This window comes from Lycorma delicatula, chromosome 1 (assembly GCF_047948215.1).
Source record: "Lycorma delicatula isolate Av1 chromosome 1, ASM4794821v1, whole genome shotgun sequence".
Classification (NCBI taxonomy): domain Eukaryota; kingdom Metazoa; phylum Arthropoda; class Insecta; order Hemiptera; family Fulgoridae; genus Lycorma; species Lycorma delicatula.
In genome coordinates, this window is record NC_134455.1 from 164,076,811 (window position 1) to 164,220,989 (window position 144,179).

Here is a 144,179-nt window from a genome sequence, read left to right on the forward strand (position 1 = left end):
AAGACAAATTATACTTCTCTTCAGTTTCTAAGACCTACATTAGAAAAAAATTTGAAGTTTCTGCATCTCAGATTTCATTAAAATTATTTTAATAAACAAAAAATTTAACAATTCCTTTTAAAAACTAGGTTATTAATTACTAAAATAAAGTACTAGAATAAAATTCTACAATTACATCAACAAATAATAGAAACAAAAGAGAATTAAAAACTTAAATATTTCGAATAATAAACCCTAACAACCATAAGATTTGTAACAACCCACTTCACTACTACACTGGAATGATGTAAATGTTCTCTTACTGCCTTGGGTGATTACCTTGTTTTTTGAGTTTAATTGGCACAGTGGTCAGCATGTTGATTTGAATTTTCAGAAAGATATATATATATACTTAAATTTATAATAAAACGTTAGGTAAAAACGCAGCAAAAGTAGACGAGAGCATATGCAGCTGAATATATCAATTCTCTGTACGTCTGTGTGTTTTACGCGAGCTCGTATGAGCACATTCAAACAAAATGTCGAGTATAGGGTCGAAATTTTTTAATACTATATAATAGAGCATATGTATTATATGCATACTATATATAGAGCATACCTTATGTTTTTTTTATTTTTCTAACCATAAGTTGGTAATTTACCGTGCATTACTCTTACAAAACGATTATTAATACTACTACTATTTCTTACATAATTGATCTGATCTAATGATCAGCAAACCTTCTCACTCACCTATTTCTAGATTTAATTCCTGGTCAAGCGTTTAAATAATACGTACTTTTTTCCAAATAATATTTTTCCACTATTACAGACCATTTGCATCACGATTAAACATGAAGCGCTTTATTAGCTGTCTGTGTTCTATGACACCGAATGAAGCCAAAAAGAAAAACATAGCTACTGAATTTAGCTAAAAAGAAAATAAAAAATCCAAATTGTTTAAAAAAAATTAACGAGTGATTTAAATGTCATCTATTATTCTCTTCATTTTCAAATATTATACATGATTTCATGAATTAACGATAAGATATCCGTTATCATATGGCAAAATCTAAGATTTTTAAAATGGACTCAGACTTTTAAAAGTGACGTATGATCTTCAATACATTTGTCTTTAAGAAATAGTTAAATTCCAGTTAATTTTAATTAATCTTTTCAATCTTTTTCAATTAAGTAAAATTTTTGAAATATATATCTTCTGTTTGCAGAAGCTTACAAAATAAATGTAGAATGAATATAATGATTTTTTTTTAATTTAAATACAATGTATGGATATAAAGGTGTTGTATGAATTGTGAAATTTAAAAAAAAATATAATTACACCGGTTCTCACTCCTTCATACCTACGGATTGTAGATTACCCGTGTAATTGTTGTTGTAATTATTATTATTATAATTTCGTTTAGTTTCCAATTTACTATAGAAACATAATTATTTTATACTATTCCATTAAATTAAATTCTAATTTTAAAAATTCTTTAAACTGCAAATTATATAATTATTTTTGTGTGTTAAGTTGGTAGTAAATTCTACCTTCCTCAAAATAGGAGGTCAGTAGTGCAGACATAGTAGCGGAATGGTGCAGGTTTATGAGCTATCAAGAGATTGCTGCTGTGTACGAGTGGCAACGCATAAAAGTCTTAGAAAACAATAAGAATAATTCACAGAATAAACAATTTTATTATTGCTGAAATAATATAATTGGGTGATTATTATTTTCAACTAATTATCTCTATATCAAACTATAATCAACATTAATACCGTGGAATTTTTAATTATTAAATAGTGGTTTAAGTGGAGAATTCAATGCTGGTTCAAACAAAAATATTGTTTCCGTTTCACACTTATTATTTGGCCGTCATTTATTTATTGTGTTTTGCTTTATGGTATATTTATTTTTGGTTTTAACCTTTGATGTGTTTTTGTAAATGTGTTTAACTTACACTGGCGTAAGCAAATATTGCTGTATATGACGGAACGTCGGAAAGGTGCTGCATATTACGCACTTTAATCCCTTATAAAACCAAATTTTGTGAGTGAAAATCACAAATTCTATTTTGTGCTACTAATTTTTTTACCTCTGATGAACTATCGGGTATAGTTTGGCCAAGATTTTAACCATTTATCAAAATTCTTAACTCGATAGATGCTTCTTAATTTCAACAGATATTAAGGCAATCTTAAAAGAACGTTTATTTGACTGTAAATATTTTCTAATATGAAAACATGGCTATTAATTTTTTTTTAAATGTACCTTAGATTACTATTCGTTGTAATTGCCAAATCAACATTGAGATATTTCTCGCATCGATCTGAGAGCTATAATTAACTACTTATATTTCTGCTGCTAGTTCATTTAACAATGAATGGCATCTTTCTGCACAAATTTTGATAGACGATTTTCAGCTCCATATCTAAGATGGTGATTCAACTAATGTCTTTTTATTGCGTCAACAACGAGCTTTATGTGATCTTTGGGATGACCTGGGATCAACAATAATGGTGTTCGTTTAGCCGATTTTAGCCGATTTCAAAAATTGAAAGCTTAAAAATCAATCCGAATTTTGCATTCACCGGAAACTGGTTTGTTTTATTAGTTTTCAAACGTTATAAAGCACGTAAAAAGTAACCATAAGGTAGTAAGGAAGGTAGGAGAACACAGCTAAATATACCTATAAACCATTTACCTTGAGTTCAAATATTTTTTTAAAATTGTATTTTGTAAATTTTTTGTCTTAATTTATATTTCTGAATAATGGACGTTTACAAACATGGCTTTGGCAATTTTTTTGTGGTCATTTTATACATGTATTTTCTCTCTTGTCTTTCTGCTAATGGCAAATTTATTTTTCAGCTGTTTCTTTTTCTTATTTGTTTTAGAATAAAATTATTAATTTTAAATATAGAGGAACACTTTGTTGATGGTGTTGGAGAATAATAATCTTCCCGGTTATTAACGATCGGCATTGTACTACACTCCATTAAAGTTCAAAATTAAAATCGACTAATCTATCCTCTACTTACCCTAATCTATCATACCCCATGGAGTATGACCTTATAGAGGTCTGAATTCATAGAGATCTCCTTTTGAAGGAGGATACTGAATTCGGGGGGGGTGCTATGGTTCAGCTTTACTACTGGCTGTAGATACATGAGTGAAATCTGACCGGAATGTGTGATCATTCACGTTACAGGCTTACAATCGCCATTCCTTCTCTTCTGATAGTATTTCATATTTTTAACATTGTTGCAATCATTCTTTCCTCCTACACGTTTTTCCTTCACCTTCTACATAGTTCATAAATTAACTAACCTGTTTTCTCTTCCAGACCTGTATATTCTTCTGGCCAGATTATCACGGTGTTTTCTTTCAATTCGGTCTTGTAGGTAATTTTTAATAAATTTTGTATTCGACCACCGATTTCTAACATTCTTCTAAGGCATATTTCAAAAGCTACTGATCTTAATCTTGCTGAAATTTCCGTTTCCGTGTTTCATTACAATAAACTGCTACACTACATATAAATATATTTATAAATTCCTAATTTTTAAATTTGTGTTTCATGTTAAATTCTTTTCCATGTTATTCATGTTTCTTCTAACATATCTAAATGTAAAAAATAAAAATAAAATTAACTGATCTTTAACGTGTACCAAAATATTCATGTATTGAATGTTTAATACAGTACCGTTTAGTTAAGAAAAAAGAGAATTAAATAAAAATATTGTTTTCGGTAAGATCACTGCCATTGAACATCATAGTTTAAATTAGTTGCGATTTCATAAACATCTTCTTTAAATGTTTCTTATGAATATTCTACTAAATTAAATTCATTAATTTAATTCCCTCAACACATCTAACTTTACAGAATGTTGGAAATCCCCTTGCCAAACATTACTGTACACTTTAATTACCTTCTTTCTGATCTGGAACATTAATTAACTAAAATTTTATGTCATCGATAATTTGTACCGTACACCAGTAATCAATATTATAACATCGATTATCTTGTATAACTCACAACAAATATACTTCATTTTGAAATTTTATCAAAATTAGACTTCCTTCGGGTGTAAGAGAATAAATATAAACATCCACATGTTTAGACAGCCAAACACTTAACCGTTTTTCTTATCCCCTTTAAGGGACTAAGGTTACATCATTTTTAAGGCTTCGTTAGAAACTATATACGACACTCATATATTAGTTTTGCAAAAAAAAAACTTTTATTCCAAACTTTTAAATAAAACCAAGAACTTTTTGTAGGTAAAACTATTTGTGTTAAAAGAGAAAATGTATTTCAGTTTCAAAGTATATAAATTTTCATGTCTTTATTTAATTTTTTTATATCCAGTTATATAAAGTTTGAATTTTAATGAAAACGTAGTGCCATAGAAATATTTTAGAACAAACATCACCAATTACAGTTTGAATTTAACTTTCCTCCTTAGTATGAAAAAAAAGTTAGGAAAATTAATCAGAAGAAAAGCAGAAAGAATAAAAATTATTTTTCGTGTGATCTTTCAAATTCGACGTACTTTTTGTTATGATAATTCATGTTAAACAAAGTTAAGAATGCATTCAATAATCAAGAATAGTATTTATTTTTGCCTCTGTAATGATACTAGGAATTAGAAACTCTTTTACAAAATATTGAACTTTTTACTATTATGATAGTTATGTTTAATCTTTCTATAGATTAGAAATTTAAAAAAAAATTATAATTAAGAAAGATGTTCATTGTTATTATAAACAACACAATCTTGTTAATTTCACACTATTTTAATGGATTTTCCTAATACAATATTATCACCAGAAATATGAGTATTTAACTAATAATAATATTAAACTAAATAAAAAAAAGTACATTAAAAACAAGTAAAAGAAAACTCATACGCGTTAACGAGTTGAAGTCTGAAATATTTTTATGTAACCCGATTGTTATTTTTCTGTACCGAGTTCAAATGAGCTAACACTATTTAATTATTTGACCGAATTCTACAACATTCTGTTTAAACTTTTTAGATACTTTTACAGTACTTTCAGTGCGTATAAAGGATTAAATAATCATACTTAGAATATTCTATAAAAATTGTTACAAAAACGTTAAGATATAAAAAGTTTTGTAATAGCAATTTAGTTTTTAAAGGAACTATTCGTTGCTTCCCACAGCAGAACGTGATATTGAAGTTAAAAACTTGATAAATATTTTGTTTCTTACTTAATCATATTTCATTGTAATATTAATAAAAAATAACAATAACATTTTATAATTTACAAGTATTATCTTATAAATTTTTGTACGTAATAGACATTTTGTATTAATTTAAAAAAAAATTCTTAAAAATTCTCATATTACTGCAAAAATCGGTATTTAGTGTGAAAACAGTTTATATTACATTGCAGCTGTAATAACGGAATATAAATACTACTTATAGCTCAATTCCAATTATTAGTAAAAAAAATATGATCCGTCTTCCAACAGCGAGATGAGTAATATTTGGTCCGTATAGAAAAATGATGAATTTGTATAAATCAGCGTATACAAAAACGATAAACGCTTACAGTCTTTTACTATAATTTAAAAATGAATTATAAAGTTTGCAGAAAAAGAAAGAAATTGAACAGTAGATAAAAAAAACTTATGTAAGTAAATATGGTGTTTCTTAAATTTAGTTGAGCAAAATTAAATAATTAAACAAATAATAACAATAAACATACAATGTGTCAGGAGTTAATTATTATTTCAAGTTATTCGGTTAAGTTTATAATTTTGGGTAAGAATAATAAGGGCTATTACCCTGGTATTGAAGAAGTGGAATGACATTACTTCATTATAGGAGACCCAATTAAAGCAAAATAATATGTTTAATCTGCATGCTATACTTTCTTACATTTTTTTATCTTTCTGTATAAAACTACACTTTTCATTTATTAAAATTTGTATTCTTTTTTTAATTTATTTCGCGTCTGTATTGCTTAAACATTTGTAAAGAGAACAGAAAGTGTAATTGTGGAAGCAATTTTTTTTATGGAGGACGTGGTTTTATCTGGTTATATACTCTGACGTGTAATAGCTATCGATCATACGGGAATTTCTTTTAAAGACGTAAAGTTACGGATGATGACAGGATAGGAGAGAGCGGGAAAGTGCGCGTAAAGCACCGCGGCGCAGGTAACGGTCCTACAAGTGGGGGCGTCCACGGGAGACAACAGGGTGAAAGTCGGCCAGGTAGTGTGGGCAAGCCAAGGCTAGCCGCTCTCTGGGTCACTGTGCACACGGTGCACCTGCAAGCTTGCGACCAGTACACGGCCGACTAGCAAAGCGAACTGAACTGGTCGCATCATACTCGTGTGTGCATATGTGCGTGCGTGTGTGTGATCCTACTGTTTTATCGCAGCCGCAATATCAGCAACAAACAGTGTGACATCGATAATCACTATCCCGGTAACAGAAATAACTGCATTACTAAAACAAAAATACTAAGTACATTATAGTCTACGACACTTTTCATTAATATATTTTACACTCGGAAAGAATATTAGCAAATTAATTTATTCGAAAAATATATACTTTTAGCCGTCATTACTCATTTGCTGTTAATTATTCCTATTATTATCGTCAAAGTTATACAAAACTTCTTTTTTTTAAGTAATCGTCGTTGTTTTTATACTTATTTTGACTTTTCTTTCTTTACGGTATAGTTCAATCGATTTTATGGAAAAAAATTTAAAAGTAATTTACGCCGATATTCTCGTTAAAATTTCTAACCTATCTAAACATTCTTATTACCTAGAAGAAATCACAAACATGAAAAAATAGTAGATTTGGTTAGTTAATGACAAAAGAAAAACTAAAATCCTAAAGAATTTTACCATTTTTCTTCATGAAAGGTATACTTTTATTTACTGTTTTTATAAAAACTTTTGTGTGCAACTTAACGGAGTTAACTTCTTTTACAACTTATTTACTGACAGGAAATTTCAAAACAATCGATTCAGATTATAAATGAACTGAACTACCATGAAATAGAAAATTATTCTTTAAAATTTTCTACCGAGGGTTTGTGTTTTAACTCTTTATTTTCCAACGAATTAGTACACGAGTACTTTGCAAGTTATCAATACTTTTTAATCCTGAAAGAAGATATCGAAAAGTCCTTAAATTATTTCATAGGATTTAAAAATAAATTTTTTTCTATTGAAAAAATATTTTTCATGTTCATAATTAAACAAATGATTGTAAGATAATAACAAATATTTCCAGAATCCCTTTTTGCTGATAATTTTTATCTGTGAAATAAAAAATTAAAAAATAGGTTTTATTTAATCATATTTTAGAAGTAGTGATAAATGCTCTTTTCTCTAAGCATTTTATAAACACCAACCGTTTTTTCTAAATAGTACAAATAAATCACACTAATTATTGCATTTACTTATTAAAAAAGAAGCTCACTGAGCTGGTAAACTCGTCGACGCAAATCAGTAGTTTAATAGTTGATTTTCTAAGTCGAAGGTTCTGAGGTTCAAATCCCAGTAAAAGTTAGTTACTTATATACAGATTTGAATACTAGATAGTAAATACCGGTGTGATTTGGTACTTGGGATTAATTAACCACACATCTAAGGAATGATCGGTCTGTGTCTGTAAAAGGCTACACGTCATACCTATCATCTTCATTTCATTGGGCCATGGGGAGGTTGCTTATTGTTCATTAGCTGAATAGATTGCAACGTACATATTAGTAAAATAAAAATACTTATTTAAAACTCATTATTGTTTTCCCATCACGGTCGAATTACAATAAAATGTGACCAGCGTAAAATAAAACATTATATTAAAATAATTTATAGGTAAACAATTTTTATATGCCACACATATCATGATAGAATTACTTTAGAATGAATTAGTTAAAGCTGATTAAAATATTAGAGAATTTAAACGTTAAAAAAAAAATGGAATGGTTTTTATGTTTTACAAATACATTCAATTTTTACGCTGCAATGATATGCACGTCTATGATAAGCAATTAAAGAATTTATCAATAATTTAGTGCTACATTTGAAAGTATCTACGTTATTTTTATTGCTGGAGAAATCTTGTCAAGTGGATGAACTTTATCGTTGATGGTAACAAAAAAGTTGTATTTTTTAGAAGAAAAAATTTATAAATAAAAGACATGAAGAAATGTTTCATTTTATTGTTGCAAATCTAATTTTATCATGTTAAGAAATAACCGAAAAGTAAATAAATTAAAAAAAAATATTATTAAACTAAAAGTATCTATCATTATTTTTCCCACCAATAAATGTAAAAAAATTATTAAAGTAGAAAAACGAGGAAAACTATGACGATAAATTATCTTACGTTAAATACTTCGATTTTTCTTTGTTCGAATAAACGTTCAGCTGTTTTTAATCGATTTTGTTAAGATGGATTTAAAAAAGTGAGAATAGAGATTTATTTATCTATAAAGCATAATTAACAGAGTTAATAGTGTTTTAGAGTGTACTTCTAAAAAAAAAGATTTAATGAAATAATTTAAGATGAAAATGTTTATTTAGAAAATATTAAGTTTTTGATTTAACAAATCCCCATAACTTTCCAAAATCAGTAGCATATTTTATCAGATATTGGCTGTAGTCTAATTTTCTGAGTTATGAATTGATTTTTAAGCAAAATTAAAATACTATTTTAAAAAAGTAAACTGGATTTGAAAGAATTTATAATTTTGAAATAGAATCCCTTTGAAAAACATTTATTGTATTTTTATTTTTGCTACCGTTTGAAATCTAAATAATGTACTTATCCGACTGAAACTTTTGTGAAATCAAGAAATTATCTTTGGCACATCAAAGAATAAGCGACAGAAAAATATGAAAATTATTAACTTTTTTATTTTACAATTTTAATTATAAAATTATAAAGGTCCATTTGTGCTATATAATACTATGATAAATTCGCTATTATAATTTGTACTATTATAATTACGATATTATTAGTACAATGTGCTATTATAGTTTGTGCTATTATAGTACGTTCATAATAAATCTTTTAAAACAATTTCATAATTACCCTGTATTAGTTCTCTAAACAAACAATTTTATTTATAATCCACAGAAGTGAGTACAATGATGTTGCTGGTTAAATTATTACTTTATAAAAAAATTTGTTAATTACTGATAAAAACTCATTGCATTGAAGTGAATTGTTAATCTGTATTAAAGCAAAATTAGTAGGATATTTTTTTTAAAAATCCGAGATCACATTCAAAGTACGTTTTCTTTTATCCGATTTTTTCTTTACCGATCACTCTGAAAATTCAAATGTTAGTGTCTTTTAATTCTTTCTTACGAGATTGAAGTTATGAAAAGTGGAATATTGTATTTTTCGCACAACTAAATAAGTTACTGTGTTGAATTTTTAAGTAGATAATCAACTGTAATTAAACTACGATTAAGTAACTATTACGTCTATCTAAATTTATTCTTAAAGATGTTTCATCGAATGTTGCTTCCAATCGTACATTCTTTGCCTTCTTAAATAATTTTTTTTATCGTAGATAATTTCTAAGCTGTTTTAATTAAAAGAGAGAATAGTAAATACCCGTTGCCTCTACTTCAGTATTATCAACTCGCTGCATTACCTCTGCTGTCAGCATAAATGTACCTTCTTTATGCATCTCTATTACTCTGTTATTATTAAAAAATTATTATATCATTAAAATAAATTATAAAAGTTATCAGACAAAAAATATTACTAACTCATAGATATTTTTTTTAATGAAATATTATTTTTCTTTTTAATAGTTAACTTTCAAAGTTTTCTTTATAAAAAAAAAATGCTTAGTAATTCTTAGTATTCCAGTCAATTTACGAAGATTATTTACAGTTACTTATTTTTTTAACTTAAATATTTGTTTAATATTGTTTAAATAATATTTAAATCGATAATGTTGTAAATTAGAATATTTTGTAAGGCCATGTACATTTGAAAGTAAGAAAGCTTCCGTTTATAAAAATAAAAATAGTTTATTACAATTTTTAAAAGATGTTATGAGTTAAATGAGAATTAAAATTGCATTTTATTTTAATAGTAAAATATCAATATTATTTTATATTATACTTCAGAGGATATGCCCTAAAATAAACCAAGTAATTACTTAATAATTTATCTAAAACCTAATAGTTCTGATATTAAATACTGTATATAATAATAATATAATTCTGGCGCAAGTATTCGTATTAATACATTTTTTAATTGATGTCTAAAGTTTTTTTTGTTGAAAATTGTGTTTTTTTATGTTTTAGTATGTTGATAATGATATTCACCGTAGCGTTCATATAAATCTATATTAAAAACTTCGATCTACAGCTAAAGCTTATAGATTTTTAAATTCTAATTCAACTGAATAAATACAATTTCTCATTTTAAGGTAAAAGATTTAGTAGCCTGCACACTTCTTAATTTGTATTATTACCTAACTTCATATGTATATTTTATATAAAATTTCAAATTCATTAAAATAATATAATTTGATTAAAATAAATTTCATACTACTCTAAAATAATAGAATTGCATTCACATTTTGCTTCATTAAGTTAAAAATTATACATTTTCCAAGTGATAACAGTAAGCAAAATAAATTGACACTCTTTCTTCTCATGAGAAAATATTCTGTGATGACATGTTTACCGTTGTCATGACAGCAGTAAACAGGGCTTATTGAAATAGACTTGTTTAAAGTTTTGTAAAAAACAACAACATATTACTAAACAAACATAATTGGTTTCATATGATTGATTTTAAATATAGTTTTTTTTTTTTTTTGTAAACTATCATGTATCCCTTTGTATATTATATACCATATTAATTTATTATAAAAAAAGCATTTTATAATGAAAAAAATTTTCATAAAAATATTTTCTATACTCCAAAAATAAATTAATCATTGTTCTTCTTCATCTTCAAAATTATGTGCGACCGAAAAAAAAATTTTTTTTTATGAGATAAAAAAAATCTTGGAGAATATTTCGTTATTGACTTTTCGAGTTCTATTTGCCATCACTTAAGGGAAATATTAAAATCATATTTTTAGATATTAACAAAATAAAATAGAATACTTATTTACCGAATATAAAAAGAAAGAACTAAATACATTTATTAACTAGTTCAAAATTTACTAGATAACGTTATCCAAATAAAAAATGATGAAGATTGTAAGTTATGAATAACAATTTGTGCTTTACAACAAAAGGACAGTTTTCGTTTTGAATTTAAGAATAACATGTAAGCATCGTCTAGCTGCAGAACACTTAATAAATTTGTAATTATTCCCTTATAGTAGTAACATTTATTGTAATTTAGATTAGATAGACCCAAAATTAATCAGTTAAGATCATAAAATATGAAATCTCGAGATGGTTGAAAAGATAATAAATTTTTTTATTACAATATGATTAAAAGTTAGGTAAAATAGTTTTTGTTTGAAGAAAAATATATAGGCTTCTTTAAGAAATTCAAAAAAAGGTAAGATAAAATAAAATAACCAGTCTTGTAGTTATATAAAATAACAACTGGCTAGGCAGTTGGTGTAGCAGTTAGTATAATATTTTCTTTATTAATTGGTGTTTGGATCGATTCCCAGCTATTGTCATGTATTTTTGTTGTGTCAACCAGTTTCAATAAATAAACAACACTTAAAAACCTAGCTTAGTTTAGCCAGTATCTGTGATGAACTGATAGAATATATCACAAGCAGGACGAAATATCCCCTGTACTCGTATTTCAGTGAACTCGATATAATGACGTGCAACAATATATTTATCTCGTTAAAAAAGGCAATCCCAATAAGGGAACCGCTTCATTTTTCTTATTATGCTTGGTTTGGGGGATTTCATATTCTTGATAATATCTGTCCATTTATCGAATTGACCAGTATACATATCAAGTTGCCTGCCTACGAACATTATTTGTTTTACCATGCACTCCTGTACAAACAAGAAAAATTCAAGTTTAAATAATTTTATTTGACTTTTTTTATAATTTAAGTTATTTAGGAATTAAAATTTTAATTAATGATTCCGTAAATTTTACTTTTTATAATAAACTGTATTCAGTGATTTATTTAGTTTTCATTTTATGTCAGTTTCTTAAAATAAGATTGAGAGATGGAACAGCGGTTACATGCTTGTATTTTGCGTATGGAACAAACAGAAAACTAAAATTCCAGCTAAATTAACCTAATAATACCAGTTCAGTTATGTTAAAAATCTAGTCACTTTGTCAGTTTTGTCCTTTGCCCAACAATATTTCTTTTCAGTTAGAAAAATTAAGTATAATAATTCTGTATTTGCAATAATTATTTATTTATGTAAACTTCATTTATTTAATAAAAAATTAGGCATACAAATTTTTTATACTGAGCGTAAAACATTCTTAGCAACATTAATACACAGTTTCCTAAAAGAACACTGGTATGATTAATAGTTGGATGATGATCATTAAGATGAGGAAAATCCTGGGGAACTTTGTATATAATAAAAAGTAAGGTTACTAAATTGTTACTTAAAAAGTAAAGTTGAAAATCGTTAAATTATTTAAAATTTTTTAGATGATCTTTTTTTTGGAAAAAACATTTATCAGTTTATGATTTTACTAATTATTGGAAAAACATTTTATCTTTTTAAACACGGATTGGTTAGATAAATCTCTATATTTTCCAGTGTTATTTTTTTTTAATCATCGTTGTTATTTTCATAAAATTAATTAAATTAAATTGATCTGAGTAAGCTTCATTAGAAATTATTTGTAGCACTATCTTCACATGATCAAGTAACGATATGAGTGCAGGCTAACATAAAAATGATATTTCGTTTTTAATAATAATAATAAGTTTAAAGAAATGTTTCTAACTATAATAAAAGTAGGTCAGCGTAATAAATGCGGTCTGATGCGTAGGGTTGTAACGGATATATGTTTTGTTAAGATGGGGAGTTGTTCCGGTCTGCTCGGTTAGAAACATAAAAACATCCGTTTGGAAGGGGAAGTCATTCTAAATAACGGGATAATTCATAGCGTAAAAAAGCAGCACCTTCACTTTCTTCTTTGTGTTTTTTTCTGTTTTGTTTACATACATATCTCGTTATTTGTTCGTTTCATTTATCAAATTCAGTCCCTTTTTATCTTATATCTAATTATATTTTTTAATACCTATACATATTATTTACATTTCTTTTTTAAATCTTTTCAAAAGTTTTCTTCCTCCATTTAAAGATTAATATATTTATTTTCTATTGCAATTTAATCTTAATCAGCTCAAGCGACTAATAGTTATTTCTCATTAAAACAAAAGTAGTACTGAATTAAGGATTAATTAATTATGCAACACTACGAAAAAAAATAGCTCAAAGAATGTAATGAAAGAATTTTTTTTAAATTAAAGTAAAAATAATTTTTTTAATTACTTGAGTTTCATTTAAACCAAACGGAATTAAACTTCGTTTTATTTACTGAACTAAAATAGGATGCCGTTTTTTAATTGAAGAAAAATCTCGTATATTATAATTTAATCAAATCATGCAAATAAGGTAGGTTTTAGACCTCTAACAAAACCCTTAAACAGAACCGGCTGCCAGTAAAATTGATGTAAATAAAAAAAATAAAAATATTAGTTAACGGTAACAAAGCTTATAGAGATTCTACTAGCTGATTAAAATAAATTCTAATCCCAGTTTATAGTTTAGATTATGCATTAATTTTAACATTTCATCACTGACTCTCAATTAAATCAAGCTAAAATCCTTACTAAAGTTTTCTTTGACAGACGTTTCTGCCTAGATATGTGTATTAGTATATATAATAGTAAATGGGGAGGCCTATTTTTTCAGTTAAATAATGAACTTCTTTTCACTTTTTACTTTGATCAACATTTTCTGAATAAAATGTATTTTAAAGAATTCAGTAAAAAAACATAATTTTCTTTAATGATTTCTAGAATCAGATCAAGTTCAAAAAAAATTATTTAATTTTTTCTTTCTTTATTTACAACATATGCTCTTTTCTATTAATAATTTATACGCATGGTCATTTTCTAACAAATTTTTAAAAGTTAGCTAAAATGCCCACGTCTCTCTTCTAATTGTAAATAGTACTGAGCTCATAGCATCAATAAACTAATTATTTTTTTTCTTTTATAATTTACTTATTTCTAAAATTGTATATTAGATCCAAATTATGGATTGACATCTTGTATTGTCGGATTGATGCCAATGTGGATCCACATTGTCTACGCAACCATATTTTAAATCAGTTCATTTTTTAATAGACAGTCTTTATGGAAAATTTATTTATCATGACAGAAAACCGTACAAAAAGACATGGTGACAGAGAATTAAACAGCTAAGCAAATGTACAAAAAGTTAAGAAAAGGTTATGTAAGAAGTAAAATATATATATATTCTTCACAAAAGCGGAAATATTTGAAACCTTTACAAACCAGTAGTTTTTTTTTCTATAAGTAAGGTTTGAAATAGGGTAATAATTTGGGTTATTGATTTATACATAAATAAGTTAGTAATAAAAGATATACTAAGAGTTAATAAATAGTAAAATTTAAAACGCTAATTATAGAAGAAAGTTAATTTAAAAAATAATAAACTTATACATTTTTTATTCTTACATATCATAACAAATGTTTAAATTATATTTAACTACTTTCTTTGACACTAATAGAATACAATGAGATCCTATGATGACCAATATGATGATTTCATTATGTAAATAAATATTACTGTTTAAATATCACCTAAATTTTAGCGATTCATCTCAATGATTAAAGCTACGAGAAACCACTTCACTCTTCACTTTCTCTTGCAAACCTTACCCATGTTACCATTAATAGGGTGTTTGTTATTCTTGGGAATGTCTATAAAATTTTCACGATAGATACCTAATATTAGCTCTCCAACAAACCTTTTAATTATGGCACCGGACGATATATTTTGCCGTTTTATTTCTATAGGTTTTATCAAAAAAATCCAAATAAGGCCGTATTGTTCTTTCTCACTTGGGATGAGTTTTTTTAGTATATAATGGCGAGACAAGAATCCAATATCCGCTTGGTCTACCATTAGTCTTGAAGAAATTTAATAAAACTGATAGTTCATCTTTGGATCGACCTGTATCTGTGGAACTAAGAAAGAGAAACAGAAATTCAAATTTCATCCCTTTTAAGGTAAACAATTTAATTATTTAAGTGCCAATTTAAAAATAAACCCTTAAAAAGAAAAAAATATCATAACCTAATACAACTTACAATCACAATAACCTGATACAATCATAACTCACTTTTATAACTTATTACTATCTAAGAGATTTTAAAAGATTCCAACAAGGAATTTTTCTTTAATAATTATATAAATACTAAATTAATAAATTTCAATCCATAGGTAACTTTAATCAATTTAAACAGTTATATCTAAAAATTATTATGTATTTTTAGAGATTTCATAAAAAAAGATTTTTTAAAATTAGAAATTATGAGTTTGGTAAATAAATGCATTGCCACACTGACACAACGTGCCATTTTAGAATAACGAGTCGCAGACACATAACAATACAGAGATTGACAAGAACAATACAACTTGTAACTATAAATAAAAATAATAAGGTAAATAAAAATAACATTACTAGTGTTGGAGATAACTGCAAACTATCATTCAATAGTCCCTGGTCAAGACATGGAGATGTTTCAACTTTCGGACTCGCTGCTGTTATCAAGCAGATTGATCGCAAGATGGTTGATATGATTTTCTAGACCTTGTGGTATAAAACTGTTCAACCTCACAATCTCACGAACCGTTACGAGCTCCAGATATTCGTGAATCTCATCCTTTCGTATGAACCAGACTTAAACGTAACCAAACTAAGTAAATTTTCTGAACCAGAAGCGAATTTATTATTTAAAAATATAGTGCTAAAATAAGTTGAACAAATTGCTGTTTTAATACTTGTTTGTTTAGCGACATTAGAAACAGTTCAAATCATCTTTATCAAACATAATAGGAAACACTTTTTAGATCCATAAATTTTAAATTTCTTTTAAGTATTAAAGATCAAGTACTTAAAGCTCATTCTTTCTCTGAAATAACTAACTTTGAGGAATTAAAATGTGAACTAAAAATAATGAACGTGACTAATTCAGTAATCATTAAAAATATTTTTGTTAAAAGTCTTAAGATTCACCAGAAAAGCCTAAATAAACCTCCTACGAGGTTTTATAACTATTTGCCAGGGGTCAGACAAACACTATTGAATTGATAAACGGCTTACATTTACTAATTAAAAGTACTTAAAACTTTTCTTGCCAACATTTGCTCTGCTACTAGTTGAATCTGATAAGACCACTCAACAGGCTTTCGAAAAATTAATATCGAATTTCACACACTCATATTTCAGCATCTACTGTAGATGTGGGTATAGGATTTGAAATAGATAAAGGCACATTTTTCTTTCTTTAATAATCCTCTCTTTTTCAGCAGTTCATCAGAATTCCAAATGCATTCAAAAGGATTAACTAAAAACATTTTGTCTAGAGAAATAAGTGTGGAAAGAACTAAGTTCAGATAAATTCCAAGCCATTCAGTATTTTTAAATAAGCTGATTTCAGCGTCGTTCAATATCTGTTGAAACGCTTTAGCTGTGAAATAAGAACCATTGCCATAGAAGAAGCATGTTTTTACTGAGTAACATTCAATTACCAGGTCTAGTAGGAATGAGTGGGAATCATCTTGTATAATGGAATTATCTGAAATATTTTGTCCTTCTACAACTAGCTGTTTTGTTTTGTTTTTTTTTTTTTGGTTTGTATATGTATACAGCAAACAAATATCCAGATGTAATTTGGTTTCTTTCAAATCTTTTGTTAGTGTTCATCTGACAGTTGAACGTGGACAACTGGTATTGAGAAAGCCCACATTAATGACATTAATGATGTTTTCTTCATTTTAGAGGTGACTGCGAAACCATCAGTTAAACGCAGTCTTCACAGATTTTCAATGAAATAAGACGATACCAAATATAAATTTAAAAATAATTGAAGCAGTGTAATCCTCAAAACGAAACCAAAACAAAAAATGAACCGTAACACAATTACCAAATGCAGTATCACTGTCACAGTTATGTAGTATATTAATGTACGTGTAAATGATGGTGGAAATATAATGTAACAAATTTACCACTTCATTCAAATGACCTATAAATGGAATTGATTAACTAATCACAAATATTTTGTATCTTAGGGAGAGAACATTAACATGATTGCATTTATAATATGTTACCGAAAGTACAATTCTTTTAAATAATAATATACTCTTTCTTGTTCATGTGATAACTCATGTTTGAGTACGTAAAATTCTATTAGAACTGGCAAAAATTAAATAAAAACTTCATCTATTTAACATTTTTTATCGGTGTATAATTGGCTTATCATTTTTCATACGCTGAAAAATCTATCTCTGTAAAAGTTTAATCGTCATTAAAAACCACTAGTAACTGTTAATATGTAAAAATCTGCACTCCCCAATGCCAATACATAAAGTTAGCAAATTTTGTAATGTTTTATCTACTACTATAATTTTTTTTTGCAATATTTTAGTAGATGAATTCAACAGAATACTTGGATCCAACAATGAAAAAGTGCAAATAATTCGTACCTTAAACTGAAAATTCTTAGGAAATGTTAAATTTGATTAAACGTTATTTGTATTCTTTCATAAAAACCCAGCGATCACGTTGAAGAGAATAAAGCAGAGGTTATAAAAACAGCCTATAAATAATGAAATGAAATTTACTAAGCATTTGGCACCGTTGGCATTAATACAATTGTACCAACTTGTAGTGGAACTTTAATTTATACAATGAAATGAAAGACTGGCATTTTAAAAGACTTTCAATGAAAATAATTGCTTGAAAAAATATTACCATTTTCTATGTCAGTATTATGTGTGTAGACATATAATGTAAATGATAAAATGTAGATCTTCAGATTAAATAAAATTCGAAATTATTAAATTTTTAATAAAAAAAAATTTAATCACTAAATTTTTCCTTATTCATCCCTCTAACTTCGAAAACTTCAGAAAAATAAGAAAAGTTTCAACTGCAGTCGGTCAACAACCGAATATGTAATATGGTGTTTTCCTGCCACACCTCCCCAAAGAGGAACGTGTAGGACCAGCCTCTTGGCCAGCAACCTGGAAATATGCCCGACTATTTTGAGGTCAGCCAACAAACGATAGGCTGCTTCTTAAACCATGTTCTGTGATAACAGGCTGATAGTAACGCGACTTCCGCTGTTCGCACTGACCTAGATATAATGGACGAGTTTACACACACATATGCAGTCAACACGTATGCATTCAAAAACATGTACTACAATAATAGCAATATTGGTGAAAAAAACGTACAATGTAATTAAATTTCATATTTTTCTTTCATATTTTTACTATTAGCCGCCGTAAGTCATAAATTAACTTACTAAAAATCTCGGATGATTGTTAACGAAGTTATTACAACAGTTTTAAATTTAAATGTATATAATTCATTAAATGTATATTCATCAAAATAATTTCGATTTGAATTTTTTTTTTTTTAATCGTAATGTCGGCAAGTTAATACCTTATACAATCAACATAGTTCATTTAGATGAAATGAATGCTTTGCATATTAAAAATATCTGTGACCAGGATTCAAACCAAGAAACTTCCGGATAAAAATAGAGATGTTATCACTCCGCCAATACTAAAGCGGGATTGAAACCTCTTACTTTATGATAAATTTTATTTTATTATAGAATATTTCAGCATTTTATTTGTATTTTATATCTCAGTATTAATGAGTATCCATTTGTTGAAATCAAAAATAAAAGCATTTGCTTTTATATTTAGAAGTTAAAATAATTTCTAAAATTGAATATGGCAACAGTTATGAGATTCATTAAATTTAGTAACAATTATTTTAACCCACCGGATTGGTCTTGTAGTGAACGCGTCTTCCCCAAATCAGCTGATTTGGAAGTCGAGAGTTCAAGCGTTCAAGTCCTAGTAAAGTCAGTTATTTTTACACGGATTTGAATACTAGATCGTGGATACCGGTGTTCTTTGGTGGTTGGGTTTCAATTAACCACACATCTCAGGAACGGTCGAACTGAGAATGTACAAGACTACACTTCATTTACACTCATACATACCATCCTCATTCATCCTCTGAAGAATTATCTAAACGGTAGTTACCGGAGGCTAAACATGAAAAGAAAGTAACAATTATTTTACGGTGCTAGAAACAGATGGCTTTACAGATTTGAATGGAACATAGCAGATTAAAAATACGGTCTCTGTTTTTTTTAAATGTCATGTAACAATGACAACCTTGTTTTCCTTAGAAAAAAAAATTTAATAAATAAAAAACATTCAGCAATCAAAATAAATTATTTTTAATTTCTTTAATTAAAATAGATCCATCCAATTTTTTTATTGATTTGGTATTAAACAATAAACAAACACTAGTATTAAAGCGCAATCCTCATTAACTGAGAGTAGTCGGTTTTATCTATCTATGCAAAACAAATCTCGAAAAAATAACCCAAGCACGAAATCTCACTAAATAAAAAAAATTTTCTTAAATAAGATTGTATTAAACGGAATAAAATAATTTAGTTATTTTAATATCACGTATTAAGTATTAGTTTCATATTTTTCTTTCATTCAATAAGACAGTTGTTATGATATTTTAAAATACAGTTTAGTACAATGAAATCAGTACTGAATAACACAGTTACATGGAATGGTGCTATATTGCTTTCTGTACTTTGTTACTTCAGCATTATTTTTTTATAACCGCATTTCCGAGACCGACTGCGGTTTTTAAAAGATAAGAAGAAAAAATTAAAAAATACACTATCGTGATTGATGTGGCGTACTCAACTCATGTCCTGTCCCACTTTTTGGGGATTCCCTTTCGCTTTTGTTTTGACCGTTATTGTATTTTTCAATTCATAGCTTTAAACAATAACTGTCATTATGCAGTATATCTACTGTTTTAGTCTGACCCACTTATTTATTTATATGGATAAATTTTACTGTAACCATAGGTAAATAAAAAAAAATGGAAATTTATGTAAATATATCTCTGTTTAACATAAATCGTTTCTAAAGTAAATTATTTATTTTTGTTGTGAATAATTTTAAATATTTTATTGTTTCTTGAAAATAGACTTCATGAATAGGCTATTATACGATAATACTCTACAAATATTTCAGCAGTTAAAAGAGTAAATTAATATTTTCTTACGAAGTATTTCAATTTTCGACTATTACTTTTTATTTTTACGCGGGTTTAAGCTTATTTTTATTGAAAAACTACTCCATTCAATTAAACAATTTTTTAAATTTGGCTCTACAATAAAAATTATTCCAATCATACATTAATTAGAATTATATTAAAGCAATGAATATTTTAAAGATAATTATAATAGTTTTCGTTACCATATAAAGGAAACAACATTTTATTTGATACTATTTTTTCCCCTTTCCAGTTTTGTAAGCAACATTAGATTAAAAATAATAAATAGATATTTTTTTAGAATTTTTTAAATAAAAAGTCGTATTTTAATATTAAATTAAAATATTAATCTATTTTATAATGCTTTTTAAGAGAAAAACAAAAGTATTTTAACTTTTTTTACAGATTTTATGTTTGTGTCGCTAAAGTTCCAAAGAAAATCTTTGTAGACTTTCATGATAAGGAACCATAATTAGGCATCGCTTTTCGTATTTTAATTGTTAATGACACAGGATGTACAGTGAAAAAATAAAAACTGAATTGATTTTTTTTTAAATTTTATATTCTTAATATATTTTATGTATGCAGCAAATGTAATAAAAAAATTTAAACCATTTTTGTTATCAGGTTTGGCTGTGCTGCCACCCGTGTCAAAATGAAAAGATTAAGGTGTTTGGTGGCGATAAGCATTTCATGGACGATGTTATTATTACAGGTAAATTATTAATATACGTAAAAAAATTTGTAATCCATATGAAAACGATATTTTGTGTATCATTATTAAATTTTATTATCTATAATTTATTTAAAATGTATTAATTTTAAACTCTGCTAACAATTTTTATCGTATCGTGAAAAGTTATTAATTAAAGTAATTTTAAAAACAGTAATTTAATAAAAAAACGTTTTAACAAAATGTTAATTAATATCAAGTAATTCATTTTTTGTGATTTTAATTTCCACACTTCATAGAATAAAATTATTTATTTATCAACAAATGGTAAATTTCTGAATATCTAGAAACCAATAAAAATAATTTCTAATTCTAGTAACAGTTTATCAATAAACGTTTTATTACTAATGAATATCACTAAAAGTTACTTGTCCAACTAGATGTAATAAGGACTAGAATGTAGTGTGAAAGTTCATTTCATGAGGGCACCGGCACATACAATCATATGTATAATTCATGAATGAAAAGATACATGAGGGCTCATTAATCACCAGAGAAAAAATTGAGAAATCTAGGCTACAGCAACAATTATTTGCCATTATATTCAACAATTATTTATAATTACTTCTCTTACCTTATATAATACAAAATAGTTATCTTAGATTATTTTACAATCTGTCATAATGTGATGATATTTATTTTATATATGTTTAAAGCTAGATTATAGTGATACATTAGTAATATTTAATTCGAATAATAAAACAAGTAATATTATTATTATTAAGACTAGCAGACCCTGAAATGCTTCGCTATTGCTAGATTTGAGTATATATATATATATATATATATATATATATTAAAATGAACACGATTGAAAGTTTGGTAAAACATTAACAAAATGAACATTACGGAACTTCACAAAATTAACCTTTCCCTTTTACTCTTTCTCCCTTTTCCCTTTACCCCGTTTCCTTTTCTCCCTTTTCCTTTTTCCTTTTTCCCCATCTTCCTTTTTCCCGTTTTCATTTTTACCATATTCCCTTTCTCTTTTCACCATTTTCCTATCCTTCCCCAATTTCTCTTTCCCTTTCCTCTTTCCCCCTTCCCCCTTTTCATTTTTTCATTTTTCTCCTTTCCCCTTTCCGTTTATTTTTCCCGTTTTTCCTTTCCCCTTTTTTCTTTTTTCCATTCCACCCCTTCTTCCCTTTTACCTTTCTCGATTTTTCCCTAGTTCCCTTTTCCGATTTTTACCTTTCTCCCTTTTCCCCGCGCGTAAATCGGTCCAGTAGTTTTTAGTAGTTATAGCGGTCCAGTAGTTATAGCGGACACACATATCGGAAACATTGAAATGGAATCGTAAAATCGTTAGTATAGCGTGTGTTGATTTTACGTCCAACAGATAGCGCTGATTTTAAAAAAAGCATATTTTTATTTGTCACAAGTGTGAAATCTTAGGTATATAAATAGTAGGTATATGAAAACACGCAAGTATTCGAATGCAACGTTGTGTCAAAATTCCAAAGCAATCGGTGAAGAACTTTCGGAGATTTAAGATTTTGAACAAACGAACATTTACATTTTTATTTGTATAGATTTTAAATTTAGAAATATAATATAAAGTTTATTTTGTTCCTTTTTTTGAAAAAAACTTTTAAACCTAGACCTTCTTTTAAGTTATAAATAGTTAAATCCTTTCTTTAATACATGGAAAGTCGATCTCTTTCTCTTGTGATTAGCATCATTTTTATAACCTCATTTTAGGATATTCTTTATCTTCACAAATAAGTGAAAACAATCAACATAATCATTAATGTATAAATTCATTGAAACATTAGTTTTCTTCCTTTTTTTGGAAATTATCAACGTACTATATAATGAGACTCAGAATCATAAATATTGCATTTATTTTGGGCACAATTTCAGGTAGTTTACTGTATTAAATAAAAACCATTCATTTAAAAAAAAAACCGTTAGCCCAGCAGAAAAAAATAAGCAAACCCTGAATTAATTTTCTAATAATTCCAGTCCCTTATCAAGGATACTACTCCCCGGACTAAAAGCAGTTGTTTCTGTTATATCCTAATAACTTTATTTTAAAATATTTATTATATCTATCCTAAACATCAGCATCTGCTACACAGATATTTCTTACTATACTCTATATTTCTTACTCGATTGGATTTAAATTGATGTCTAAATACAAAGACAATCAAACCAGTACTTTTTATTAGAAAATTACTTCTTGAATTCATTCCTAGTATTAAAAGTAATTATGTAATTTATTTGTTATTACAGATTCTTATAATAACAATTATTAAATACTTATTGGCCTTTCATCACCCCCAAAAATATTTTATCTTTTTATAAATTCAACCCACTATTTTTTGAGAATCTTCTGAGAAATTTTAAACTTTATTAAATATCTCTTAATTTTATACTATACAGCTCTGAAGCCCTGGCGTGTGGTGACTGAAAATTTGGTGCTGCTTTCAAATAGTCAATGATCTTTTCATACAATAATTCCATAAAATTATTTTATACTACAATATTTACTTTATGTATAATTATTCAGTTATGTCTTTTTTAATTTATTAACTTTTTTTCTGCACTATTCTATTAGTTTACTGATTTTTTTTTGGACATTTGACTGGTTTGATATAGCTCCCCAAGATTCCCTATCTAGTGCTTCATTTCGGTATACTCCCTACATCCTACATCCCTAACTATTTGTTTTACATATTCAAAACGTTGCCTGCCTGTACAATGTTTTCCTTCTACCTGTCCCTCCAATATGAAAGCGACTATTCCTGGATGCCTTAATGTGTGGCCAATAAGTCAGTCTCTTCTTTTAACAATTTTTTTCCAAATGCTTCTTTCTTTAACGATTTACCGCAACTCCTCTTCATTAGTCACTTTACCTACCCATCTGATTTTTACATTCTCCTATAGCACCACATTTCAAAAGCTTCTAATCTTTTCTTCTCAGGTACTCCGATCGTTCAAGTTTCACTTCCATATAAAGCTACGCTCCAAACATATATTTTCAGAAATCTTTTCGTTACGTTTAAATTAATTTTTAATGTAAACAAATTATATTTCTGACTGAAGGCTCGTTTCGCCTGTGCTATTTCGGCATTTTATATCGCTCCTGCTTCGTCCATCTTTAGTAATTCTACTTCCTAAATAACAAAATTCTTCCACCTCCATAATCTTTTCTCTCCCTATTTTTACATTCAATTTACTGATTATAAAAATATATAGTTTGTGTTGTTATCTATGAAATTAAATAACATCTTAACAGTTGAAGATACACTGGAAACAGAGAATAAATGACAAACATTGTTCGAAACAGAATAATTAAATTTATTTTTTTCGAGAGTGAGACCTATATTTTCGTAAATGTTGGTAGTGTCCCTACCATTATTAAGAAGCACTAAGAAATGGGCTTTATGATAAATTAGGTCGTATCTCTATATCTGGTATCTGGGTATCCCATTGTAACGTTTTTTGACACCATTAATTGTTTTAATAATTGCAAGTAATCCTGCATTTTCATAATAGAATATAATGAAATTCTGAAGAAAATGCATAGGTTGAAATTTCTCTAATAACAAAACTTATTTTTTAATTTTCTCAAAAAATTGTGTTAATGATTTTGAAACATTTTGTCTTAAGGACCTGCTTTGTTAGCATTTTTTAATTCAGGATGACCTTAGATATAAGTTATTTTGCTAATTTAATAATATTTTGATTCAGTATAAAAATAAATGAGAAAACTTTACATTTACGTCTTAAATTTTATAATAAATGATGTTTTGAAGTTAAAAATTATTAGATCAGATCTTGAATAAAAAACTTATCAAAATAATAAAATTTTATCTTTCTCATTTATATTTCACGTCTGTTGTTTGTTCATAAAAATTAGTTCTTCTTTTATTAGAAGGAGCGGTCAAGATCACTTGTTCTCTCACAAAAATTGTGTAATTACCCCTACATCTTAAAAAGCTGCTATAATAATTGGTTATTAGTATAAGCGAATAGAATGTGTTACGACTTATAATACAACACTCATTAACGGAAAACCCACACTAGACGCTATGAAACAGTCAAGCAGGATTTGATTTATCTGAATCTTACCTTAAGTGATGTTTTAAATTTTAAAATAAAATATTAAATATTTTACTAACCAGCAGCAGTTCTTAGTAAATTCAAATGTGTTTAAAAAAAATTAAACCTCATTTAAAAAGCGGTATTAAATACCTAAAAAAATTAAAATCAAACAAGTACTCGTACTAAAATTTTACAAACACTTTATTTTTCTCTCAATTCAAAAAATCGAAATTTAAAGAAGAATAAAAACGTATTTCTTTTTAATTATTTAGTAGGGTTCTTTGAAGTCGGTTTTATTTTATTTTACTAAAGTTTTTTTTGTTTAATATGTATAAATTAATGAAATGCTACAAAAACGCGGCCCCTATGAAAATAAACTCAAACGCAAAGAGGATAAACCTGCATTTTCGATGAAGCTACAAAAAATGATGCAGAGAAACAGGCAGAGATTGTGAGCTAAGACTCTGTGTATTTATTATTCTTTTACCATAAATTTGTCGACTAATTTTCATGAATTTTTTCACGAAAATACTTTTATTACTAAAATGACACCAGTCTGTTCATCATTACTCTGAATTAAGCGATACGGATAACAAAAAATATGATAAATATTCAAATCGATTAGATTTTTTTTTAAAAGATGTTGTTTTGTTTCAACAATTTTTCATTTAGGTAATGTGGAAAAACCTAATAAAGGATCACCAGATTTTTCCTGAATAAAATAAAAATAATTATTATAATCGATAAATTTGATGAAGAGAAACTTTAATACACATTAAAAAGAATATTGGTCAAATTGAAACATATTTTATTGAAGTTTTGAAGTATACTAAAACTATAAGATTGAATTTTTATATGGAAAAAGGGTAAATAAAATGAATTATTATTCTAATACTCTGGAAAAATTAACACTAATTAAAAAAAATATTTGTTTCCTTTGTATGGTACAACAAATTTTAACTCATTTATTACATTTTATAAAAGTTATTATTATTAGTGTCATTAAAGTAAGTATTTTATCGGGTTTCTTGACTTGACTGGGCGATGAGAAAAATTTTCTGTCTTAATATTTTTTATAAAAGAACGTAGATAAAAATTTAAACTTCTAGTTTATAATTAAATTCATACATACCCGTTGTTTGGAACTGATGAAAACAAACCGTTCCAAAGCAAGTTCGGTTAGAAAATTCAATCCTGCCTTAGCCAACGTCTGTCTCTTGTACAACCAGGCATCAACAGAAAAAGAGAAGAGAGATAATTAAGTTACGCATAAATAATTGAATATTTTTATGTTATATAAATATTTTTAAAAATATTAATTTTATATGTAAATTTAATTCGGATTTTCCGCGCTAATAATTTTCCGTTAGCTCAAGGAAACACCCTACCATTTACCATATTAAACCCTGTACCGAGTACAGGGTTTTTTTTTACATTATTTCAAACGTGATTGGAATGAAATTTAAGAAATAATTGTTTGTATACGGTCTACTTAGATGTGTTTTTCAAGATAGCTAACATTTATTAATATTCAGTAATAGAAATGCCCATTACAAATTAACAGCTTGGTAAATAATAAAGTAAAACAAAAATTATCTGATGGATATTATTAAACTCATATTTCATGTAAATCACAGAATAGAATGGTAGTTTAATAAAAAAAAATAAGTGAAAACAAAATTTAATCTTCATAAAATTTTGAAATACAGTTGACTAACTGTAAATATAAATTATAACAGTTGACTAACTTTCTTTGAAATTATCTCCCTTGTAGTAGAGGTGCTATCTTACTACAAATGCTACCCTATAAAGGTTGTAAATTAGTATTCTATATTTGTTTTGATGTTCAATCTGGCACTGATTATCAGATCGATAACGCGATGAATAGAATTTTTTTCGGGCTTCGATTAAACTTTAGCTAAGTTTCAACAGAAAAATTTAACAAAGAGTCGCTATAATTTGCTTCAAGTAAAAGGTTATTTTGGTAGAAAAGGGATGACCTGGAGGAAATCGGGTATGTATAAATAGTTTATAATAAACTGACTATACTTTGTAATGAAGCATTTTTATAATAGATACTTATTATTCTACCAAAAACTACTGAAAGGTTTGTTTTTATATTTATAAACAAGAAACGCTAGTGAAAATGAACTTTTATAATTTAATTTTTTTAAATTTAAAATTGGATTTTTTAAGTTACAGGAATTTTTTTTAATATTTTTTATTACTTTGAGTGAAAAATAACGCTTGAATACATTTTTTACTTATTTATTGAGTTGAAAAAACTTCAGATTGACCAATATAATTGTATATAAGATAAATATAATATACAACACAACACACCTCTTCGCCTTCCTACAGGGTTTTAGTTGGCGATGATGTTAACGTGCATAAGATAATTGTTACTCTACTTCTTATGGGTATAAATTATTAATTTTTAGATGTGAAAGAGACGAACTAGACTGGAATTTAAATTAAGATAAAGGGAAGAAACGATCACTTCGTCTCTTAGATCGAGAAATTACTCGTAACAGCAAATTTATTTGAGTAATTGGTTTATTTTCCTACCGTGAAAAAAAATCCATAAAAATAATCAAATGAATTTCAGTATCCATCAAAATTAAAACAATATAAATATTGTTTATATAACAATATAAATATTATACTCAAATTATATAGAATTTAGACGCTTATAATTAAGTCTAAATTGTTGTAATAAGTATATTACGTTATTAGTGCAGGTGCTACTGCAATAATAATATATAATACTATATCACGTTACAGATCGGTTAGTATGAAAACAAAAACAATTGATGAGTCAATTATGCAAAAAAATAGTTCAATGGATTGGAACATTAGCTCACTCTCCAGAAAAAAGCCTTCTACTTTCACTGAAAGGTTGGTACGTTGAAAATATGCTGACAGAAATATTTATCGTAAATACTGATAATTTAATGACGTATTAACAAAGAGATAAATTTAACATTAAACGGAGATAGAGAAATGTACATCAATCATAAAAAAGTACTGTTGAAACAGGACTAGAAAGTTACAAACCGATAAATTGTTTTAATGTTAAAAGACTACAAGCCGATGACACAAAAAACATGCTTTCTTACAATCAATTATTTATAATTTATTTTACAATTACTAAAAAAAAATACACGCGCGCACGCGCACACACAAACATAAATATATATTTACATATAAATTCAGAGATAAAATGTGAAGAAACATAATATTTTATTCGTTTAGAGAGTATATGACAGTAATTATATTTCTACAAAAGGATATTTATTTATTTTAATTTTTATATCCTGAAAGTTTTTTATAGTGTGCGTGTTTGTACAAACCTGTTTATTTGTTTGGCATAGTAATTTACCTTTTTTAATCGGTCTGTTATACGATAAAAAATATTTGTTCAGTGTTTCCCTGATATTCATTACCCAACATTCAGAATAAACGAAGCTAACCAATTGTTGTTATTCCACTCAGACTAATATGTATCACCAAAAATAATTAAAAATAAATAAAATAAACGACTGAGTTTCGGCTTTAAATGATGGAACATGTGTATTTACTTATTTATTTTCATAAGATAAATTGCACTCTTTATATAGTCTTGTTTTTAGTGTAATCTATTATCTTTGTGTAATGATATGAAAGCTACATCTAATAGGACTGTCACGTAGAGTAAAATAAAATAGACGATTTCCTGTTGAGTTCAGGAAATAGAATTTATTTTTAACCTAACCAAAAAATTATTTTCAAGCAGACATTATTGGTGTATGTTGCTCAAAGACTGACGGTGTATCTGTCAGTAATCATACTGCTTTTTTTTTACTGAAAATATTGCTCTCAAGCATAACTGCAGGTTTTGCATAACCACATACTACATTTATGCTTCGTCTGTTTAAATAGATACTATAATTATTTATATTTTATTATTTTTTAAATTCAGATAGCTTAAATTTTAGAGATTAAAGTAAATATAATTTTTTGAATCGCTAACAAAATTTAGCGGATTCAGAAGCAATATATTTTTACCGTCTTAGTATTTTCTAGAATTTGGTTTTAGCCAATCAAGACTAGTGGGCAGAAGTATGAGTTTACAAAAATCATGCATCAGTGAATTTGGGGTAAAGGTTTGTTATAAAAAAATAATTTAAGGACATTACCTCTTAGAAGAGTAACTAAGTGTTTAGTAAATAAATAAATAATATAAATCAAATAAATTAAGATAATGACTAAACCCGATCGTAATCTATATAAAAAATAGAGAAATATTTAAAGAAATATCCTCTTACAGAATATCTCCATTTTTTTGATAAGAAGAAAAAGGACAAGTGCATTTATTGGATTAAACATTTTTCAAACTTCCGTACTTTTATTATTTTGCTGCCAGTCAGTTGAATGACTAGCTAACATGTAAATAATAATAATTTTAATTATGCAGAAAGTTTCACATATAAGTTTTAATAAGCTACTCCTAAAATGATTCATAATCTAGAATATGGTCCATACTGTCATTTTTTATTTCCTGATTTTAAAAGCTAACCGAACATGACAGCATTTGATTTTTCCTAAGATATAATTTATAACCATAGTTTAACGCATTCATCTAGTAATATTATTAATTTTACATAGTTTGTTTTTATCAGAACATTCTTCACCCATTATTTATGCATTATTGTTGTTATTATTATGAATAAACAATGTTTTGAAAATATGATATTATTACGTAATGGACACTAAAGAAAATAAAAAAATATTATTTATAAATACTTCCAACAGAAAAAGAAAACTATATCATCTATTAATATAGATAGGGTTCACTTTTATTTATACGAGTATACGGGCAAGAATTTGATTAAATTACGATAAATTTTATTTGTGACTATACGTGAATTATAGTTACTAGTTCAAGAACTCAATACATGAAATAGTGACCGGGAAACAATGTCGGACGGAGAAAGTGGCCTTGGAGAGTATGACGGATGTCCAGCAGAGATCACGAAAGGATAATGTCACGGTATTCAATTCCTCAATGAACGACCTCATAGAGAAATGAAAATGGTAAAGAGATAAGAAGGGAAGGGGAGAAATGAATGCAACGGTGAGAGTTAGACCCGAGAGTGTTTCTGCTCCAGTTACGAGACCGAACGAGAGACGTGTGCTGTGATGATAAAGCCCGTTTACTATGCACCGTGTCGGTCCATCTTCACAAGTAGTTGATTGGACATATCGCATTCTTAAAAAACAACCGTAGAAAATCGATACGTTAGAAGACGCACGTGTACAACAGGTACGTGCGTTACACGTCTCCAACGTTTACATTGCATGACAAAATGAAAGCATTAAATACTAGCTGTCAATTTAAAATCAATGGGCACTCACCATTTCGTTTTGCATGGACATATTTTTATAATATTTTAAATTAGCTTTCTTATGAGTTGTAATAAATAAATAAATATATATATATATTTTATTTATTTTTTTAGCTGTATAATTTTTTTAAATTTATACTCTAATGATTCAAGAAAGGCAAAAAATGTCAATCTTTGCTCATATTGAAACAAAACTTAATCTACAATATATTTAAAATCAGCATTTTTGACCTTTTAATTCTTATTGTACAATTATTTTTTTTTTTAATAATTAAAAGAAAAGGTTACATTAAATGACAGAAACATTTTTTAAAGAAAGTTATCAAATAATTAAAAGCTGCTAAAAATAAAAATGAATTTTTTCTCTTTTTTTTAAAGTTTTGAATTGGGCATTAACTATACAATATTTAATAAAAAAATTTGATCGAGCATTATTAAAAGACCATGTCACTGACTTATTACTGACCTAAATTTAAGCTAATAAATAGTATATTTATTAACAACGCTTTTTTGATTTTGACGTACGCAGTTCAGATCATTTGTGTATCCATCACTATTATGCAATGTTTGTTTCTGAGGCTTAGGAATCGATTGAATACTCCATAATTTTAGAACTAGTACCCCTTTCAATAATGACTAGGCTTTGAACATCTAATCTTACTGGAAGTGATTAAGGACAAACCAGCCTTAGAGATGAATACACTCGCGCGGGCAAACACATACACACACACACACACACACACACACACACACACACACACACACACACACACACACACACACACACACACACACACACACACACACACACACATACAGCCCAAGCATTATTAGAAAGATATACTAGTTCTAAAATTGGGAAGTAGTGGTTCAGTTCCTTTACTCTCAGAAACATAACGATAATGTTTAACGCAAGCGCCGGTCTAAAGTATACATTGCAAATCAATATAGTCGTCATCATTTGAGAAAGTATACTATTTTTAAACATATTTGGGTGCACCGTTTAATAGAAAAATTCAATCTTAATCACAGCTGAGAATGAAATTATTAGTAAAATTAAGTTTAATTTAAATTCAACCTTACAAAATTCATCTTGAAAAGATTTCAGTTTTTTACACACAAAAAATAAGTTTGTGTTGACCTGTAATATAACAAATTTTTAAGAAGTTCAAAAACTGAAATTTATTTTAATCAATTTTGTGTTAATACATATAAATGTATCTGTATATTATTTTCTTCACCGAAACTGGTTGTTAGTGATCTGAAATGAGATGCAAGTCATATAATATCGGATATATCATCCATCAATAATATGGATAGCAACATCCAATATACCAGGAGAACATCCATCAATAACATCAAGAAAACAAGATTCAATACTCCTCGTACACCAGAAAAAGTGAAGAGTGAAATAGACGTACAGCAAGTACGTAGCAACAGTGAAATATATTGTTGCACAACGGCATCCCAAGGCCACTACAGACATTCAGCTCTACAAGTGAAACCTTCACTCTGATCACCACAGGAATTGATTGCATAGAGAATATCATTAATTTCAGAGAAAGCTAAGTAAAATGGTTCCTCTTGTACCTCAAGTGCTTTAAACGTATCACCGCCATAAGGAAGATTGGATAAATAGCGTAAAGTTATAAATTATTGTACATTTCTTATAAGAAACAATGCATTACACACATCGCCCCTACTTATAGCGGATATTTGTACAAAAATATACCGTGAGTAGTAAGTTGTGTACTGATTCGCAAAATCGTCATCAACCTTGTCAAAAAATTAGAGCTATTTCTTAAATAAGTGAATAAAAATAAATATTATCTAATTGTAACTGAGGTACGATTCAAAAAGTCATAATTTAACAAGTGTGCAAGTAAACATATAAATATTAGAAATAAATAAAAATAAAACGGCACAAAACACACAAAAATATACAAGCAAACTTATAAATACGTAAATAGCAAATATAGTATTGAAAAATATAGCTTACACTGTATAATTTTTAACTGAAAAAACTGTACGGTTAATAACCAGTGATTAGAAAACAAAAGTAACCCTACAATTACCATGATAGGAAACAGGATTTAATAACTTAACAAATTTTTTTTAATCTATTTAGTTAACTAATTTTACATGAGTTTTTACAAACTTAACTACTGTAATTTTAATTAGTGTATAATGTATTTTTAAGTTGTTTCTACATCTGATGATGTAGGAATTCTACGAAAGGGCTACTGAGATGCTTTGACTTTACATTTTATTTATAAAATTATATGCAAGCAATGTAAATTTTTAAGTTATATTTGTATCGTACCAAATCAAAAACTATAAATAGTCTAATCTGAAAGTCATGAATGTACCATCTTGGAAACGCATAAAAAATACTGATAACTGTATATATAAATTGATAATACTTAAGACTTGAGACACAAGATTTATATAATGAGTAGAGGATACAGCAATCTCTGTCAGAACGAGAGATTTAGCGTACAATTTCGGGTTTGGAGATTATGGATAATGGTAGTCTTTTTATTACTAAACTTCATTAATTTATATGCTATTTTGAAAGGAAATTGTTCATAAAACATAATATACTTTCTATTTACACACTTTTTCCATAATAAAGTCTGCTGTGTACAGTTAATAAGAAAATTATGTTTTTTTTTTTTTTTTGTTTTTTTTACTTTGTTTTATTTTAGTGCCTTGATAGAATTCACTAATTAAAACCGGATTAAGTTACTAATATTTCTTATATGAATATATATTTTTAAGGGTTTCCAAAGAGAAATAGAGAGAGAGAGAGAGAAGTGTTACAATGACCACAAATAAGAAAGAATGAGCTAGTTTCGCTAATGATCCTAATATAGTATGTAGAACATAACTAGTTTACTTTGAAAGCAAATAAAATCTTTTAACCAGGAACTCAACCTTATAATTCTAGTCGATAATATCAAGTTTAGGAAAAATACGAAGAAAAGGTTATATTTCCATTTTTCCATACCTTTCCATGTAAGTAAAAAGAAATTTGTAACTACTATATAAAGACATTAATATTTCAATAAGTGATACGACTAGACATCTTATGAAGCTCAAAATGAAAATCTTCAGAAAGTTTTAGCTACAAAAAGAGATACAAAAAATCTTACAAACCTGCGATCGGTATGAAATTAAATATATAGTGTTCTTTTTTCTTTTTCTCTAATTTTTCATTATAAAAAATACGATATATTTATTTTTTCAACACGATCTTTTAATGTTCGTTGCATATTTGGATTCTTAAATTAATTTTTCAGTTAAAGAGATACTATACCTAAATTTGCACTTTTCATAATTGTTTAAACTCTACCAAAAATGACAATCCTAAAATAATTATCGAAGGATACTCAAAAAAAATTTTTTCTGATTACTTCGTGACATTAATGCTACTTTTAAATCTAGAAGTCATCATACTGACATTTTTATGACAGCCGATGTTGAAGTCACTTCAACATCAGTGGTCAAAAAATGTCTTCAAAATATAAGAAAAATACAACTTGTATAAGAATAAATAGATCGCTTTAAAAATTACATCTTATAAAATAATATAAAAACTGATAATCTGAAGACTTCAAAGTTTATATAAATAAAAATCACTTAAAGAGAGAGACAATAACGTTGCCAACGAAAAGAAACAAAAATCAGCTTTGTCTTTTTAATACATAGATAATGCTGTTTTCAAATACACTAAATGCTACAGTATATTTTTGGCAAACGTTTCCCTGTTTGGAAAATAGCTATTACGACGTTAGCAGTAAATTACAGCCTAAGTTCTACAATTGTGCGTTTTCTACTAAATGTTTTAGATGTGTCTTTTTTTTAGATTCTTTTCATATGAGTGGAAATTATTACATAAACTTGGTAATAGATGGTAGCTGACCGAGAATCTCATTTGTTACTTAAATTTAATAGAAATATTAGTACTGAAAATACTCGTGCTTTACAGATTTATCCATCGTAGGTTTGTAAATATCAGGATTAATATTACCGGAATGTATTATCACCGGTCCTATATTGCCTTAGCCTAAATAATATTTTATTCAATTATGTGTTCTGATGAGTAGATCTTTTCTGTATATATAACTACAAAAAGATTTAAACAACAATGTAATTAGAAAGGTTTAAGATTTTTTACTCCGCAATCATGTTTTATTAACACTAAAAAGAAACCGAATTCGTGTTGGCCATTATAGAATGTACTTTCAGGCAGATTAATCACGTCCTTGATCGTGATTCATAAATCATTGACAGAATATTATTGAGGTATGGTTGTTATATTATGATCTTTTGTAGCTTAACAAAAATATGTAGAATAACACTGAATTATATCTTACGTTTGAATGAATGAGTTAAAATCAAAATAGAAATGAGGTCAAAATGTTATTATACGTTTATTTCTTCCTCATTCATTCAAAATATGTATTTATTTATAAAAGCGAAAAAACATACAATTATACTACATTTCAGAAAATACATACTGTTTTTAAATCACATGAACTACACTATATAATAAAACAGCGGATATTTCTATATTTTTCACTTAAAAAAATCACAACAAAAAGAATATTAGGAATATATACATGAATAAATTAAACCTACTTATTACATTCTAAGGACAATTTTTAATTAAAATATTATGCATTGGTTTTTATGGTAGTAAATAAAGTGTCATATAATAAATATAAAAGTTATTATCTGCTTCCAGCTCAAAAAATGTCAGCACTGTTGATGTTTTTACGCAAAATTTAAGATAAAATAAAAGTAATAATTTTTTTATAACGACACAGCAACTTTACAATCTGTTCAGCAAGATAATCGGACAATAAATAAACAATATACTGATTTATAAATCAATAATTTTCTTTCTACTGAAAGCCGAGATCTACGTCCTATCATACAACATTTTTTTTAAACTTGAGATCCAACTGTTACCTCTTGGTCGTCAGTCAAGATAAAATCCAAAATATTTGCAGTCCTGAGATCTCGGAATCGGAACATTCCAAGATCTCAAGACAGAAACAGGAGGACAGTGTTCCCTACGAAGGGTGAACGTGACGTGCTTTAATTTTGTTTCGTTTATTTTTATTTTCCAACATTTAAGCCACGATTCGAGCAGAGTGATATAATCTTAAATAAAATGAGACGCAATAGCCGGATTTTTGTGTACAGCAAGCAATGTATAAGATGTGTATCATCAGCAAACGTTGCAACTCTGGTATCTGCCGTAATTGGCAAGTCAGCCGTAAACAGAAAATACAAGGTGGTCTGAGAACGCTTCCTTGAGATACCTCTGATAGAATAACAAACAAATCCGTCAAAACCTCTTCATGTTTAACCTGAAAACAGCCGTATTCTAGGTAAGATTTTAGCACTATGTAGAAAACATGCGGTAAAACCTTTTTCAGTTTATAGAGCAGCTCTACATGCCAAACCTTGTCAAAAGCCTGACTAACAACGAGGAAAACAGCTGAACAGTACTGTTTCTCGTCTAGAGCATGATTTATAAGCTTAACAATCCCGTTTGCCTGCTCCATGGCAGCATGTTGCTCCCTACACCCAAATTGGTGAGCCGGAATTTGATCGTCCACGAACTGCTTCAGTATTTTCAAAAGGAGCTTCTCAAACGCCTTAGACAGCACAGGAAGGAGGCTGATAGTCCTATAAAACGTTACATTTTTTGTGTCTTTACCCGGTTTTGCTATCACAACTATCTGTGAAATTTTCCACGGAAAATGACCAAATCGGACAATAGCATTAAAAATCAAAGTAACCAAGCGTATCACATGCTGAGGTAGTGTCTGGAGAACCCGACCAGTGATCAAATCATACCCCGGCGACTTTGGTGGATGTATTTCATCGTTAATGACTGAAAAGATCTCGTGTACTGTAAAACGCGTAATTGACGAAGACATTTGAAAATGAGAAGCCAAATAATCGGACCCGATCTCCTCTGCGTCTCGATATTATTGGGCTGGAATACGAGGGAAAAGTGTTCAGCAAATAAGGTCGCCTTTTCCTGAAAACTTCTTGCTCACGTTCTGTGAATGTTACGGAGAGGAGTAATATACTGCAGGGGTCTCTTTAACGACTTCGCAGCTTTCCATAAAGTGTACCCAGCAGCCTGCCCATCAGAAATATTCTTAATGTAAGATTAAAACGAAGCGTTCTTAAATGCCCAAATTAACCTTTTTAGTTCTTGAGAAGCCCTGTTAAATCTTCCTTTATCAGCAAGGTAACAAGTTCTGTGCCATACGCGTCGTAATCTCCGGCGTTCTTCTATCTTTTCTCTGGTGAAGACCGGATACGTATGTTAAGCTGGGGAAGCAAAATCCAAATTGGACGTGATTGAACGACGCTGGTTGAACTAATTTGTTCAACTCGTTTACTGCATTGTCCACATCGGCCGGTGACTTCAAAGGCACGTCAAATCACATATTTTCCTCCAAAAAGTCTTAAAAACGTCGTTTGTTAGTAAATTTATTAAACAAAGTGGGAGACCTAGAAGTTAGCATAACGGCATTGTAACTAGAGACATTGGGTAAGAGACATTGTAGAGACAGTAGAAATATTGTAAGTATAACCGGTGTATGATCCGACGACAAGTCAAAATGTGGTTCAACATGCAAATAATTCCTAGAAATAGTTCCTTGAAAACGAAAAAATCCAGGAGATTGGGAATTTTATTTAGATCCGTAGGCCAGTAGTTGGTCGCTCTGATGACAAACACTCAAATTATTGTCAGCCACAATAACTGTCAGTAATAATTGAAGAAAAAAACTGGATTGTTCAATATGTTGTAATTCTTTCTAGCTTTATCTGATTCACTGAGAATTCATAACACTATCATTTTTGCGAAAAGTTAGCTTAACACAGAAATATTCAAATAGAAAATATAAATGAAATTCAATTAGAGAAATTGAGAAAAGAAAAACGATTAAACAAATTGTCTTGTTATTTTATAAACATAATTTTTTTTTGTTGTAGACAAACATATAAATTTGTTTTTTTAATAAACATAGACAAAAGTTTAAACATATTTTTTTTTTTTCTCATTTATTTACCTTAATCAATCTTTTTGATTGATTTTTACACGTACTTGTTAATTAATTGCCCTTAAACCTTTTAATTTCAATTAATTCCGAATATTTTTTTAAGATATTGCACCACATACATTCGAAGCTTGTATGAGGAAATTTTGTACAGTTTGAAAAATGCAATGTCTGACCGGCAATCAACCTAATTTAAATACCTATTAAATTATTACGGCAGTCAACCTTTATAAAAATACTCCCATTAAATTTATAAAAATAAATGACAGTCCTTATGTTACAATATTGTTATTTTTCAAGAAATTTTATTTCATTAGATGATATTATTTAAAAGTTTTACTTCAGTTATAAAAAAAAAACTATCATTTAAAGAAATTATAATGATGATGAACCACTTTAATTATTGTAGAAGAAGAAAAAATGTATTTAACTTCTAATACATAATTCTTTTAATGCAGCATTAAGATATGAAGAATCTGTTCAGGTAAGTAGAAAGAATCATACCGATTCATCTCCTTGTAAGATTAAAATCTGGGTCCGGCTAAAGTCGAGTAAAATTTATGATAGTATGAAAAATTGTTCAACTCATCCATTTCTAACCAACATCTTATGCAAGAAATATTAAAGATGCCTAGGAGCTGTGAATGCGACGCGTACAATTTCCATGTCCAGAATCATACCCGAAGTACAAAAATTATCAGAAAAATACTGCTCGATTCATTGCTAAATTTGTTATTTTATTTTAGTTTTTTGTAAGTATTACAGACTAACCGCCCGATTACAACTATTGATATGAAATGAATTAATTATTAAACAATTTTTCTTCTTTTTTTGTAGACTAAATTCATCCTTTTTTGTTGAACCATTTTTTATAAACCACTTAATTTTTGCTTACATACTTAATCTTAGACTATGCTCAATGTCCTATTCTTTCATTGTTAAATCAAGTAATTTAATGTATCTCATTATTCTTAATCGATAGAATAATTTAAAATAAGTATCAGGAAGAGCATTGAAACGATAACATAAAATTATTGTAGATTAATAATAATATTAATATAACCCGTTTAAAGAGAGAAGGTTTTGAATAAAAGACAAATAAACCTGAACGAGAAAAAATAGAACCGTAAAAATTAAATGAGTATACATTGTAAATAAATGGAATTGATATAACTCAAAACCAGTTAATATATATGAATATAAATCTAATAATAGGTTCTGAATTGATGCAGATCTGCTGTTGCTCTACTGGTCCCATTCTGCCATGTTTGTTCACCTCGAGCAATGCTACAATCGTTTAGTCATACCTAACCTAAAAAAGTGCATTCAAACGTTTATGGTACATTATAATAAGAACACACTTACACAATTTAATTTATTCATTCACTTATATTATTATTCATAAAAAAATAGCATCTTTCATGAATAAATCACGATTATGTGAATCTAATCTTTATGTTATTAAGCTATCATGTCCTTCAATTCTTATAATGTTTAAGCCAATTCTTTCGTCTCTTAATTCAAATTTAATAAAACAATAATACTTTTTACAGTTTATATCACATTATTTTAATAATTGCATGAAAAAAACATGATTATTACATTCATTATTGTTATTGAGAATAATACATTTGCATTGTTAGTCTGTATTAGATTTAGTTATGAAAAATAAACATACCATTAGTGAATTGTATTTAAAAACCATCAAATGTTCAGTCGTTCATGAAAATTTATAATCGACATCGAAAAATATAATAGTATAATATTTCCAAATATTTAACAGCTTTTTCATACGCCAAGTTTCCTGAAATCGGAGAAGAAAAATTAACTTACACTCTATCATGAAGTAGGATGTTAATGTAAACGCGGAATGTCACACACAAACTCCCTCATCACGCATTTCCAAACTACGGTTCTTATGAAATTGAAATTTTGCAAGCATGTTCTAATAATATCTCATAATTGTTTTAGAAAAATATTTTTAAAAATTCAACCCCCAAAAGGGTAAGAATAAGAGTAATTAACTGACTGAAAGGTTCATGTCAATCTTCATACTTCCTAAATAGCCAGAAAGCAGAATCCTTCCGCATTTTGATTACTTTCTAATATTTTTCAATTGAAAGAATTTTGCATAATTATCCCTAGTGAATTAAAATTTCTTTATCTTTGAAAATAAAAATTTTATAGTATCTTCCCATTTAATAACACCATTCACCATTTAATTACTCATGTTCATTTAAGAACAGAAGTTATGCTTGTTCAGCTAATTCACTTCCTTTTAAATAAAACGAAGTACTTAAATAATATCAGAGTCTAGTGCTAGATCAAAACGAACGAGGGAAAATCAAACCTAACTTTCATAAAACTGAAAAAGAAATAGGTTTTTTTTAAATTATTCTTATTACAAATTCCAATTATTCTCTATAGAAATTAATATTATTTAAAAAGAAATTATTATTAAATCAAATGTATTGTAATAATATAAAATGTCATAAAAACGAAGATTTAAATATTGTTCAGAAATAAATTATGTAGGAGAAACTAACCGAAAAACAGGAACAACAAGATTGACAGAAGCCACAGGAGTTGAAAGTTAATATATTAAATAAAAGGATGTATTGTTTTTTCACTAAAAATTGTGAAAAGTAATTATTTTGGATACTAATTATGCATTTTCTTATCTAAACAGGGTACTTAACATTTGATGGTAGTTATTGGCATACAATAGATATAATTAATTAAATTAATAATAAAGATATTCATTTATCACCTCATTTATAGAGAATTAGCTACAAATTTTGTTTTTATGATTTTAAAATAATGTATTAGTTTAAATATTCTCTAGTTATTAATTTTCAGTTAACCGAATAATTACATTTAATAGAAAATTAATATATATGACATCATATTCAATATTTATGATGCATTATTTAAACCTAATTCAGATTTAATTAAATGGAGAATATTTCAAATTTAAAAACATTAAACTTGAATGACATCTTAAATAATAAATTATAATGAAATGGATTTTTATTATTTACTAACGGATCAGGGTAGCTTAGCAATTGAGCGCAGACTTTCTAATCTGATTGTTTTAGGACCAAGTCCCGCTTGGATTACTAAATAATAATAAATGTTATTACTTAAGGATATCTCAAAGGTTACTCAACTGTAACAGATACTCATTTTTATTACCGCTGCTTACTTATTTATTTTTTGTTATACTGCCTCAGTAGACTATTATCCCACATACATAAGGTAATTTCTCTCACCCAGAATTAATCCGACTTCGCCAAAGTAATTCCAGGTAATAATAATAAATTAGTGTTAATAAAGTATGTTTCTAACTCGAGCTTTATCATTCATAAAAAATAATTTTATCGATAAATTGAACCTGAACCTACAAAATTTTGTATCAAAGAAAATGAAACACAATAACAAGTAGGATATGATAAACTAAACTTTCTCAAGAGATTTTCCCATGATCCTACTCAGATAAGAGTTATTCTTATATGTTAAGTTTGACGCACTAGCACAAGTCCCGAACGTGAGAGTACTGTATCCATTGAGCATACTAATTCGTTTGCTACTATTTGTCGAACCAATTAGAGAATATTTCATGACTTCGATTTGTTTACTGCAGGATAAAATTAAAATTAATAAGATTTAGGTGGGCTACATAATTGACAAACTCAAGAGCACGTTTTTCTAAAAAAAAATCTACGTTTTCTTTACAAAATATTAGCGAATTTTAATGATCATCAAAAATGTATTATCACATGTTTTTCCATGCCTATAGAAATAAAGATTTTATATTAACTAATTTTCTACTCATAGTCAAATTGAGATTACTAAGAGAATTGGAGATTATATTGTTTCTGAGCGTATTTTTTAATTTCACCTGAGAATAACCATACGTTAAAGGTATAATTCTCTTAAAATGAAATGAAAGTAATAACTGAATAAAGTGAAGAACAGAGAAAATAGTGAAAAAATTTTATTAAAAAAAAATAAAAATAATATACTCCAACTAATTTAATTACTTTATGAATTGTTTGTAGTTAAAACTTGGTAATTAATAAGGCAATAAATTTCTTGCTAACACTACAACTTACAAACATAGATCGAGTTTTTTAAACGGCGATGACAACAAGGGATGACGGTGTTTCGGTCAGTTTGTTATTATTTTTTATTCCAGAATGAATATACGTATTTTTATCAAACAAGTATCAAACGATTTCATACAACTGCACGATATTAATTGACACGTAATAAACTGAAAACACAAAAATTACTGATTACACCATTTTCTCCAATTTTCAAAAACAAAAAATTGTTTAAAAATCAGTAATTCATTGTTTTTAAAAAAATATTTTAAATCATATTTAGTATTTTTAAAAGTAATAATTTATCAAAATAATTATGATAAGAAGATTGTTAGAATGATTGCAAAGATTATTTCAATAAAAGAAAATTAATAAAAAAAAAAGATGAAATAGTAATTTAAAAAAAAGATTACTTTAACCATTGATATATAACTAATTTTTTTTTTATTAATTTTGAATATACATGCTCACAAAATGCTGTTATAGAACATTGCTAGTGTGCGGGAGATACTAAACTAATATTAAATTAATAAATTTAAGATCTAAAATGAAGAGGTAATTTTAAATAAATTTGAATTTGAAGCTAAAAAAAAAAATCAAAATAAGATAAGATGCGCGTAGATAAATGTTGAGTGCGCATCATTTGAAACAAATAAAATGCTCACTAATAAAGCTCTTTAAGAGCAGTACACTAATCTCTCTAAGAACAGTAAGAGTTATATAGAAACGGCTCTTAACTATATAACTCATCAAACAGTGAGTCAATAATAGTAAAATATCGATTTTTTAAAAATGCATAATTTTTTAGAAAAGCTCGTTAACCGCTTCTGGGCTTCGGAATCCTAATATTAAAAAATTACTTTACTGCTTCCTTTTATTATATTATAATTAAAAAAAAAAAAACATTCTAATGAGGCAATATGTTTATATTTTATTATTATAACGACACATCGACTTTACAATCTGTTTACAGAACAAGTAAATAAAATGTATTTGAATTAATATTGAGTTGCCATAGACCCAGTGACTTGAGACTTAATAATAGAATACATGAGCACTCCGTACGGCCAGACCATATCCTGGCCACTCCGTACCGCCATACCCTGGTACTTATGTACCAGAGTATGTTGAGTATTTTCCGCAGTGTTTTTGTTTGAAAGCGTTCAAGTACGTCAATACTGGAGTTGCACGCAGTACCCCGCAATTCAATCCCGTAAGTCCAAACAGGCTTCAGAATAAGTAACAATAAATTTTATTGTTACAGCCAATAAGTAACAAAATAAATTTTATTATTATTTTATTTTTTTTTAAATATCTGCCACCATTGTCGGTGTAGACATCTTAAAAGAATTATCGGAGCGTAATAAACGACTAAATAGTGGATTGTAGTAATTCATCAATCTGTCTCCAAATTATCGGTGTAGTTTGACGTAAAGATTATTTAGTCAAGTTATGGTTAGGTCATCCTGAATATCTTTTTCATTTGAGACTCATCCGTACAATTATTAGTAGATATTTATTTTTTATTTAAATCTTGAGTATATATGATAACTGAAGATTTTGCATAGTTGTATACATATTTGTTTTTAAATTTTTATATACGATCGGTTACCTTTGTTGAAACCTTGGAACCTCTTTGTAGGAACATTTTTGTGGGAACCTCACAAATATTGACATTAAAAAGGAATCACCATTGAGGTTTCTCAAAAATAACATATTAGTGCCATACCGAACTGAGGGTAGAACGTACACAAGGTAGTTTTTGAAACCTGTACTTTCAAAATTATAATGGAAAACAAATGAATAACAAGAATCACAAAAATGGAGATTGATGAAAAACAAAAAATAAACCAAAAGAGAAAAAAGTTAAAAATTAATTTGAAAACAGAGACAGAGAGGAAGGGAATAAAGGACAGATTAATTAATGCACAACACTCAACGAGTGAAATTACATTATAGATTAACTAAGATCAAGAACATGTAGCCGCTTAAGTTTTCTAACATTCTGACTGTTTTCCAGAAGGTTTACGGCCAAATGGTTAACGTGGTGATTTAGCCGAAGTTCATATTTCAAACTAAAACGCTGTATTTCTTTCTTGACGATCCGTAGACCCAAAGCTGTATGTATATGACTTGTCTAATTTGATTCAAAACAAGTCTAAAAAGTATGTTATTAATATGCCCGGACAATGGGGAGAAAGTTAAGTTTTCAAGTAAAATAAAGGAAAGATTATTATTAAGAAAAAAGAAAAAGTAAAAATTGATTATTAAACTTACAGAATCCTTACAAACTTACAAAACTTAGAATCTTACAAATCCTTACAAAACTTAGAATCCTACAGGATTCTGTAGGATAAAAATGGCTTAGGTCGTTGAGATAAAATTTGATACATCTGTTATCTGTGTAACACAATTAAACAGCAACCTTTTTTTCGATTTTAATCGTTTTTCGAATTAAAACCTGTATGGCGACAAAAGATCTTTACATTAGAAAACGATTGGGTATAATTCTCGTCGAAGTATGAATGTGGTAGTAATTTATGTTATTTTTTATAATCTAATTTACTAATAGTGTCGGTCGGCAACATATGCATCTCTAAGTGGAATATTTTGTTAATTTTTAACTATTTATTTCATTCGTTTTGTAACAACCATGTAGTTATCTATTTTCATTTGTACCCTAAGCTTTATATTATAATTTTGTTTTTCTAAAAAGTAATTCAGTAAAAATAGGTTAGGAAAAAAGTATATCATTACTAACTTAAAACATTAAAAATATTTCACTGTAGACTCCTGGGGATATTATTTTCTTATAAATAGAATAATTATATACGCTTTGAAATGAAAAAGGAATTGTAATAAAAAGAGAAAATTCACTAACAAAGCATAAAGTAGATATAATGATGCCAACAGATCTAAACCATCATAATTTTCTCAGGACATGATAATTCATAAAAGAAATACTGTAGAGGGAAGTTGTCATTTTGTCTTTGCATTGATAAAATAATTCTGTAACAACTCTTTAAATAAGTATTATTCCTTTTTTAACAATTTCTACTACACTGTATGAAATAAGCAGTAATTATCTGATTTAATTACTTATTTAAAAAAGAATTTATCCTCTGAAAAAATTTAATAAGTGAAATTCTCCATTTATCAGCTTACCAGGATTGCTTGGATGACACTTCTTAAACTTCTTAATAAATGAGGGAAATACAATTACAACTTACAAAATTTAAAATTTATCTTTCCTTGTATAATAACTTATTTAAATATTAAAAATATATTTAATTTGAAAGTAAATAATTCTAATTTGAAACAGTTAGTTAAATTTTTTCATAAATAAGAGTTTTTATTGTCTCATTTTCTATACAATTTTATAATTTTTTAGTCTATTTTTCTCACCCAAATACAGAAGAAAAAGATGTACCGATTAAAATTGTGAATTAAAAGTGTCAGTTAACAATAAAGAAAACTATTCAATGAAGAAAACTCCCAATTAAAAATATGTCTGAGTAAAAAAAAAAACATAATTCTAAACCTTCAAAAAAAGTTAAGCCGATTAATTAATTTGACACTGTATCAAAAATTACAAAAAAAATTTAACCATATAAAGTAAACAAAGAATTTTTAAATAGCTTTCTTACATTAAAATGCTTGATATTTCAGAAATAGTTTAATGATTATTTCTATCGATTACTATTAATCTTTTATAGTTTCAACAGTTTATTTTTTAATTGTATAATTTAAAAATAAATCTACAGAGTTAAAAAAAATCAGAAAACGACTTCGTATTATAAAAATGAATGCATTTTATTCAAACGCCACAGCTGAAAATGTATATAACAAAAAAAATATTATTTTACAAAAATTTTGAAATTTTATTCAACTCACATTCGCCATCTGAAATCCTGCATTGATTTTTTAAACAGAAAAATGATCATATGATATATGATTTCCAAAAAAAACTTTGGACAGTAAAACAATGATGAAAGCAATTTTTCAATAATTACTCTTGTTATCGAATAACATACAAACTGTAAAAATGCAAAAGCCAGGCAAGAGATGAATCGAGAACTGGTTGTAGAAATCTTTATATCGCGTTTCATCTTCAGATTTCGTCGAGTAAAGTACTTTCAAATAGCTGCCCTAAAATGAATCATTTTTTTTTTTTTTTTTTTTGATTATACACCCCTGGACCGGATCTGCAGTCAAGCATGACTCAGTCCAACTGCGTGTCCTTGCGACTCTAACGGGCCTTCCCGCCTGCCGCTGGAGGTTCAGCATGGCAGGTCGGCCCGCCGGTTCTGGATTTTCTTATTTTAATTTCCCTGCCTCTAACATCAGAGGCGGGGTTAACCGCGCCCAGCTATGCCGTTTTCGGGACCCCGCCCCATCCGCCGGGACTCGGTCTTTTCCCAATTTTTTTTTTTGACCCGAGGGGTTGGAAGTCCCCGTGCCTCCTCACTGCCACCCACCCGTGAAAGCACGGACGACCGACAGCTCAGCAGGGGACTGTCCTTCCCCCCTACGTCGCCACCCGGGCTTCAGTCTGCCCCCCACTCACTCGTCGGATCGCTGTGTTAGCTGTTCTCTCGACATATTCTTCCGAGAGTCCCGATACAAGCATCGCTAAATCGTCCGCATACGCGAGCAAGGATATATCCTCCGGGAATCCCATCTGCAGCATCCCGTCGAAGATGATGTTCCAAAGCAGAGGGATTTAGACGGACCCCTGCGGTACTCCTCCCATCATCTGGAAACTTAAATCACCGTCTTTCGTTGTTGTTATCAGCTTCCTGCCGTGCAGAAATTCGCTTATAGCAGTTCTCAAGTAAGAAATAATATTTATGTTTCTTAATTCTTCCATAACACTCGTCCATGAGATGCTGTTAAAAGCATTGCGGACATCCAGGAGGACCATCTATGGAATCTTTCTGGTCCTCCTGGTGCCCGCCCTGCATGCATTAGTCCATTCCACTACCCGGCGAAGGACGTCGACGGTAAATCTTCCTCGCGTAAAACCGTATTGCTACTGAGACAAACAGCCTGCTGCTTCCACTTCTGTCCATAGCCTCTCCGCTACGTATAATTTACTTAACGTGGGTAGTAAGCAAGTCGGTCGGTAAGCCTGAGCTATGCCCGCAGCCAATGGTTTGAATATAAGCAGCATTCTTCCAGTTTTCCAAGACACGGGGAAACCTCCCACGCTCAGGGCCTTGCTTAAAGCTTCCAAAATCAGCCACGGTTGTACAACTGCCTTGAGTAGTGCACCTGATACTCCGTCCGAGCTCGGGCTTTTTCTAGTACTAATCCTTAATGCTGCCCAGCGTAGCTCGGTTATTGTAAATGTTCTCACCTCCTATTTATGAAATTTACATATTCCGTCTCCTCTGTCCGGAAGAGTTCTCGAACAGAACTTTTCCACTGGATATTAGGGGGAGGGGTGCACCAAATCTCTTAATTAACACTCGGTACGCTCATTGCATTTTATTGCTTTATGTCCCGCCCCTCCGCAGTTGAAACACAACTGAGAGCGGTTGGGCTCATGACAATCCGCCGCCCTGTGACCACGGCTCCAGCAACTATAACACTTCATGTCGTCTACCCGTGGCTCGACTCAGCAAGAGTGCCACCTAATTTTCACTCGATCTTTCTTGCTTAGTAGCCTAGCATCTCGAGCCGGAAGGAGAACTGTGGCCATCTGGATTTCCTCAAACGCCGATCTAATCGACTTAAAATGAATCAAACATCATTTAACATAACTTAAACAACAGTATACGCAATTACAGATAATTCACAACATTACTATAATATTAAATGATATACTATTATAGGTCACATGACATTTATTTGATGTAGTACAAAAAAATCAGTTAATTTTAAAAATTTTAAAGATTTATTTGAATGTTATTATGTCCTAATTACAATAAGCCACATTTTGGAAGTTAGCCTTTCTGCAACAGACATTCAAAGTGAATCTCTTCTGCAGTATGTTAGTCACAAGTAAAATTCGTTAATATTGAGAATTTATGTAATACTGAGCGATATACGAACTACTTCGTCAGTTGTACGTTGTTCAGCCATTAATTTTATCCGATTTTTTTTGTAGACATTTTATTTCAGGCATCTCCTAAATTAATAATCTATTTTAAATAGATCTGCATACCAGTCACTCTTTGCTCCATCCAGTGGTCCGAAAATGTATCATTTAAAATTTGTAGTACCTGTAGAGAACAGTGAAGCGGGGCACCATCTTTTGGCTAAAATCAACAATTTAATTGTTATCTAACATTTCCTGGGTGGCCGTTAAAAAAATCTGATATTGATAAGAAAACCCAGTAAAATGGATATCGAGTAAAGGCTTACAATGTGACAACAGATGATTCCTGCCAAAACATTCATATTTTAGAATACTGGGTATACTTTTATAAAATATCAGGGATTATATCGTTCCAGAATTGACAATTACTTTTATTAACATAGCCATATAGCATAAAACTAAGTACATTTACAAATATTTTTGAATTTAAAATATTTGGATCTGTAACAAATTTTTCCACATAATATTGCTATATATTTTTTCGTTAATTTATAGAAAAATGGGTTTCATAATTCTTTTTCACGTCCAAGTTTCCATGATAATCGTGTATCATAAGGAAATTTTCCAGTTTCAAAATAAAAACAGGATTAAAGATAGTTAATATTATTAAAATAGAAATTTTAAACTTTCTGGAAAATGTTTTTTTTAGCTAAACATATTTGCATCCCTTTATATCAATTAGTTGCACTTATTTAGTAATACTGAATGTTTCTAAACTTTTCCAACATCCAGTATTTTCTATGCTTTAAGTGACACTATATTCGAAGATTTCAAAATATTTTGATTTTTTGTTAAGTAAATAATCAAAGTTGGATCAGCTGTAAGATTGATATAAATAGGTTGTTATTATTATTATTATTATTATTATTATTATTATTATTATTATTATTATTATTATTATTATTATTATTATTATTATTATTATTATTATTATTATTATTATTATTATTATTTTTGTTGTTGTTGTTTGATATAAAAAGATTATTTTTCATAAAAATGTTTCCAGGAGAATTTTAAAGTTACAATGACAAATTTTTCAACATTTTTTAACACAGTAAATTATTTGTAACCTTTATATTTTTTTGATTACATTTTTAATGGAAATTTGTTTACTACCTTAAATTCGTTAAAATTAACCTTTTGAAACAATCTATAAATGTCTTTAAAAAGCTTAAAGTCAATTAATTATGTGGAAAAATACACGTAATTTTTCATACATATCGAAAAAGACTTTATTTCAAAACGTCAGTTTTATTTCCAATATTTTAAACGATACCAATCTTCCAATCTACATTTTTAATATTTAAAAAAAAAACTTTCTTAAAAATATATTTTCTGATTTAATATCGTATTTGGTACTGATACATTTTCCTAGAGGGTTTTTCATCAAAACAATCCATTTGATAAGAATCAAAAGAAGTAAATTGCGGTAATATTCCACGGTAATATTCACTGTGATGTTGCTTTATTTCTAATAATATTATAACTAGCTTTGTTTTTCTAGAGTTCCTATTTTTATTAGCAATTTGTAATTTTAAAACTAACAAATTACAGCATTAAGTAAATAAGTCAACTAAAATATTTTGAAAGATTTTAAGAAAGTTCTATCCGTATTAATAATTTATCCACATATTAAACGATGCAACTAGCTTCAAAACTTAAAGAAATTCTGGTTTCGTTCTGTAAATTAATATACAATCAATCTTTCATTTGGAAAGATAACCAAAAAATGAAAGATAAAATTTTAAATCATGATATTAGTAAGAACTTTACAGTGAAATAATCAAAGGAAAATCAATAACAATTTATCACTTCAGACTCTATTGTATTAATTTGTTTTATATTTTTCATCCAATAACACTAAATAAAGGGTAAAGATATGAAAACTCTTTTCAAAAAATTTTAGTAATTAATTTCAGTGACATTAGATGAAGGTTGACCCATAAATTTCTTTTTTTGAATCACAAAAAAGTAAATCTCATTTCATTAATTTTTTTACAGAAAAGTAACTTGTCATAAACATAAATTTAACTTTTCTTAGAAATATAAAATCAATTTGGCTGTGTTTTTGAAGATAGAATTAAGAAATTAAAATATATATGCAGAGTGTTTCTAAAATGGTGGACTGGCTATACTTTTTTCGATTCTACTTGTAAAACTAAACAAAAAATATGACAATATTTAGGAAAATTACAATTTCTCCTTCGTTCTCCCCATGTCCGCCATTTTGTTATTAAAAAAAAAATGATTATCTCAAGTTCGGATAGAGGAATAACATTAATATTTTGTCAGAATCTTTGTAATAAAGTTTTAAAATTAGCATAAAATCAGAACTTAAATACCTTCGCAAATTACAAACTGGCGGCCATTTATATTTTTATCAAAATGTATGTTGTGCTTGTATTTGTTTGTATATATATATATATATATACAAGTACAAGTGCTTGTAAATGTATAAGTATATTTGCGAACTTATTAATTAATTTCAGGAAAAATATCTAAAATTAAAAATAGTCAACTATGGTAATTTGCGGATAACATTATAGATTTTTTTTTTATGAACAATTATTTTATAAAATTACAAGAATTCTTTTTATTGCCTGAATAATATAATACAATTTTTTTTAAATCAATCAAAAATGAATACAAGCAATTTAAAAACTACGTCCTTGCTACTTTCTGCGAACCAGTTCGTTTAAGTTGTAGATTGCAAGTAAATGTGATCGCTTAGATTCAAACAACATGGTCCTTTGCCATACTATATAATTTAAATTCCATTCCAGTAATTCTTCATTATAATTCATTAATATTTCATACTATATTTTATAATAACTTCAATTTATGTTCAGTGTACACCGGATAATTATAGGTTTCATGAATGAGTGAAAGTTGCTTAAGATAGGTTTAACTGTGATACATGTATCTACCATCTACCTGACCTCTGTTAAAGGAAGGTTTTAATCATATAGCGAGCGGAACGGAATCGTGGAACGCAATTAAACTGGGCGAGAAGTGGAAGTGGGCTATGAGCCGTGGAATGTGTTTTCTAATTGCTCTTGACCCAGATAAAATCTTGTGCCATCTTGTGCCCCTCCCCCTCGTTACTGACCAGAATTAAATAATTTATTCAGAAATTTAATCACTCTTTTCCTTCCACCATTTATCTAATGTTGATATTTGTATTATCTATCAAGTTCTTGTTACTGTATTAACCACTTGAATAGTTCAGAACGAAATCCGTAATTTAATATACCTAATATTTTTAATGTAGTAAAAAAATATTCTTAATATATGCATAAAAAATGTATTCATTTATGTGTTAGCGAAATGATTATTTAAGAATATTACTCTATATTCGACTGTAATTTTTAGTTTGAAAATATTAAAATACTCTTAACCATCTCACCATCAATATTTCGTTTCTTTATTTAAATTTATAAAAACAAGATTAAATAATAAAAATGTTTACAAAACTTTGATACACAAACTGTTGACTTTGATTTGCAGTATTTCAAAATGTACTCTTTAATGAATGTGTTCTAAAAGATTGCTAAGAAAATGGTTCTTCAAGATTACCAATATATTTAAACTTAACTTTTCAAAAAATGAAGTAGATATTACAAATTAAGTGGAAAAATTATATGGAATCTGAAGTCAGGGAGGGATACTTCCTGAATAGATCCGCATGCTGAAAGTTCTTGATTTTACTTTTTAAACCTAATTGACTTCCAGACATCTCGTTCACTATCTGATTATTAGTGAAGTAGAGAGCGTCAATTTGCTAGCGGACCTAAAGCCTTAATAAATACGATAATCGATCGTTCTTTATTTTTCTAACAATCAGGGATTCGGAAGATTTACTCCTATACTGGCACTTTATTAGAATTAATTTACCTTAGCACTTCGTGTCTTTATTATCTCTAGGTAAAGATTCACGGATACCACTCATAAAGATTCGCAGATGTTTTACGTAGTATGCAGTCAGTTTCCTCATTTGATATTGCAGTAGTTAATTATATTTTTTAACCTGATATCTGATTCTGTTAACAAAACTTATTTCAGACTTTTTCACGGCACTGTAACCAATTTTTCCTTTAAACAACTTTCAACGTAGTAGAAGAGAGGTTTCTCTGTTAAGACTTAAGTATTTTAGGCAGAGAGGCCCGATCCATGTAGAATGTAGTATTATCATAAATATTGTATGAAAATAGTATAATATATTCAAGAATTAAGTAAACAGATATTTAGATAAATTAATTATCCCTCCAAATTTTTACCTTTGTAGAAATATGTTCGTAATTAGGAAACATTTTAAAGGAGGGAGAATTATATAAGTTCTTGCATCTACAGCGCGAGTAATAATGAGGCGCTGACCTTCAAATACATTTTTATCACTAAAAATTTAACCTAACATTATTATAGACGATATTAGCTAAAACTAACATCATATATATTTGCAGCTTTTAACATAATTTCTAAATTACCCATCTTACTAAACGGAAATTTTTTTGTAATATTAAATTCCTTTATGCACTCTCAGATATTTTACTTTCTGCACTAATACTTCGCAAGGATTTTTAATTATTTTAACGGAGTTATACTCGTAATTGTATTATATAAAGTTACAATCAGCTAAACTTATCATATACATTATTAAAGCTTCTTTTAATCGATTGTACCTGTATTACCACGTTTTAATGTGAAATTCAATTTTTAATTATTATTTTTAAAAAAATTTATATACATAGATTTATGTATATATAAATTTGTTCTGCGGACGTCTTACTTCCCAGCGGAATGGAAGGTGTCGCAGGTGGCGATGATTTTGAAGCCAGGGAAGCCTGCACAGGAAGTTTCTTCTTACAAACCAATTAACCTGTTACCGGTCTTATCTAAATTGTTTGAGAAGCTACTACTGCACAGGGTTAGGCCAGTGTTGGAGAGTAAGGGGATAATTCCGGACCATCAGTTTGGGTTCAGGTGTGGCCATTCCACAATCGAACAATCCCATAGAGTCATCAGAGTCATCAGTGGGTGTCTGGAGGAGGAGAAATTCTGCTCGGCGGCGTTCTTAGACATCCAACAGGACTTTGATAAGGTATGGATACCTGGCTTACTCTAGAAGTTAAAGCTACAACTTCCTCAACCCTACTTCCTAGTCTTGAGGAGCGTTTTGCTCAGTTGAAATATAATGAGTTTTCAAGGTTCTTTGAGTTGGATCGGTTGTTCCTCAGGGCTCTGTGCTGGGCCCTGTGTTGTATTCCATATTCGCTGCGGACATTCCGGTCCTGGATGATTGCATTGTCGCCACGTTTGCTGATGACACTGCTATCCTGGCCGTTAACGAAAACCCTGGCCTAGCCTCGCAGACCCTACAAATGCCGCTGGATCGTATGTGCGTGTGGCAGAAAAAGTGGAGGATTAAGGTTAATCAGGGTAAGTCGAGGCACGTCGCATTTGCCATGCGGAGAGGTGACTTTCCCGGTGTGTACTTTGATGGTGTTTGGATCCTGCAAACGGAGACTGTGCGGTATCTGGGACTTCACCTGGATCGGCGTTTGACCTGAAAGTGTCAAGTGAGGATGAAGAGGAAACAGCTAAATACAAGGTACAGGGAACTTCATTGGCTGCTACGGAGGAACTCAGGCCTCACGTTAACAAACAAGATCTTAATTTGCAAGACTATCCTGCGCCCAATCTGGACGTACGGTATGGAATTGTGGGGAACGGCTAGTACTAGTAATGTGGAAATTATACAACGATTTCAGAGCAAAGTAGCGAGGGTAATTGCCGAAGCTCCGTGATTCACGCGGAATGATGAGATTCAGGATTATCTGGAGCTCCCATCGGTTCGTGAGATTGCACGACAGCGCAATGTTAAATATCTGCAGAGGCTTGAGAATCATGTAAACCATTTGCAATTAATCTACTCGATAACAGCAGAGACATCCGACGGTTGAAACGAACCCATGTACTCGACTTAGGGTCTGCGTAACAGTTTGGAATCTAACACCGTCAAGTTTAGTGGTGTATCTAATTTCTTGTTACCTCTCTTTCTTTTTCTTTTTTATTTGTTATTAATTTTTGTTTTGTGGACTATATGGTGCTGAAATTATTGGTTTGTGATCTATGACTGAGTTTGAAATTTCATATTTGACTTTAAGTTTGCTTACAACTGTTTATTGTGTATTATTTATTATGGGGGTTCCTTAAGGACCTTCTTATCAAGTGCTTTTGTCAGGAAACTTACTTATGGCTCCGCAGGAGAGCCGATTGTAATTATAATTGTTATTGAGGAAAAAAACATTTAATATTTAGATTTCATTATGATTTTCTTTTCATTTATTTATTTTGCTAGAAACTTTAACGTAAGGGTTTTAAAATTGATTTTTCCAATATTCAGTACCGAAATTTAAAATCTATATCGACCTATTAAACAGTAATATAAAGTTTTAATACACAGATTTTAACAATATTTGTCTCTTATGTGGAAAGAATTCAAGATTATTTTTAAGTGCTAATAATATTTTTAGAAACTTAAGTTAGTATATGAAAGTTTTATAAAAGCACATTGTAAATGAATGTTGAATAAAAATAGGTTTAATTTCATTCATATAAAATGACTCAATAAATTTAGATGGATTAATATTAAATAAAATTAATGGATAAAATTAAATAGAAATATTGTAAATACGAAAAGTTTTAACTAATAAATTTATATTTTACTTTTAGTAAAAAAGTATTATCCTTATTTTTTATATTTTATTATTATTAATTTCTTATTTACATTTAAAATTATCCCGGGAACAAAACACTTTTTCCCATGGCGATATATAGTAAAGTCAGCTGAGGTACGTAAGGTAAGTTGAATAGAATAGAATCCAGGTTAAACAGCTTTTAACTTTCTTTATTAATACTGAATATTATGATTGTATCAGTCACATCTGGTCAAGGATTTTATTCCCAACAAAAGTCCAGTAGTTTTTCAACTTTTTCATCTGCCTCACTTTAGTCGATAACATACTTGTAAAAATATACTCAAGATTTTAATAATAAAATAAAATTTGAGATATATTCTGCGCTTCTGATGTCATCCATTTGGTTACATATTCCAGACGAATGGAGCTAGATTCGAAGCATCCGCTCTTGGATTGGAAGGCCAGTCTGTATAACCGCTTCCCTGATTAATTTTAATAACATTTTATTTATATATATTTGAATAAATAAATAATTAAATGAAATTATAGATATTTTTTTATGTAGGATAATAAAATATTTTATAAATATTGTTTAAAATAAAATAGTTTATTAAACTCTGTTTTACTAAAAATGTCCATATTTACATTGAGTTAGTAAAATATATAATTAGGGCAACTTTGCTCTAATTCCTTTAAGCGTCTGCTCATAAAACACTCCAAAACAAAAATGTAATGCAGCTACCAAACCGCTACACACTCGCGCCTCCTTCGTACAACTTTAATCTAAATAAAGCCGAAGTTAATAACATTTTTCTCGACATTAAACTATACACAATGGCCGAAAACAACGTGCCCTGAATGATACCCTCCTACCTTAGTACAAAAAAAGTCAATTCAAAAAACTAACTACATCACTGAGATCTCAACTCGACAACATTCTCAGAACTTTTACTATAATGTAGATTTATCCGATTTCAAGTTTTGACATTACTGAGATATTGGTATTACTTTAAATCCTACGATCCGTATATATATCATACATTCAGAGTAACAAAGTCTATATTGTGTCTAGCTACTCTAAAATTTCGGAAACATTTTGTGCTGAAAAGAGAATCTGAAGCAGTTTTAGAAGATTAATAAAAAGTAAATGCACAATTCGTTTTGCCTTTTTTAAATGGCAACTATAAATATAATATATATAAAATTGTATAATTACATTTAAATAAATTGTATATTTATTGGAACCTATTGTAAGAACACCAGCTCTTTTGACTGTCCTCTTTTCTTCATAGAAGAGGAAATTTGACACACAATATAATTCTTTACCTACATGTACAGAACTGAAAGATCAATATATTTCCATAAGAAAACCTTACTCGTGAGGAGTTACCAGAATTCACAGAATTTATTATACTTATTTCTTGTTTCAAAGGATAAAATTTATAAATGGCGGCATATTTTAATTTTCATTCTCGGGTAAGGGTCAGTGAACAAAAAATTATGGGGGAGGCCCCCTATTCGCATCACCGAACCCTGTTCGGTGATGCGAGTATAGTTACAATATTCGAAGATTTTTTGGTGCATGATTTTCAGCGATGAAATAAATCAACATGATATTAAATTGAATTAATCAAGAACATATTTCTGCTTAATAGGTTGTATGGTTCAATACAATTTTGTAAATGATCCAATCCAATTTCATGAAGTGAAAGTGCCATTATTTGAAATTAGCAACCAAATGATCGGCTACATAATGTTACAGAATTAATTTATATTAACTAAAAATTAATTTATATCATACAACGTTAAAGAACAGAACCACCGCTTATCCGTACACATATATATATTTTTTTTTTAATTAGCTCATTTCGAATTCGAGATTAGTCAGATTTCCTGTAATATTATTTTTTAATATTTTTATTCTTATAAAATAATCGATCTGTAAAAAGTAAATAATCAATCTGAAACAAAATAAATGAAAGTCTCTGGGAAGTGGAATGCGATAGTATTTTGCAGGAAAGACTTAAAACTCGCGTTTCAATAATAATTAAATAAACGTCATTATTTGTTATAAAGTTAGAAAGCCTGTACGTTTAAATAATAATATCTAATTTTTAAAAATACGTACAAAAAGTATTTCATATTTCTTGCAAGTATTTTTCTTGGAATAGTAAATAAATTTTTTTAAAGTATTTATTCATTTATTTGTCACTACTTGTTAAATATCTCGTGATTTTTACCGATGACAATAAATAAATAAATATTACTATAATTTTACGTTGTATGTGTAATAATACCTCATTAACGATTTATATACATAAAATAACATACAGGGGAAAACTTATTGTATTGTTACTAGAAGAATTGTTGAATAATATATATGATATGAGTAACCTACCTAGGCAAACTAATAACAATGAAAGTACTACATGAATCTTTTACTGTTTCCACGTATTCTGTTATCTGTAATTTACTATGCTTGTAATTATGCGGTGTCTTTACCCAGCGATATGACGTATAACGGTACAAGCTTTGCCGACTGATATATTACTGAAGTGTTACTAGAATCATATTTCAGAACATTATTAAAACATTAAAAATTGTTTTAAAAATAAACTAGTACTTATTTATTATTAAGTTTTTCTAGAATTTAATAATAATAGAAACAAGAATGTAATCCATTTTTAAAACTGTAGCTCGATTTATTTTAATATTGACATTACCTTATTGATGGATCTTGAAACTGCATGCATTTATAAAATACAATCTAAATATACTTGTAAGAAAAACCATAAATGAATTTTACGCCATATAATATGTGAATCAAATCTTTTTCTCATAAAAAAAATTTTCATGAAAAACTTTTCAAAAAATATAGCACATTGAAACTAATTTTTAGTTCACATTAACACTTAATTTCAAAATCTGTAAGAAATATGTTTTATTTCAAAATACTGGTATTTTTTATTTTAACAAGATCTCAGATCTCTATAGGCGAAATACGAAATGATACTCTATAATTAGACAACATTTTCACCAACAATAAAATCTACAAAAGTAACAAAATAACCTTACCTAATAAATCTACATTGTAGTTTTTAAATACGAATTTTACAGCCAATTAGAAACAGAACGTAAACGTTTGTGAGTATTTTGAGGCCGAAAAATAGCTATAAGATTCAGGAGCAATATACCTTCTAAAAAAATGATTTAGTAATTTTTAATTAGCCTTTTTATTAAAAAAATATTATCAAAATTCATTATTTCTATATTGCATCAAATAAAAGTATAATAAAATACTTTATAATTCATTATTTCCCTAATAAGTATTTTGCAATCTGTTCAATTAGTGAACAATAAGCAACCCTTCCCCCCCCCCCATGGCCCAAATGAGATGAGGGTGATATGTAAGATATGTAAATGAGGTGTAGTCTTGTACAGACTCAGGCCGACCATTCCTAAGACGTGTAAATTATTGAACACCAAGCACCAAAGTACACCGGTATCCACTGTCTAGTATTCAAATCCGCATAAAACCAACTAACCTTTACAAGGATTTAAACCTAGAACTTCAATTTTGAAAATTAACTGTTAAAAAGCTGATTTGCGACAAGTTAACCACTAGACAAGCCTGGTAGGCTACCTTACAATTAATGAAATTTTTATTCGTGATGAAATTAAAAAATTGTTTATTTTCAAAAAATTAAAATATGTTACTTTTAAGAAAATGAATTTAAAAAATCGTAGACATAAGCACGTAATTGATTCAGTACGTTGAGAAACTTTTTATCGCTTAGGATTATCATCCTACAAAATATTACAGCTTAACTAGGCAAATTATTTATTTTAACAACCTATGAAACAACTTACTATAAGTCACCTGCTGAAATGACGTTTATAAAAGGTAATTATTAAGAAGCAGTGGTATACACAAACAGGAAAACACGTTGTTTAGGCGCAAGATACTATTCGCACAACAAGAGTGTTTCAAATTCATTGAGCGCCTTGAAATTAGGCAATAGAGTACTCTGAATTTATGACTATCGCTACATGAATTCGTTTATTGTTCCGTCACGAATAGGTTCTGTCGCATGTAATTGTCAAGATACTGATTATAATGTGGTCGCTTTCTCCAGTGATAGCCTACTTGATAATAAAAAAAAAAGACTACGCATTATCACATGACATGACTATAGCAGTAAGTGTGATATACATAAGTTAAAAACAACTCGCTCTATTTATTCAAAGAAAATATTAACTAATTAGGAAAGTGCCTAATCTAATACTTTTTGAATGAAACATAAATATTTTTTTTTTGTTTTTTTACAAAATTTTACAATTCCCTAAGTTTGATTATTCAGACAGAACAGATTACCTTATTGTTAGAAGGTATTTAAGAAACGTGAATCAATGAGAAAATTTGAAAAATGTAGATATTAATCTTCAAATACAATAATAACATTACCTCAATAAAGTTGAATACAATAATTTTCTTCTCTTCTTCTTCTTCATTACAGGGATTAAGTTTTCTAGACCTGATCCGGTCTCATCGTTTCCTTGGTCTTCCCACATTTCTTCTTCTCACAGGTTCATAAGCTAATATAACTGCTGGTATCCTCGTTCGCGTCATCCTGTTCAAGTGATTGCACCAAATTTGCTTATTTTGTTTTATTCTGTCGTATAAAGCTTGTACTGAAAGCTCTTTTCGAATATCTTCATTCCTGACCTTTCCTCTGTCTGCATCCATATATATACACTACGTAAAAACCTCATCTGCCCCGCTTGAATTCTGCTATCCAGCATTTTATTGTGTATGGCTATCATTTTATAAAATTTAATACGTGTACCTTTCCGTATTTTATGTTTCAGATGCCTGTATATATTCCCACATATTTACTGAAATTTTTCAAATGTCTCATTATCAAACTCGTATTAATATTATAACCTAGATATTTAAAATGTTTTACTTGCTTAACACCATTCCCTCAATCACTATCTTTGTACGTACTGGATACTTCCCTTTAAAGCCCATAGTTTTAGTTTTCATCGGTGATATCCCTAAATTAAATTGCTTTTCAATCTTTTCCAATACAAATACCGCTTTCTGCAATTTGTCTCCACTTTTCTGTATCAAAACTCGAATGTAATTATAGCACATAATTTAATGAATTTTAGGATAAGAATTCTCTCTCGGTTGCCACATGAGTCACTTTAATATGATAATATGTATAAATTAAAATAAGATCAACTAAAATAATAAAGTTTAGGATGATGGTCACCCTGCGATGCCTTCTATATTACACTTAAAAATATAAAAAGCAGAGTAATGTGATTTTTTTAAATTTCAGTAACTTTAAATTCATATCCAAGAATTTATTTAAAAGCAACAAGAGGTAGTTATCTAATAACAGTGGCTGTGGTGGATAATAACAAATTATACCGAGTGAGAAATTCTACGCCTGACCGGGACTCAAAACCGGAAAAGATACACCACCGAGAACCTGATGAAAAGCTACAGAGTGGCTACCACCCCCCCCCCCCCATGGGAATTGGCTTGTAATGGGAATAAAATAAGTATATACATATAAGAACATATGAAGTTTTTAAATATACTTTTTTAGATTACCTAGTCTCAGGTTCCTTTCCCGTCCAGGGTCTTTATTATTTAAATTTCATTCGTAATTTTTTCAGCTATCCTCCTCCATTCACCTCAATTTTATTCTTAAATACGAGTAAAACATTTCCGAGTCCCAGAAAACTAATACGTTAAAACAAGTTTCTAATTTACACACTCGTCAGATATTAATTTGTAATTTTGTTTGATAAATAATAAAATTTTTACTTCTAGCTTTTCTTTATATTTTTGCCGTACATTCTTGTTCTGATATAATCTATAACGAGGAGATAATTTTGTAGTTCTTTCATGATATATTATTAAGTCAGAGTTTCATAATTAACGGAATGACGTTCCAAAAATCTAACATAAATCATAACATAAATCATAACATAAATCTAACATAAGTAATTTTACGTAAACTTTTTACTCTTCACTTAAAAAACATTTCGCTGAGGTAGATACTTCATATTGAAATAGAAGAATCATCTTATAACTTATTAACCGATTCATATATATATATATATATACATTTTGCGGAAGAATTCTAATAAAGTGATAGTCACTAAGAGATTATCTTAAAAAATTCAACCACCAAAAGACATTAGTTAAACTAATAAATGGAAAACTAGGGCTTAACCAGAAGACTGAACAAATAATCGTAATTGGTGTAAACAGTTTTCAAATTAGTTTTGCAAGTAGAGATTTAATGATGGATTCCTAAGAGTGTAACTAACTTCATTTACTACAATTATATTTTTTTTTAGATAGATTTAATATTACTTACAATAATATAACTTAATATTACTTACTGCATTTAATAAGGTAATATTATAAAATATTAAAATAATATTACGGTGACTTATTAATATATTATATTCGTTTTCTTATTATCAGTTTTGTTAAGGGGACTTCATTTAGATCAGACGCAATCGATAAGAACCATTTAAAGAATGAATTTCCAAATGGTAAAAAAGGGTTCAACTTTTCCCAAAATTCCTAAAAAACAGAAAAATGTTCATTTTACCATGACCAAACAGAAAAAGTTAACACGTACACACGCGCGCACGAGGCACAAACATTAGAAAATCGTAAAGGACATGCTACGCTTTGTAGAGCTAGCTCATAAAAAATATTTTTATCTTCACTGCCGTCACAGAACGGCAGCGCCTTTTCCTTTCAACCGGAAGTTTCTCGAATTGTGGTCACTGACATTTTCACGGAGTAAAGACATTCAGTGCTACAGTCCAACGTACATGCTTTAAGCTTATCTCATAAATTATTCATCTATTTAAACAATTTCAAAGTTACATAAGATAATCGCGCGTAATTTTAAGTAAGCTTTTAAAAGAAGGACTTACTTTAGAACTGGTAAAATAAAAAAATAAATTAATATCATTTACCTCTTTGATATAATTATTTTCCAACGTAATGATATTTATGAAATTCATCAGAATTCCTTAAATGTAATCAACCTTATAAAAGAATCAATTGATTTGAATCGTTCAAGACTACTGTTTACTATTCAATATTAGCTATTGTGTTACAACTCTTTGCTATTCTTGGAAAACCTAAAAGGTTTTATAAAGTAAATATTTTAGGAGACAAGACAATTTTAAACGATGATTCAGATAAAGATTAATTTTTTCATTAAAAGATAGTGTTCTAGTTAAAACATAGTAAAATCAAAAAGGAAGTTTAGTTAATTGAAGTTAGAAAAATCATGAGTAATTGTATAGATTATAAACAATTACAGTGAAGAAATGTATTAGAAAAATGTAATATAAATATGAAATACTAAGAACGTAGATTCACTGGTAATAGAGTATAAGACAACAAGCGTTTTAGTTGTTTGATAGAGGTCAGGTTGCTGCCTAGTCAGATATCTCAGATGCTTTTCTATTTGAAATCTAGACGGAGTCGTTCGGTTTGTATAACCCACTTGAAGACTAGTTACCGTGTTTGTACTCCACGAGTAAACTGCAGCAAAAGATAGATGTGGAACACAAGTTGGTTACTAGTATGCTATTTACGTACAATGTTACTATGTACGGGATGTGGTAGTATTTATTGAAAGATTTCATTGATAAATTCTTCAGAGTAAATGATAGTTTATAAGTACTGTAAATAAATATTTATAAATACTGTATATAACGCATTGTACTAAAATACAAATGGTACCCATCTTTTGAAAAATTGACATTGTTATTACATTGAAAACCGTTGTAATAAAGTAGCATATATTCATTACAAAATAAAAAATTAATTTTCCAAACTAAAGCGGTTTACTATCTGCAGCAGGTTAATTTAACTTAGATCGACATTATAATATAAAATCTTATCGCATAGTCTTGGAGACTGATCAAGAATTATAGATTATTACGGTTAATGTACATGGTAGGATCTACATTCACATGAAGTAAAATTTTTATATAGATATTGAATATTTTAAAATCATAAATACGGCACACTCCAGGGTGAATGTAAGAGAGCAGACGGTAACTCCATTTAACAGAATAAATATAAATACAAACAGCAATAGACGGCTGTTCGAAACGCAGACGTATTTGCATTATCAGACATACGTAAACTCACTCGGGTCTCGTTTGGTTCTGTGTTCAAGAATTCATCTTGCTTCGGTCCGTTCAGGACTTACGACTAATCCCAACATATGTATTTCATTCGAGTGGTTCTACGACAGAACAGAACTTGACAAAACAGAACAGAACAGTGAAGAAACAGAACTATGAAAAACAGAACGTATATTTACATTCGTCTAACTTCAATTGATTAAAGAAAATACAGTAATTATTTTTTGACTATTGAAGGGAATAATTAGAGAAATACTTATTCATATAATATAATTATAATTAAATTTTCTAATGAAATTTATTTAGGATTCTTAATCCAAAACTTGTGTTTAAATAAAGTAAAGAACATATTAGTAATATTATTTATTATTAAGGTAAACTAATTTATTTATTAATTTTATATTTAATAATTAATATTTATCCCATAATGGCAGAATAGGGAAGAACAATATCCATTATTATTTTTAATTTGTCATTTTAGTTTGTTTTTGTATAAATACTAAATTGCGAGTGTTTTGTACAAATAAAAATGCGAGTGTTTGACGAAGGAAATGGAGTTAAATTTATTTTTATTATTAATGGTTTAAGTAAGACGTCCCAACATCACGGATTGGAGTCCGGAACAGAGCCCAGCAGAGATGCGTCCTGAAAGGCAGCCATAACAGAAGTGGATGAAGAACTTCTACACAACCTCTCCTTTAACACTTACAAGTTAATTAAATTAAACCAGCAATTACGACTCCTCCGGAGTAGGGGTCGCATTGCTCCCTCCTGATAGTTAGTGCCCCATTGTGGCGTATTCCTGCTAGCCTATGAAGCGTTAGCACCGAAAGGACTTCAGTGGACGGTCTGAAGGGGAATTACGTCGGGAGGATAGGTTTCATAAGCCTAGCCTTCCGCGGTCGGCCCATAAAATGGGTTCGATAACGCTGGTTTAACAACGGATTGGAATGCAATTAAATCCGTCCTTAAAATACTAAATAATAATAAACAAAAATTGAAAAATTAGACCCGCCATTTAAAATAAACCTTTTAAAAAACACGCCCGATTAGAATCATCCAGCAGCAAGGGACTCTGTCCAGGTTCTGCGATTTGTAGGGAGAAATAAACTCCCGCCAACTTTGCATTCCATTCCATTCCATTAAGTAAGAATAGTTTACTAGAAATAAAAAATAATCTGGTGCAGTTTGCGCAAAAAGATCGGCTTCTTGTTAATTTAATTTGGTTTTAAAGTTTTAATGTTCTTTTTTTAATTTGAATTAATATCGCTAAAAATATATACCGCAGATAAAGAAACGTCAACGTTCTATTTGCAGCATCATAATGAACCACGCTTCTAACTTGCTCCGCATAAATTTTTTAGACTTAATTGAGCATTTCTCAAGCACAATTTAACCATGTTCATCAAATTTTACTACAGATATACTACTACATCTAACTTTCAATGAAATTGATCTAGCAGTTCTGGATATTTTCAAGCCAAATTACTTTATACAAAGGCCTCTATATATATATATATATATATATATATATATGTGTGTGTGTGTGTGTGTGTGTGTGTATATATATATATATACGTATAAGTAAACCCCATAATTATATACGTAAAGAAAATGAATTTTATACTCCCACTCCCACCATGCGACCAAAAGTAATACCGTACTTTCGTCGAAAAGTCGACAAAAAACAAAGAATTATAAACGATTTGTTTATTATTTATAATAATTGTATTATAAATGTATTTATTTATAAGCTCTAAATAAATATTATATTAATGCTCTAGAAATTTCCTACCAATGGTAGAACCTATAAGAAAACTGAATTTTTCTAAAGGCATTAAAATATTTAATTTTCAACTAATTAGATAAACAGTAAAAAGCAGTAATATAAAAATGGGAACTTAAACTTGAAATCTAAAATTAATAGATCATTTAGAAGAAAGGATGAATTTAACTGTAAATAAAATAATTTATTAAAACTCATCGTAAGAAAGAAATATATGCATTAAATTCGAAAAATTTCGGAAGTTTTTATTATTAAAATTATTGATTAGAAAAAGGAACTGCAGATTAACAAAAATTAAATCAGATAATCTTAAAACAGTTTCAAATGAACATAGTGAAAAGTGAAAATCTGTTCCCATATAAAATTCTTTTGGTGTAAAATATTATATAACTTTACGAATTTAGATAGCACTAATATGGTAACCTGAAAACGCTCCGAAAGGTTAATATTTACTGACTTTATATTAATATTTACTGACCCATATTGAGTTTGATAACATAATTTTTCTGATATAATGATACCACTTAAAATATTTAACAATTTCTGGATATGGTTTACCTATACCCTCTCAACGTAATACCGTTCAAATATAACATTTACCGAACGCATAATAGGGATGAATCAAGTTTCCATCTTCTGTTCATAAATACAATCGGCAAAGGTTGTAACGAGTAACTGTAAACCAATTACCACCATTTTCGATATTTCACTTTAATTAATTGTGTTTACTTTCACGTCTGTAGGCCAAGAATCGATATTTTCATAATACGAGTAAGTTAGCATTTAATAAAGCATGATATATTTAAATAACTTTTCTTTTAAAAGAAAGAGGAAGAACAAATAATTTATAAATTATAATTATAAATAAATTATAATTTAGTCCAAAATCAAATCTATTTCTATTTTTGTGGCTATATTTTTCCATCATTTACCTAGTACCAGCCGGCCCCATTTACATAATCTGTTAGAATGTCATCACTTTCTAAAATCTAACAAACCATATTTTATATATTTCTTACCGATGTACTATACCTACCAAAAAATTGCATAATATGTTCCATCTCCACATCATCGTAAAATTTATATACCCTTCTAGCGTCTTCCCTGTGAGGCTATTGTTTTATCCTATATATAATAGATAAACCGTCTATCAAACCTGTCCATTATAAAAGATCTCTCTCCCAAATTCCATGTCAACTTCGAATACAAACTCTCATTCTGCTACTGCTGGGTTCTTTAGATTCAACGCTTCCATAGATTCTTTAGATACCAAACTCATCCATCCGATATAAAAGGGAAAATAATAGCTTTAATATAACCTGTTCCATTTAAGCCTGCCTTCAGTTCATTCCCACGAAAATACTGTCTAACGGACTCGAAATAATTTCGGCCGTAACCAGCCATTTTTTATGTCACCACACTTTCCGTTCAGTTATTATTTTAACTAAATGAATTTGTAAAACGATTGTATAACAATGGTGTATTTAATTTTTCTTATTCCGACCTCAGACACGCTGAACAAATATTTTAGGAAAGAAGAACTATATGATGAAATGGTGGATGAAATTATAAGTAAAAAACCTGATCCTTGCTGTGAATCGAAACCGAGCAAGAAAAATTTCAAATATAACTACAATAAACTATAAGGAAGTATAAATTAATGATGATTTTTTAAATAAAATTTGATAGTTTTCGGTACAAGTTAATCGCCCTCACTATCTGATTAATTATCACATTTGTGTGTTATTTTTTTAAATTTTAATTGATAATTTTAAATTACAAGAGTTTTTTTTGTTAAAACTTTCCTGCAAATAAATTTTTATTCATCTGTAGAACAAAATTCTTTCAAGGATTTAAAAAACTGCATTCTTTAGTGTAATTTTATTTTTAACTAGCTCTACCCGCCACGCTTCGCTGTGGCACATTGTGATTGCATGGATGAGAAATGAGAAACAAAACAAAGCATACGTTTCATAGAAGTTTAATTTTGCAACACTTGTGGATATACAATATTTTTTGTTTTTCCACTATCTGCGTAGATATAAAGGCTATCTGGTTTGCCGACCCGGGAACACGCAACATACAGTTGCCCATGTGAGAAGCAATCCGCATCTAAATCTAAACCACACAATTCTAAAGATTGACCTTGAGCTTTATTGATTGTGATTGCAAATGCCAATCAAATTGGGAATTGCAATCTTTTAAATTAAAATGGTGTATCGGTCGGGATTATGGGTATTCGAGGAATGAGAACATCTTCACCTTTGAAAGGCCCCGTTAAAATCGTTGCTTCCACTTCGTTATTCATCAATTTCTTAACTGCAAGTCGCGTGCCTTTGCAGAGTTTTGGCTGATTAATATTCCGCAACAGGATAATTGTCATTTTTTGATCGAACCATTGCTAGAATCAATCTAATGAAAAATGTTTTCCCAGTTCCTCCTGAAGGCATTTATGCGATCATAAATGCCTTTCTGTTCACGCGTTAATTTGGGAATGTTTGATTGGACATATGACTGAAGATCACCAATGTTGTAACTCTGTTCACGGCGTAAATCCACATCAAATGAAGCAATCGCAGCTCGGGTGGGTGCTGGCATTCCCAATTGACTAAGAACTTTATTTGCAATAGCTAAGCACTTGTCTTCAATATTTATCAATGCTTCGTTGTAAATGCCTTCTGTAAATTCCATTGTCATATTGGTATTTTCTAGGCGTACTCTATGCAAAATATCCTCAGCCATATGCGATCGATATCTTTCCCATAACTCTGTAGGAGATGAAGGGAAGCAAGCGGTCAATATAATTGCGAAAATGCGCGAATTTAGTTTGGATGTGCAGTGTTGCACGCGTCATTAATACATATATTCCACTGTTAGTTGTTTTCTAATAAGTTCAGAGCTTGGTGAAAGGCGCAGCTCAATCACGACACGATCACACAAAAGTACTTCGATTAAAGTGAATATTTAATTCAGATTGTATAATAATCTGAATCAGATGCAAGTGGATACGTTTTTTTTTTTTTTTTGTTAATAAACAATGTAATTGGGAACAGGTATTGTTTCACATGTGACTGCGGCTGTCGTTACCTAGTAGGGCGAGTGTTCCCCTCGCTTCCGGCAGATGGCGCGGTCACTGGTACACAGCTGACCGTTAAAAAAACTGTTTTCTCGCGGTCGCGGGTATGTGACTGATGCGAAAAATAGATAAAAACAATCTTTGATGCGGGTCATATATCGTGCTAAAATTTGAGCTGAATCGATGCAGAACATTTTGTGTTTTTGAAGCGTACACTCGCGCACTTGCACACGGGCACACTCCACATGCATACATACACACAGAGAGAATAATTCAGGAGGAAAGAGAAATAATTTGGGAACTGATTATAGAGCTTGAAATAAGAAAAAAATCATAAAAACATACGCCCAAAAAGCTTTGTTATCGAGTTACGGCTAGCAAAATTTTTCATCCGGATTTCAGTTCGTTCAGTGAAATGAAGTCATACCGAAATTTTTAAGGCGTTACATAAGGGATAAACTTGGCGTTATATAAAGGTTTCTTATGTTTTCTGACCTGAAAAATCGAATAAAACAATCCCAGAGTTCCTCTCGTAGTCTTCATATTATCTAACGTAAAATAGAATAATTCGGTGACGAAAATCACAATTGTTTGGTTTTTTAAGAACAATATTTTTGTTAAATATTTAATAAATCCTAGCCTTAACTAAGGTCAAATAAATGTCATTTCAAGGTCAACATAATATTTTTAAATAGGAACCTATATGTTTTATTGCAGAATCGAATTCTTTACAAAAAAAAAAAATCATTTCAGACTTTTTTTCTAAAATTGATATCTTTTTTAGTTACTAATCTTCAAAAAACTGGCATTTTTAGTTTCATTAGGTCTGACCCAGCTGATGAGTTACATCCAGCTGATCTTAAATTTTTAATTAAAAAAAATTAATCTTTAAATAAAAAACAAATCAGTTAAAGGATTAACCGAAATAAAATCTACTGTTTTCATGAATTTTTTAATCAAATAGTACATACCGGTATGGTACATGTGTCGCACGCTTTGGTCAGTTAAGTTATGTTAACCCACCAGGTTGTTCTAGTGGTTAATGCGTCTTCCCAAATCAGCTGATTTGGAAGTCGAGAGTTCCAGCGTTCAAGTCCTAGTAAAGCCAGTTATTTTTACACGGATTTGAATACTAGATCGTGGATACCGGTGTTCTTTGGTGGTTGGGTTTCAATTAACCACACATCTCAGGAATGGAACTGAGAATGTACAAGACTATATACACTTCATTTACACTCATACATATCATCCTCATTCATCCTCTGAAGAATTATCTAAACGGTAGTTACTGGAGGCTAAACAGGAAAAAGAAAGTTAAGTTATGTTGACTCCATGAAAATGTGTGGTTTAATGAATTACTGATACTTTAAAATCTTTTTTAATGTTATTTTTTTGAAATAATTATAAAAACTTAATCTGCATAAATTACAGCTACAAATGTTTGAAGTGTCCTACTTCTATGCATTTTTCGATATGTTTTAAGAATGACCCATAAACATTTAATAGAGTTTCTCTCTTGGTATCTCTACAGACTTTTGTTATACGCTCTTTCATATTTTCAGGGGTAGTTGGTACTTCTAGGTAAACCTTTTCTTTAAGGTAACCCCATAAAAAAAGTCTGAATTACTGAAGTAATGTCGGAGGAACGAGCAGGCCAATGAACTGGACCAGCTCGTCCAATCCACCGGTCATTGTATTCCTGGTCCAAAATTTATCTGGTGATAATTGAATTGTGTGCAGGACAGCCATCATGATGAAACCACACCGTTCTTCTCTTCTCCACGGGTAGTTTCATGAAGCAGTAAAGGAAACTGATTTTCTAGAAAACCTACGTATTTCTGTCCGTTCAAATTTCCATCGAAAAAATGCGTTCTGATTAATGTACAACCTGTGATTCCGCACCAAACATTGACAGTCCACGTACGTTGTTATTCTAGTTTCCTTAGCCACTGTGGATTTTTCACTGTCCAGTAATACATGTTATGTCTGTTTACTGCTCTAGTAAAACCTGATTCATCGGAAAGTAGAACATTAAAAAAAACATGTTGATCTACTTGAACTTTTTTCAGCGCCCATCGACAAAATACTACTCTTAATTCAAAGTCAAACAAAGTCTTAATTCAAAGTTGCCATACAATTCCCGATGCACTGAAATATGGTACGGGTGAAATTTCAAGCGTTTTAATATTATCAGAACACTGGTTTTTGACATTCCGGAGCCACGCAAAATTCTTCATGAATTAACATGAGGATTTAAAATGACCGCCGCAGCCACCGCTATTTCGTTGTTTTCTGCTCCCAGTATTTTGACGGTTCTTAATCTTGGCCTTCACACTTTCAACATCACTAAAGTGTTTTACAATTCTATTCACAGAAGCACGACTTGGAGTATTTCTGCCGGGAAATTGTAGAGCATTCAAAGCAGAAGCTTTGTCTGAACAACATTTCGGTGACATTCCCTGTAAAACAAAATTATCTCAGTTTTTTCTCTAGTTGTAAATCATTCCATAATTTCCAATAATTAAAAATTAATTAATTTAATATTTAATTATAGTTGGCGAGTAACAAACTAGTAAAAAATTAATTGAAGACACTGACTGACAATACGTTCACTTAGACAAATGTCATTTGGAAGTAGAACTTCACTTTTACGTTATTTTAAAAGGTTCGCTGGAGTTTACATGCTCAACTACTTTTTCTTCTTCATTATTGTTAGTATTGATTGTTTTTTATCTAAAATTTAATTTTCTTTTATTTAAAACTTAACATCAGCTGGATGTGACTCGTCAGCTAGCCCGGACCTTATGAAAATAAAAACACCAGTTTATAGGCCTATAGCAATTTTTAAGATTAATAACTAAAAAACTATCAAGTTTAGAAAAAAAACTGAAAACGATTAACTTAAATTACATATTTTATCAATCTGCTATTTACTAATAAAAATATACATTGTGATGAATGTTTTAGGAACACAGTATAATATGAACAGTTTTTATTATATTAGGTTTGCGATAAAATAATTTTAACATTGACTACAAACTTAGCGCCTATTTTTTTTCTCTCTTTTTTTGAAAAGGGATGGAATCCGCTAATCCCCCTAATTTTTTGACAAATTGATCTGCTTTATTAGTTTGTGCATGTTTGCGATCTTCAAACTAAGCTTCTCATTTGTATATAAGAAAATTATTACCGTTTGAGTTTGAGAAAGAGAAAGTAATGGTGGAAGGGACTTACGTCGAAATAAACTTGAGTAATATGTAAAATATAATTATACTTAATTAATGGTTTTTAAAGAATCTGGTAGATAGTAAACAGTTTAAGGTTAAGGTAGAAGATTAAAGCAGAATAAAAGAAGATGAAAAACAAGATCAAAGTATTAAAACGACTGATAATGAAACAAGCAACAACTAATTTACAAAATAAAATAAATTACAAAATTTTAATATAAAAATCAAATAGTTTCGAGTCTGGTAAGAATGAAATCAAAATTCTATTCTATCAATCTTCTAGGGTAGCAGCATGACAATTCTATTTCAGCATGTCATATTCTATTCAAGAAATGGATCCTGTCTCTGGAAACAGTCAAAGGAGATTGGTGTACTAGCGCGTCAAAGATCGCTGAAGATTTATATTTTAAATAATTATACTGCAATTTTTAATTTGCTATCGTCATTATCAGAAGGAATTTCTGATCACTGAACATCACGTTCAACTAATTTTCCTGACTCATGCTATTTCAAAAATTTGCTTTATTTATGATAATTTATGTATAGTTGCTAGTTGAAAAAAAATTTACTTGTCAAATAAAAAACATATCAACAAATGTGTGTTACGTAGTATACAAAACTGTGTCAAAAACAAAACCATATAATGTTTCAAATGTGAAATTGTACATTATTTTTCTTATGAGTTAATTTATAAGTCGATTCACATAGGCTCGGAATAATATATTATTATGTGATGGTAATATTTTATGGAAAGAAAGAAAGGTAATGAGAAAATAAATTGCTATTAGTAAGATCTTTTACTCTATATGGAAGTTGAATATATACTTGGATAAGTTGCACATATGAGAGCGGTTTCAAGTAATTAGAGGTCGGATTACATACGGTGGTGAATGGTAGATACAGGATATATGATACAATCAAGAATAATAATGTTTAGTTAAAATGACACGAACACTTCCATGGAATTTATATATTTAAACCGACTAAAAATTTCACTTAAAAGTTTATGATTTTTTCAAAATATCATTTATTCAGCATCTCAATTTAATTAAAATTATTTTTATGTTCCATTCGATATGATGAACTAGTAAAAAAAGTTCATTGTTCAAATATAGTTGTATACAAAATAAAAAATAAAGCATGGTTCTTTTCTTATTAAAAAAAACCAATTATAAAAATGTAAGCCACCTTATGTATTCATCAATCCTATTAAGGGTTAGCAAAAATAAGATGAAATTTTTAGGAGGGATTCTCTTGCTTCATCTCGCAGGTTCTGTACGCAAGCTTCACATAGGATTTTCTGTTTAGCCTTGTCCGTGACAAAAATGATCATAGTAGATTTTATTGAAGATTAACAACGTTTATTTATGAACATTCTTATTTCAATGATGAAGAAAATATTAATCAAATTAATAAAATATATCGATAATAATACCTATCAAATAGAAATTATTATGAGGATTTTTCAAATTATCAGTAATCCTGTTTTATTACATAATTTTTTAATGTAAATAAAAAGATTGTAATACGTCTATAATGAAATTATATTCTCATTTCACCGTGTGATTCTGAAATATTATTACTAATAAAATATTTACTAATTTATTTGATAATATGTTAATTAATATGTGTAATAAAATAGTTTCGGTGGTACAGACAATTTTCTTGCCGGCTTCAGTATCCTAGATTTGATTTCCGGCCTGGAAAATTTATAAAAGGTTAATCCAAGGTAGTTACCATGACCATAGTAGTTAATATAGATTAAGATAAAAATTAAAAGAATAAATAAAAAAGTTAACTAATTAATAGATTTATACATTAATAAAGAGAACTTATTTTAGCATGATTTTATCTTTCTTTACCTTTTTCCAGTTCACTCGGTGTAGTCTCAATTAAACCTAAATATATACTGGTTACTAGAAAATTAGTCAAAAGTTAATACTTTTGCTTAAGGGTTGAAAAGTAAATAAACATTTTTTAACTGGAAAATTAATTTAAGTACTGATAACCGACTTGGCTTAAAAAAAATTAAAGATTAATTAGTTTTTTAAAATAATTATTAAATAATAGTAAATTAATAATAATTTATGGATTATAATTAATTTTAATAAATTAATTATATTTAATCAATTAACTGCACTCATGAAAGACACTCAACAAAATTAAAGTTTTTTTTTAATATTATTTTCTTAATATTTAATGTTGAAATTTATAAAAAAATATCTGGGCAAAGTTGAATTTTCTAAACTTTAGTCAACTGACTGATATTCTTTTCATCGAATATGTTTAAAAATCTTTCATTTTCAAAGTATTTTTTTTTAAATACTCGAACAACCCATTTTTAAATCTACGGCCTATAAGTACTACAGAGTTCATAATATTTTTAAAATAAGGCGATTAAAACAAGGCGTTTTTATTAAAAGATTTAAACAAATTTAAAGAAAAAGATAATTTTAGGGTAATTTACATTGTTTACTTTAAATTGAAAACTTGCAATTAATTTAATTTTAATAATTCTTTTATGACACGAATAATACAAATTTTGTTTCTTAGAATATTAAATATAGTTAAAGCTGTGCGTTGTTAGTACGTAATATCGATTAATAATGTTGTGTGGCTGAAACTGATACAATTCAATCTTTAAGTTATTTATTTTTTTCATAATTTTAATTAACAATTAGATGAGACTATCACTGCTTTCATATGTTTTAAATTTACTTTTATATTCCATTCTATGATGACATATTTACAAATAATTCCTTCAACCAATATATTTTCTAACCGCTTATGTCTCCAGAATCATTTAAGTAATCAGAATCATTATTAAGGTTTTCATTCACGTAAGCGGTTTTAATTTTCATCTTATGAACTAGCGCAACATAATTTTTACTGTACACATTACACTCTTCTATAATATATCCTCTTGTTTATTTTTTGTATATAAAATTGAATGCCATTCAAATATTTTTAAACAATATATTTAAACAAATATTCAAATATTTTTAAACTTAAAGAAAAATTGTATTAATTGGAACGCAGCAAGTATTATTTCATTGCAAAATTGTCTACCATTATTCATCCTGCAATTCGAAAACTTAACTTAAAAAGTGAAATCTTGTATATATATATTTTAAATTATACCCAGATCTGGAGAAACACATTAAAAGAAAAAAAATACATAATTATATTCTGTATCTACATAGAACGTAGGCAAAAGTACACTATTGTGTAACTATTAGTCGTTTTAAGGTCAGACAAAAATGTAAACATCACAGCCAACCTGGTTCTTATGTAATAAAAATATTTTCTAGACTGAAGGCAGTCACTGTCTTTCATCGGGAAGATTTTGGATTCTAATCCCCTTCTCTTGCTTGGAATCTTTCACATTCTACATACAAAATTCATCGCTTATCATGAAATAAAAAAATAAAAATATAATATTAATTGGGCGCAAGGCTGTAGTTAGAGAAGAAAATAAAAAAATACTACCGAGTAGTAACTGTAACTTTTATTCCATAATTTTTTTTTTATTCTTATATTAAATAAATATTCAAAATACATCATTCAAAAGTATAAAACGTGGAATTTTTGTTTTATTTAAAACGACTACTGTAATGATAAAATAAATTAATTAGAGATGATTTAAGTAACTTAAATAGTTATGATTTTCATAGCTTAACGTGAACGAAAAATGAAATTGTTTTAGCAATATCGTATTGAAATTCCTATAAAAAAATATGCAAAATCCAAAATGCATTACGAATTTTCATTGTAAAAATTGATCTTTTAATGCAGTTTAAAAGTGAATAAATAGAAAATATTGTTATTTTTTTAAAGAATCTAAATTTTCAAATGAAATTTCTCTAACAGGATTAGAAATATTGTGTACTTATTTCAAGAATTGTGAGTTTTATACAAAAATTTTTTATTTACGTCATATTAAGATCCTAAGGATTGAATGCTTCATAAGCATGATCATTTTTAGTATTAAAATATTTCCGGTTGAAAGACCTTCCCACAGATCACGGAAAGAATAATGATGATTATTATTGGATTTTTCGCTCAAATACTTGCATCCTAGCCAGTATAAAATTTAAGAAGTGCATCCTTTTAAGATGCATTATTCTGAAGTTCCTGAAAGAGATGTTGACAGCAATCGTTTGATCAGAGTACTTCAAACTGAAAATGTGAAAATCCTACATTAAAATCAAAAAGAAATAAAGTAAAAAATGAAAGAAAAACATAGTTTACTGTTTTTTGAAGGGGGAGTAATTTAAAAGGAATATGAACTTGTATATCACTCTTTTCATTATAAATACAAACTGGGTAACTAGGAGAATTTTTTTTTTCAAATTCAATATTTATGCTTGCGTAAACATTTACAGGAAAAATGCGTTTCTATAACAAAAAAGTAGACAACACAGTTGTAGGACCATCCCACCACGCGGCTTTTTTCTAATGCACGGCTTACACACACAAAACTTAATTTAAAATATTTATCATTTTCTTTAAATACAATATTTTTTGTTTATTTAATTCAGTGATTCTAACTAAAGCGCGCGCGCGCATACAGTATTTCATTAGCGCGGGTGAGGTGATACTAGCGGCCACTTTAAATACTTTTTTACATTTTAAATACTTTTTTACACTTTAAACATTAATCATTCATTTAATTCTTCCGCACACCTAGGACATTACAACATAGAAAACGACTACAGCAGTTAGTTGTACGTCAGTACTACACTAGCGCTCCTTGTGGTGAGACGTGATACTAATGAAACACTATCCCAGTTAGCCACTAATTTATTAGAGCATTTTTTAAGGTGGGGTACGACTTTGCAATTTTTTTTTAAATATTATTTTTTTAAGTTGTTAACATATGTGCCAAAAAATAAGACCTTAATTATGCGAAATCTTGAGATACTAGCTCTACAGCCTCACCTTTTAAGTTGAAAATTTAATGGCATCAATGCCCCATATATAGAAGTAATTTGTCCAAGTTTGGTCAAAATATGTCGAGTAGTTGTGGTGATTTAATATGATTTATATGGGATACCTAACACCAAACACAAACATATATACAAACGAACATCCGGAAAATTTCCACTCGGTTTTTTGGGTTCCTTAGGTGTCAGAACGTAAAGAACCGGTGAAAACCGTATATGTCCAAAATGGACCGATTACCATACTTTCCTTTCTACAGCTCTAGCTCTACTATAGCGCTAGGTGGGAAAGTAAAAATCATCTTGTACATCTCGTATTAACTGCGGCATGCTTTTATGAGTTAACGAATTCAAATTTTACTAAACTTAATTCGTTTACATTTAACTGATTTCACAATAAATAACTGTCAAATTTATACTTTGTCTAGAATACATTTCCTTTCTTCTATTGTCACAACCGCTATGGTGATAAGAGAACTGACACGAGGTATTCCCTTTGACATTTCACCGTTTCACCAAAAAAAATTTAATAGCTACATTCATGAATAATAAACATCCCATACGAAATATACTTGAGAATTCAAGGAATTATCTGTCTTCTTTTCAATGAGCCGCACACATCAAACCCACCAAATTAGCCCACCGGGCTGGTCTAGTGGTTAACTCGGCATCACAAATCAGCTGATTTCGAAGTCGAGAGTTCTAAAGTTCAAATAGAAATAAAGGCAGTTATTTTATACGGATTTGAAAACTGGATCGCGGATACCGGTGTTCTTTGGTGGTTGGGTTTCAATTAACCACATATCCCAAGAATGGTTGACCTGAGACTGTACACGAATACACTTCATTTACATTCATAGATATTATCCTCTGAAGTAATACCTTACGGTTGTTATGGAGGCTAAACAGGAAAAGAGAAAAACGCCCACCAAATTGTTCTATAGGTTAGACCTTCACTCCATCCGTTACAGGGTCTGGCTTTATAATAAACACCATTACTTATAAAACTAAATCTGTTTAGCGACTGATATCACAGATGATAATTAATAGTGTCAAAACAATTTTGAGACCGGTAATGATGGATAAAACGTTTATTTACTATTTTCTGTCGCGAAACATTGAATTGCATATAATAGGAGATTGAATACTAATCTTATCAAATGTAGACTAGTTAACGACCGATATTAACTGCAATTTAACATAAGAAAAAATTATGAAAAAACAGAAGACGCCGCTGGAAGATTTCTGCTCGATATATTATATCGATTATAATTAATCTTTAAAAAAAATAATTAACGAATAATTCTTTATTAATTAATGCAATCAAAAAATCTGATAAAGCTAATGAAGTAACATAATTAACTAATTAATTAAAGAAGCAATTAAAATTAAAGTATTAATAGCTAAATTTCCCCATTATATTTGTTCCACTAATCTTGATCGTAGTATATTATGCAGTGATTAGACTTCAAAAAATGTAGTGAGATAGTAACAATAATGTGTTTTCTTTGAAACTTAATTTTTCTCTTATGAAATCAGCCAGCTTTCCTGAGAATTACAAATGAACATGGAATGAAATAATTCTAGAATTAATTTTTTATACTGCATTTGATTAATTTATTGTCGATTGTTTTACTTACACCGATTTTGACATTGTGATTAAGTTGCGTAATTAATGTTTTCACAAACAAAATAGGAAAAAAAAAATTAAATTATTTTATTAGCCTATTAATTTTTTGTTAACCAATGTCATTTTATGAAGTATTACATCTTAATTATTTAAATACAGTTCACTGTTATTTCTAAATTTAGCATTGAAATGTACATACATTTCTTTATTTTTGGGTAAGTACGACATAAAAATATATTAACAATTTAGCTTTCACGATCATGTTAGACATGATCTGTAGAAGAGCAACAGTTGTTTCCCAATGTTTTATAAAAACATTTATACGGTCGTGATAAACCTGGAACACTGTTTATACTAAATACTCGTCTATCATGACTCATCCCTCTTTCAATGAATTCAATTTTAGACTGTGAAAGGAAGGGTTTAACTTGCATTTTAAAAGTTGATCGGATGTTGGAATGTTCAGACAGAATTTAAGGATCAATACGAAGTTAATATTTACATTTTTAGTCTTATTTATTTATGTTTTTTAATGGACTTGAAGAAAACTCACGAAACAGGATGTTCTTAATTTTTTGCTCACATATACTTACAGCAAATGACCTAGATAGAAACTTAGTAAAAGATTCCTAAACAGCGTTGTCAAGTTAACAAATTAAATGAATACAGACTTCATTTAGGGGCAAGGGAGCAGAATGCTTCCCCTATACTTTAAGTAATTCTTAATCATCTTAATATGTTAATTTCTTTATCAAGGTCTCAATGTACCTGAAAAGGAAAGTTGTCTTCTACTTGCCGTTCATAAAAATGACACTTGTGAATTTTTATGAAGACATCATAAAAATATGAAATCGGCACATTTCACAAATTTGCCGATACTCTTCTTCCAGACAGATGAAACAAAATGGACATTTAGAAAGAAAGACTGTTGATCGGTAGTCAAAATATCCTATTTATGAATGGATAAAAAAGTAACTGTTTTATTAACTTTTTTCTTTCTGAACTAATGAATTGTAATATATAAAATTGTTTCAACACATTCCTAAAAAAAAAAATCCATATTTAAAATGAAATCTAATACGAAATGACAATAATTTTATTTCCTTTGTTATTGAATAATAACTACGTAAAGAATAAGTACAACTTTTTATACTTTTAACCCCTTTAAGAAACGTGAAGTGGGTTATACGTGGGATTATGTTTGCGTAAACTCGTTAAAAAAATATCTCCCTCATTACATTTCGTTCCGCTGCAGATAACTAACAACCCATATATTTTAAAATTAAATTAAATTTAAGACACTTTGTTCTTAGATTGTCTGTTTCACACTCTTCCCTCTACTTCACAAGAATAATATGCTAATATTCATAAACACTAATTACTTAATGCAAATTTATACGTGTAAAATAATTATAATTATTATTTTTATAATAATCACTTATAGATGAAGTCCCTTAATTGGTTTTTTATATTGTTCTCAACAATAGTAATGTTTTCGTGCTATTAATGAGCAATATAATGTTTGCTAATGAAAAGTTAAAACAAAATAAGCGAAAAGATCTCAGTAAAATAGAAATTATAATATATAATTTTAAAAAGTGTTTTATGTTACCGAATAACAAAAATTATTAATTATTATATTATAACCGTTTTAAAATTTACTTTAACTTATTTTTTTTTAAATTAATGTTTAATAAAATTCTAATTTATACTTTTAACATTTTAATAACTTGCTAAATATGGCTTTATTCCGTATCAACTGATGCTAATCGAAAAGAAAGAAATATTGAAATTTTTAATAATTTATAGATGTAATGGACGGTTCTGACCGTGTAATTTTTATATCTATTTTAATTAACATAATTTTAATTGTAATTTCTACTTTTATGCTGGGTTTCTGAGATTTGAAGCATGATTTTTCCGTCAACCGAAAACTCTAATTTTTATAATAATAATTTTAATAACAATGAATTAATTATTATCTCATAAATAAATTATGATGAATGTTTTGTAAAATAAATAAGGATATACGAGTAAATATTTAGCAATATTTTTCAAATCTTGTGAAGGTAATTTATTAAGGTGTAGAATAATAATTGACACATCTATCTATTACGTATTCCAGGGATCAAAGGTCTGTAGGCATAATTTTTGTTTTTATTGTAGCTTTTCAAATTTCTTCCGAGTTACACAAGGAAAAATATTTCTCATGAAATATAAGTGAAATATATGGTGATTGTCGAAAAAACAAAGACCATTTTTAAAATCATATTCGTTTACGAAATCGATTGTCTTCTGAACTTAATTTGTTTTAAATTTGGTTCAGATTCATAAAAAAAATCCTTATCTAACTATGAAAACGTGTTTAAATTAATCTTTATTATAAATCTTGGATTTAGTTAAATGTAATCCTACATTTTTTTTAAGGAAATTATTATATAACTACTATTTTTTAACAATAAATTAATTAGTTTGCACTTAGCCTTCTCACATTACCATAATGATCAGACCTACTTAAAACAAAATTCATTCCACGTAGGTGACATAAAAGAAAGTTACTTCTTGTCATGAAAATTTAACTTTTTACAACGCATAATTCTGCAATATGAATAATTTATTTGATATTTGTATGCAAGATAATAATATTTGAATTAACCTACTTATATTCAACAACGTGAATTTTTTTTGTAAACTGAGTTGTGAAATTTTTAATCATTCCTTTAAAAAACTAGAACGGGAATGATATCATGCTGTAGAATGTGATGCAACTACAATGCAATATTAATTAATTACTATAAGACATAGTAAAAGAAATTATCAATTTCTTTTCCCAAAACAATTGTTACCATTGTTTTATTTAAATTTTGTAAAATTTGAAGAAAATTACAACAAAAAATTACCAAATTTAAATGCTGAACATGTTTCCATATACTGATACAACAGTAATGATATAATGTTAAATACAAATGATATAATATTTAAAATACAAAACAAAACGTTTATATAGTTCATGAATCCCGCAAAGATTATTTTTCATGATTATTTAGTAAAAACTATTTATTGATTTTTATAAAATAAGTTGTTTTAGCAGTAGCGTGTTTGAAATCATAATTTAATTGAAAGTCATCGCTTCATTTTTAACGATTGCTGTTGCCTGCAATAAAAATATTTCATTACAGATTATGCATTTTGCTAACCATTAGTCTGATCTCCGAAAAAATCCATAATCTAGTGGAAGTAATTAACTTCTTGTTATGATTATTCTGGCAGAATATTTTGTTTAAAACAGGTGTCGTAAGTACAGTTTAGGAGTAGTTTGTCTTATCTCAGTCCGAAATTCCTGAGACAGTACCTTGTCTCAACCCCTAACAGAAAAACTGTACAAATAGTTCTCCATATTTATTCTTACTCTGTTATTCTACCTCTTAAAATTGACACCGTCAAATCCTTTATTATGTTCTTTTCTTAGATAAATTTTCAGTTGTTTTTTTTTATTTTACGGGTAAGTAATTATAGATTTTCAACATCCTGATGAAACCTAGTCTACTTCATCAAGGTATAATAGTAATATACAAATTCAAAAAAGTGAATGTTGGTTAAAATAACAAAAATTTTGACTTAAAAATAAAAGATGTTTACTCATATACAACGTACATACATCTTTAGAATTTAAATATTTACTGCGTTAATGTTTTTATCTTGTTATGATACGTAATAATTCAAGAGAAAGTTAATGTTTTATTCAATGAATTTTACGAAATTGCGATGAATTGATTAAAAAGAGAATGAATAATTTTTTTAAATATTTTTACTCTTTACCTGCTAAGAAATTATTTTGTAATAAAAGATTTACCTATTTTACAGGGAGTTCGCAGCGATGCACCGATTTTGGATTCGGCTAATTTACCTCTTGAACATCGAGCAGTATATGGACCACCTTTACCAGGCCCACCTGCACCTCAATATGGAGCACCGGTTCCTTCCGGTCCTGGGCCCGATGACCCATGGCCACTAGCAACACCAGACATGCCACAAATAAAACACCTGCAAGTCCAATGTGAGAAGACGCACATGCGAGTAAACATCGAATTTGATCGACCTTTCTATGGAATGATATTTTCAAAGGGTAAGGAAAATTTACATAATAATTCATGGAAAATCTACATAATAAATCATACATTAATACATTTAAATTCTTTTTAATAATATTCCCTTTTGAAATTTTAGTTTTTCTAAGTAGTTATAAAAACCACAACAGGTAGAAAAAGATGTATAAATTAATCACGTATCAGGCCAAATGATTAGTAGCTGTATCAACAATATAGTAGATAAGATTTAGCAAAGACAAGAAACTGGTATTTTAACCCAGAATTCTTTGGTTAGAAAAGGTATTCCCTGTTGTCAGATTTTTGCATGAAAATTTATTTACTGTGATGTCACATGAATCATTCCTGTGTACCTTTCCTAAGATCCGCTAATATTTCGGAAAAAAACAGTTGATTAATAATTCTGAGGTAATGAATCCTACTGATTTTAGACACTTCATATTCACTTAACAAATATTTTAAATATGTCTGTTAGTATTTTATTTGTAATTCTAAATGAAAAATTCAATTCTTCATTTAGAAAAAAAAATAATTATATTTATTTCATTTCATTTAAAAAGAAAGAAGGGTAATCTTCGTTTTTTTTAAAATTAACTTCTTATTTACTTCATAACTACTAAGAAATACAGTATATCTTACTCTGAATGTTAACTTTTGAACAGTTTTCTTACAGTTTTGTAATATTTTTAGGTTAACTGTATAAATTTTTTAATAATTTTGTCGACGGTTTTTAAAGAATAATTAATTAATTAAAACCTTTTAAAATATGAAAATTTCTGTGGGGTCTTAAATAGTTTATTGCAACTAGAACACATTTACAAATAAATTTTTATTTAAGAAGCTTGGTATTTTGTTTGCTGAAATCAGCACTCTTAATTCTGGATGTATATTATTTGACTCTATTATAATAGCTATTGTAAGTCGTATATCTTTCACTATTTTTTTTAATCTGTGCAATTTTGGAACAAACTTAATTTAAGGCCAAGATTAATTGATCTGCTGTAATTTGTTTATAAGCTCTTCTGTTTAAAAATATATTTAAGTTGGCGAGTATTTTTTGACTTGGTTACCCAAAGGTCATTTATTCAGCTATCAGCAGTTCTGAAACTCACTGCAGCCCAAGACAGGTGTACTATATCTAAAATAATTTCTTTTCCCTTCTGAATTTCTCTATACCATTACTAGCTACGGTCGGTTCTTACCGACCGTCCTTAGATGTATTAAATAAAAATTCCAGGTAAAAAATTATTTTAATTAAGTAAACTCCGCGTAGATCATTGGTGATACGCCAATCATCTTTTTAGTAAAGCTATATTCTGCAGTAATCCAGAATAACTATAGCTAAGTCAAGCTAATTCATCAATCATTACTCGTTTTGGAATAGAAAGGAAGTAACAATAATCTTGGTTCACCAATGCTATCTAGCTTTTTATTAAAACTAGTTTATAAAAAATGACAATAACATAGGTGAAGTAAACTGTTCATAGAACGATCTTTCAGGAAACTCTGGCGTAGAATTAAATAATAAAAATAAAAATCATATTACTTAAGTTCAGAAACTTATGTTTTACGTAACTTTTATTCATATCTGTTCGATGTAGGATAAGAGATTAAATTTACCTTAAGATAAAATTTACCTAACATAACGAAATTTTTTTTCTATTTTCACCACCTCAGAATGATTGAATCAAAGAATAGTATTCCAAAATCAGTTAAAACGTCAAAAAAACACTTAATTTAATTCTTTTTGAAAATAGTTTAAAATAATTTATTAATAGCTCAAATTTATTAACTTAATCAACTGACTATACAGTATATATATAGATCAAATGCTATTATAGACATAAACAGTTCTGTTGCAGAAGATTAATCATTAACATACATTATTAAAAAATAGTACGTTTTACGCAATATGAGATGTTTTGTTTGTTCTACTTTTAAACAATAGCTTCATTTCAACTAAAAAAGATACGTACTTTGTTTGTTTCATCAACAAGAATCTTTATTTTCAGTGACAATTCCATCTAAATTAAATATGTAACAGATGATTATGTTTATCCGGTAATTATCAAAATTAATAAAAAATATACTTTGTAAGAACAATAACTGTTTTTTTTTATTTTCACGGTATGTGCCGTTATTACTTTATGTTCATAATAGTATTACAGATTACTTTCTCCATTGTTTATGTATATCTTTGACCATTCTGTTGTTTCTGAAAGCCAACATGACTTAAACGCATCACATAAATTTGTTTCACTTTCTAATACATTATTCTTTATTTTGCGATAAAACTGTTTTCCTAATGACATCTTACATATTGTGCAATACGAAGTTTTCTAATTACGTAGTAATTATATGGTAAGAAGATTACAATACAGCGTGATTTCCATTCATTTTTCAAAATAGGAATTTCATTTTTCTAAGGAAACGTTTGTTAAAGATAAAAGTTTTTATTTTAACTGAAACAATCGTAAACAATGAATTCAATGAGAAAATTAAATTTTCGCATCGATTCACGAGTACTTCAATATTGTCGTATTACGGAACTGCGCAATTAATTTGACTTCTAAGAATAAAATACCTCTTTTTAATTAATAAATTAGTATTGTTATCGAATAAAAATGTTTTAAATATAGAATAAAATTTATAAAGAAAACAACAGTAAACAATTCAAAAAAGTGTTAAATCTTTTTTTAAATCTGGAAAGAATTTTTTGGGAATATTAAAAATGTATAAATATTTGTGCGACAAGCTTAAGTGGGAGACTTTTAGTGGAGCTTTTAATTAAACAAATTTTATATTCTGAGAATGAATATGCCGTAATTTTATTACCCCTAAAAACGTATAAAGTGAAATAATTGATTTAAGTTTAAAAATATTTCGTAGGGTTTTGTAATTTAAAAAATTAAAATTACTTTCTTCGTTCTTTTTTCTAATTTTCAATCCAGAAAACAAATAACACAAATCTACAAATTAATCTCCGTTTATTTGTTATGTCTGGTTGATAATTGATATTTATATCTTTAATGATAATTTTAAACAAATTAAATAAAGAATTCTTTATTGTGTTTCAGGATTCTACAGTGATCCACACTGCGTGCACTTGAAGCCGGGTTCAGGACATCTCAGCGCTACGTTTGAGATATTCTTGAACAGTTGCGGCATGTCGTCATCAGCTAACCACAATACTGGTGGTGGTTATTCGACTCCGAGTGGCAGCTATGTTGAAAATACGATTATTATTCAATACGATCCGTATGTACAAGAGGTCTGGGATCAGGCAAGAAAGTTGCGTTGTACCTGGTACGACTTCTACGAGAAAGCAGTTACTTTTCGTCCTTTCCAGGTCGACATGCTCCATGCCGTCACAGCCAACTTCCTTGGAGACAACTTGCAATGCTGGATGCAAATTCAAGTCGGAAAAGGACCTTGGGCTAGCGAAGTGTCCGGAATCGTAAAGATCGGTCAAACGATGACCATGGTATTAGCCATTAAAGATGACGAAAATAAATTTGACATGCTAGTCCGCAACTGTGTAGCGCATGATGGAAAACGTGCTCCTATTCAATTAGTAGATCAACACGGATGTGTAGTAAGACCAAAAATTATGTCCAAATTCCAAAAGATTAAGAACTTTGGACCTTCAGCTTCAGTAGTTTCTTTCGCTTATTTCCAAGCGTTTAAATTCCCAGACTCGATGAATGTTCACTTTCAGTGCGTGATTCAAGTGTGCAGATACAACTGTCCTGAGCCAAGATGTGGAGCCGATTACGGTTTACCTCAACTTCCTGGAGAGTACGGACCTCCTCCTCCTTCACACACTAACTCCATTCATTCGGAGTACGGACCACCACCACTGCCAGAATACGGTGCTCCTGCTGCCTACCCGGACCCCAGACATCCATCAGGACCTGCTGGCGCATATTCTGAAAATAAACCCGATGTACTTCCTCCGCCTTCATCTACTTCAAATCCACCCAGCCCCTCTTCCCCCGCCCCGCATCAAACATCACCCAGTAACAGAGACAGCAATACAAATAGCAACAGCAACAGCAACAATAACAACAATAACAATAACAACAATAATGAAATCCATCTTCCACCCCCACCACTACCAGGACATGCTGCTCAGTACACGACTGTAAAGAGGAAAGGTGGTGTTAGTGATGAATTAGAAGGCAACTTAGCTACTTTAGGTGGTCGACCGAGATCTGTTGAAGGACTGCCAGCAGAATTACAAGGAGCTCGTAGGAGGCGACATTTGGAGGGTGAAATACTGCACACAGTTGTCGTATCACACGTGTACAAACGAGAGGCTCAAGAGATGACAGATGTCAATACAAGTAGAATTATTCAAGTTGTAGCACCAGGTGATGTAAACTTCGCCCTTAATACAAACAACGAGACTGTAGTTATCTCTACAACTACAGGTTCAGCTGATTCTGAATCTATTTGTATGAGTCTACCCGGCTTTGTCGCCGGATTAATCATGCTTCTGGTCGTACTTGTCGTAGCCTGCCTCGTTGCTGCTTTTCTTTTCGTCCGAGTTCGGCAAATAGATCGCAAAGGTGTGACTACGACATTCGTTCATCCTGGCTATGACAACTCAGAATTTGTAAAGATGGCGAGTTAGTGCCAATTGTTGGCGCTATTTAAAACGATCCCAAAGATTTTACACAGTGTTTCGTTCAACGTTGTAACGGACACAGCCAAGACCGGCACACAGTCGATTTTACAATATGTACAAATTTATAACACCTTAAAATGACCTTAATGTTACGATTATTTCATACGTAATTAATAGTGTACTAATTTACAACTCATTGCACGAAATGCAATGTACAGCTTATGAATTGTGTATAAAATATAAGAGTCCGTGTAGATACAACGATTAAAAAACCGATTGATCCGACTGCGACTCATTATCCGTACTGAAGAAAGTATCGTAAGAAATGGACAATATTTTATTTATTTAATCAAATGGGACAATGTATGTAAATATACCGGACTGCAGGTCCGAGATGTGTATGGTCTATGATCAGAGTTATTTATTATTATTGAGGATGGGTCGTACCGTCCCTCCCTACCTAGCTGAGACCAGTCTTCCGACCTACTTTCCTGCCTCATCTCCATCTTCCATCTGGTTGTATGGCCTACTCTTATAGCACGTGGCCTACTCTGACCTGTCCAAATAATACATCTGTCAAACGCTCCACTTTGTCACATCCGCTCTGCGTAATTGCTGCCTCTTAGCCTTCGATAACCTTATCCGGACACGTACTGACATGTTGTTTCTCTTTTTCACTACATTTCATACATAATCTCAGGGATTAATTATTTTTAATAAAATTAATAGAAAATTTACCTTTTCAATTAAGTTTATTCACATTTATCTCGGTTTATTTTTTCTTATATTACTTTATTATATATTTGTATTATTTATTTATATAAAAACGTGTTTATTCCTGTATGTTGTGACGAGTGACAACCGTTTTCTTTGGCTACAATAATCTGAGAAAAGATTAACTAATGTTAATTAAATAGAATAAAACAACAGCTGACACTAAAACGTGATATGTAAGATTTATATATCAGCTCATGTTTCGATACCATTAGTCAAACTGACACGATTTACAACTCAGGGTATGAAATGAACTTTTCCTTCGGTGATTTTTTTTTAATGATTTACTGTTATTCTCCTGGCAGATTCTTCATTCAATCCCCTTTTAATTTTCAACTAAGATGGTGCGACATATAACATCATCCTTACTTTTATATCTGTATTTAATTGTGTATTTAATTATAATATTATTACATGGACTAATTTATTTATAAATATTTATAATTATGTGTATGTGTGTGTGTGTGTGTATATATAAATATAAAATTCATTATGTATAATATTTAATTGTAATAAATGACTGCTTAAAGTGGCCAAATCATGATGAAACAATTAAATAACGAATTATTTTCTATCCATATGTAGTACGTTCGTTTTATATTTCATGTTTTTAATTTGTTTTCATATAATTCGCAGATATTTATTAATATTTTGTGTTATTTTTTAAATAGTTTTCTTTTTGTGTGATATATAATTCTTGTCTAATAAATAATATGAAAAGTTTTTTTATTATCCAGATAAAAACATTTTTTTTCTTTTAGTAATTCCTTCCTATAAGTACTAATTTTGGCTATGATAAGTCACGATATTAATTCTGTCTTATAGACCGTATTAAAGAATCAATGAAATTTTTAATTTAAGATTTTGTAATTCAAGAGCAAAACATATTTCTTCTCACAATTGAAATATTCCACCACTAACGTTTATCAATCCTTAGTATTTTTCATACAACATTCTTAGTGTTTTATTTTCTATTTTAATCGGTAACAAAATTTATTTCAATAATATAATAGGTAATTTCTAAGACTGGAAATACTTACATGAAAATAGCATATCTCGGTAATAAAAGTCCTGTCTAAGGGTCATTTTAACTGTTTTTGTAGAATACAAACATATATTTATAATTTTCATAATTTTAAATATACATTTCATTATTTTTTTCTACCAATTGAAAAAAATAATTTTAAAAAACTCGTTTTTCCAGAATTTGCCCGAACCGGTTAAAATAAGTGAAACTAGGAGTGATGCAAAAAATTTGAAATATCTATTTCTTAATAATTCCAATTATAATTGAATATGGGTTTTTGCAATGCAATTTAATCTCAGTTTTCCGAATAATATTATTCAAATAATTATAAAAATTGTCTTTTTTTTATTACGCTAAAACTTTTTTAAAAATTGGGCGATAGAGTTTTGTAATACAAATATACACAACATTTCAATAAGAATTTTAATTATTTGATTTCTTCTGATTTTTTTTATTACACACATTACCAGTTAATTCAGATTGTTATAATCCAATAAAATATTGTGTGTAAATTTTTGCAATATCCAAAATCTTGTCTACTTTGATAAAATGTAATGAGACTAGTTTATTAAAAGCTTTATTCGGATACAAAAAAAAATCATCCAGTTATTTCTTATAAAGTAGAATAAATAATAGCTGATCTAAAAATGTTACCGAACTTACCATGAAAGTATACAAATAGACCTGTTGTAACGGCCTAAAAGATACATTATTAATATTGTGATATGCATATGTACATTCATATAAAGGCCACAATTTGTACATAAAGAAGGTGTCAATGTATTAAAGAAATATAAATTTTGTACATATTTAACATTACTATTAAATTATAACAATTTAAAAAAATAATTACCACGACATAGAAATATCTGTATACATAAAAATAAATGCTCAAATAAATATTCTATGTTAATTATTGTATAATTATTTGTAAAAATATACTTAACTTTTTCATTTATGTTATTGTAATGATTATTTTCTGTGTTTAAATATCATAGTTAACTATTATTACTACCTACGTAACATGGAAATTATTATTCACAAATCTGTAAATTTCGATGTTGAGGTATAAGCTCAAAATTGATCGGAAAATATATACGAAAGACAACAAAAATATTTTATCATTGTAATACATTATTAATCCTATAACATTTACATATTTATGATGAAATAATGGAAACAAGAATAATGCAAGATTATATGCGATTAAAAATAGTTTAAAAGAAAGTGAAAAAATATTTTACATTTTTTTGTTAACTAGTTAAACATGAAATCTAAAAACGCACGCAAGAATCTCCTAAAATGAATGTGTTCTTCAGAGAAATATTTGCTGAACAGGGGTTGCATTATTTGAACAGGGGTGTTGTTGTGTTTAATCTATAAAATTCTATTCAGATGTGCTTATATATCGTACTTATATCGACGATCAATGGATTAAAGATTTTTTCGTTTTTCAAAATTCACCCGTTTGGAAAAAAACATATTAATAAATCTTTTTCTATAAATAAATATCACCATCCTAATCTAAACATAAATAATAAAATAAATTCTTCCATAAAGTGTATTTTTAGCTACAATAATAACCCTTCATTATTATTATCATGTATTTTATATTTAGAAATTAGACTAACGAAAGAGTTGTATTGAAAATAAATTTAAAAATATATTACAAAAAAATCAAATCTTTCTGAAGTTTAAAAGATAATATGAGAAAAATTCCTAACAATAAGTACCGTAATTTTATTTAGTATTCGTCGGTATAGAAATCTTAATGTGTTTTCCAACGTCTACTGAATTATACAATTATATTCGTAGTAAGTTTGTTATAGAAATAAACTTATGTACGAGTTTACTTGAATAAATTTCTATTATTGGTCATTTTTTGCAAACAGTAATATTGAAGAAATTACTTATTTTCCTTCTGATTTTTTTTAATAGATTATTTGAGCACGATTTTGATTTTCATTAAGTTTCTAATTTTTATAACAAATTTAACAATTCTCTTTTTATTCTTAAAATTATGTTCTACATAATAAGGTAGTTTGTAATTATAAAAGAGAAAGCTTATCTTTGAAATTACAGAATAAATTAAAATTAGAGATATAAAAATAATCAAATACAAATTTGAAAACTATTTTGTCATGCTATAAGAACAGTAGAAATTATATATGGAGCATCGATGTAACTAATAAAAAAGATAACTTTACACGGATGATCAGAAAAAAAATGATCAAAAGATGATCATACAAGAAAAAAACAGAGAAAATACACCATTATTATAGCTTTTTTTTCAAGTGTTATTTGTACTATTGTTACCTTTGCATGATTCGTATATCAAATTATGCTTCATCTATATAAATAAATTTTATAAATTTATTTATAAAATAAATTGTACAAAAATAAATTTTTAAAATACTCAGAACACCTATGGAATCCTAAACTTTCGGCTGGGACCAATAAAACGCGGTCACTTTACGACGATGGAAAGATCTACATCTAAAGTTGTACTGTATATGAAATCCTCAAATCGTTTTATTCCACAAATTGTAATCAATTTTATTTTTAAATTTCGTGCGATAAATTTTAGTCGCTACAATCATCTTAACTTTTGTTTTTAATTTATCATACTCGTATATCCTGTGACATTTCCAAGATTAAATGAGAAAGTGATTCGTTATTAATCAAGACAGACGTTTTTTAATTAGATATCTACGTAAACGATTGTCAAACTATATTCCTCCTGTTATCAAGTAAAAATAAGCCCAGTCTACTTATTGTAATTACAAATTTCTTTTCTTTTTAATTCAGCTTTTTACTATTTTACTCCCGAATAGAGGTAGTTTAGCCAACATAATGTATTCTTTCAGACAAAAAAGGATAAAATTAATTTTCTGCTGTACTCTAACTTTTCCAGTCTTTTTTTTTTTGATGCAGCGAGGAACACCAGCCAACCGATCAGAGTGTTTTCTGTATGACAATAATATTTATAATGCAGCCTGTCCCGGTGATGTACAGAGTTAAGGCATCACTCATAAGATTTAAAATAATAATTCTGTCCTTTATTTTTGTGAGAAAAAGTTAATGTTCATTCTGATTTGTATCTTTGAAATGGAATGAAATTGTCCTGATTAAGTTCTTGTGAAGGGTACGGGTATATTTTAATAAGGCAGCACATTTTCTATTAGGTATCTTTTTTTATACTTAATAGAAAATTTTAATGGATTTTTATGAAATTACACATAATTTCATATTTAAAAGGTATTAATTAGAGAGGGAGGGGAAATAAGCAGTTTAATATAAGAAAATAAAAAGAAACACTTTTATTTTTATAAAAATATATAAAATGATCTTAAATATAACTAACAAAAAGTATGGTATTGCTGTTCTCAATAAATTTTTACCTATTAATTTTATAAATTAAATGAAAAAAATATTCGAAAACAAAACCATCACACTTGAGAATAAATTATTTCCTCAGTTTCTCTAATTACATTCTTCAAATTATAATTTGTTTAATAGTATTTTTACAGTCTACAATCTTTTTTATTCAGTACAATATTTCCTTTATGTAAACTTCTAATGCATTTATTTAAAATATATTAACACCAACATTAGACAATTCAGAGTAAATATGTGCTTTGAATTATAAACGGTTATTTATCTACTTGTATTGTATTTGCGGCATTAAACTCGCCTTGCCAAATCATCGAATACTTCGTTTTGCCTGTCATTATTGCGCACACTTAGTAACAAATACCGAATTTTATCTCAGTCCCAAAAAATTTTACTCGCTCTTTTTCTAATAAAAGAAAAGAAATCCATCTAAAAAACGATGTAAAAATAAACAGAAACATTACATTTTTTTCAGTATAAGCTGGACCTGCTTCTACTCAAAAATTTTGAATGTTAATTTCTGTAAAATTTTGAAAATCTCTATACTGTTTACGTTGGTTTTCTTATGTTTTTTTCTATTCAGTGTTAACTGAATTATAGCCTTAACTCTAGATATTGTTTTTTACGGCTCATTTTGTGAGTTTTATTGGAAGATACGTACTTGTATGTTAAAAAATCTAGTATTATATCTTTTTATAAAACTTTTATAATTATATATAACACATCAATCATTTTCGTCAGTTATACATTCATATATAAAATATTAATATTATAAATTATTACAAGAAAGCTAAAATCTACCAAAATTACAAATTTTAAATTTATTCAACATTTTACGTAATTCAAAAATCATTAGATTATTATTCCTGATCTTCATCACGAAACAAATAAGTGACTTACATACAAGAAAAATCTACTCATGGTAAGAAAGTCCTCAGCAAACCATCACTGAAAATTAATGATGGACTCAAGAATCGTATCTGCTGTATATTTAATCATGAAGAGCCTCCATAACTCATATTATTGTGGACAATCTTTAGAAAATAAAACACTTTATTATAATAATTTATTTAAAATAAATAAATAATAATAATTGTTATTTTACAGATATTATAAGCATTATAAGACAAATGTATTAAAGTTGTCTAATTTTAGATTTTATCTCAATCAGGAGGGAATTAATATACCCCGATGGAATTTTTTTGAAAGATTAACAATTAAGAGAATGGTGTGTTAAATAACGTAGGTTTTTTTGGGAGAGGAAAAAACCTTTCAAAAGCACTGAGCGTAGTTGAGTGGGAATTACTATTCAAAACCCCCTCTCTCATTACGTTTTCCCCAGGCCGGAAATGTTTTCGAATTACATCAGTTCGGAGCGTTCTGTCTGTTGCAGTGCCGGATTTACCTTGGACGAGGTCCCAAGCAAATCGATATTTTTGAGGCCCCCTCCCCCCTATGAGGCCCCCCGGAAGTTCCAATTGCCTATTATCCTACAAAATTTCATTTGATAAACATATAGGTTATGATAACAGAAATAATCAGATACAACCTGATACATTTTTTAATGAATTTTATTGACCTTAATTTTTCGTTTGAATTTTTAAATAGTATGATTCGAATACATACCTTGTATCTTTGACTCAAGCAACGAAACAAGATGCTTCAAGAATCTCTGCCGGTTTAGACAAAGACGAACAAAACGTTTGACCAAGGCGCCATCTTTTTGTTACACATGGAAATGACGCGCGGGAAAAAATGGTTTGCATGACAAACCAATTTTAAAATATACTCTCATTATAATCTATGCTATAAATATAAATGAAACTTTTACATAATTGAAGATAGCAATTACAAATATACATAAGTTATAAAAGTAATACATAAAGTATTATAAATATATTCTTTATTTTTTGTTAATTTTACTTTTATTTTTCAAAATATTTTACTTCGAGGCCCCTGTCAAAGTGCGGCCTCAAGCAGCAGCTTGTTTTGCTTTATGGTAAATCCGTCACTGGTCTGTTGTCTAAGAGAAACACTCCGAATCATATAATCTTCCTAGCCATCTAGGAGTCCGCTAAGTAGCCCTGCTCCTTCTTAGTTCACAGGACCATAAGCCGATATCGAGGCCCAAGCCACCTTATTCATCAATATTACTTGAACAATATTGCCCGGAGAGACTTCTCCTTACGACGTTTATAGTGCCCTTCGCTGCGAGGTATATTGCATGCAATCAAAGAAGTGTGACATCTGTCACCACTTTCACCAGTAAGTACCTGCACTGAGGGATGCTAACTTTCCCCATACGTAGATACTCCGGAAGTAGCTATGTCCTGTGAAGAACTCCGTGAGGTAAAAATTCAGCTCACCTCACTCATCCAAGGTTTCAGGTCTTTAATGAGACAATTGGCCCACTTCCTTCCTACTTCTGCTGCCACCTCTTATACCATCTCTAATGCCAGCTGTCCATCGTCTACTCCTGCGCCTATCCAACTATCATTCATTCATTCCTTTTGGAATGTGAAACAATAAAAGAAGGCACGTTTAACTTAAGGTTTTAGTTGATATTCCTCATTTGAAGTGAATCACATGAAAACTCAAACTGTAAACTATTATTCTTTTATTGATCTAAAATATCAGAAAAAGAAATGGCAACGAGTATGTACTAACATATTCGTTGCGAGTTATATACGCCTCCCATCGACTCGTCTCGATATCTTACGGTAGGCGGATATAAAATATCCGCCTGCTTGCCTTGATATCTAACGATAACTGACTAACTTCATAAAATTTACTTTAATAAGTTAAATTGGTTTTCCTCCGATGGTAAGCAATTAAACTGAAGTTTTTCGATAATCCTATCATCGGAAAGGATTTTAAAAAAAGCAAAATGTAAAATCCTGCGAATTTTATTTTATTAATTTATTTTCTTTATTAGAATGTTTGCTTAGTTCCTGAATTCTATTCGACAACGAATATTTAATCGATTTCTTTTTGTGGCAGTTAACATTATTTCTTTTTTGTTCAATAATTATATCTTTAAAAGATTTTAATAATCCTTTCGTATTTATGTAGTTGAGTGCATTCTTTGTTTTAAAAACCTGTTTCGTTATTAAAAATACAATTTTGTCATATTTATTACAAATGTTTACTTTTAATATTTATAAGTAATACCGGTAATTGAGATGAGAAAATATGTTATGATAACCTTATGTTTGCTCGTCCCAAAAAAACCTAAACAAGTTCATGATCTGTCAGTGAACAGAATAAATTGATGTTCCAAAGAATCTTATTAAAATATAGTTTACGTATATTTTGTCTCATTATTTGGGATGATTATTACTATCGTACGATTTATTTTTATTCCGTAATGTCATCCTTAAGTTAAGGAGGAAAGATAAAATTCAGAGAGAACTGAGACTCGTACGTGTTCCGAAACACGAGTTTGTAAGTGGTGAATCATCATATCCGTTTTCTTCCCATTTATGAAGCCGATGAAGTTTTTCTTTCTCATCTGATTTTTTACTATTTAAAAATGTTTTGTCTATTTCTCAATTTTATTAAATCAGCTAAAATATGATAAATGCGTATAACAACTCATTTGTAAGTAATGGTGTATCGTTACAACGGTAATTAATTAAAAATTAACGAAAATTTTAATGATGAATTGCCTTGGTATCTCGGTTGAACAGGATACTGATACTCTGAAATCTTGAATATTAATATTGGTACAAATTTTAATTTTCTACTGGTTGTTTAATCTTTTTTCTTCCTCGCAAAGATTTAAGAAATTAAATTTGCATAAATATTAATAAATTTGAAGACCAAGAAGTAGTATTACATCCAAATTCGTAAAACGTGTAAAAAACGTTTCAAAGTAAAATTAGAAGTTCGTAACAGTAAAAGAGGACCGTTTAAAGAAATGTACGTATAAAAAGCATGGATATATATCAACAGAAATGGGAAAGAATTATTTTAACCCTTTTATTTAGAAATGGAATAAAGAAGAATTTTTTTTAAAATCTTACCACAAATAATTTAAAAATTAAAAGTATGATAAACTAATTAATAAAGAGGAGAAAAAAATTATTGATATTCACCAGAGCACTTAGAAATCAATGCATCAAATTTAAAATGCTTTGAGAATAAAAATAGTGGTGGTAAATTTAAGATGTAAAAAATAAAATTGATAAACATGAGCATGGATAAGCAAAAAAAAAAAAAAAGATCTGTTAGAGAATAAATATATTGAGATAAGAAAGGAAAATCGCACTTTGAATAAAACATTATGTTCCAAACATGTTATGTTCCAAAGGAAAAGATCAAGATGGAAACTACCATACTTAAGAAAAGATCAAAAAAATGAGTTGATAAAAGACACTTAATATAAAAAACCTGAAGAATAGCTTCTTTGAAGCTTACTCATGAATGTATTTAAAAAGAGAATAAAAAAAAAACTCGGCACTTCTAAAATAGAATTTTAAGAGATTATTAGGTGAAATAATTTTTCGATAGTTACCTCTTTAGTATTTTTTTTTTTTTTTTTTTTTATACATATAGGCTACTTGTTTCTATATCATTTAAACTTCTTAGTTCAGAAATTTATCTTTTTTAGAGAATCTTTTTTGTAGTAATCCAACAATTTCCACATTTTTAGACAATATTTTAAAAAACTTGGATGAAAACTTTCCTTTTATATTTTTTGCAATTTCAAAGAAGCATTCAATTCAGTTAGGCTGATTTTCCTAATGAATAAACTTAGTTATTTGGATTAAAATATCTGTTTACGGTTGATTGAGTCGTTCAATACCGACTGCGAAAAAAATGACTGAAATTTCATCTTTCGATAAGAAAACCCACAAAAAATACATGTTTTAACTTCAAAATGTAGAACGGGGGTTGATCCGTAGAAGTATCTTGAGTCCATCGATCTTCTTAATGTATGTAAATGATTTTCGTCAAAATTTTAGAAAATTCATTGCTACCCAATCGCCATTATAACACTGTATAAATATCAGAAGATAGCTTTCTTAGTAGGTTTATAAAGCTCTCCATCAGCGGTTAAAAACTCATTTGGCTATCTAAGTGTGATTGCAATAAATTAAATTTTCTATCTACAAATGAGATTAAAACCACCCGATAGTCCGTCTCAGTCAATAACATGAACAGTATACCCATTAATTACAGTAGTAGTATTTCCGTTGAAACTGTAAAATATTTGGTTGTCTTGTTAGACGATAAATTTTCATAGATGATGAAACTGATTTCGTTTAACAATATTAAATCCTATTCCACTCCTCATTCTGAAAATCTAAATAAATCGCTATGCATAGCGGCATTTTTAAATATTCACTACGCCTATGTATTTGTCTAATGCATTGTGTTACAATGCAACTACAAGAAAGGGCTACTTGAAAGAAAGTGAAAACGAGTTTTTAAGATATAAAAGTGGACAAGCAAATCGTTTATTAAGAATACTAATAATTACATGGTTTGTCTTTTCAAATGAGCTTCCTTGCATAAAATAAAATATAAATATCACTTCAGCCGAAGAGAAAGAGATTAAGGTTTCTCACACAAGCTGGTAGAACTGGACATTACACAAGCTGAAAACTGCATTGCTTTCTCGGTCTATTCAAACTTTCCTTTGTGATCAGTAGTTAAGCTTGAATTTTCAGTAAGAATTAGATAGATTTACTTGAGAATGACTTATACTTTTGTTAATTTATATAATCAATACATATTTTATTACAAAATTTAGAATTTAGCGAAAATGATGTAAAGTGTCTCAACGACCAGTTACATCATTGATTATCGGTCAATAATTACTTACAATCATACATTTTTAATACAATTTCAAGGGAATATTAAAGATATTTTAAGGATTTTTATGAGGTAGGAGGGAATCAGGCGGATAATTTGATATCCTCTAAATTTAAAGTCCAGATGCGCCTGTCAAAATCTAAATCACTAAAAAGTAAAACTGATCTGAATCGGATTTAATTGGACAATTAATATTTGTTGTATATCTATATTTTTAATTTCTACGATTATACGTATAATATAACATATTTATATTTTCATAAAAAGGAACGCACGTGTATTTGCATATTTTTATTTACTTGCTTGAATGTTTTAGTGTTACAAATTTTGTAATCATTTTATCAACATTTTGTAACGTTTTAACTTTTTACAAGGAAAAACACAAAGCACAAAATTATGCAGAAGTAATTCCTCACCGTTTTTGTGAGGTTTTTTCTAGGTTTTGTTTCCTTTGTGTGATAAAAGATTTAATTTTATTATTATACGCTTGGTAGACATCCTTTGGTGTTATTTCAGGAACCATAACCGGTTATAGATGACCTAACACGAAACTAGCCATTCAAAAAAATGACATGCCCATTCTCAAGAATAATTATTCCTGTCCAGGGTTGCTCAAGAGAGTGAGAAATAAAGGGGCTTCCCGTTGCCTTCTTCACCTAGCCGAATTTAATTGGCATATCAGCATACAGAGCCCACACATCACACTCATGAGAAATACTGCGACATATAATAAAGCAATAACCTTTCTGTATTAAAGACATTGCATTACAATCTCTACCCAGTTGAGGAAAGAAGTACATTATTTCAATATTTTTAAATTCTAATTAGTTAGCTTAGTTATAAAAATTATAAATCTGTTTTTCTATAGTACTTTATGTTTTTTTTTATTTTTTATTACGGATTTTTATAAAATCGTTCAAATTATTTATTTTAATGAAAAACACAAGACTGAGCAACTCTACAAAAATTGAACATTACAATTACAAAAAAAATCTTGAAAATTTTCGTTAATAAGAGAAAGTATAATATCTTGATACTCTACGTGTATGGGTTTATCGTACTCTACGTACTATAAACTTGCTTAGAAGAACTTTTTGGTCGTCTTAATGAAATTTACAGGCATTTATGTATTGTATTATTATTCCCTATCAGTGATATTTCCAAGAACTATAAATTAAACTGTTTCTCATCTACCTTCACCCAACCAAGTCCTGCAATTTTGATTTCATTGCTAAAATTCTTATAAAAGTATATAAACTTCGTGCACTATTATGTAGATGTCGGAGAGGAGAAATAAATTTAAACTTTCTCTTTTCGTTAGATTATTTATATACGCCTACTTAAGGAATAAGTGAGCAATTTGAATGTAGACTCGATATTCGGAATAATTGTTTGTTTTATTCTTATCCCAAATTAAAGTGAAATTTTCAGACTTCCTATAAGAAAAACAATGTTGTCTCTGTATGAAAAAAGAGATTGAAAATTCTTATTATGATAAACACTAACGAAACTATTTATTACTGATACCAGCACTTTTCCTCCAAAAACCAATTATCTTGACTATTTATGCTTAATATTAAATGATAATCTTATAGTTTAAAAACTATTAGTTTTTAATGTGTATGTGTGTGATTGTATGCGATGCTTTCATCGCTGCCGTGCGTGTATGTCATCTAATGTAGAAGAGGGATTGTATACTATCACAGGTCACGCTTGTACATCGATTGTTATAATGTATTCGCCTTTCTCACTTCACATTAGTGTGAGTTGTGGACATTAAAATTAAACTAGTTGATTAGTACAACACTTGTATCGGTGGCGTTAAAGAGGAGAATGATGACAGCGGCAAGTGGTAGGCGGGTATGCGGCAGCCACATGTGAAGTAGGTATGTATGTTAGCATTGTTAGTTGGAGCGGCGTGGCCTTGAAATAAGGTTTAAGAACAAGGCCAAGAATGTACCGTTAACTTCTGAAAGTAATTGCTCTTTCTAACGCTGCCTCTGCGGCAGCAAATGCTTATTCCCCATAGCCCTCAGCCATCCGGACTGCACTTCCCGCTTCCTCTCTCTCACCGATACCTGTATGACTGTCTTGCGAGTGAGAAATCAATTATATGTAGGTAGATAATAAAAGAAAAAAAGGAGTAAGAGAATGCAACTCGGATCGATTTGAAAGATTACACGATGATTCTCCCGTGAAAGTTCTTCCAGATATGACAACAGTAAACTATAACGACGTTTATAACGATTTATAAATGAAAGTAATTTGTTTATTAATTACAGAATGTTTTGGATATCAAAATTATGTAATAAATTACTAAATGTTCAAAAGTTCAACTTCAAAAACGGCATATATTTTGTTCATTTCTGCTAAATTTGCAAAGAACTTCTGTTTAAAACCTGGTAATCAAAGTCGAGTAATAATAGTAATATGATGAAAAATACAATTGTTATCCCTAATATTCAACTGAAATCATAAAAACCTAAAAATTTTGCTTACATATTATTGCACATATACGTTAAGCTCTCATTTTATTTTTATTTAGTCAGTTAGTTTTTATTACATTTTATTTTCTTTATATTTATTTATTTACTTTTTTTGAGATGACGAGTTTCGATTGTTTTGGTCATTTTGTCCTGTGAGAATGAAAATTTGTAGCGTATGAAAAATGCTATGCATGATCGGAATCTGAACCCGGAACCTCCGGATGAAAGACTGAGATGCTACCACTCTGCCACAGGATTGCTAAAATTAATCCAGTTGCCATTTATGTTATTTTTTTCATAACCTTAGTTTTTAAAATATTTTCAGTTTTTCTTCTTCACTATTAAATTATTTATTGTTAGATTTGTTGTTACACGCATTCTCACAATGTCTACAAATACACGTTATTTTAAATGAAAATAAACTTAGATTTCAAGATACGACTGTAATTTAAATTTTATTTATTTGCAAATAAATATGAGCTATGTATGTTTTGACAATCTTAATTATAACTTTATTATGTGTTCACACACACATACACACACACGTGTGTGCGCATGTATATATATATATATATATATATATATATATCCAACCAGTTTTCCAGCTGCTGCCGGGTCTGGATGTGTGTGTACATGCAAATACAATTACTGTTAGCTTGCCAGGCCTGACGTAGTAGCAGATCTAGTGCAATGTAAGTGTAAATGTACAAACATGTAGCCTGGAACAGACTCAGATTGACCATTCCTGAGACGTATAGTTAATTGAAACCCAACCACCAAAGAACACCGGTATCTACAGTTTAGCATTCAAAAAAAAGTCTTTGCAAGTACTCGAACCTTAGAATCTTAACTTCGAAAATCAGCTGATTTTGCGATGACGAATTTAATTACTACACTAACCTTATGGGTTATGTGTCCACATAATAAGACTAAAATTATTCCGCAATCTATAAATACATCTCAAAATTTACAAATAAATCGTGATCTATATTTATCCAGTAAATAATGTTATTATCAACTTAACAAATATGGCAACTTTAATTCTACTAAACTAAAATTGCTATCCCCAACTCGCTGAAGAAAAAAAATTTAATAAAGTTCTCCACAAGTGACCATTCGGCCCGGCTTTTCCAGTTAACATTTAAATCTAAAGTAGACCCAACAATCCCGAGCTTCCTCACTACCACTAATCGTCTTTCATCATACCGATGACAGACATATAAAACATGAAAGGCATCATCTAATATGCCACACCACGGACACAAACCCGAATCAGCCAGGCCGAAACGAGCCAACCTATTCCTAAAAGCACCATGGCCCGAAAGAGACTGAGTAATATACTTGTTACTATCCCGTCAAGCGCTATAGCAGAGCTAGAGCTTTAGAAGGGAAAGTATTATAATCTGTCCAATTTGAGCATACGCGGTTTTAACCGGATCTTGACGTTTTGAAACCTAACAAAACATAAAAAACCGGATGGAAATTGTCCGAATGTTCGTATGTACGTGTGTGTGTTCGGTCTTGCACTTCTTATATCTCCAGAACTACAGGGCCGATTTTGACCAAATTTGGTCAGATTACTTCTATATGTGGGGCCTTGATGTTATTAAATTTTCAACCTAAAAGGTCAAGGGGGAGGCTGGGGTGAGGCTGTACAGCCAGGTCACCCTTAGTATCTCTAGTTTTCGTCTAATTAAGGTCTTATTTTCCTAGGCACATTTGTTAACAAATAAAAAATAATAATATTTGCAAAAAATATATTTTCAAAATCGCACCCACCTCAAAAAAAGTTCTAAATAAACTAGCGGCTAAGTGTGTATATATTGCGTCAATAGTAATCCCTCTCTCTACAAGGAGCGCTAGTGTAGCACTGACGTACAGCTGTTGTAGTCGTCTGCTTTGTTATAACGTCCCAGGTAAGCGGTAGAATTAAATAAATGAGTGATATTTAAAGTGTAAAAAAGTATTTAAAGTGGCCGCTAGTACCACTACACCCGTGCGAATGAAATACGGTATACGCGCGAGCTTTATTCAGAATCATTCAATTTAATAAACAAAAAAATATTATATTTAAATAAAATGATAAATATTTTAAATTAAGTTTGTGCGCGTGTATGTGTATGTGTAAGCCATGCATCAGAGAAAAGCAGCTTGACCGGAAATTCCTACAACTGTGTTGTCAGCATTTTTTTCTTTAAAGAATTATCTTTAATATCTTAACCCTTTTAGGAATATCATGAAAATTCTAATTGGAGTCAACGTCTAAGCCTCTAAAAGTATAAATCTGCAAAGTTTCATTAAAATCTTTCCAGCAAATTTTGCATGATGTGCAAAAATTGTTCAATATTTCTCATTAATATTGTTTTTTTAAAAAGTTTCATAATTTTCATATACTTACGAATTTTTAACCAAAAAAAGGGCAGTATGTAAAAAGATAAGCAAAATTTCTTTTCAGCAAATTTCTTTTTATATTATTAGAATTTAATTAAATAAAATATGTATACTTATTTGTAAACTGAGACACAGTAAATTTGAAAAAATAATTATAAGTAACTATATATTAAATAGAATACTTTACTAAAATCAATAATAGCTGTTGCAGTGTATTTGATTTACTTGATTTATTCCGCCCTCAGTGATTATCTCATTACTTACTACTATCATAGTTAAATTAAAAATCTATTCACGCCTTTTTTTGGACTTCTATCACTCACTTCGGTATATCAGCAATAATTACTGTTGCCACTTCTCCAGGATTACTTTTAGCTGATGACTTATATTTTGCTATTACGGTAGCTAAAATTGTAACAGAAAGACAGTAGTTCTTCATACTAATACCGATTTAACATTGACCCTGCTAAAAGGAAGAGCATGTGTCGTTGGTTTCACCAGTTTAAACAAACAGGTTGTCTCTGTAAAAGTGAGAGTACGGGCCGACCGTGTGCGGCAGAGTAGAACGTGAGACGTTCTACAAGACGGAAGTTTTGTACGAAGCCCAAGAAAGTCAAGCCATAGAGAGAGCAGAGAATTTGAAATACCTCAACCAATTATCTGGCGTGTTTTGAGGCGTCGTTTACTTTTCAAGCCATACTGTCCACAACTTTTACATGTTCCTCGCGAAGGTGACAAACCAAAGAGATCAAATACTTGAAAGACACTTTTCTTTCTCGTTTAATTTGACAAAATCCCATGACACAATACAACATAAGAGAGACTCCCTCAAGGTTATTGTGTTTTACTCCCAATCGCAAACAAAGGTTATGGACCATTCTCTTTTGTGGAACACACGGTTACTGGGATAACGTACCAGCCCATGCTGGAAATCTGGCTTTTCCCTCAACTAAATGAAAATTCACAAGATTTCATTTTTCAGTAGAACGAAGCTTTACCTCATTGGTCCCTAGATGTTCGATACTATCTGAATGATGCATATGACGTATTGGAAATGAAGACCTGGCTCTTTAGTTCTGGCCTCCAAGATCACCTGATCTCACGCCATGTGATTTTTTTCTTGTGGGGGTTTCTAAAAGGTGCAGTTTATGTTCCACCTCTACCAACAAATCTGGCCGACTTGCGGAATCGTATCTCTGCTAAGAAGAGCTCAGTAACATAAGATATACTTCCTCACGTGTGGGACGAGTTCAGCTACCACTTAGATGTGTGCCTTGCAGCTGGAGGAGGCCACGTTGAACAGTTATGATTTATATCTGTAAACTTTATTGTTAGTATTATCAGATGTGATTTACTTCACATTTGTCATTAGTTCATAAATTGAAATACAGAGTTACGAAATGTAATATATCATTTTGAATTACGATTCCGTGTACTGACGAATCGTAATTATGTCGTACGTATATTACATAACCTTCGCTCGCTAACTTCATCTAATTAATGTTAAATATACAAATTATATATATTTTTTTTTGGCTATGAAAATCTGAAAAAGGACCAACTAATTTTCACAGATGCCAGTAAAAGTTATTAACTACAGTAATAATAATGATAATAATTAATAATAGCAGCCCTGACGTAGATAATTCCCACATCCGGAACACACACCTACGTCCACGTCCAGGGCGGCAACAGCTGTACTTACGTACAATACATGCAGCTGGTTAACGGGGTTCCGAGTATTCTTCTCGGAGATGCTATTTTTCAGCCGAATTACATCTTTAAATCTTCTACATCTTTAAATCAGTCTTTAAATAGGCCGTATTTAAAGACTGGATTTTGCGGCCACCGGCAGATACGAAAATTTCAACGATTAAGGACATGGATTGGTACCACCTTTAGAGCTGGCGATGTGGCGACCACGGTCGAAGTGATTGCAGGTGTAACGGAGGCCTTTCGCTGTCCACATGTCCCCCAAGATGGCAAGCATGTAGTTAAGGTGCCCATGTTTTTCGGCACATGGGAGCCCTGAAAACCTCGGTGTGTAGGGGCCTGGAGTCAGTGCAGAGACTGCACATCTGCCAAGTCATATGCCAGTTCCATCGGAGTACCGGAATGGACCTCCAGGCTTGGTAGTCCTGGAGTGGGAGTGTACCCCGGCGGCTAGCCTTACTACAGAAGGGATTAAAAGTCATGCAAATTGAACAACAACCAAACGTGGCAGAAGGTTCACGTAAACACCCTCGTTTAGAACCAGCCGTTTCGCCTCAGGCGAAACGGAGAAAGAGTGCAGAATCTCGAAGAATAGAAGTTGAGGCTAGAAAAAGCTTGCAAAAAGCTTTTTTTAAGAGCAACGTTCCAAAGCCAAAATATTTAGTAATTACAAAGGAAAATGGTATTTCTCGAAGGTGCTCTACCATCTGATAACTGACGTACATCTGTCAACCGATCCTCATCAGTATATTGAATTAATAATTTTGTTATATTTAACTGATGGTAAAAGTTTGAATATTGCTTTGGAGTCAGCATAAAAAGAAGTTGTACTCGTACATTTCCAGATCATTTTTGACTTTCTTCTTTTCAATAACAATGTCAGCATCACGATACATTCTCAATAAATCTCAGAAAGTCACTCAAACAGTTTCCCATTTTTGCCATCAGCAGAACTTCAACTTCAATTATAGTTACAAGAAGAACAAAGAATACCATCCAGCAATTAGGAATTTAAAAGAATTTTGATTCCATGTTATCTGGCTTTGAACGCTAAACCTACTTTTAAGGCATTATTTAAACAATTAGAAAAAAGTAATTATCATAATTAAAAAATATTAATGAAGTCTTTAAAGGTGAGCATAGTTTAACAAAATTCAAAACTTCATAGAGTGAAATAGAGACTCAGTTATACAATTCTCAGTTTAAGTTTTTTAAACATGATACTGTTGGGAAAATATAATTATTATGTATAATATAAACTGCTTGCCAATAAATTGTTTGTTTCCCTCAAGCGCTTTTGGCTATTCTGCCATCTTCAGGAGGGATTATAATTTATGATTGAAACATATAATAGTATAAAACTCACATATTTAAATTATATACATAGCAATTGATCGTCATTTTTTTAAAAGTTAAAGTCTTAAGTCAATTCGATGAGGATATTTTTATATAAATAAATAATAAACAATAATAATTAAGTTGACTAAACTGATTCCACAATCTACATAATTCATAGCAATTGTGATATTATTACAATACGGACTTTGACTAAGGACTTTAACTTTTACAAAATGACAATCAATTGTTATGTATATAATTTAAATATGTGAGTTTTATACTATTATATATTTCAGTCATAAATTATAATCCCTCCTAAATATAGCAAAAGCTGAAAGCGCTTGAGGGAAACAAATAATATATTGGTAAGCAGTTTATATTATACATAATAATAATCAGTTTTTATACAGTTTATACTGCATTCAAAAAATCAAATTTCACTGGTATAGCTACCTAGTGTAATGGATTAATATACCCATTCTAGTACTAAAACTAACTATTTTAACCTTCTTTTATTGATTCTCTTTAAGTATTTGACAAATCTTTATTTTTAATGTTCAAATATCCTAAGCGTACATTTTAATGATGACATATCCGCAATGGATAAAGAAAAATTTTAATGACATTTTCAGCTTAATTTGAACTGGATTTATGTAAAATATCAAATAATCAGGTTTAGCTGTAGCTTAATCTTTGGCATATAGTTTTTTTAAATTTGCTAAGAAAATTTGAATATTTAAAAAGGTTTGTTAAGTTTGTAAGTGAATTAAAAGAAGTTAATAAAGGAATTCTTAATCCATTATAGGTTATCTAATCCATCATAGCAGTTGCTGTATCATTACATATAATTTGTTAATCTATTGTCACAGTTGATAATAAGGCTGATCTCCCACAAGGAATACGATATGACGACGATACCTAGAAGCGACATCGCTTCTGAGTCATAGCATATTATTTTGAATGTACACCTCTCACCAGTACAACACAATGGCTACGCTACCGCGAAGCAACCTAGTGGCAACCAGTAGTGGGAAACCGAATTTGTTCGACCTCTATATGACTAGCATCGCGTAACCATGGCGGAAGAAGGTGAAAATGTTGCCTTCATTTTGGAAGTTGAGAAATATCCTGCATCTATAATTACAACATGACTGAGTACTCACGAAGGAACGTAACAAAAAGAGCACGGGATGCAATTGCACGAGTAAACAGTACAGGTAATCAATATATTAATAAATATTACATTGTATTGCGGTAAGAAATATGTTTTATTTTTCAACAGTATAATAATATGACTGCAAATACATAGCCTCCTTCATTTCAAACAATACTTCCATTGCCAAGGAAGGGATCCTACTTCTGAGATGAAATAATTAGCTAATGTGTACGTAAGCTCTGCACAGGTTGTGTAGATGTAGGGATAGTTTCTGATCTGACATTAGAGGTGCAGATGTAATTTCTCAGGTAATTTAGAAGAGGATAGATAAACATGACCTTCTTTTATCCAAATAATGTAATTAAGAACACTACAAGCTTTTATTATAAGATTAATTTTGTATTCACTGCGACACTGAATAGCATTCTAACTACACTCCCTCTATGAATCATGAGACCTTGCTGTTGGAGAGGGGGATTGAGTGCTCAGTGATACAACCACAATAAGGTCCATAAGGTGCAACCATATCGGAGAGGTATCTATTGAGAGCCAGACTAAGGAATGATTCCTGAAAGAGGGCAGCAGCTCTTTCAGCAATTGTTAGGGCATAGGTCAGGTCGACTTAAACGGCCATATCAACATCACTCAATCCTCTGAGTACTGCACACAGCTGAAAGCAATGGAAAACTACAGTTGCTTTTTTTCCAAGAAAATGTAGCTCTCTGCATTTTCATATAAAAATGATGGAGGCACCTTGCTTGGTAAAAGTTTCTGGAGGTAAACTAGTCCCCCGTTCAGATCTCTGGGTGGGAACTACTAAGGAAGGGGGTCACCAGAAAGTTAGAAAATAACATTCTACGAGTCAGAGTGTGGAATGTTAGAAGTCTAAAAAAGGTTGGTAGGTTAGAAAATTTAAAGAGAGAAATAGATAGGATAAATGTAGATGTAGTAGGAATTAGTGAGGTTTGGTGGGAAGAGGAAAACGACTTTTGATCAGGTAATTTTAGAATAATTAACCCAGCTTCAAATAATGAGCAAGCAGGAGTAGGTTTCATAATGAACAAGAATATAGGAAAGAAAGTAAAGTATTTCAAAGTGCATAACAATAGAATCATTGTAATAAGGATAAAATTGAAACCTAAACCAACGATTGTTAACATCTATATGCCTACAAGCACCCATGATGATGATGAGGTAGAGTATGTATATGAAGAAACTGACGAAAGAATTAAACATAAAAGGGGATGAAAATTTAATAATAGTTGGAGATTGGAATGCAAGCATTGGAAAAGGCAAGGATGGGCCAGTACTTCAAAGTTGAGTTTCTGGAGCGTTTCAGCAGTGTGGGCAGCAGTATGTGGACGGGCATTGACATGCAACAACAAAACACCTTTCGACAGCAGTCCTCGGTGTTTGCTTCGAACTGCAGGCTTTAGCCTGTACAGGAGAGTGGAAGAAGTGTTAGGAGAAGACCAATTTGGTTTCAGAAAAAGTATAGGGACAAGGAAAGCAATTTTATGCTCAGATTAATAGTAGAAGGAAAATTAAAGAAAAACAAACCAATATACTTGGCATTTATAGACCTAGAAAATGCATTCGATAACATAGACTGGAATAAAATGTTCAGCATTTAAAAAAAATTAGGATTCAAATACAGAGATAGAAGAACAATTGCTAACATTTACAGGAACCAAATAGCAACAGTAATAATTGAAGAACATAAGAAAGATGCCGTAGTAAGAAAGGGAGTCTGACAAGGATGTTCCCTATCCCCGTTACTTTTTAATCTTTACATAGAACTAGCAGTTAATGATGTTAAAGAACAATTTAGATTTGGAGTAACAGTACAAGGTGAAATGATAAAGATGCTCCAATTTGCTGATGATATAGTATTTCTAGCTCAGTAAAAAGGATTTAGAAGGAACAATGAACGGCATGGATGAAGTCCTACGCAAGAACTACCGCATGAAAATAAACAAGAAAAAAATGAAAGTAATGAAATGTAGTAGAAATAACGAAGATGGACCACTGAATGTAAAAATAGGAAGAGAAAAGATTTTGGATATAGAAGAATTTTGTTATTTGGGAAGTAGAATTCCTAAAGATGGACGAAGCAGGAGCAATATAAAATGCCAAATAACACAGGCGAAACGAGCCTTCAGTCAGAAATATAATTTGTTTACATCAAAAATTAATTTAAAGGTCATGAGAAGATTTTTGAAAGTATATGTTTGGAGCGTAGCTTTATATGGAAGTGGATGATTGGAGTACCTGAGAAGAAAAGATTAGAAGCTTTTGAAATATAGTGCTATAGGAGAATGTTAAAAATCAGATGGGTGGATAAAGTGTGCAGGCAGGAAAAGTTTGGAATATGTAAAACAAATTCCTAGGGATGTAGGATGTAGAGGGTATAATGAAATGAAACGACTAGCACTAGATAGGGAATCTTGGAGAGCTGTACCAAACCTGTCAAATGACTGAAGCCAAAAAAAAAGTAAGGTAACTTTTGAACTTACATTCCAAATGCACATTCTATCGTTTTTCTTCCTCCACTTAATCTATAATTTAAACATGTTTTGTGTTATTTAGTGACCGTTGAGGATATGGCCTCATAATATAATTTTTAGATGGAAATGATTCATCACACACAAAGTAGAAAGTAAAAATCATCAAACTATTAGGTAAAACACGATCATTGGGTATGTTTAATCCACCTTGATGGTGGCATCAAAAATGCCACCATCACTATTTCTACCAGAGAAACCCACTTCAACCGAAATAAAGTTTCCATCTGCATCATTACAAGCCACTAGCACTAAAGAGTGATACAATTTATAATTAAAATTTAATGAACTTGTGTTAGCAGTTTTTTGTATTCTAACAAAAAACCGTTGATGGCACCAACACAATACGGCAGATTTCAAAGGTCAGCAAATCTATTTGCAATTAAGATCCATTCTTCTTCAGATGGTATGGCCATGTATTAGGCTGTAGTGCACCCCGTATTGCTTTTGTTGTCTCAATAGATCACTTTTCAATTGTATTATTTCCCCGAAGAAAATAAAATGCCAGAGCATTGAACTTTTATCCACTTCCAAGGTACCTAAAAGGCATAAATTTATCTTAGATTTCAATTTTAATGATATTCATTAATTAATATTGTAATAATAATTTTTATAATACACGACATATTAAAAACAAAAATTTCAATTCGCATAACATAATTTTCTTTACACGTCATACAGTATATAAGTAAATAATGCTACAGTGGGTATGTTTTTGTTTTTCAGTTACACATTGTAAAGAAAAGTGGAAGAATCTGCGGTCAATTTTTGTCAGAAAGAGAAAACTTCCTCCAAGTGGTGAAGATAGAAAATCAAGTAAACCATACTATTTACATGATTATATGCAGTTCATAATCCCATACACAAAACCTTCAGCTCGTCTGACTGGAAATCTCACACTTCCTCCGTCGGTTGATGTAACAAACCAATCCAATGAAAACACCAAATCACAAACAAATAAAATGGTATGAGTTAATCATCACATTCTGGTTTTAAAACTTCCTGCAATACCTTATATAAGAAGGGTACTTTTCTCTATCACTCTATCTCACTTGTTTAAGATTTTTCTGAATAAATTGTTAAACATCATCTGATGGAAAATAATGTGACTTGCTAATGTAATTTGAAAAAATTAATAAAATTGCTTGAATTTATATTACAAATTAAAAAGGGTTCATTTTATTTCACCTTACCAGGCTTAGAGGCTTTAGTGACAAATGTTCACTGCCTCCTTCATTTACTTAAATATTCTACACATGGATTTACCATCATATTTTCCAGAACCAAATAAATTCTACCGCTACCCTATGATTAACTTCTGATTTTATTTGTTTTATCAATACAATTCATTTTAATTTTTTTCATACAATATTAATTTTAAATCATGTTTGATTAAGTATATTTATTTAGAATTGCAAAAATACTTCTCATGAATAACAATTTTGTTCAGCTATTAAATAATTGTAATCCTTTGTATTACCACCAGCCTAAACTTTACTTATGAGACAAACTACACAATCATTGTTAAATAAAATAAAACTATTAATTTGAAATACTTAAAGTTAGAATACTTTTTCTCCATTTTTATATGTAGATTTATCAGAAAATTTTCTCTCAAGTAATCACATAATGTTCTAATATATAATTTTGTAATTTACACTAAATAGAGTGTTGTTTTAGATTAGAAACAGAATATTTTAGTTATGCTTTCACTAGCATTACCCATTGAACTTATTGTAAGATCTTAATGTATCGACAAAGAGCTATATTATTGGACTAATTATATAGGTCTTTCTATTACTTCTTTTAAGCACTTTCTAAATGTATGATATATTATATTTAAAATCTTTCTATTTTAAAATTTTGGGACCTAGGAATTAATAATTATCAGATGCTCTTCACTTTTTACTATGACTGTGATTAGTATAAAACTGCTTCTCAATTACAAATTAATTCAATTTTTTTTCATGCTACTTTCTATTCCTTTCTGTTCTGTGTGAACAAATTTTTTTCTTTTTCTGTTCTCTTACAAACTTACCTATTTTGTACATTCCAATTATTGTCTTACAAACTCCTATGCTATTAAATTAACCTGTTTGCCTATAGATAAGCATATATAGTTTATCAACAACTTAACTTATTTCTTTATGAGGTACTGGCACAAACTTCATAATCGTAAGAGGCCTTAAGACCTCTTTTTTATCACACAGCACTACTTTTTACATAAATATTTTCAAGAATTTCTTTCTCGTTCTTAAACTGTGTTAAACTTCTCTACTGGATGAAATCTCTTTTTGCTTGCAGCAACATTTTATCTTTATCTTCATTCTCCTTTTTTTTTTAATTTTCTCCCCAAGTATAAATAATACACATAGCAAAATTCTATGAGTCCTGGTATGTTGCACTTCCTTAATATAATATTTAATTCAATACTCTTATTTCTGTCACAGTTCATTTTCTTATAAATTGGAAACTTTAAAAACACCTTGCTGTTCTGGGATTTGTATAACAGCTGTTTATAGCTCTATAAGAGTCAAGGAAGCTTTCAGGTGCACACACTATTAAGTGTACTTCTGTATAAAATTAACTGATTAATAATAAAATTAATTCTATATAAATTATGTGAATTATTGTAGAAGTCAACAATTTTAAGTTCATACTTTACTGGTTACAAGTTTAAATGAACAAAATTATTTTTTACTTTAAAATTTAAAATGTATTTAATTTGGATAAATTAAAAATCGTTTATAATTTATATAACTAAAAGTCATACAACTTTCAGCCATATGAAGCTAATAAAAAATCAGAGATAAATTTCAGGACTTGTTTATCATATAATACCTAGAGAGATCCTATAATACCTTAGATCTTCACAATGAAACACTTTAATTATGCACTTGGACAAGCCAGCAGTTAAGCACTCGTTCCAGATGACTTACAGTAAATATTATAACAAAATTGAGCTCCACTGCTAAAGAAAGAAATCTGGATCTGTTTAATATGATATGGTGGAGTGGAGTAAGAAATCAATGGAAAGAAGGCATTATCATTCAGCTGCTTAAAAAAGGAAAAAAAATACAGATCCACAGAGCTAACATCCAATATCAGTGACATGTATTATTGGTAAAATGTTTGAGCTGATGGCAATTTATCAACTTGTGAATTCTGGAAATCTTTCACTCAATTTACTAACTTGTGAATTTAAAAAATTATATATTAAGCAGTATTATACTAAAGAAACATTGTCTTACCGTTTTCTTCTAACCGAGAAAAAGCTTTTGACATGTCTTAGAGATTCACCACATTGAACCAGTTTCATGATTACGGATTCAGAAGTGAATTACTCATTTTCATTTATGCAAGGTCATACATTTAAACTATGATATATAAATCAAACATTTGCTTCTTGAGTTTCAGAAAATCGGTCCCACAAACTTCATCTTTAAGTGACACCCTGTTTGCTGTTCTTAAATAAGCTAACCCTTCCTTTACAGGATGCTGGTAAATTTACTGTTGATAATTTAACAGTTCTAAACACAAGAAATTGCACTATGGCAGTGAAATACAAACTACAGTTAGATTAATTACCTTGTAAACGAAGCTAACAGAAACTGTTTTCTATTTTTACCAAAATTTACATTTTGCATGCACGTCTATAGAAAGAGTTTACTACATCTAAGTTTGATACTTTATTTAGAATAAGATGTAAAAATAATGTGAAATTCTAAGACGCAATGTTTATTAAATAGCTGTTGTGGTGCACTCATGCCAAAGAAACAGCACCCAAAAGTAAGAAAACTCCAAATGTCTACCACATATTAATTGGGGATCAGACAGATAAGTACTATTGATCTCATAGAAGTCATTAATACAGTCCAGAATAGACTACGAATGCATTGTTTACTCATTCACCCATACATGTCATTTGAAAAAATTAGATGTTGTCCACCACGCAGGAGTTTGGAATACCACATTAATGTTTCCAACAAGACCAGTACAAAGTCTCTTTCCTGAAGAAGGACAAATTATACTTGGATTATAGAAGAGAGATCGTTCTACTGGGATATGCTGCACAAGTTTTGTCATTTTAAAACTGAAACGTTTTAATTACAAACTCTTCTTTAAACGTAGACTGGCCAGAGAGTATTCATGACCAACCAGAATAGGAGCTGCAGAAGTTTTGAATAAAATATAACATTCTCCTTCCACCCTTAATAGATATTAAAAAAAGGAAATACCTTAATGATTAATTCCTATAGTCAAAGTAAGAACTGATCTCTCTAATGTAGATAAAAAAAATATACCTAGATGCAACACGCAAAGTATATTTATGGAGCTAGTATCTGAATATACAAATTACACTGATATTTACACTCTCATTTTGGGTCAAGAACACTAAATGAAACTGGATCCCTGCATAGTTGTAAATGATGGTGCACATTACGCTTAGAAATACATGCAGCATTTAAACAGCCAAGTTATAGGCCATCCAACAAGCATTTTGTTTCACACAAAGTTACAATGAAGACAGTGTTAATTTGTTCTGATTCGTTGAATGTGATAACAACCTTACAAAATGTGTTCTTTCTGGATACTCTGATTAAAGATATGTTAATTACTCTTTACCACTTAAATAACACAGAGAATTGTAGTATCATTGGTAATGAAGCAGCCAAAAAGGCAAGCAGAATGGCAAAAGCACCAGAAAATGAAGATGGAATACCACTTCAAATGTATGATAATACTTTCAACACTTAGGTTATTTACACTAAAGATGGAATTCACTGATGAATCCTGCAGTAACAGAGGCAATTAAAAATGTGCTTATGGATCCATTATTCTTACATGGCAGGAATATTTAATATTATCAATCATAATTAAGTGGCACACCCAAAAAAAGAGGGTGATATTCATTGTAGTATTCTAATTTATCTTTTTATCATTAAAGATTAATTATCATCAATGTTTTTATTAGTTAATTATCATTATTTTTTTTTTGGTTATATGGGCATCGACTTCTATGGTCCTAAAGAACCATCGACTTCTATGGTCCTTTAAAGAATGTGACCTCGTCACATTCTTTAAAATAGGGTTTAAAATGACGTAATGTGCAAAACGGTTTCGGAAAGGGAAATGGTTTTAGGCGGTAGTCTGCAGTCAACAGGAGCTTGGCACATTTTTTTTTATAGGCATTAACTGCTATGGTCATTAGTCCGATTATTATTCTCTTTCGTAGCATTCGTGTATGTCCAGAAATAAAAACATATTCTATGGTTACACATTCTATAGTTTGAAGTGATTCATTGTTAATTTATATCTCTTCATCACTCAGATATTCATCACACAAATTAGGATCCGTTTTTATTGAGTGTGAGACTTTAATCGAGTAACTATATGTGTTTTATTTTTTAATTAAATTTTTTATTATTTTTTTTAATTAAAGTCACTTGAGGGACAAATTATTCATACATACTGCAGCAGATGTAGTTTTCTATGTTTGGTTGCCTTCTGTATTCTTCATAAAGAGAGGAAGTAGCCTTTCTCACTCTCCTGATTAAATAGTTAGACAGAAATGCACATCACTTATATTCACAGATATAAAAAATACTTAATTTTCACAGCTGTACTTCAAAAAAAGTTAAATAAAATTAAGAAAAATCTTGCCCAGTTCTGCACAAAAAGACCAACTTTTTTTTTTCCAAGCCATAACTATTTTGCTGTCAGAAACACACTGATTTTAGAGTACAATGCATTACATATGTTCAATTATCAAGTAGATCATACACACAAGCATCAAATATCAACTCATTAACCTCTATGACTCACTGCATACCCTTGTTCAAAAAAAGAATCCTTACAGTCAAAATTTGAGGTGATGTTATCTGTTGTCGAACTTAAATTGAGCATAACTAAAGAAAACTCAAATAATCTTCATCAAATTTTCACATGCACTACCTCAAATACACTATTACACCATATCTAAATTGCAATGAAATTGATCAAGTCGTTTTAAAGATTTTCAAGCCACAAAATTTTATACATGAACGGTATTTTGTACTCCTCATTCTCGTACTCCTCCTTGTGTCAAGGAACAAACCTTTCTGTACTTAATCTACAGAAGTCACTATCTGGGATTTCAACCAATCTAGCCCAGCCATTTTCAACTTCTCATTCTCCTGAATTGGTTGAGAACCATTAGACTTCTTGAGATTAATGATAACTACAGTAATTACTAGTTGCTAGGTCTAGGCTGTAAGGGAGTGGTCAAAAGTTGCTTCCAGAATTGCAGAATCTTCCAAACAGAGAGAGCAATAATTTATGTACATTGTATTTTTTGGATGAGAACAAATTCAGTCATCAGCATCTTTGCCTCCAGTTCTGGGTAGTACATTTCTCAGTTTTGCAAGAATTTCACAATATATCTATTATCATTTTTCTTTTTAATTTCATAAACCCTCTAAAATACATCTTTCTGTTACCAAAAGACAATGGCTATGATCTTCCATTCAAATTCATTTGAATGGTTTTTTCATTTTTTTTTTTTCATCTTGATTATCATTCAACTGTTGATTTAAGTCACCATATTTTATAACCATTCAAAATTAGGAAAAACACATATCATTTCTAACAGTGGTCTAAAAACTTGCATGTAGATGCCATTCTTTGATTATTGTGCATACAGCTAACATTTTCAAAATCCATTTTATACAAAGTTTACAATTGACTAGTTTTTTGGTTAAAATTCTGTTTCCTATGCTGAATAACTTCTGAAAATTCCATACTAGAATCACATATTATGTAGCACCAATTTTCTGAATATTATGTCCTCAACTACCTTCATCAGCTACATTTGAATGACTTTTGTTAAAATTCCAATGACTTACTTTCCTTCAATCATTGCTATAGATTCATACATTTCACACAATCTGTGATAAATCTATTTAGCAGTTAGACCTTTTGCACTGAAAATGGATTACTTATAGGAATTCAGAACTAGTGGGAGGAGTGTTTATTTTTTCACTGTCATGGGAAACAAACTAAGCTTGCTAAAAAGAAGACCATTAGCTACCCAATAAAACAATTGAAGCTACTACCCATGACAGTCTGATTTTCTTTACTACTCATTTTTAGTTAGTAATCAATCCTGACCAAAGTCAGGAAAATCAATCTATTGAATGGTGTATAAGACAATTGATTTCTCTCAATGGATCGCGAGTTACAAACATTTGTTTTCAGAAATTTCTCCAATTACACAGTAGTAAAAATGGTGTACTCTAAGAAGTACCTCTCTGAGGAGCAACTTGAAAATATGATGAACAAAAGTGACAGTGATGTATCAGAAAGTGACATTTAAAAAAAAAGTGATTCTGATAGTAGTTCTAATAATGAAGACAGTGAGGTAAATGAAACTGATAGGGACAGTGAAATAGCAGCATCAAATGTGAATTTTGCTAAAAATGAGAATAGAAAAGTGGAAATGAGTAATAAATGAGGATAAACCTTCCAAAATACCATTTTCTAGTTCTAGTGCCACCAACCCTTGGGTTCATAGACAACTCCCTTCTCAATCAATCCTCTTAGATATGTACAGAAAAATGGTCCATGTTTCTTTTTGGGATGATGTTGCAGTAGAAACAAATAGGTATGTGACAAATTTCCATCAAAAGTATCCTAATTCAAAATCAAAAACATCTGATGAAATTCAAGCATATTTTTCTTTTGGTATTCTCATGGCACTAGTGAAAAAGCCACACTTTAGTCATATTGGTCCATAAAAAAAATCAATTCATACTCCTTTCTTTTCAGAAGTCATCCCATACAGAAGATTCTTACTTATTTCTAAATTTCTTCATTGTGTAAACAATGAAAATCCTGACTCTGCAAACTATCTAAACAAATTTCAATCTGTTATTGATCATCTAAAACAAAATTTCAAAAATGTTTATTATCGTGAGGAAAATGTTGCAATTGATGAAAGCCTCATGAAATTCAGAGATGGACTCTGTTACATCCAATTCAATACCCAAAAAAGGCATGTTTTGGAATAAAGTTCTACAAAATTTGTGAGTCAAATAGTGGCTACTGTTCAGGTTTTGATATTTATACAGGAAAGAAACCTGATCCAGCCAATAAAGAAATTCCCACTAGTGAAGCTGTTATGGACCTCATGCAGCAGGACAATGATTATACAGTATTTGTTGACAACTGGTACACTTTCACATCATTGTTTGTAGGGGTAACTGAAAGAGACACAAATACAGTAGGGACAGTTAGATCCAGAAGACGAAATATGCCAGACCAATTCAAAAAATCAAAACTAAAATGGGAGAGACAGTTTGCATTGACAGTTTGCATTGAGAGGCAGTTTTTACACAAACTCATGTCTCTGAAGTGGATGGATTTCAAATAAATAAGTGTTTTATCCGCTACCCAAACAGATGTCAATATGACACCTACAAGAAAACCAAAACCCCAATTCAGAAGCCTCAAGCACTTATTTATTACAATAATTCAATGAATGCGATTGACAGACAGGATCAGCAGTTGTCATCTTTCCCTCTCATGAGAAGGTATGCCAAGAGATATAAGAAAATTTTCTTCTACCTCATGGACATTGGCAAATTCAACTCATATGCCCAACTAAAAAAAGCAAGAAGAAAAAATCCAGTTTCAATCAGTTCAGAATTCAACTGGCTGGTGACATAATAGACCAGGTCACTCTAACAGAATACCCTAGACATGGATGCCCTCAGTCTGGAATATCCCCAGTTAGACTGCAAGCAGCAAATTGGGGACATTTTGTCAGATTTATCCCTCCTAATCCTATCAAGAAAACACCTCCAGAAGCTGTTTTGTGTGCAGAGCAAGAAAGAAAAAAGTTAAACATGGTATGAGTGTGAAAAGTGTTTGGTGGCATTGCACATCCCTGAGTGTTTTTGGGTATACCACACCAACAAAAACTTCTGAAAACTATTTTCATCACTCATTAGTTCAATAAATAATAAGGTAAGATTTGTAAAGATTTCTTAACAAAAAAATTATGTAACTGGGAAAAAAGTGTGTATGACAAAATATGCATATTTTCTTAAAATTAAATAGTAAATACAAGGTTGACGCCAAGAAAAAATATTGGTAAGCAAATGGGTTAAGATGAACAACTCACAACATAAACTTAAAGTTTATACAAAATTCAACTTAAAGCACACTGAAAGACCTAATAATATCTACTCACAGATTATCCTTAATAAAACATAACATCCCAGTGAAAATTTCAGGATCAAATAAATTCTCACAGTAAAACCATAATTCAGCTTAGAAGCTGAGTTATGAAATTTTAATCACCGTTAGAACTTATTTTTATGCTTGGATTGCCACCTTCCATTTCATTCCTAATCAAATGCAATTTTTTTAGAATTAAGATTAATTTTGTTTATGATTACCTATAAATTAATCAAAATTTCTTCTCTTAAGAGAGTCAAGTGTCATAGTCATACTGTAAAATTATTTTTTTAATACCATTCAAGATGTGAAGAATACAAAACTCACTTACTCTTTACTTCTCTATATAAATTTTATCACTCAAAAAATCATAACAGGTGACAGCTGTGGTTTTTTGGTAGGGCATAGCATTTGTATTCTTTAAACAGGACATGTTGCTCAATATTTATTTCTCCTTCCAACTTTTATAATTGTGATGGCTAAAATTTGTGTTTATTATGTAATATCTGAACTGACTTCAACTTTTCACAGGGTCCACATTCTTGGTTATCAATTTTTAATAGGGGTTTGAATGGGATATAGCTACTGCAAATGAAATGTTCATTTTTATACGGTTTTGTGAGTTTAAGTTTTTCTTGTATTCCCCACTTACAGACAGAAATGGTAATTTCTTCCATTGTGATTTTCAGTATTGCCTTCTCTCCTTTATACGAAAGGCAATCTTGTGAATTAGCTTAATGATGTCCAATTTAGTCTGTGAATCTTTCCTTCCCATGATAATTGGTGGCATCAAGCCAAAGACTGTACAAATCACTAACTAGTTTATGACGAGCTGTTGTAATATTCCCATAACACTCAATACTGAAGCACTTTTTCAGATTTTGAATGAAAGATTGTACTTGAATTGATAGCTAATTTTATTCATTGAGGCAGAACAGGTAGGATAAATGTAAGTTATTTAATTGTGTCAGTTATTTATCAGGAAATTCATCTTATTTAATTTTCAAGAAAGGGGGAGACTTTTGTTTTTTTGGCTTTATGATATCATCACATAAGCTTGAAACTTGTTCATGGAATATGGAAATGGATTTTGTAGCATTTGGAAAATGCCATGTCTGACCGGGATAAGAACCCAGGACCTCCATATGAAAGGCTGAGACACTACCACTCGGCCACAGAGATTGACCTTTGAAATGGATCCACCCTCATGGGCATTTCAGAACACAATAAACCTAATATTTTTTTTATAAGATGTACAGAATTGTACAAATTGTAAGAACTATTTCTATACATGTTCATCAGAAATTCCCTTATCAGAAAGCTGAGTAGAGTCTTTTCGCAAGTCCTTCATTAGTTGGTTTTTAAAGTGGACCATTAATCAACATAGTGTTTTCAGAATCATTCAAGATAGAGTTTCCATGAGTACTAACAGTATAAAAGGCCACTCCAAAAATTATTTTCCCCAAAATAAAGTAGAAATAGTTTCTACCTTTTGTTGTAGTTGCCCACATCCAGATTAAGTTCTTATTCCTGCAGAACAATGCACCAAACCAAAACCCCAAAATTTAATACTAGTATAACAGCAATTTTCATACTTCAGAGCTTTCCAAATCTAGTTTAGGATGAAAATGTTGAAAACTGACATTTAAAGCCAAAAAATCTCTTTGATGTACTAGATCAAACCCACAGTATGGATGATTTAGTTCGAGGTATGACAGATACCTGAATAAAAGGTATTTTCTCTATGGATTGATTATCTCCTTCCTCTACCCTCATTTTTCATTATGCTTCATCTTTATTTATACTTTTTCATTATCGTTCTTCCTTCGGTAAGTATAATGAGATTTGTGTCAAATCCCACCCAAAGAACATGACTCTATTGGACTATTAAAGGTTTCACTTTCCTCTATAGGGTTCCAGAAAAAAGCAAACTTCTGACTGAGGAGCCAGTGAGATAAATCCAGGCATTCAACTTTCTTTTAATTTAAGCTAATCTAATTAAATATTTAAACAAATCTTGTTCTACATTATTCTATGGTGTAATTGTTAATAAATCCATATTGTGATCAGCATAAGAAATTCCCTGTTTTTAAAATGCATGCATTTTTGTTGAAATACAAACTTTACTGAAAGTTACATATCACTGTCTGATAGTAATGAGTTTATAAGAAAAAGTAAAGCACACTTTGCCTCTCAACTAACCTCCAAAACAAAGTTTCATTCTATAGGTTTGAATTGAGTCAAGACTTACGAAGGTAGTTGTGTACAGACAGTAGATGGAATGCTGGACTGGCAACTGGCTTCTTTGACAGGCTTCTTGAGCCTGTCGTGGTACATTATCCTCTGCATGTACTATTAGTAATTGCAAGTTCTTCATACACCCCAGGTAAAGCTCGTGTTTATCTGCTGTTACCTGTTTATCCTTCTAAACTTTAACAAGTAATAATTGCAATAGGCTTAAGTCATATAGCCAAAGGCTATAATAGGCTTAAGTCAATAAATAAATTATTATATGCTTAAGTTATAGTAAATAACTCTACAAGAAAAAGTGAAAACATATAAGCACATGGAGCCTTCTCTTTCTTTGATACATTACTGTAGTATCAAACTATGTAGTATTGCTAATACAGCCAGTGCGTTGGTTAATAGTTCAGGGATCAGGTTAAGAGTTCACAGAAACTAGGTCATACAGTTCCATTTTAGAACATTAGGTTTGATTCATTTATAAATGCAAAATGATCAGCAAAAGGATTTCTACCTTTAGTATTTTAGAACTAGATCTAGTACTTTATGAAAAGTTTTAGTGGTTCAGTACATTTTATGAAAATCTACCTTTTTTCAGAAAAATAATATTTATCAAAATTAAATGTTATCTATTTACATAACATAAAAAAAAATTAATTAACATTTACACTGCCATCCCTCTTGACTGTAATTTAACCTTGAATCATCATTTTATGAATGTCCTGCCAGGGGAATACCCAAACTAAATTTATCATGCTAGCTAATGCTCACAAGCTCAGTTCATTGCGTTCCTGCACTCAAGTTTCACCAGTTTTCTTCGCTGTGGTGATAGTTGTGTATGCAGTGTAATGAATTGCTATATAATTGTAGTATTAATAAGTTTTACCCACGATGGGGAATGGAGGTGGTATATGCATCTGGGGTACGAAGTTGTATGTGTGTTTGTGTGTATGTTGTTACCATTTTCCTCAAAAACTAATGAACTGATTTCGATGTGGTTTTTTGCTTTACATAAGTATCAAATCAGAGAAGTTCTTAGAGATGCTTTACATTTATAAGCCACCAGTGGGGTACTGCAGTAGATGTGTTTCTCTAAAACGACTGGGCTGATTTTGATGAAGTTTTTTGCATTACATAGGCATCTCCTCAGAGCATGTTCTTAGATTAGTTTTACGGTTATAAGTCGCCAGGGATCTCTGCAGTAGATATGTTTCTTCAAAACAGTTTCATGGGTTTTTTACATTTTTAATTTTATCACTTGTTATTTTAGTAATAAGTGTTATATTGTAAGTAGTTAGTATTTAAAAAAAAAACTGATAACCAATAAAAATTTACAAATTGAGCTATAACAAAACATTAATCTCATATCCTCAAAAATTATTCCCAACATTGCTATTTTGACCTTCAATACTAAAGCAACCAAAATTACCAATCAACCCATGAACATACTAACAAACAACCAGGCACAATTTTTAATTAAAAAAAATTAGCAGGCACTGAATGTGGATACTCTGGCGGAAAAGCACCCAAATGGGTCTGTAGCCACCAGACTACTATTCAACACTAAACACCCTCTGCAGTCCTTTAAAAACCTTAAAAATCGTTCATCAATGAATCATTCATTTCTAATTTTCCAGTTAGCCTGCAAATCCAGACTCAAACCAATATCCTCAAGATCCCTGACCATCTCTGCATGCTTAAATTCATATTTTGAGCAGACGTATAGCACATGATATGCATCAACCGAATCTAAGCATTTAAGACACTAACTCAAGTCAGTCAAGCCAAATTGAGCCAACCCCAAAAGGAATTGAGTGACACAGTATATCAGGATGGAAAAAACACAGAAAAACATTTGTAGTTTAAATTTATAATTTCAAAAGAAAAAATGGAAGTGATCATCTAGCCAAATGTATCTATTGCTTTAACATCACAGGGCAGTAGTATAACTGAATGTGAAAGTACTAATGATTCACTCAGATACAAATTCATCCAGCTTGGCTAAAAAACAAAAGTTGATAAATAATGATGGTTGCACAATTTGTTATTAAAATCTTGGATCCAGCTTGTGATAACAAAAAATAAATGGCATACTGTAAATATCAATTTTGCTAATATCAATATTAGCAAGAGGCCTTCTGCTTACATTTGCAAATACCCCTGAGCATAGAGCAAATATGCAAGGTATAATCATCACCCCCAGCAAAGCCATAAATCTATCGATGCAATCTGCTTACTTATTAGATAATAAAATTACTGAAGCAGAGTTAAGGATGAGTGTATATATTGCAGAATGCAATATTTGTTTTAGAATTAATGAACATACTACTATCATTAATGAAATCTCCTGTTAGTGTAATAGTAAAAAATATTAAAAGTGGTTGCATTAAGACTTCATATTTAATAAGAAATGCTTTAGCAGTTGATGCTAAAAATACCTTATAAAAACAACTAAAAAAAATTTCTCTTTTATGGTTGATGAATCGAGACATTTCTTCTATAAAATCATTATCTGTTGTGGTTAGGCATTATGATAATAAGAGAAAAATGGTCTATAATGGGACAAATATGGTTTGTAATGAGACAAAAGCCTCTTTCCTAAGCATCATAGACATGATTGAAGCCAATATTTCATCTTTTTTTTTAAGAAATTATTTTGCTGCTTGAAGGATTAGAAAGAATACCACTTACAAACTTGTTAGGTTTGCTGCTGATAATGCCTCTGGGATGATGCGACAGCATAGAAGAATTCAAGTTAGGCTTAGAGTTGAATAAATATCTAGATGATTTGTCATAGCTTTAGTTTGTGTTCCTCAGAAGTGTGTAAATATCTTCCAAATGCTACAGATGAGGTCTGTAGTGACATAAGATAATCTCATTCAAAAGAAACCACAAAGATTAGGAGGATTTAAAAGAAATCCATCAATTATGTTGGATTGAATCTTAAAACCCAAAGCTTACTTAAATTAGCCAAAACAGGTGGTTGTCTATGAAAGATGTAATTCAAAGGATTGAAGATCAATGGAATGCATTGCAGTCTTGGTTTATGAACTGCAGAAGTTAGAATAGAGCTAGCCCAGTCTATTTTTAATGCTCTCCTTGACCCTGATTGACTGTGTCGATCATATATATATATATATATATATATATATATATTATAAAGGGGTATTATTTATTCATTTATATTAATTCTTAAATTTAGAGTACCAGGGTACTTCATATGAGCTTCACTAACTGCTCTCATAATAAAAATGATTTTGAAATATATGAAGTCAGACTATGTAACAAATATATTGATTCAAGATATAAATCCTGCAGATAACAAACACTTCTTATCTATTGAGGATACCTAATTAGTAGAATACAGGTGCTCTTATACTTCAGCCAAAGAACGCAAAAGAAATGGAAAAAACACAAGGAATTTTAAAGTCAACTGTTTCTCCTTCTATGCTGAATTCTGCCAACATTTTTTGAAGAGGGTGGATTTTCATAATCCTACTTTAAGAAATTTGTTTATGTTGAGCCCAGAATATTGTAAAACAAATGATAGTTTCAGCAGTATCTTGCCATTAGCTACGCATTTCCCTAATGTAATTGCAGAGATATTTATGAAGAGTTAGATGAGGATTGGCAGTTAGGTATTTCCATAGAGTCACTGAAAGAAAATTAAGGGTTTATGAAATTTTGGCACATTGCTTTTGAAATGAAAAGCCCTGAAGGGGGCTACTCTTTGCAAGTTTGATGAAATTTCTGTTTACCACAGTCTTCTGCTGTAACAGAACATGTCTTTTCTGAAATTACTGCTAACAATACCATTACGAAACAGTTCTCTCTTTAATCTGTTACCTAGAATTGTCTCCTTCTAACCAAGAAGAAACTGAAAGATTCATCTGCCTGAAATTTCTACATTTCAAAACAGCTTAGTGCATTGGCAAAGTATTCTAAGGATTAAGAGAAGGTCAAAATGCATGTGAATGTATTTTTAAAAATATAGACAATTTCTCAAACATATCTGAAGACACAGGTGTATATGAATGTTTAACTAAAATGTGTGAGAATAATCATTATGTGCACATACTAAACATATATATAAGTGACTCCCAATTAGTAGTTTATTTAGAAGTAATAAAATGGTGATAAGAGACTGCAACATTACTGCTTTCCAAAAAGAACATCAAAATTGGTAAGTTCTAATTATTATAAATTTCTCATTTAAGCAATATTTACTTGGGATTAGAGTATGGATTTGTTTTCTGTGGTTCATTGTCTTGAATAATCCTATTATTACCACTCTTATACTAACTTGCTCTTGGACTATGTATGTGAGATTCATGGTATGGAACCTTTTAATCAAAATTTAAAACAGTTTCGCTTATCTATTCACTCTGAAATTATTCCTACAGGTTTGCTTCTGATGATAACACATTTGAGCAACATTCTCAAGTCGCTAAGATGCTCCTAAGTTGCTGAGTGAAAAAAAATACCCTTTGAACTGCAACCTCGTTTATGCACATCTTCTTAGTGAAAGAAATGTTAAGTTAGATATATATTAGGATGTACAGTTGCTACTAGAAATTCTGTACAGTAGCAACTTCGGTTGCTACAGAATTTCTAGGTTTTTAATCAGATCTGAATTTTTATATGAAAATCGCAAATATCTCAAAAACGGTCGGTCCTACCCCTCTTCTAAGGCGGTGAGAGAGTGTTGGTGAGAGGGTTCGAAAACTTTTTTCGAACACTGCATCCACTCACAGTGGTACACATCGGATGATAATATTTTCAAGTGCCCCGGGGCGCCGTTCGGAATCTGGAGAGGGGGTGCTCGTCCGATTTTCACGATTAAACGCCGTATGTATCAGCAGGTCTCTCCTCTCTTTTTCCTGTTTAGCCTCCGGTAACTACCGTTTAGATAATTCTTCAGAGGATGAATGAAGATGATATGTATCAGTGTAGTCTTGTACATTCTCAGTTCGACCATTCCTGAGATGTGTGGTTAATTGAAACCCAACCACCAAAGAACACCGGTATTCACGATCTAGTATTCAAATCCGTGTAAAAATAACTGGCTTTACTAGGACTTGAACGCTGGAACTCTCGACTTTCAAATCAGCTGATTTGGGAAGACGCGTTAACCACTAGACAACCCGATGGGTTCAAAGCAGGTCGAGCGCTAATTGTTTAACGCATCGGGTGCACTCTAGATTCACCGGATCTTGGTTACCCGGAGATTAAATCTTTAGCCCTGTGTTTTGACTGCACTCACCCACCGTAAAACATACCAATCCGATCTTTCGTTAAATACGCTCATACCTGTGTGCTAGCGCAGTTGTAAAGTATAAACTTATGAAGACTAAAAAGTAGAAAGTAAAAATTATATTTAAAAAATTTTTAAAAACCACTTTTACAATAAATGCACTAAAAGGTAAAAAAATATTTTAAGACTGTATCTCAGAATGGATTTGACAACAAGCTTTGATGGTGATACGTAAGATTATGAAAGTCATAGCCTCAAATTAAAATTTTATGTTTTCGCCAATTTTTTCATGTGCGTGATGAATGGTCTAAAGAAAGGGGTGTAAAAAATTGAAAAACCGCGTATGAAAAAATTGACAAAAACATAGAATTTTTAATTTGAAGCTACGACTTTCACATAATCTTACATATCACTACCAGAGCTTGTTAAATCTATTCTGAGATACCGTCCTAAAATTATTTTTTACTTTTAGTACGTTTAATTAAGTGTGGTGTTTTAATTTTTTTTTACATATTTTTTATTTTCTACTTTTTAATACATTTAATATAAGAGTAGTTCATAATACATTTTTTATTTTGAGAAATAAAAATGGTCTAGTATATTCTTAGGAAAAAATTTAGTACGAAACAATTTTGCTTGGTGGCAACCCTGATCAGCGGTTTTAGTAGGAGTGAACATTGTGGCGTCTACTATGTTTCTTGGGTTAGTTATTATTATTCGTACTGCTTGAAGAATAAATTATAAACGTTACTTGATCAGTTTGATGTACATTATATCAATATAGTTATGAACTTTATACGATAGATGCATCAGACAAACTGAAGCGTATTAAATAAATTTATTTCCGAGATAGCTTCATTTGGGAAGCACTAGTCGCGTGGCCTAAAATATGTTGTAGCCGTAAGAGATAAGTTAAAAGTTTTTTTTTTACATTTTATTGCGTAACATAATAGAAGTTTTGAAACTATTTCCTTAGTGTTTTGTTAAAATTAATTTAACTTTTCAAAGACCATTGCAGAAATATTCTTATGTACAAGATTTATTTATTCTTGGTTTTTGTAAAAGTACAATAATAAATTAGTGATTTTTTATGAAGGGAAGAATATTTTCGTTAATAAATGTTGTAACTATAATTTACTTTTTCAATCTGTCAAGAAGAAATTTAGTTTGATCTTGTGCTCTGCTTTAAAATTACCATTACTTCTACTAACAGTTGTATTAATCCATGTAATTTTGAAGCGTATGCAAAATGCCATACCCGATTAAGGCCGAGACGCTTTATTTTGCAAAACTATTTTTGTTCTATGCCATTCATTATAAATATATAATTAAATTTTAGTGAATCGCAACTTTTATTAGGTCGAAAGTAGAATGTTAAAAATTACTTAAAACATTAATCATAAAATGCTAAATTACAAATTAGTTTGTTGATAAATTTAATATCAAATATGTAAGTGGTTTTATAGAAAACATTTTGACTTTTATAAAAATTAAGACATTTATCCACTTGAATATTTTTGACTAAATAGTTTTATAGAATAATTTCATCAAATGCTGGTAGACCTCAGCTCATTTAATAACAGATTATTGTATCGAATTCGGAGTATTAGTGCTTTATTCATAGTTTTGTTGTTTATTATGTAGAATTATATGTTTAATTTATTTGTATTTTTTACAGTATGATAGGATTAAACTTTGACCTTAGCCAGGAGATCAAGATTCAGAATATTAATTTTTTTTAAGTAATGTTTAAATTTCCCCACTTGAATAAATTACTGGCTTAAAATTGATTGTTAGAAAAATTATTGAAGGGCAAGTAAAAAGGTAATTACACAGAATTAAATTTACAGTTTATAAGCAAAGAATTGTTACAGCAGTATGTTATTTAAAAAAATGTTCAGGAGTGTAGCAGCTATATGTATGGTATGTTTTAAGCCTATGAAATAAATAACTGACCAGATGTGGCAGATTGGAACATGAGTGTTCGATATTTTTTAACGAAAAATATAAAAAAGATCAGGTCAAAATCCAAACGGGCAGCTTATATCCTGTTCAGAACAAAATATTTCTGTCTCTCTCAGCTGATAAGTTTTTTAGTTTGTAAATTCAAAAAAATTCAGCTTTGTTCTCCTCTGTTATACTCCCCCTAATCTGTTGAACATCATTACACCACAATTTATATTTATTTATTGCTGCACATTTAAAATACTGTATTAACAAAATTTATATCTCAAGATCATGTTCATTCCTGTTTAATTTTAAGTTAAATTAAATTTACAGTTTTACCAGGCACTTATCCAACGCACTCATCCAAGTTTAAGTTTAAATCAGGCTTAGCAAGAGAATTTATGGACAGCTACTTGTGCAAATTCTTGTGGCAAAAAAAGTGAAACTGGGTGATAGCTATGTGTTTCAATTCCAGCATTCAAGTCCTAGTAAAGCCAGACTTGAATACTAGATCGTGGATACCGGTGTTCTTTGGTGGTGGTCGAACTGAGAATGTTCAAGACTACACTTCATTCACACTCATATATATCGTCCTCATTCATCCTCTGAAGTATTATCTAAACGGTAGTTACCGGAGGCTAAACGGTAAAAAAAAAGAAAGCTCTGTTTTATGCAATTTCGAAAGATAATGCTGCATTTTGGTCTATGCAATAAATGTTTGTGTTCATATTTAAAGTGTAAAATAATGATAAAAAATCTGTTAAATACTTTTCCTCGAAATGCTGGTGCAATTTTCTGCCATAATTTACACAAAGTGAATGCAAGGTGGATAACTGATAACGCCAGCATCAGTAAAACAATTTTGAATTATAGATATCGTAAGAGCTTCATGTTGTAACAAGTTAAGACCTGATTAAATGTTACCTCATTTTTTTATATAAGATAAAAACATAGATTATGAATGTGCTTTTATTTTAGCCACTAACAGATTGTAAGAGAGTGTGAGCAGATGGAAGGTGATGTAAAAAGCAAGTTATAATGAATATTGGTTAGGATGATAGGAGTAAATAAAAATGAGAGTGATTATTCTGCATGGCTGTCTTGGATCCTTCTCAGTTTTGTTCAAAATCCTTTCTCTAATTTAGTTGTGTAGACATAATTGGACTATAGTCATCATTCAATGCTCAAAAATACCAGTCTCATAATTACTGGTGGTTTTTGGGTAACATTTTTATGGAAGGCTGTCTCCAATCTGGATAAATTTTATGATACATTTTATTAAGTCAGGCTGCTTGTACAATAGATCCATTGTCTTTTCCATATATCAAATTCTGTCTGCCATTTCACACTGAAGGAACAGGGGGGTGCCAACTGCATCACAAAGTAGGTGTTTTCCCCTATGGGGTTGGGATGCCATTTCACACTCCACTAATTGCTAGGAATGGAGGGAGTGGTTTGGTAACCAGACATGTCATAAGAAGGGGGTTCTCCCTCACGGGGGAATTGAGATGCCATTTCTCACTCTCCAAACATATTTGTTGCCATATACAGAAAAATAGAGTATGATAAACTTTTCAAAAGTAATCACAGTAATATGTATTGTACAATAATTATAATATGTTGTTATTCTATTGAAGGTAGCAACAGCTGCAAATTATATAAATTTGCAAAGAGATTTTTAAAATAATAATTAAAGCATTTTTTACTAATATTTCAGTTAGTTTTTTTATTAAGCATAGTTGATGGATGACAGATGAGCTTAATGGTATTTGAACAATTATTTATTTATTCATGTCAATTGTGCGAGTGATATTGACTAATATTATCTTGTAATCAAAGACATAAGAACTGGCACAAAATTATTTTTTAACCTTGATCATACATTAATAAATTCATTCTCCATTTTAACTTGACTGTTTGAAGTCCCATTAGGAAGAACAGGTAATTTTTTTCAAATGGAAAACTTTTATTTTAAAGAGTTTCTCCAATAGTCATGTTACTTGTACCATTGTGTAATGAAGAATTGAGATTGCACCATTTTGAAGTTTATAAAGATTAAACTTCAACATTTGTTTTGTGAAGCATATTCATTGAAAAAGATTTTCCAGATTTTGTTATATAGCTAAATCTATTCTGAAGTTATTAATTTTTTATTTAAAACCCAGAGTAGCGGACAGATTAAAAAAACATTTCTGGACTCATATTTATAAGAACTTTTACCCTGCATTCATGCTCGAACTCGTTACCGAAATGTAGGATGGCTTTTTTGTGCACTCAGAAAATAGCAGAACTTGATATACCTGACAACATATGAAAAGAATTTAATTAGCGACTATTTTGATATTTACTTTTGAGAGCCTGTACTACTGAACAGTAATATTTAACAAAAAGTAGCGAAGAATAAAAATTTTTAATGATGTTTTCTGTCAAAAGTACAAAAAAAAATTAGTAGCCTCTTAAAAAAAAAAAAAAAGAAATGAGTGCGATATTGGAAAACAGGAAGCGTGTTGAAAAATTCCAATACCACATTTTCAATGTTATGGGTAAAATCAAAATTATCTATTTAATATAAATTATGCACGAACCTTTGATGATAGCCATTGATGCACGAGTGTTAAGTAAGTTACAACACGAGCCTTGGTGAGCGTCATAAATTTCATAAGAGTGCATTAATGATGGCCTTTTTAGAGAGTTGCATATGTTTTTTCTACAGCTTAGAAAATACTGGAAATGTTGATTTAAATCAGTGATAGAATACATTGTTCACAGAGTCATTTTTATCCAATTTTTCAAGTATACAAAATTTAATATAATTTCTTCTCTTATTTGTTTATTATATAAAACATTATAACATACACAGCTACAGCATATCAGGATTGGCCTTTTGACCCATGTAAATAGAATGCATTGTACAATTGTTAAAATGTATTTTTTAGAAATAATTCTTGTATACTACTAGTTGATGTAGACTGTACATTTTCATTCAAATTACTATTTGTTTTTTTTCTACAGAGTACAATATTTTATTTGATACTTCAATTTTATTTTTGATGACTGCTGCAGATTTACAACTCCCATGTCGCTTAAGAGTCAAAATATCTCTTCCAGCATCATCTGACAGAGTTGCATAGCCTCTTTGAAAACAATGATGTAAGTACGAGTTTGGATGTAATAGTTCCCTGTTGAAGTGAATTGTGCGACATTTTATGTTTTGTATTCAGCACAGGAACTAAAAGTGGCGAACCAAGATTCTATAATTCAATTTTATGTTGTGCAATTCTTGTCTTCAACAAGCTCCCATTATTGCAAGAATCAATATTACCTGGGAAAAGTAAATTGTATTCAAATATTTTGTGAAATTCCCAGATTAGAAAGAATATATAGAATAAATTTAATGAATATTTAGTAGTTTCTGTTAAATTAAAATAAGAAATATTTGTTTAAAAAAAAAAAATTTATTCATCCATCAGATATGAAGCTCCACTTCCAACTCGAGCCAGCTGCATTGTGAATGAGGTGTTAGTGGTTTGGCATCTTAATCTTTCAGACAACTGCATCATTGGCATGTACTCCATAAAATAAACTTTATGTTATATAACAATGATAGCCTCCACTACATGATTTTACTAGAAAATTGTAGCCTGGTTGAAGAATAGATTTGAAGCTCTGTTATAGAATTTTCTGATGAGGACATTTAATTCATTACCCACCAACAAAAATTAAAATGATTAAATAAAAAATCAAACCCATTTAAAAGCATGAGATTAAAACATTTTTATAAAAATACAGAGCGTTCAAAAAATTAAGTATCGAATGTATTATAGGCTTACTTTGGCTTTATTTAAAATGTTACTCATGAAATTTACTTACCATTGTCAGAAGAAACTGATGGTCAGGCGCTTGACTTAAGAAATTTCTTTATTTCTTCGGATGAAAATATTTAAGGTTTTTCCTCTTGTAGCGTTCTGATTTTCCTTTTAAAAAAGCAGTCAGCTTAGTGTACTTTGTTATGTCTTTTGTTCGTTTTAATTTTAGAGTAGATTTTATTGAATAATGTGTCCAAAGAGATCTTTTAATTTTTTTGACAGTAGTATTTAGCAAAAAATAGCCAAGAATAAAAATCTTTGAATGATGTTTTCTATCAAAAGTGCAAAAAAAAAATTATTAGCCTCTTAAAAAAAAAAGAAATGAAGTTGTCTGCGATATTAGAAAAAAGGAAGTGTGTTGAAAAATTCCAATACTACATTTTCAATGTTGTTTACCAATACATTTTCCGAGAACAACTTTACATTGCTTGTGAATTTCCAATCCATTAACTTACTATAATTTTGTATAAATTTTTTTTTACTACTGTGGCAATAGGTTATTAGTCATAAGTTCTGCTTTTTATTATTTTTTTTTTTTTTTTTAGTATTGATTGGTGTTGAACATTAATTTCTCAGAATTCAACATAATTAATTAAAGTGAAATTAACAGCAAAATATAGAATCTTAGTTACCTATTGATGTACTTTTCAAATTAACCTCTGCTTGCTAACTATTTAGTTGGATAAAAAAAAAAAACTGATATATTAAATAATACCCTTTTCTGATTGATAAGTGGTTGAAAAGAGTAGGCTTTTGATTGAATTAACACTTTTATCATAATGAAAATCTGTTTCTTGATGATCATCATTATGATTCAGGTTCCAGCCTGTACAACTTCTCTAAATGATGTATTCTGTTAAAAATGTCATATTAATTCTGTAACCTATTAAAGGTATTTGTTACTGTTATAAATTAGAATGTTTTTAATCCTGTTACCAGACATCTATAAATTTTGTTTTTAGCATTTACAGCAGGCAGCTTCACTTACATTACAATATGATGGAAAACTATGGAGTAAACCTACTAAATTTTAATGAATTGTAAAAACAGAATTTTTTATTACTGATTTTGTTGTGCTGTAGACATAATACTACCAAATTGGATAGCCTGTGTTCTTTTTCATCAGATAATGTGTTTTAGTAAGAATGTGATTATTTTCTATATAAAAAAAATATGAGACCTTCATTGTATTATTGTCTAAGTCAATTATTAAACTCAGCAGTACCAAAATTCTGTATGCATTTGTCATATTAGGATCTGCAAAATATAAACTACATTTTTTTTTTTCAATTAAATTTGTGCAGAAAGTTTATTCAGCAAAGACCAAGTCGGATCTTAATTTTGAGTTCTGAAGCCTGAATTTTTTCCTTGATATAGATTACTATATAACAATTTTGATCCCAGAAGTGCAACTTTATTTTTATATAATCTTTTAGCTTACCTTATGATATATTATGATAGGTTTGATTGAACTTAAACTGAATTTTGAACTGCTTAAAATCTGTTTGTTATATTTTCTGTAATGTTACAGCTTTTATCATTCTTCAAACTACAGATTTCCAGAACCTGGAAAACTGGAAGAGTTCCACGATGCAGTACAAATCAAACAGCATATGACTATGAAGGCATACTTAATAGCAGTAAAGCTAGTAATATTTCATTGTATACTATACTTGTTCTTCAAATTGCATACCATGTATGTGTTAAAAATTCCAGATACATAAATTAAAGAGTTTCTTCAGTTAAAGTGATCTTTTGGTTCATGTCAAACCATTGAGATACAGAGTTGCAGTGTTTTATATACCTTTTAAGCACCTTAAATTAATTTGTATAGTTAGTAAAAACTGTTGTCATTCATGAAAAATTATGAAATTTAAAGTTCTGTTGGTAATGCAGTAGTAACTTAGACATGTTGCCAAAAGTAATGACTGGACAAATATCTGTATCTGCTTTGAATTGTGAAAACTATCAGATCTGTTTATATGTGCTTTACTAAGAAGATAATGTCATTTGCCATGCTTTTTTTTCTTATATTTTAACCTGATGGATTTCAATCCTTTCAGTCACTTTTCAGGATTCAAATCCTAATTAAAAAATTTGCAACCAAGCTTAGTATCTTGCTTTTTTCAGATTTATACTGCTACTTAAAAACAAAATGAATAAAAAAACTTAAAGTAAGTTTTTTTATTCACTTTGTTGAACAACTAGATTTTTTTAAGTATCACAGAAGGCATGCTTGGTTTTTTTTTTATTAGTATCAGCCATGGTGATATTCTTAAATGTATACGTTATAGAAAGAAATAAGCAAACAAAGAAAAGTAGATAAGGAGTTAACTTTGTTTTGAATATGTGAACGTCAATCTTTTTAACAATTGAGGTATTTGCAAAAAAAAAAAGTACGATATGGTGGTGCTCTTTCACCCAGACAGCAAATGAAATTATTCTTATGATTTGTAGCTGACCCTTGGTTCCAGCGTGACATATTGGAGGATATTGTTTTTCATTGTACCATTGACGTTAGGATAGTTAGTAAATCTTGTAATGGATCCTTGAACTTTAAGAGATATTAAGGGAGAAAGCTTCTTTGGTTGTCATTTACATGACAACCAAAGAAGCTGTAAATGGTAACAGTAGCTACAAATTGCACACACGTAAAGATAAGGAAACTGTCAATATTTGGGGATGAGTACATTAACTGGAAAGTTAGTAATCAAGTAATGTATAAGTGACTTGTAAATCTGGAGATAAATTTACCATAATGGGAATATCCATGATTCAATTTAATTTTTTTTATTCCCTGTAAATATTCTTAAAGGCAGATAGTGTATTATTCAAAATTTTTATTACTTGCATGGTTGTTATTGAATACATTTGAAAACAAATCTGTAATTATTTCCTAGGCTTTTTTTTTTATGATGTCACTCCTGGCAAATAAAATAGTATTTTATTTTCCAATAATAATTTTACAAATAAGTCTATATAGCCTTTTGTCTATTATCTCTGTCTGATAAAGACTGTCATTTTAAAATAATTGTAAAATGTCAACTCTGACACTTCTTTACTGAAAGATGACTAGTGCAAATGATACAAAATTAAGATTATTTCATGCCACTCAGGAAACAAAGGAATTTGTTTCATTAACAAATCAGTGTGTTTGCACGTGTGTGATCCATCAAAAATGTATAGACTAGATTCAAAACAAACTAATTATAGTTATTTCATTTTTTTCAGGTGATACTAAATTGTACTAGTTACTAGTATTTAGTTTTAACATATTCTATTCACCTCATTTTCATTGCTTAAACTATTTATTTTTATTTATTTCATTGCTTGAATTAAGTAGTAACTAATACTAATTACAAACTTTTTAGCCACTTTACAAATTGTGTTTTGATCAGTTGTAGAGTGCAGATCTAACTTACGTGCTTCAGTTGTATTTAGCACAGTATTATCCGGAATGGTGTTTTTTACTTTTCTGCTTGGCCCACAACATTAAAATACTACATTCTTTCTCTTAGTTACTTTCCTTATTTTGGTTGTGTTAATTGTCCAAGCCCTGATTCTGATAAATGACAGTACATCTTTTAAGTAACAATTAATGCTCTATAAATTTAATATTGAATTACTCATATTACATATACAAGCAGTTCTATGTGGAAGATCCCAGAAATATGCGAGTATTTTTATTCTGTTCTCAAAGGCTTTCAACAAACCTCTTTAGTTTCAGAAGAAATGATTAAACCAGATGTGGTAGTAATTACAAATCTAGGCATACCTCTGGATGTGTTCATAGTTGTACACACAACATTTGTGTTGGTTCTTTGTAAAGGTATGTGGCTAAATTTTTTTGAATTTGTTAGCTATTGAATATTGTTACTTCTAGACGCTATTTAATTCAACCAAAAGTCATTTAGTATGCACAATCAATCTGACTTGAATACAGCTCTTTAGCCCTTTTCCTAGTTATGTAGGAATTATAAACTAAAATAAGCTGTTAAACTACCATAGAAATAAGCTCTGAGCTGGCTTTTACAATCTATGTCGTTTCAGATTTTTCATATTCTCTAAAATGTGGCCAGAAAATATTGATTTGCTTTCTTTTAATAGATAACATATTGATTATGCTTAAGTGTGCATTTCATTTGTAATTTTATGATAAAGTCTAATTTTGTTAAGGTTGTCATTTACTTGAATGAAAGTCTCTATTAATTACTACTAGAGAGATGATACTTTATTATTGCTGTAATTCATTGCTATTTAAGATTTTTCTGTTTTTTGTTTCTTCTTTTCATTGTAAGCGTATTCATGTTGCTGTTTCATCTATTTCTTCTTCATTCTTATTTTATTATTCATTCTTTGATTTTATTGTTAATTAGGGGTCCTTATGCTCTCATAGACAGTATAATGCGTTTAGTTTCAAGTTCTTATTGTTTTAATTTTTCCATATTTATTGTATTTTGTTATTCCTGTCATCTGACAAGTTATATTCTTTATTTGGTTTTTTATTTTGTTTACATCTTTTATAATTATAGGTTTTTAGATTTTTGAGCATTATGACATTTACACCCCCATTCACATTGTTAAATCTCCTCACATAAATCCCATCACTGTCGTTAATAGTAGGAGACTTCAATGCATACCATATTTCCTAGGACTCATCTTTCTGCTCCTCTCGAGGAAATATGATAAACAGAGTAAGACAAGACTTGGACCTTTGTCTACTTAATGATGGGTTGCACACATTCATGTCCTTATCATCTGGTACATTGCCCAACATCGACCTCTCCATATACTCACCAAGTTTACTCCCTCGTCTTAATTGGTCCGTTTGTGATTACTTTCATGGCAGTGATCGTAGGCAAATTATTTTTGCTTTTGGTGTCAACTACGAGGTAGAAAAAAGGCCAGGGAGATAGATTGTTGAAAGGCGGATAGGGGTGGTTATCATATAGCCTTCCCATCACAGTATGACCATAGTGCAAACATCCTTGATCAACTTTCCTCTTTTACATCCATGATACTAGAGAATGTTAATAGATATATCCCATAAACATCGGGTAAAACTAGATGTCTTTCTGTTCCTTGTGGAATGATGGTTGCCAAAACACTAGTAGCAGTCGATGGCAGACACTACACAAATTTAACCGCAGGCCTATAACTGAAAATCTAAATTTGTACTGTAGGGCTAGAGTGGTATGTCTTCGAGTATTCTTGGATGCTAAGAAGAAGTCGTAGACGAAACACAAGAACATTATCTCGCGTACTATGTCCACGTCTACTGTAATATTCTCAGTCTTATTCATGAAGAACTCCTTTCATCATTTGTACTGGCAACTACTTTGGCAAATTCTTTCTGCTCAGAGTATCTCACTTCATCATATATTAATGCTTTTCAGAGGTAGTATGATTGTTAAACATTGGTGATTCAGTCGGTGAATTAAATGTCCCATTCGTATTCAATGAGTTGTCACATGCACTTAAAAAAAAAAAAACACTCGACACCTCCCCTGGATCTGACACCATTCATCTCGGTTTGCTATCTCACCTTCCTAATTTGGCGTTACAACACTTATTAAACATTTATAATGATTTATTCTCTGAAGAAGTCTTTCCACCCATCTGGTCAGAAGCCTTTGTCGTACCGCTACTTAAACCTTTCGTCTTTCTTTTTCCTGTTTAGCCTCTGGTAATTACCTTTCAGATAATACTTAAGAGGATGAATGAGGATGATATGTATGAGTGTAATTGAAGTGTAGTCTTGTACAGTCTCAGTTCGACCATTCCGGATATGTGTGGTTAATTGAAACCCAACCATCAAAGAACACCGGTATCCATGATCTAGTATTCAAATCCATGTAAAAATAACTTACTTTACTAGGACTTGAACGCTGGAACTCTCGACTTCCAAATCAGCTGATTTGGGAAGACATGTTCACCACTAGACCAACCTGGTGGGTCAGTACTTAAACCTAGTAAAGACAAAGCAAACCCCTCAAGCTACCGCCCTATCTCCTTGATTAGCATTTTAAGCAAAGTAATGAAGAGAATGGTGACTGCAGGCTTACATGGGACTTGGAGGGACATGACCTATCTCTAGAACATTGTGGTTTCCGACAAGGTTGGTCTTCCATTGAGTATTTGGTGTCATTGGAAACAGGTATTCAAAACATTTTCCTACTCTGCTGGTGCCTCGTTGCTATTCACACTCTCAGAGTGGGTAGTCAAGGGCAATTTGCTTGCTTTTATCCTAATAAAAGCCAGAAACCTAGGGGTTTCTTAGATCACCGAATGTCCCGTGTTTGTTTGGAGATTCTCATATGGGTAGCTTCATCTTGGAGAATGGAGTACCTCAAGGTAGTGTATTTAAGTGCCACCTTATTTTCTATAGCCATCAATAGTTTTACTAAATGTGTACAACCACATGTCTCATGTTCTTTATTTGTTGATGATTTTGCTATATATATTACTCCCGTTCAACAGCCACAGCAGAGAGACTACTACAGAACACCTACTGTTATCCAGCAAATGTTTCACTATATTCTTTTTAAGATAAACCCAGATGCAGTAGTATACACTGATGGTTCGAAACAAAACAATACTGTTGGTTGCAAGTTTGTTGTCAATGATAAAACTTGTATGTTTGGTCTTCTTGGTATTGTGAGTGTGATTACAGCTGAACTATATGTTATAAAACAAGGCTCTGAATGCTATTAACCTTAAGTATCAAATATCCTTATTTGCAGTGACTCGTGTAGTGCTTTCCAAGCTTTAGACTTTTATTTCAGACGTCCTATAGTCGTTGAAACGTACAACACAATCGCTTATTTGAGCCGTTGCAACAAATGGAGTTTCTGTTGGATTCCTAGCCACATGGGAATTCCAGGTAATCATCATGCAAAAATAAATAAATACAATTAAAACAGCTATATAGTATCAAAAAAAGAGTTTAAATGTGGTGATGCTTATCTATTTAAGCATCTACAATGCTTGAAGACCAGTTCTGTGGATTTAAATTAAATGGTAGTTAGTGTATAAAATAGCTATTATAATATGTACTTAAAACATATCTTAAAAGAGTAGAGGAGAGCGAGTATGTGAAGTTATGCAAATTCCCTTTTGGTGATGTAGTGTGTTTTTAAACCTGCAACAATTTATTTAACTGCTGCATCATTTTTGTTTTTTATCTACCTATACTATGGAGTAGATATTCATGAAGTGCACACAACTATTACAATGCTGTCTGTTAAAATGAAATATTCTGGTTTTTTGACTGTTTGTTTCAACAGTCTGTGAAATCATCATTTGTTATGAAGTTGTCTTAGATTTTTGTGTCTTCACAAATTTGGGTGTGCATGTGTGAAAACACATAAGATGTTAAAAAGAGATTAAGAGGTTATGTAACCTCAGGATTTAATGAGTAATTCACTAAACAAAGATCGCTATGTGTGATAAATTAACACATCCTACATGAGGTAATCTTGTTGAAACTAAACATAGTGGATCTAGAGGAAGATACCTCGATAAAAACTTTTCAAAAAGCAATAAATTTTATAGCAAAATAGTTTACACTTTCTACAAATACGTGTATCAATCAGACTTAAGCATGGTTGCCATAAACTGGGAAACTAAAACCAGGACACTCATTAAGATGTTTGGTTTTTAAATTTTCAGTACTAACGTATCTCATGAAACGCTATAGAAAAATTGTGCAACTAAGTAAAAGTGTGCATAAGCTACAAATAAAATAATATATTTTTATTAACAATATTGAAAATAGAATACAAATTAACCTTGTGAAAACATTCATGTACAGATTTGTTTTTCATGCCATCATTAATATTTTTCAGTTTTTTACAGCCTGCAGGAAGAATTTATAGTTTTGCTGAATTTATGAAATGAAGTTCAGAACGTCATGTTGAAGTTGTAGCGACATATGGACTGTGCAGAGGAGATCCCTGTATATCCCCGGGATCTTGTGGAATTAAAATTTCTAGTCCTCAAATAAATTCTGTGATGGTTGATGGTACATCTAAAAATCCACCAATAATAGTCTTGTATAAAGGCCTTGATGAGCATTGCCTTCCGAGGATAGCAGTCTTGTAGAAGATAATTTAACTTGTGATGGATTCAGTCTACTATACAAAAATATTAGTTGTGGCTCTGCATGAAATAATCAGGAAGGTCTCACCTTTCCTGAACAGCAGTGTAGTAATAGGATCATGTCATTCATTGAAGAACATCAAGAAATTATTAGACGGATTGATACTAATCGAAAAGATGGGTGATATAAACATTAATGCAGCGTATCATAAAACCTTAAATCTGTGGCTTCTAACCTTTATGCTATTAAGCCTCCCTAAAAACTTTTTTTCCCACGCCTCCCTATCTTTTAATAGATATAATACTATAGACACGCTTTAAATAATAATAACTTTATTTCAAAAAAATACTGAAAACTACAATTAACAGAATAATACAATTTTTTTATAACAATACGAACTTTTATATTAAATTAATATTATATTTTTTATATTAAATTACTAATTAAACTTAAACTATGCATCAAAATTTAATGTGAGGGTGATTGTTTATTGGCACAAAGTTTATCAAATGTTGGGGGCAATGTGGAGATTGCCACTCGTAACTCTTTTTTGACTATTAACCTGGTCCGATACTTGGTTTTCATTGCAGCCAGTGCTGAATAGCCCATTTTGCATAAATAAGATATTACAAGTGGTAGAAGCACTTACATTGCTTTGCAGTGCAAAGCAATTTTACTGAAAGCTTTTACTTTGTCTTTTTGAACAAGGGGATGCATTTGTGATTCCTGCATTGATTTATTTAAACTGCTCAATTTTCCAAAAATTTCAGCCAATTGGCAAGTTTAACAATAAAATTAGTGTTCAGACATTGAGCGAGCTCAATCAGTACAATTATTTCATGTTATGTAATATTCTTAAAAAAAAACTCTTAAACATCTCAATGAATGTGATTTTTCCAGGAATGTGTTAGCAAAATAATATATTATCTAATACATTATTTTCCACAACATATCGAACGCATGCAAGTAAATTGGCATCTTATCCTATATCAGTTGCCTTATCTACTTAAATAGAGAATTTTGACATACGCAGCTGAGAAACTAATTGATGGCAAATATCTTCAGATATTGATATCAGTATCATGATATCATTGATTCTCCTTCCGACTATATTATCAGCAAGTAGAATTTGTTATAACTGTTTTGCATATGATTCGTATGCTGCTGGTAAAATTAGGGTTTCTCCTATTGTATGTGGTTTCATAAATTTTGTGATTTGGTAAGAGTCATGTTACAAAGCCAAGTATATTTTTTTGAATATTTATCTCGTCCAATTTTCTTAAAAAAATTCTATGGGCTTTCCCGCATATTCAGAATGTACTTTCATGGTGCCATTTAATTTGACTTTATTTCATACTGTCTGAAGCCAAAACTTTCGAACACAACAAACACTTTGTTTTTCCAAACCATCTATAATAATACTTGTGAATCCTAATGATAAATACAATGAACTATGTTGTCTTTTCTTAGCTTTACCTGCTTTTTTGCTTTTATTTCCACTTGTATCATCAGTATCTTCATTATTGTTGACTTTTTCCTCAACCATTTTAAAATTTATCCATCAAAAAAATATTTTAATATAATTATAAAAATATACTAACGATTATTTTTAGAAAGAAATCATGATAAAAACTATCACACCCCGCCAATATGTTTCAGCTGACACTTAAGCTATGAGTGACGTTTAAATTTGAGGCAATGTTTATGCAACTAGTGGTCGTTCTTTGCATTACAGAAATAGAGTGTTTGCAAAGGTGCCATCTTACAAATTTCTGCTCCAGATAATTTTTTTTTAATAAGAATTAAGGTAAAACCACTAGTAGTTGACACCTTAACCCTAGAATAGTACCTATACACAACAATAGTGAATGGTACCTATATGTCTTATAGACGTACAGCCCTGAAAAGTGCCAAAAAATGTTATAATAAATATTTTAAATTCTGTAAATGTCAATAAATGTTAAATTTTCTTCTATTTGCATACTTACTACATATCATAGAATGAAAAACTGCTCTTAGAATTAAAATATTAAACAAAACTGCAAGTAAGAAAACATCATTATAGAAAATAAATTTGAATTCGATTCCTAGGAATTTTTTCAAGCAGGTAAAAATGTTTAAATGAAAGGATGAGGTATATAAAAAACACTTTAATGAGATTTAAACAAAAATTGGTCATAAATTTATTATTTTTTACAAACTTGGCAAATGTTGAAACAATGTTCGCCACACACTGGCTTTCTGCAGTTTCAGCAGGTCATTTTACTCATTCTTTTCTTCTTATAAGAACAGTACGTACAATACTGCCTTTTTTTCAGATTTTGATGCCGCTTGTATTTCAACAGGTGCATCCGTCACACCGAGACAATCTTTTATGATGCTTCGTAGGTTGTGAGGCATGTGTGACTGTTTCAGTCTCTCCATCATCCACGGAATTGACAGTTGATCGGCCAATTTCATGAGGAAGTGAAATCTTGACAAAGGCTTCTTGTCACCATTATTTTTCATAAAAAAATTGTGCAAATAAATAATGTAAGCATTATAGCTTGCTATATTTAGCATATTGTAAAATTGGTTCATTGGCCACCTTTTTGTTTTTCGGATGCAAGAAGTATTATTTATACATTGATCAAAAGCATCCACCGCACCTTTTGTTTGATTATAACAGAGTATTATCTCAGGCTTCATAGTATTTTCGTTTATTGCATCATCATCATGCATTGTAGAAATTAGTGAGACAAGTTTGTTTCTTCGTGGAACATATGACACTGCTGTTAGATCCTCATGGAAAAGAAATATCGATGACTGAGCAGGTCTTGAAAGATACTTGGGGTCTACAAACTCCTTTGGAAACTCAGGTTTGTTTCTTTTTGTTGTCCCAATCATCGTTAGACCTTTATTCGCCATTTTCTTTGCTAACGGGATGTTAGAAAACCAGTTATCCATCGTAATGTTACGATTTGTGTTTTGTATGATATCTGTAAGATTTTCGACGAAGTAATCTGCTGCAGGCATGCCACATGGTGTAGTACCTTTACCAAGATAGGGTATAGCATTCAACATGTAATTCGTTCCTTGGTCGCAAAGCATGACGATTTTTATGCCGTATTTGGCTGGTTTGTTGGGTATGTACATTTTGAATCCCACACGGCCTCGAAATGGAACAAGTTGCTCATCGATAGTCATATATGAGCTTGGATCATAATTTGATATACATCGCTCAATCGGCATATTCCATATATCCCGGATGGGTGCAAATTTGTCAGTCAATATTCTTTCCTCTCGTGAATCAAAACGGAGTGTGTTGAGCAAAAAATGATGTCTTTTTGCAGAAAATGAGGCATGACATTTTTGACCGCATTCTTTCGTGTTGTGTAACGTTTCGATCTTCATGTGGTTGTCTTTCTTAGCCCCTGCCAGAATTGTCACACACACCGATAAGGGCTCTAAGCTCGACCAATGATAGGTCCTTCAAAGCAGAAGCATTGATGTTTTTATATGACTCTCTTTGCTTTGAAATTTCAGCATTTGTGTTTTGCACTATAATGCTCAACATCGATGGAGTAAAAAATAGATTGAAGCACTCAAGAGGGTCGGAAACACCTACAGCATCATTTTTGGTTTTTCGTCTGACGTGTATAATGTTTTTAGCTGCGGTTTTGCCAGATGATCGTGGAAAGGGAGTAGTTTTCCAGGAAAAACCATTACGCCCAAACATATTGTCACAATCAGGGCGCAGCTTTTTGTTCTGATGTGAATGGTCCTCACAATCTTGGCCAGACCTTTTCCGCTTTTTAGATGATCTTGTGGCTTGTTTTACTGGCCCTGACTTTTGAGATCTAGGTATAGATCCAGATGATGTTGAAGTTGATTGAATCGTTTGAAGTATCCTCTCCTCTATATCTTCATCTTCAGAAGAAGCTTCGTAGTCTGGATCTAAATCAGAGTCATCAGGGATCCTCGGGAAAAGCATCCTCATCTACCTCAAGATCGTCTTCTACCTCGCTTCATTCTGATTCGGCCCTCTGACGAAGTAATACTTCCTCATCTGTTGTGAACAATTTGCGTGTCTTGGACATCTGAAACGTTAGAAAAATTGCTGTGAATGTGAAGATTCTAACGTATCAATGGTACCACCACTACGCCAGTCAGACGTGTAAAAATAACCTCATAAATAGTATCAATACGTCTGAAAGACGTATGAAGGTAACCCTGTGAATGGTATCAATACGTCTCCAGGACGTATAAAAATACATCAAGAATAGTACCAACACGCCTGAGAGGCGTGGTAGGATTTGTTAGAAAAAATGCACTGAGGTTTGAAGTACACTAATCCTCCAATTGAGAGTCAGGTGTAGTATATCTAGAAGGCAGGGGTATTATTCTCCTCCAAAACAAAATGGCGGCTGTTCAACTACTGAACTACGTCTAATAGGCGTATACGTACCATTATAGAGTTAAGGCAGTGGTTCTCAACCTTTTTTCTGCTGCGGCACATTTTAAACGATTTCGAAATTTGGCGGCACATAAAGAAAAAAATAAAAACTATTGTCTTATTACAACACACTGAATAAATATAGTTTATGACAAATTGTTAAATATGCAAATTAAACTAATACATACTACAAAATAACTAAACTTTATTACGTGATTAAATTAAAAGCTAATAATTAAAATATTTTTAATGCGAAATTTGAGCTTGATGTTTTTTGATAATTTCATTTATATTTGGTCGTAAAAATGACAATGCTACTCTAATATTGTCTTCTA

At 29.9% G+C, this 144,179-nt stretch overlaps 1 protein-coding gene and 1 long non-coding RNA gene across 3 annotated transcripts; both read left to right on the forward strand.

Annotated features, from left to right (window-relative positions):
- The first annotated feature begins 6,320 nt into the window (after positions 1 to 6,320).
- dyl (transmembrane protein dusky-like) lies at positions 6,321 to 86,807 on the forward strand. The gene is made up of 4 exons (XM_075354777.1): positions 6,321 to 6,449; positions 20,970 to 21,057; positions 81,245 to 81,506; positions 84,564 to 86,807. The coding sequence occupies exons 2-4, from the start codon at positions 20,998 to 21,000 to the stop codon at positions 86,120 to 86,122; spliced, it is 1,881 nt and encodes a 626-aa protein (XP_075210892.1). The 5' UTR covers positions 6,321 to 6,449; positions 20,970 to 20,997; the 3' UTR covers positions 86,123 to 86,807.
- Positions 86,808 to 126,138: 39,331 nt separating this feature from the next.
- LOC142318213 (uncharacterized) lies at positions 126,139 to 133,444 on the forward strand. 2 transcript variants are annotated; one of them, XR_012754851.1, is made up of 4 exons: positions 126,149 to 126,197; positions 127,174 to 127,319; positions 130,455 to 130,592; positions 132,840 to 133,444. It is a non-coding gene; the product is annotated as an uncharacterized LOC142318213 (long non-coding RNA). The 2 variants fall into 2 exon arrangements; XR_012754850.1 differs by lacking the exon at positions 127,174 to 127,319 and having other exon boundaries at positions 126,139 to 126,197.
- The last annotated feature ends 10,735 nt before the right edge of the window (positions 133,445 to 144,179 follow it).

Excerpts from the sequence above, each read along its gene's own strand:
- dyl (XM_075354777.1), top strand. The coding sequence starts at position 20,998 with ATGAAAAGATTAAGGTGTTTGGTGGCGATAAGCATTTCATGGACGATG. Across the intron at positions 21,058-81,244 it reads GGACGATGTTATTATTACAG|GGAGTTCGCAGCGATGCACC; the intron begins GTAAATTATTAA and ends CCTATTTTACAG. Across the intron at positions 81,507-84,563 it reads TGGAATGATATTTTCAAAGG|GATTCTACAGTGATCCACAC; the intron begins GTAAGGAAAATT and ends ATTGTGTTTCAG.